The sequence below is a fragment of the Canis lupus genome, chromosome 24 (genome assembly GCF_003254725.2).
Source record: "Canis lupus dingo isolate Sandy chromosome 24, ASM325472v2, whole genome shotgun sequence".
Classification (NCBI taxonomy): Eukaryota; Metazoa; Chordata; class Mammalia; order Carnivora; family Canidae; genus Canis; species Canis lupus.
Window position 1 is genome coordinate 43792476 of NC_064266.1, and position 129188 is coordinate 43921663.

The 129188-nt window shown below is 47.4% G+C and overlaps 5 protein-coding genes across 9 annotated transcripts; 2 read left to right on the forward strand and 3 right to left on the reverse strand.

Moving 5' to 3' along the window:
• Window positions 1–17280: 17280 nt before the first annotated feature.
• On the forward strand, window positions 17281–29900 carry NELFCD (negative elongation factor complex member C/D). Of its 4 annotated transcripts, none has more exons than XR_007405445.1 (15): window positions 17281–17438; window positions 20916–21031; window positions 21275–21384; window positions 22443–22552; window positions 23631–23738; window positions 24695–24847; window positions 25072–25202; window positions 25886–26051; window positions 26350–26484; window positions 26899–27038; window positions 28151–28265; window positions 28592–28687; window positions 28763–28814; window positions 29236–29365; window positions 29464–29483. XR_007405445.1 is itself a non-coding variant. In XM_025470549.3 (15 exons), exons 1-15 carry the CDS (start codon window positions 17319–17321, stop codon window positions 29496–29498), a joined length of 1803 nt encoding a protein of 600 aa, XP_025326334.1. In that variant the 5' UTR covers window positions 17281–17318; the 3' UTR covers window positions 29499–29900. The 4 variants fall into 4 exon arrangements, 3 of the variants coding, with proteins under 3 accessions (XP_025326334.1, XP_025326332.1, XP_025326333.1); XM_025470549.3 differs by having other exon boundaries at window positions 25075–25202; window positions 28763–28903; window positions 29464–29900; XM_025470547.3 differs by having other exon boundaries at window positions 17282–17438; window positions 28763–28903; window positions 29464–29900.
• Window positions 29901–29963: 63 nt separating this feature from the next.
• Window positions 29964–37488, reverse strand: CTSZ (cathepsin Z). Its single transcript, XM_025470550.3, has 6 exons — window positions 37318–37488; window positions 36644–36807; window positions 33639–33818; window positions 31872–32022; window positions 31391–31553; window positions 29964–30569 (listed from the first exon to the last, which is right to left on the reverse strand). The coding sequence occupies exons 1-6, from the start codon at window positions 37452–37454 to the stop codon at window positions 30459–30461; spliced, it is 906 nt and encodes a 301-aa protein (XP_025326335.1). The 5' UTR covers window positions 37455–37488; the 3' UTR covers window positions 29964–30458.
• Window positions 37489–45779: 8291 nt separating this feature from the next.
• Window positions 45780–55163, forward strand: TUBB1 (tubulin beta 1 class VI). 2 transcript variants are annotated; one of them, XM_025470551.3, is made up of 5 exons: window positions 45780–46581; window positions 47896–48017; window positions 51523–51631; window positions 52131–52241; window positions 52337–55163. In XM_025470551.3, the coding sequence occupies exons 1-5, from the start codon at window positions 46218–46220 to the stop codon at window positions 53434–53436; spliced, it is 1806 nt and encodes a 601-aa protein (XP_025326336.3). In that variant the 5' UTR covers window positions 45780–46217; the 3' UTR covers window positions 53437–55163. The 2 variants fall into 2 exon arrangements, with proteins under 2 accessions (XP_025326336.3, XP_025326337.1); XM_025470552.3 differs by lacking the exon at window positions 45780–46581 and having other exon boundaries at window positions 47027–48017.
• A 1910-nt stretch (window positions 55164–57073) lies between these two features.
• On the reverse strand, window positions 57074–60761 carry ATP5F1E (ATP synthase F1 subunit epsilon). The gene is made up of 3 exons (XM_025470555.3): window positions 60405–60761; window positions 58713–58839; window positions 57074–57231 (listed from the first exon to the last, which is right to left on the reverse strand). Exons 1-2 carry the CDS (start codon window positions 60434–60436, stop codon window positions 58716–58718), a joined length of 156 nt encoding a protein of 51 aa, XP_025326340.1. The 5' UTR covers window positions 60437–60761; the 3' UTR covers window positions 57074–57231; window positions 58713–58715.
• A 447-nt stretch (window positions 60762–61208) lies between these two features.
• On the reverse strand, window positions 61209–70995 carry PRELID3B (PRELI domain containing 3B). The gene is made up of 6 exons (XM_025470554.3): window positions 70836–70995; window positions 66631–66799; window positions 65331–65420; window positions 64812–64882; window positions 64594–64696; window positions 61209–62984 (listed from the first exon to the last, which is right to left on the reverse strand). The coding sequence occupies exons 1-6, from the start codon at window positions 70865–70867 to the stop codon at window positions 62865–62867; spliced, it is 585 nt and encodes a 194-aa protein (XP_025326339.1). The 5' UTR covers window positions 70868–70995; the 3' UTR covers window positions 61209–62864.
• Between the last annotated feature and the right edge of the window lie 58193 nt (window positions 70996–129188).

The window sequence follows — 129188 nt, forward strand, 5'->3', positions numbered from 1 at the left end:
CAGGCATATGATATTCAAACTTAAGAAAATCAAAGATAAAGAAAAAATGTTGAAAGAAACCAGAGGAAAGAAATCACCTTACCCACAGAAGAGCAAAGTTCATATTTCTATCCAGCTTCTCCTAAGTAACCATGCAAGAACAGAGTGGGATGAAATAGTGTTTAAAGAAAATGCCCCACCAATCCAGAATTCTGTATTCTGAGCAATTATCCTTTAAAAGTGAAAAAGAAATGAAGGCTTTCTCAAAAAAAAGAAAAGGGAATTTGTTGCCAGTGGACCTGCCTTACAAGAAATGTTAAAAGAAGTTCTTTAGAGAGGGTGCACCTGGCTGGCTCAGTTGATGGAGCATGTGACCCTTAATCTCAGGGTTGTGATTTTGAGCCCCATGCTGGGTGTAGAGATTACTTAAAAATTTTAAAATCGTTCTTCAGAGAGAAGGAAAATAATACAGGTCAGAAACTCAAATCTGCATATAGAAAGGAAGAGCACTGGAGAATACATAAAGTGAAGGTAAAATCTCAAACTTATTTTCCTTATTCTTTTTTTTAATTTATTTTTTAATTTTTTTTATTTTCCTTATTCTTAACTGATCTAACAGATATGAGTTTGTTCAAAATAGAATCAACAATGGATTCAATTATGTATTGATACATGTATGTATCTTATGTGTGCTTATATATAGTAAAATGACAGCAATGACACAAGAGACAGGAGGGAGGGATGAGTTATAGCTTCTTATTGTAAAAACCAAAACTATACTCATAAACCAGTATAGTGTTATTTGAAAGTGGATTTGGATTAGTGGTAAATGTATGGCAAACTCTAGGGTAACTCCCAAAAAAAAGTACAAAAAAATATATATATATAACCTACATGCTAAGACAGGAGAGAAGATGGATTCATATAAAAAGTTCAATTCAATTGACAAAGGCCAGAAAGAATGGAAGATGAAAAATAGGAACAAAGAATAAAGGCATCAAATAGAAAACAAAAACAAATATGATAGATATTAATCCAGTAATATCAAAGATCACTTTAAATAGAACTGGTCTAAGTGCACCAATTAAAAGACAGAAATTGTCACTGTGGATAAAAAAAAAGACTCATCCATATGTTGTCTACAAGAAACCCATTTTAAACTTAAAGACACATATAGATTAAAAGTAAATGGATAGAGGAAGATAAACAATACTAACACTAGATTTTAAAAATGAGAGTAGCCCTATCGATTTCAGATAGAGCAGACTTGAGAGCAAAGAAAATTATCAGGGATAAAACTCACATAATGAGAGAGGGGTCAGTTCTCCACGAAGCCCTAACAATCCTTAATGGGTAAGCACCTAACAACAGGGTAAGTGCTTGAGACGAACACGGGTGGAACAGCGAGAAGAAACCGATGAACGCTGGGGGCCTCACAACCCCTTTCTCACTAATGGGTAGATTCAGCAGACAGAAAATCAGTAAGGACACAGTCAAATTAACAATACCAAAAACCAAAACAAAACAAAACAAAACAAAACCAATACCATCGATCAACTGGACATAACTGACACCCATAGAATACTTCATTCAACAAGCGCAGACTCTTCTCAAGCTCACATGGAACATTTTCCAAATTAGACCACATTCTGGGCCATAAAGCAGAATATAAAAGATAAAATCTTACAATGTCTTCTGTCAAACCACAATGGAATAAAAGCAGAAATCAGGGGCAGCCTGGGTGGCTCAGCGGTTTAGTGCCACCTTCGGCCCAGGGCGTGAGCCTGGAGACCTGGGATCGAGTCCCACGTCGGGCTCCCTGCGTGGAGCCTGCTTCTCCCTCTGCCTCCCTCTCTCTCTGTGTGTGTGTCTCTCATGAATAAATAAATAAAAATCTTAAAAAAAAAATAAAGCAGAAATCATTAACAGAAAGACAGCCGGAAAACTCGAGGTACGTGGAGATTAAATAACACACTTATAAATAACATGTGGGTCAAAGAAGAAATCACAAGAGAAATTTTAAAATAATTTGAACTGCATGAAAATACAACTTTTGGGGCACCTGGGTGGCTCAGCAATTAAGTTTCTAACTTCAGCTCAGGTCATGATCTCGGGGTCCAGCAGGGAGTCTGCTTCTCGCTCTCCCTCTGCTCCTCGCCCCTGCTTGTGCTCTCTCTCTCTCTCTCACAAATTAGTAAATAAAATATTTTTTTAAATAAAATACAACTTTTCAAAATTTGTGCGATGCAATGAAAGCAGAGCTTACAGGGAAATTTATAGCCCTGGATACATATATTTGAAGAGAAGAAAAACCTAAACTCAATCATCCAAGCTTCCACTTTAGGAACTAGGAAAAAAAAAAAGAGCAAGTTAAATTCAAAGTAAGAAGAAGAAATAGAATAAAAATTGGCACAAAAATCAATGGAATAAAAATCAGGGAATCAATGGAGAACATCAACAAAACCAAAAGTTGATTCTTTGCAAAGACAGTAAAATCAAGAAGCCTCTAGCTTATAGGCTAGCTAAGAAAAAAAGGGAAGACACAACTTACTACTAATATCAGAAAACAAAGAGAGGACATCACTACAAATCCCATGGATATTGAAATTATAATCAGGGGGCACCTGGCTGGCTCAGAGCATGAGACTCTTGATCTCGGGGTCATGGGTTCAAGCCCCACATTGGATGTAAGGATCACTTAAAAATAAAATCTTTAGGGGATCCCTGGATGGCTCAGTGGTTTAAGCATCTGCCTTTGGCCCAAGGGCGTGACCCTGGAAACCCAGGATCAAGTCCCTTGTTGGGCTCTCTGCATGGAGCCTGCTTCTCCCTCTGCCTCTCTTTCTCTCTTTCTCTCTCTCTCTCTCTCCCCCTGTGTGTTTTGCATGAATAAATAAATAAAAAATAAAAAATAAAAATAAAAAATCTAAAAAAAAGATAAAATAAAATCTTTACATAAATAAATAAAAAATAAAATATAATCAGGGAATCTTATCAACAGCCTGCCCACAAATTTGGGAACCTAGAAGAAATGGATGGATCACTTCCTTGAAAGACAAAATCAGGGACCCCTGTGTGGCTCAGCGGTTTAGTGCCACCTTCAGCCTAGGGCGTCATCCTGGAGTCCTGGGATCAAGTCCCATGTCGGGCTCCTTGCTTGGAGCCTGCTTCTCCCTCTGCTTGTGTCTCTGCCCCCACCCCCACCCCTGTGTCTCTTATGAATAAATAAATAAAATCTTTGGGGAAAAAAAAGACAAAATCAGTCAAAACTCACCATGAAGAAACAGACAACTAAATGGGCCTAAATCTATTAAAGAAATTGAATCGATAATTAATAAACTTCCAAAACAGAAAGCAACAGGCTCAGGTTGGTTAACTGATGAATTCTACTAAACTTTTAAGGAAGATGTTATACCAGTTCTTTATTATCTCTTTCAGAGAAGAGAAGCAGAGGGCATGCTTCTGCACTCATGCTTATGAGGCCAGGATTATTACCCTAATACCAAAACTAGGCAAAGACATTACAAGAAAAGAAGTGTACAGACCTACATCTCCCATGAACATAAATGCAAATACATATGCAACATATATTATTATATTAATATTATATATATTAGCACATTAAATTTAATAGTATGAAGAGAATTATACATCACGACTAAGTGAGATTTATCCCAGGTATGCAAAGCTGGTTCAACATTCAGAAATCAATTAAATGAATGAGGGGCACCTGGGTGGCTCAGTGGTTGAGCGTCTGCCTTTGGCTCAGGGCGTGATCCCAGGGTCCTGGGATCCAGTTGCCATCGGGCTCCCCTGCTTCTCCCTCTGCCTGTGTCTCTGCCTCTCTCTCTCTGGGTCTCTCATGAGTAAAAAGGGCTCGAAGGGAGCCCAACATGGGACTCGATCTGGGGTCTCCAGGATCACGCCCTGGGCTGAAGGCAGGTGCTAAACCACTGAGCCACCTGTGCTGCCCAAATAGTCTTTAAAAGAAAAATCAATTAATGTGATCCATTGTATCAATAGGCTAAGAAAGAAAGAAAGAAAGACCACATGCATTACTAAGTATAAGAAGCTATATATTGTGTGATTCCAAATATATGACATTGTGGGAAAAGCAAAACTATGGACACAGTAAAAAGAGCAGTGGTTGCCAAGAGTTAGGTTGATAAACGGAGAAGCAGAGCAGGGATGATCTTCTGGGCAGTAACACCATTCTGGATGATACTTGGATGATACTGTAAAGATGGATATGTAATTTTAAATTTGTTCAGAGGTATAAAATATATAACACCAAGAGTCAACCCTAAGGTAAACTATGGACTTTGGGTGATGTGTCAGTGTAGGATCATGAATTTTAATAAATGTACCACTTTACTGGGGGCTGTTGTATTCGGGGGCTCTGTGCATGAATAGAGGCAGGAGGTATATGAAGAATCTCTGTACCTCCCATTCAATTTTTCTGGGAACCAAAATAATTAATTTATTTAAAAACAAGAGAAAATGGTTAAAAGAAAGAAAGAGGGCACGTCGGGCCCCCTGCATGGAGCCTCCTTCTCCCTCTGCCTGTGTCTCTACTTCTCTGTCTGTTTCTCATGAATAAATAAATAAAATCTTAAAAAAAAAAAAAAAAGGAAAGAAAAAGCTAGTGACCGGGCCATGAAAAGCCTTGTAAACAGTTAAGGAGACTGGATCTTATCCCAAGAGCATTAGGGATGGGATGGCTGTTTTATTAGTTTCCTATGGCTTCGTAACAAATGATCACAAATTGGGGATTTAAAACAAGAGGAATTTATCCTCTTATGGTTCTGGAGGCCAAAAGTTCAAAATAATGGTGCTGGAGGTTGCATGCTTCTCTTGAAGGCTATTTTATTTAATTTTATTTTATTTAATTTTATTTTACACATGGAGAGAAAGAGCACAAGCAGAAGGAGCAGTAGGCAGAGGGAGAAAGAGAAGCAGGCTTCCCTCTGAGCACAGACCCCGATGCAGGGCTTAATCCCAGGACCCTGGGATCATGACCTGGGCTGAAGGCAGATGCTTCATTGAATCACCCAGGCACGCCTCTCTTGAAGACTTTAAAGGAATCCTCCTTTCTTCTTGTTTTTAGGGGTTTTTTTTGTTTTTTGCCTCTTCCGTGTTCACCTGGCTCCGATATTCCTTGGCTGTGTCCACCAAAGAATCAGCCTAATATCTGCCTCTATCCCCACAGGGCCTTCTCCTCTGTGTCTCTTATAAAGACACTTATCATTGGATTTAGGGCTCACCCAGATAATCCAGGATGATCTCATTTTGAGATCCTTAACTTAGTTATAATTGCAAAGACCCCTTCTCCAAATAAGGTCACATTCACAGATTCTGGGGATTAGGACATGGACATATCTCTTGGGGGACCACCCTTCAACCTGCTCTGATGTTAAGCTACTTACCACACATCTACTGGGTTGCTGCATTGGTTAAGCCTCTTTAGGTGACATTCGAAACCTACTCTGGCTAACCCAAGACAAAAAGGTGGGGGTGGGGGTAAATGGTGGTTACTGGTTATTACTGGAAAGGTGACGAAATTGAAGGAAAAGTGAACCAGCTGGCCTTACAAAGGTCCAGGGCAGCCTCAGCAGCGAGAAGTCATGAATTATTGCTTTAGATCAAGGTTTGGCAAATATTTTCTGTAAACGACCAGACTGTAAATATTTTCAGCTTTGCAGGACATACAGTCTCTGTTGCAACCACTCTGCTGTTGTACATCAAAGCGGCCACAGACAGATGTAAAGGAATGAGCATGGCTCACTTCCAATATTTATTCCCTGTTTCTTCATGAAATTTTCCATCTTTGCTCTCAAAAACAGGAGGGGGTCTAGTTAGTGTCCTGTGGTCATCTGCCCACCTCATGGGGGTTAGGGTAGAGGTGAGGCACCGCAATAGATGGGCCCACCAAAAACAAGTGAAATGCTGAAGAATTTGTTGCCCACAGGAAAATCAAGATGCTCTTACAAAAAAAAGGACAGGAATAGATACTGCCAGTAACCTCGGATCTAGACCGTGAATGAATGCAGGGAAGTGCCAGGCTTGGAGGACCCTGTATGAACAAGCACCATCACAACTGCGGCTCTCATGAAGCTCACAGCCAAGCTGAGACAGACACCAAAGAAGCACCCATGAATGTGCAGTAACAGACGGAGACACGCACTCCAGGGGAGAGGAACATAGGGCAACCACAGGGTGTTTCAGTCTCAGCACTCTGGGTACGAGGATGGATAATTTTCTCTCATTGCAGGGTCTGTCCTGTGCATTGGAGGATGTCCAGTAGCACACTCGGCCCTGATCCACTAGATGCCAGTATCAAACCCCACCCTACCCTTCTGTTGTGACAACTAAAATGGTCTCCAGACACTGCCCCAAATGTCCCCTGGGGGGCGAAAGTACCTGGCTCCCCCCCACCGGGTAGTGAACCAACTGGTCTATAGCAAAATATAGTGGGGGACCCTGCCCTCTTCTGGGGAGTCAGGAAGGCTGCCTTGGGGAAACGATGGATGAGTTGAGGTCTGAAGGATGAGGAAAAGTCACCTAGACCAAGGAAAAGATGGAATCTCAAGCCAAATTGAGAGAACACAGGTGAATGCAAAGCCTGTGAAGCCTGTGAAGCCACTGAGAAATCTTAGCAGACCAGGGACAGTAAGAGAACTAAGACAGAGAAAGTAGCCTCAAGAACAAAATTCCCAGGGGTACCTGGGTCAGTGGTTGAGCATCTGCCTTTGGCTCAGATCGGATCCCAGGGCATATGTAATATTAGGCCTATGTCTCTGCCTCTCTCTGTGTCTCTCATGAATAAATAAATAAAACCTTAGAAGAAAAAAAAAAAGAGAAGAGTAAAAGGATTCAAGGTCAGAGGTATTAGGTGATGTGTTGAAAATGGGGTAAAAGGGACAAGTTGCAGGCAGGACTTTTAGGTTTCGTACTTGGCCAGAAGTGGTGGGACCATTCACCAGGATAGATGAATTAATTCATCTTTAGACATTAAAGCAACCCTGCATCCCTGGAATAAATTCCACTCGCTCGTAGTCTACAGTCCTTTTCACATGCTGCTGGATTTGGTTTAGTTTGTTCTTTTTCTAATTTCTTGAAGAGGGAGAGACTAGGTTAGTGATTTGAGACCTTCCCTCTTTTCCAAGATGGGCATTCACAGCTATAAATTTCACCATCAATACTGCTTCAGTTCCAGCCCGTGCCCTTTCTTATGTTGTGTGTGTTTTGTTTTTTTTTTATGTTGTGTTTTTCTTTTCATTCTCCTCAGAGTTCATTTTCTTTTTTTACTTCTCCTGTGATTTCTTCTTTGATCCATAAGTTATTTAGAAATGTTGCTTAGGGACACCCGGGTGGCTCAGTGGTTGAGCATCTGCCTTTGGCTCAGGTCGTGATCCCAGGGTCCTGGGATGGAGTCTTACATCAAGGTCCCTGCAGGGAGCCTGTTTCTCCCTCTGCCTATGTCTCTGCCTCTCTGTGTGTCTCTCATGAATAAATAAATAAATAAAATCTTTTTAAAAAAAAGTTTAACTTTGAAAAATTTTATGTTTTCCTAGGTATCTTTCAGTTGTGGGTCTCCAGTGACCAGAGAAGTCACTTCATAAGATTTTAATTTTTAAAAATTTGAGTCTTGTTTTGTGGTCCAGCTGATGGTCTATCCTGGAGAACATTCCATGTGCTCTTGAAAAGAATATTTTTTTTAAAGATATATTTATTTACTTGAGAAAGAGAGAGAGAGACTGTGTGTGCTGGAGGAAGGGCAGAGGGAGAGAGAGAGAGAGAGAGAGAGAGACTCCTCATGAGTGCAGAGGCTCACTTGGGGCTTGATCCCGTGACCCATGAGACCACCAGCTGAGCTGTTAAAACCAAGAGCCAGACACTCAATCGACTGAGCCACCCAGGCACCCCAAGAATGCATTCTTAAGCCTTTGGATGTTTTCTATAAATGTCACGTCAAGTTGGTTGATAGTGTTTTTCAAGTCGTCCATATCTCTGTTGACTTCTTAAAATTGTGATAACAGCACATAACATAAAATTTGCCATCTTAACCATTTTTGAGTGTGCAGTTTAATAATGTTACATATATTCATTCGGTCTGTATTGTTGAGATACAGATCTCCAGAACTTTATCAACTTTGCGAAACTGAAACCATACTCACTAAAAACAACTCCTCTTAGCCTCTCGTAACCACCATTTTACTTCTTGTTTCTATGAATTTGGTTATTCCAGATACCTCATATAAGTGGACTCATACAGTATCTACCTGTTTGCGACTGGCTCATTTCATTTAACATAATGTCCACAGGTTCATGGTCGTAGCATGTGATGGCATTTCCTTCCCGTTAAAGACTGAATACTATTCCGGTGTATGTGTATACCACATTTTGTTTATTCGGTCATCCTCCAGTGGACATTTGGGTTACTTCCATCTCTTGGATTGTGAATAATGCTGCTGTGAGCATGAGCATGCAAATATCTCTTTGAGACCCTGCTTTCAGTTCTTTTGGAAATATACTCAGAAATAGAGTTTCTTGGACAGCCCGGCTGGCTCAGCGGTTTAGTGCCGCCTTCAGCCCAGGGCATGATCCTGGGGTGCCGGGATCGAGTCCCATGTCGGGCTCCCTGCCTGGAGCCTGCTTCTCCCTCTGCCTGTGTCTCTGCCTCTCTCTCTCTCTCTCTCTCATGAATAAATAAATGAAATCTTTTTAAAAATTTAAAAAGAGAAATAGAATTTCTGGGGGGTACCTGGGTGGCTCAGTGGGTTAAGCGTCTGCCTTTGGCTCAGATCATGATCCCAGAGTCCTCGGATCAAGTCCCATGTCAGGCTCCCTACTAGTGGGGAGTCTGCTTCTCCTGCTCCCCCTGCTTGTGTGCTCTCTTGCTCTCCCTCCCTCTCTCTCAAATAAATAAATAATATCTTTTAAAAAAAGAAATGAGGGATCCCTGGGTGGCGCAGCGGTTTGGCGCCTGCCTTTGGCCCAGGGCGCGATCCTGGAGACCCGGGATCGAATCCCACGTCGGGCTCCCGGTGCATGGAGCCTGCTTCTCCCTCTGCCTGTGTCTCTGCCTCTCTCTCTCTCTCTGTGACTATCATGAATAAATAAATTTTAAAAAAATAAAAATAAAAATAAAAATAAATAAAAAAAATAAAAAAGAAATGGAATTGTTGGGTCACGTGGTAATACTGTTTTTAATTTTTCAAGGGACTGCCATATTGTTTTCCATAGCTGTTGTACCATTTTACAATCTTACCCTAGCTGATTTTTTTGTTCCATTGTTTATTAATGATCAAGAGTGAGGTATTGAAGTCTTCAACTATTAGTATTGGATTGTCTATTTTTCCTTTCGGTTAAGTCAACCTTTCATTCTCTTCTTTGGGTTAATCAAGAGAGGTTGATAATGTCCACATACATTTATAATTGTGACATTTAACTCATATATTGACTATCATTATGATCGTCTTAAAGTCTATTTGTCTGATAATCTTTAAAGATTTTGTTTAGAGAGTGAGCGAGCACAAGCAGGGGAGAGGGGCAGGGAGGGAGGGAGGGAGAAGAAGAAGAGGGAGAGGGAGAAGCAGGATCCCCACTGAGCAGGGTGCCAGGGTGGGGCTGGATCCCAGGACCTGAATCAAAGACAGACACTTAAGCGACTGAGCTACCCAAGTGCCCCTATTTGTTCGATATTAATATAGAAACTCCAGCTTTCTTATGGTTACTGTTTGCTTGGTATATCTTTTTTTCTTCTATCTCTCTGCTTTCAATTCATTTGTGTCTTTGAATCTATGGTGTATAGATCGCTTACAGCTAGGTCTTGCTTTTTCACCCATTCTATTTTTTTTTAAGTTTTTTTTTTTTTAATTTATTCATTCATGAGAGACACACAGAGAGAGAGGCAGAGACAGAGGCAGAGGGAGAGGTAGGCTCCATGCAGGGAGCCCGATGTGGGACTCGATCCCAGGACTCCAGGATGACGCCCTGGGCGGAAGGCAGGAGCTAAACCGCTGAGCCACCCGGGCATCCCCACCATTCCGACAATCTCTGTCTTTTGAACTATTTAGTCTATTCACATTTAAGGACATTGCTGATATGATTAGATTTATGCCTGTCGTTTTACTCTTTGTTTTCTATTTGTCATATGTCTCTCTTTTGTTCTCCTTTGCTGTCTTATTTATGTTAAAGATATTTTCATGAATCACTTTGATATGTCGGTTAATTTTTTCTACTATTTTTTTGAGTTATTCTATTAGTGGTTCCTCTAAGGATTACAACATGCATTTTAATTTAGCACAATCTGCTTCAGAATACTAAATTTCAGTAACATACAGGAACTTTCTCCAAGCATGCCTCATTTTCCTTCTCATCCTTTGTGCCATTATAAACCCAACGACACAGTGTTAGAATGATTGCTTTGCCCAATCTTATATTTTTTAAAAGGCAAGAGAAGAGATGAAATCTATTTATAGAATATTTTATGTTTACTATTTCTGCTATTCTTCATATCTTCTCATGAGTTCAAGTTATTGTCTAGTGTTAATTTCGACTTGAAGAACTCCCTTTAGTATTTCTTGGAAGGCAGGTCCACTAGCAAAAAATTCTCTCAGTTTTTGTTTACCAGCAAATGTACTTATTTCACCTTTATTTATTTATTTATTTATTTATTTATATTTGCTACTATAGAATTATTGCTTGACTGTTTTATTTCAACATTTGGGGTATGTCATTCTACTGCTTTTGGTCTCCATTATTTCTGATGAGACGTCAGTCGTCAGTTGTATTTCTCTCATTGCTTTCTTCTGATGTCCATTCCATGGTAAATGCTTCTCCATCCCCTTGCTTTCCATCTGCAGGTGTCTTTAGGTTTAAAATGAGTCTCTTGGGCAGCCCGGGTGGCTCAGGGGTTTAGCGCCGCCTTCAGCTCAGGGTGTGATCCTGGAAACCCAGGATCAAATCCTGCATTGGGTTCCCTGCATGGAGCCTGATTCTCCCTCTGCCTCTCTCTGTCTCTCATGAATAAATAAGTAAAATCTTAAAAAATAATAAAATAAAATTAGTCTCTTGTAGGCAGCACATAGATTTGTCTTTTTTTAAAGATTTTATTTATTTATTCATGAGAGACACAGACGGGCAAAGACATAGGCAGAGGGAGAAGCAGGCTTTCTGTGGGGAGCCCGATGTGGGACTTGATCCCAGGACCCCAGGACCACACCCTGAGCCAAAGACAGATGCTCAAACAGTGAGCCACCCAGGCGTCCCTTGTCTTTTTTTTTTTTAATCCATTCTGACACCCTAAGTCTTTTGATGGGAACATTTAGTCCATTTACATTCAGAGTAATTATTGATAGATATGTATTTAGTATTCTTTTATCACTTCTTTTGTCATCGTTTCTGGAGATTTTCTCTGTTCCTTTCTTGTCGTTGTCACTTTTGGTCTTTCCCTTGTTGCTTTCCAGAGTAAGAGCATCCTGGGGCACCTGGCTGGCTCAGCCGGTGGAGCATGAGACTCTTGATCTCAGGCTTGTGAATTCGAGCCTCACATTGGATGTAGAGATTACTTAAAAATAAAAATCTTAAAAAAAAAAAAGAAGGGCATCCACAGGCAAAAATGTCACTGATTTCACACTGTTCTTAACTGAAGCTTAGTAATTTTCATTAATAAGCCTTCTCAGTTTGTTGTATGCCTAAACCAATTTCTAATTATGATGGCATTTTTGACAGTTTTGTTTAGCTTTTTAAGGGTAGAATTGGTTGACCTCACTCTGTCATCACACCAGGTATGAGAGAATGTTTTTGTTGTTATTGCTGTTGTTTTTTCAAGTGAAACAGGAAGCCACTGAGAGGTATCACACAGAGGAGGGATATAATGTAGTTTATATTTTAAAAAACACTCTGGGTACTTATATTAGTTAAGTATTGCTCATAAGAAACTACACCAAATTTATTGGCTTAACACTTATTTATTTATTTATTAAAGATTGTATTTATTTATTCATGAGGCACAGAGAGAGAGGCAGAGACTCAGGCAGAGGGAAAAGTAGGCTTCCTGTGGGGAGCCCGATGCAGGACTCGATCCCAGGACCCCGGGATCACGACCTGAACCAAAGGCAGATGCTCAACCACTGAGCCACCCAGGTGCCCCCAGCACATATTTATTATCTCATAGTTTCTGTAGGGCAGAAATTTAGAAGTGATATAGCTTCGTGCTTCTGATTCAAGTTCTCTTGTGAGGTTGCAGTCAAGTTGTCACCTGGGACTGCGGGTCAAGATCCACTTCCAAGTTCACATCCTTGACTGTTGTAGGAGGTCTACATTCCTCACCATCTGGATCTCTCTGGAGGATTGCCCATGAGCTGGCATCTGTCTTTCTCCAAAGCAAATAATGCAAGAGACAGTGTGACCAAGATGGAAGTCACAGTGTCTATGACCTGGCCCTCCAAGCCTCTCAGTGCCCCTGCTCCACTGAATTCATTAGAATGGAACAGCTAAGTTCAGCCCACACTCAGGGGGATGCAAAAGCGCCACTTCTTGAAGAGAGGAGTACTAGAAAACTTTGTGATGGCAAATGAGTCACTTGGGAGAAGCAGAAGGAAATTAAGGAGTGGAAACTGTACCGTCTAAGTCATTACAAGCACAGCTGCCAGATTAGTCTCATCATATGAAGGTTTGTCCATGGGATTTTCCTGCTCAAAAACCTTTATAGTTTTCCACTGCCTGTACCCTCTAGGTGGAGGGCTAGAATCTTCCAGGATCTCACGCTACTTTCCAGCTGTGCCTCCCAAATGCCCCTTTTGCTTTCCCGTGGATCAACCAGGAGCCATTCTTCTTCCCCATGCCTTTCCTTCTCATTCCTTCTCCCTAAAATGCTCTTGCCTCTGATCTCAGCATATCCAAATCCTTCAAGTATCATGGGACCATGAAACAGTCCCATCCCAGCCAGAGATAATAAGAGCTTCCTCTTCTGAATTCTGAGAGCTCATCAACACTTGTCTCCCAGCACGCCACCTTCACCCTCACATTAAAGCATCTTTATGGCATACTCCCCTGGGCCACCTTTGTCCTCCACCTTGGCACTTAACCTGGCATCCAGAAGTTTGGTGAGTATATGTCTGTTTTATTAGCATCATAAGGACACAAACTATAGCAAAAAAAATAGAGCGAGCTTTGCAATCTTTGGATTTTTTTTCTTTATCATAAAGTGATTTAGCAAAACTTAAAAAGAAAAAGCTTTATGGGTGTTTGGAGAATGAACTGTAATGGAGTAAGGACAGGTGCAGTCAGGTTTGTTCAAGGCTATTGCAGATGTCTGAGTGAGGGCTGGCGTAGACGGAAGTGGATAGATTTGATGTATGCTTTTAGGGTGGACCTGACAGAATTTGACTTAGCATTGTGGTGGGCGGGGAGGGGGCACCACAGAATTAAGGATGACTTCCAGGTGTTTGCTACTGCTAACTGTGGGGCTGATGGTCCCACTTCCAGCGAGAAGAAGACTATAGAAACAGCACATTTGGGGGGTCATGCAGATGTGGAGATGCCCATAGGGAAACCTAGTGGTAAGGTCAAGGAACAGTAAGGTCAGTTCGGTCACAGAAGACACAGGGGCTGGAGATGCAAATTTGAGAGTCCTCAGCATATAGATGGTTCAAAGATGCGTGATGAGTGAGATTCCCCCAGGACGAGGGTGGAAGCAGAGGAGGATGCAAGCCCAGGCCCTGAGGACCTGCAGGATCTAGCGAGCAAGCAGAGGAACAAGAGGGGGGAGAAGTCTGAGAAGGAAGAGCTGAGGAGGCAGGGGGACAACTGGGTGTGCTGCCTTGGATGCAGGGAAAGGCTAGTATTTCTAGAAGGTTGGAGCTATTTACCAGTTACTCTTGCACCAGCAACCACCAGCCGGCCGCCAGCTCTGGCACATGTGTCACTTCGTCCGCAAGCCTGCCTCCCGGGTCCTCAGCCACCGTCCCGTCCTGCCCCTGCCACCAGCATCCCAGCTCCAGTCCAGACCTCTCCTTTGCTCCTTCCCTTCCTTCCTCCCCGGCAGCCAGAATGACCCCCGGGAAACCCTCCATCGGATCCCATCACTCGTGTTTCAAAGCTCTCCCTGGTCACCCGTCACGTGGGGATACAGTCCACACCACTTGTGAGTTTCCAGGCCAGCTGGCCCCTGCCTCCCTGACCCCCACTTTGCATGTCTGACCTCCGGTCCTGTTTCCTGCTGTCCCCCACTGTCTCTGTCCTTGGGTTCCAGCCTGAAGTATTGGCCTAAACATAACCTCCCCAGAAAGGCCTTCCTTGACCTCTCCTTGAACCCCCTCCCCTCCACACAATCATCCCAAGAGGCTTTTCTTTCCTTTTCTTTTCTTTTCTTTTTTTTCTTTTCTTTTCTTTTCTTTTTTTTCTTTTTTCTTTTTCTTTTCCTGCCATTAGCACTGGAGAGGCTGTGTCTGTGGTTTATAACCACGTGGCAGCACAGAACACCAAGTAGGCCCTCACTAAATACTTCTTGAATGCATTAAGCAAAACCAACTTCTCCTTTCCAAGGAAGTTCTCCACCAGAATTTCTCTTAAATCAGAAAATATCTTTTTTTTTTTTTTTAAGATTTTACTTATTTATTCATGAGAGACACGGACTGAGAGGCAAAGTCATAGGCAAAGGGAGAAGCAGGCTCCTCGAAGGAACACGATGTGGGATTCGATCGCTGGACTCAGGGATCACACCCTGAGCCAAAGGCAGATGCTCAACCGCTGAGCCACCCAGGCGTCCCTGCACCGGAAAATATCTTCAATGACTTTATTTACTTTAAGTAATGCAAGCTAATTTGGACGTTTTAGATAAGGCTTTTCAAAAAACAACAGGCCAACAATATCTCGGGAGGCAAGACCTACAGACTCAATTATTCTAAATCATTGCGACTTATAGACTGAACGTGATGCTTTCATTAACGGTTGTTTGTTAATCCACTTAATAATGAGTAACCTATTGAGGTTGAACGAGAGGTGAGTTAAATAATCCCTGATTCTGTAGGAGTAATTAGTTATACATATATTAATTTGCCTGCTTTCAAGTCAGGCACTATTTAAAAAAAAAAAATCCAAGAGGGGAGGTAGCAGGAGTTTAACAGCCATCCATTCTTTGCAACATTTTCAGAAAGCAAATGAAAATGAACCTGAAACAAGCCAACAGCAGGGGCACTCATTAACTTAATACACTTTAATCTTGTGAATAGAAGCTACAGCTTGATTCATGGAATCCAGAGCTGCACACTTCCACCTCCAGCCACCTGACAGACACCTCCTCATGGGTGTTCTGGTGGCACCTCCAGTTCCGCACATCCCAATTTGAACTTATTGTGCAATGAGTATGGTCCTCGTCCTGGGCTCCCTGTCTCCATGGTGTGCCACCCCATATGCACAGGCTAGTAGCCTCAGCACCATCACCCCGGGCCCGCTCCTCGGCCCCCCAAAAGTGTCAAGCTGCCACATCCTGGGGACAGTTTCATAGCAGCCACCCTGATCCCTTCTCAGTCTCTGGGATAACTCCCACTGAGGTCTCTTAACTTGCTTTGCCACCTCCATGCTCCTCTCCATGAAGCCTCCAGTCCTAGGTATGGGACTCAGCTTCGAAAACCGAGATACAGTCATCCCGCCTCAAAGCAAGCAAACCAAAAGACCCCCAAACATTTCATCCTCATCATAGTAACTAATACTGAGGACTAATTGTGTGTGAGCTCCATGCTCCGTGCTCTGCACATGTTACTGCACAAAATCCTCCCACTCAGCCCTCAGTCCAAAACCAAACAGCCTACCAACATCTGGCCCTCCCTGCCTTGCCCACTTCATCCAGGCTTCTCCCTGGCTTTGCCAGGTGCCGTGTCAACGGTCTTTGTGTTCCCAGGACACATGGCAAGCACTGGCTGTTAAAATGCTTTCTCCTTGGCCCAAGTTTGCTTGACTCCTTTTGGTCATATGATTCTCAGCTCAAATATAAGTTTCACAAAGAAGCCTTGTGTGATGGTCCAATGCTGGCATCTCTCCTAGTATCACAGAACACTAGCACTTGTCACCCCTCTGTCATGACTTTTCTTTGTTTCCTGGTCAGCTCCCTCGGTAGAATGTAGGCTCCTCCAGGACAAAGATCATGTTCAATTTGCTCACCAGTGAGCTGCAGGAGTAGCACAGGGCCACATGATGGGGGGCACTCCATAAACAGGAGATGCATGGTTGAGAGAAGGAATGAATGAAATCACAGTTCCTGGTAAACACTCTGGAAATGGTCGCTATCACCAATATCCTAGAGCTCCTGTCTCTAATGTTTATCCTTCCCGGTGACCGGCTGTCTCCAAGCATCCAGGTCTGATGGTGTTAGCATCCCTGCTCAAATTTTCCCCCGAGGATCATCAATCCATCACTTTTCTGCCTCCTACTACGCACAGGGAGCCATGCAGCGGGCTTAAAAAGCATCATCTCGGGTACCCTTAACAGCTACCCCCACGAGGTAGGCCCTCTTCTCCAGGGCTGCATGATGACCCTGGAGAGCACGTTTGCCTTCGTGGGCCCTTCTTCCATAAAGAGATATTTAAAATCATATATTACACAGCATCAGTTGTTTATACCAATTAGATTTGTACAAATATACCCCAGGCTGGTGTCATTATTATAATACTCATTGATATTCTGATTGATAAAGAAATGAAAACTTTTTCGTGGGCCCTAGACACTTTTCCCCCTAAGTCAGCCCTGCTCTTGTGCCCAGTTGTCAGTTGAGAAAACTGATGCTCCAACGGGGAAGAAAGAGCGGGGCGGAGACCCGAACCCGGGTAAAGAGGGAGTCTGAGTTTAAACTCTTTTTTTTTTTTTTAAGATTTTTATTTATTTATTCATGATAGACATAGAGAGAGAGGCAGAGACACAGGAGGAGGGAGAAGCAGGCTCCATGCAGGGAGCCCGACGTGGGACTCGATCCCAGGACTCCAGGATCACGCTCTGGGCTAAAGGCTAAAGCGCTGAGCCACCCAGGGATCCCCCCAAGTTTAAACTTATCCCAAGCTGAGACCCCTGGGACCCCCCCAGGCGGGGGTGGGGTCCTCCCGGGGGCGGGGAGCCAGGAGCGCGCCGCTACCCTCTGAGCCCCGCCCCCCGCAGGGCCCCGCCCCCGCCCAGGCCCCGCCCCTCGCCCAGGCCCCGCCCCCGCCGGTTCCCGCCGGGCCCCGGGCGCCTGGAGCCACGACTGAGCTGTGCCCCGCCCCTTCCCCGGCTCCAGGCGCGCGGCCGCGGAGGGGGCGGGGCCGCGGGACCGCGCGTGCGCTCGCCCGCCCCCCGCCGTGCGCATGCGCCCTGCTCGCGCGCGCTCACGGGAAAGGATGGCGGGGGCCGCGCCGGGCGCCATCATGGACGAGGACTACTTCGGGAGCGCGGCCGAATGGGGCGACGAGGCGGACGGTGGCCAGGTGAGGGGGGGCGCCGGGCGCCCCCGACGAGGACTGTTGGTCTCCGTCGCCGGCGGGCCGGCCCCGCCCCCGCCCCCGCCCCCGCCGCGCCCGGCCCCGCGGTCGCCGTGTGTCCAAGCACAGCGTGCCCCGCCCCCTCCCGCCCCGGAGCGCGCCCCCCGCGCCCCCGGGGCCCCCCTGCACACCCCGGCCGGGCGGGGGCCGGGCGGGGGCCGGGCCGGGCGGCTCCTCCCTGGGGTCTGGGCCGCGCAGGTGCCGGCCGCCCTGGGGACCCGAGCGGCCCCGCCGACCCCTCCCCGGGGTCACCCCGCGCCCCGCCCCGGCCCTTCCGGGGCCCCGACGCGGGGCCGGTGCAGACGCGGAGGAGGACCGAGCTCAGAGCCCCAAGTGTGAACCACCCAAGTCCTTAAGAAGTCCCAAGCCAGCAGCATCATTGAGGCGGAAAGCGGAACTCGGGGCTTTCCTGCATGTTTGCACACCGTACTTTTCTTTTCAGCGCTTGGGGCCGACCCGGGCCAACCTGGGGCTCCCCTCGGTGGCCTTGAGGGGCCGGTGTGGAGGCTGGGCGGGGGCGTCCCTGGCGGGAAAAGCAGACCTGGGGACCCCCGCCCCGCCGCTGTGGCCTGGAAGCTCAACCTGAAGCGGGTGTTCAGGATGCGGCTTCCCAGGTCCCCCCCCCAGACCCCAGCGGCGGGCCTGGAGGGGGGCTTGCCCGTTAACGAGCACCCCTGTCCGGTGGGGGAAATGCAGAACCCACGTTCCGCTGGGGGCTGTGTTCCTGGAGCCCTAAGGAGCCCTGTGGCGGGCCGCTGGGTGGGCGCAGCGCCATGAGGCCTTGGAGGGAACAAGCTCCGAAGGCCCGTGATGGCTGCTGACAAGCCTGACTTGTTGAAGAGTTTGGGGCAGGTTGCAGTAGCACAAGGACTTGGGTGTTTGGAGGCTCCGAGAGCCTGTGCTGCCTTCGGTGCCTCCCCCCACCCCTCGTTACCTCCTTCCACTCGTGAGACTTTTGGGTGTTAATCTCATTTTGTAAATGAGGAAAGTGCAGCAAAAAGAGCCAGTGACCTGCTCAAGGTTGCAGAACTGGCCAAGGAAAGAATGAGGTGTTCCAGCCCAGGTCGTTTTGTCTCCACTCAAGCTGCTGGACGCCCGACGTGTTCCCCACGCGAGCTTTGTGACGGCTTCGAGCATCTTGTTCCCGACGCCCTAGTGCTGGTCACATTGAGCCTTCAAGTCACAGAGTGTTACAACTGAGGCACATGGCAGGGCCCTCGAGAGCAGTGCCCTCGTTTCATAACCTGATAGTCCGGCTTAAGGCCCTGTCTTACGCAGTGAGGAATGGCAGGGGGCTACGGAGTTGAGACTGGAGATGAAAGTCTCGACTTTAATCATGATCCAAATTCACCCCACTGACCTGATAGGCTCTCAGCGATGAGAAGGGTGGACCAGATGTTCACTTCTTAGAGGAGGAAGTCAAGATAGGTGACTGAAGGGGCGACGTGAGCTGGATTTTGAAAGACAGTGGCAGGGCAACTTGGGAGACGCATTCTGTTCACTTGATGCCATGTTACTGGATTTGAGAGGCAGGAAGTTGTGTAAAGAGGCTACAGTGATATTAAATCCAGATGGTAGAGGCTAAGAGCCACATTGAAAGGCAAGTAGTTTAGTCTGGCTTCAGCTTGTCAATGGGGACTGGCAAGAGGGGAGACTGGCCAGGTGAACGAGTGAAAGGTTGAGTCGTGCTGGAGCTGGGAGATCTCTGACGGAGACTGGAAACTTTAAGCAAGAGAGAGATATCAGGTTTGTGGTTTACGAAGACCATTGTGGCATCCGTTGTGGAAGACACTTGAAAGAAGGAATGAAACTGAGCCGTTAGGGACGTATTGCTACTGCAGGCAATTCACAAAATAAGGAATGGTGAAGATGGAAAGAAGGGCCAGATTGGATGTCTATGTGGGAGACAGAATTGGTGGGTCTTTGTGATGGAGTGTGGGGGTGGGGTGAGGGAGCAGAACCTGAGGATGACTCCTGGCTTTGTGGGTTTGGGGTAACAGGTAGATGATGGAATTCTTTACTAAAATATAGGTTGCAGGAAGATCTGTTTAGAGGTCAGTTTTGGACCTAATGAGTTTGGAGAACTAGTGGACATCCGGATGGAAATGAGAGTAGACTGCTGACACTCCGAGCCTGGAGCCCAAGAGAGCGATCCAGGCTAAATTCTAGATTTATGAACAGGGAGGTGGCATTACCCAAGAGAAGATGTAGAAGAGAACAGGGCCCAGGGCAGAAGCCCGAGAATACAGACACAAGGATGAGTCTCAGGGTAAAGGCCAGCCTTCCCTCACAGCCTTGCTTAAGGCTCGCCACACAAGTAAGGTCTGAGAGAAGGATGCCCCAGGCTCCAGAGAAGGAATCCGTGTCCAGAGCACTGCCTGCAGAATGTTAGTCTAGACCAGGAGTAGGCAGGCTTTTCTGGAAAGGGCCAGATAGTAAACATGTTAGGCCCTGCAGGTCCCTGTCACAACTGCTTCACTCTCCCATTACAGGGGGAAGGCAGCCAGAGACCATACGTACAATTGAAAAAAAAAAAAATTAATGGGTATGGCTGGGCTCCAATAAAACTTTATTTACAAAAACAGAAGGACTGGATTTGGCCCTGAGCCATGGTTTGCTGGTTCCTGGTTCAGGTCTTACCCCATCATGTTAGTTGCATGGAGGTTGGTCTCCTAGTTTGTGAAGTCCTTCGGCAGAAAAAGCCATTATCTTGTCATATGCCCTAGGTTTCCTGGTGACAAGTACAGGGCTCAGTTAGAGTAAGCACTTAAAGCATCTGCTTGTTAGCTGGGATGACAGCATTCACGCTGGACAGACGTTAATGTCATCACATCATCATCCTGCTGTGTTCTTGGATTCAGTGACTTGCCCAAGGTCGTTTCCACCCAGCACAGGGACTAGTATCTAGCCAGGCCTGCTGATTTAAGACAAGTCCGTGATCGTCACTTGTTAACAGCATATTGATAGCTTGTGCTTTCAGGAGTCACTGCATCAGTCTATGTTGGAGGAAAGCATTAAATGGCACATATGAAATAGTAGTTATGAAAACAATAATAACTAGTATCTATTGAACTCTTATTAACTGACAGGTACTCTGCTTGGTTCTTCCAGAAATTAGATTACAGAGTCCTTACAACAGACAGATGGAGCAGTCACTATTGTTATCTTTACTAGAGGAGGCAATGGCCACGCTGAGAGCCTAGTGTGCCACAGTGGAGGCACGATACAAGCCCACTTGCTAGGTGCTGGATTCCATTTTCTTAGCCACCCATTACTTGCCCAGCCCACTTCATGAGACTTATGAAAGTCAAGGAAACAATGTGTGGGGGACACTTTGGGAAAGGACAGGGTCATACAGATTTAAGGTAAGATTACAGGATACTTCTATTAATGAAAAAATAGCGTGGCTCTTTTTATCCCCAGCAGGAGGATGATTATGGAGAGGGAGAAGATGACGCAGAGGTCCAGCAAGAATGCCTACATAAGTTTTCTACCCGGGATTATATAATGGAGCCCTCCATCTTTAACACTCTGAAGAGGTGTGTGAGAAAAGTCATTTGTATTTGGAGGAGGCTGGGGGTAACTTAGAGGTAGTTTGTAATGGATCCAGAGGATGGTCTGCAAAAGTGAGAATAATGTGGTTTTGGAATGGGAGGCTTCTAGTGCCCCGCTTCCCTTTAAAAACCTTAATATCCTAGCTATCCTGTCATTGATGGATAGGCATTGATGGATGCCTGTCTATATTCATTTGTGTGCCATAGCTTTTCTGTTACTTTTTCTAGGTATTTTCAGGCAGGTGGTTCTCCGGAGAATGTTATCCAGCTCTTATCTGAAAACTACACTGCCGTGGCCCAGACTGTCAACCTGCTGGCTGAGTGGCTCATTCAGACAGGTGCTTTGTGGGTGGCTTGTCACTCCCCCTCCTCCCACCTTTTAAATAGACCTTTGGATCTTTATAATTCTGATAAATTGGAAAGGTCTTGTTTGTTTTTCCTGGTTTTTAAGACTTCTCTAAGTAGGAACTAAACTTCTTACCCATCTTCATCTGCTTGATTCTTATCTTTGATTCAATAATTGAGGTTTACAGATAGCCTGCAAATGTGATTCTTATTGAGCTGTTTGCCCTAACCTGTTGTAGAATTATAGGATTATATAGTATATGTTCAATGTGACATTTTTAAGAGATCTCTTATAGCAAGAAGTAATTGATGGATAATTTAGGACTGGGCATGATTATGGCTTTTAGCTAACATGATCAAAGTAGAGCCTGTAAGTCCACTGAGCTGGGTATGGATGACATGATGGAGCGGGCGCTGCCCAGAAGGCAGCAGGTTCATTGCTACCACAGCACTTAGAGACAGTGTGCCTCTCGTCACTGGCATCTGCTCTCTTCCACCCAGTCAGTATGTTTTTCCATCTTCCTGCCTGTTCATGGTGGCAGTTTCTCCTTGTCCTAACTGGGCCTTCCGAGATGCCACTGTCCTTTGCAAGTAGGCAGACATCCTTGTGCGTTCTGCCCTGAGCTCCATTTAGAGTCTTACCCCTGAATATAAATGGTAATAAATATCGGGATCCCTGGGTGGCGCAGCGGTTTGGCGCCTGCCTTTGGCCCAGGGCGCGATCCTGGAGACCCGGGATCGAATCCCACATTGGGCTCCTGGTGCCTGGAGCCTGCTTCTCCCTCTGCCTATGTCTCTGCCTCTCTCTGTGTGTGTGTGTGACTATCATAAATAAAAATTAAAAAAAAAATTCCTTTAAAAGATAAAATAAAATAAATGGTAATAAATAAATGGAAATAAATGGTAATTTTTATGAGAAGTCCCAAATTCCAAGCGGTCAGAAGCAATTCTGTGGTCTCTGGTTCACATGTGGACTCTGGTCCTGTCTGCATTTCCTACAACTTGTTGAGGGTTCGCTTGTTCCCATCTGCCTGTTTTCATTTTCTTTCAGGTGTTGAGCCAGTACAGGTTCAGGAAACTGTGGAAAATCATTTGAAGAGTTTACTGATCAAACATTTCGATCCTCGCAAAGCAGATTCTATTTTTACTGAAGAAGGAGAGGTGAGATGTCTGTCTTCTGTCTCTAATACCGGGTCCTAGGATCTTTTGTTCCCTCCACATGAATAGTGGGAATGTGGGGTGTTGTGCGAGTGATGTAAAGAGTTCGGTCCTAAAATCAGGATGTGGGACGAGTTGCATCAAGTCAGAACTGCCCTTTAAATGTTCCGTGTGGTGTAGTCAGCTCTTGCGTGCCGAGAGGTGCACAGCTGGGAAGAGGAATAGCAGGCTCACACCTCCCGTTTCCTGCTGACTCTGGAGCGCAGGCTCTGTGAGTGGAGTGCTCTAGTCGTCTGGGCGCCCTAGGAAGCAGATGCCAAGATGGGATTCTCTGTGCGGGAGAGGATGGCGGACATGCCTGTGAGAAGACCGGCAGGGCCCAGAGAGTCGTGATGCACATGTGGCCCCTAAGGCAGGACGGAGGCAAGGAAGGTTGGAGATGAAGAGCCCTAGGTGATAGTGCAGTTTTCAGAAAGTTTCTGCAGAGTCGAGGCATCTTCAAGCCACAGTTGCCTGTCACTGAGCCCCATGTCTCCTGGGGCAGGCCTGCCTGAGGAGCCCTGCCGCCCTCATTTGGTGGCTGGGGGTATCCAGTGGGAAGCCTGGCCTTGGCACAAATGGGAGGTAGACTCAGAGTCGGCCCTTGGGTCTATCAGTCAACAGGAGGGGAGCCACCCCCCATGGTGATGGACTAAACCACTGTGCTGTCCAATGGCCTTTTTCTCCTGCTGAGGGCACGCAGCTGATGGAATGGGCATTATTTGTGTGTGTGCCACAGCCCCACTCCACGTGCTTGCCTAGATTCTCGCGTGTCTCCCAGAAGCGCCTTCCAATATGCTCTTGTGTGTGGTTGAGTCTTCCAGAAGCTCTGAGTGGGCCTTCAGGGCTTCGGCACTGCCACTCAGCCACCCGTGTGGCACCACCAACTCCGGGTCAGCTTCCTCTGCTGGGACTCTGGGCTGGAGTTAGATGCTCTCCGGGACTCTTCCAGCTGGAATATCCAGTGATTGTTTATACAATATCATCTTCACTTAAGCTCGAGCTAGGCCTTTTATCTTGCCGTCTGTTTGTTTATTGGCAGACCCCAGCTTGGCTTGAACAAATGATTGCACACACCACGTGGAGAGATCTTTTTTATAAACTGGCTGAAGCCCATCCAGACTGTTTGATGCTTAACTTCACTGTTAAGGTAGGAAGAGTATTAGAGTCACAGAAAAGATAAAAGTGTTAATGAGCAAGAGTTATTTTGGGTTGGTTGAGAGGTGGTCTTTCTTCTGCAAGGTCATATTTGCTTTTTGGTAAAGGTCTCCATCGCTTCACTAAGTCTGAACAATAGGAAAGAAAAGCATAGAATATGTATCTGTGGGGCTTTTTTTTATGATTTTATTTTAGGGGTGCCTGGGTGGCCCATTCGGTGAAGCATCTGCCTTTGGCTCAGGTCATGATCCCAGGGTCCTGGGATCAAGCCCCATGTCAGGCACCCCGCTCAGTGGGGAGACTGCTTCTCTTTCTCCCTACTGTTCTCCTTGCTCATGCTCTTTCTCTCTCTGTCAAATAAACAAAATCGTCAAAACATTTTTTAAAATTTTAAAAGATTTTATTTTTAAGTAATCTCCACACCCAGTGTGGGGCTCAAACTTATAACCCCAAGATCAAGAGTCACATGCTCCACTGACTGAGCCAGTCAGGCGCCCCCATATCTGTGTTTTTGGATCAACATGAACTATGTTTTAGAATTTGGCAAGAACATATTTATAGAATTTGTTGTGTGCTGAGAGGAATCTTTAAGATTCCTGGTTTGGGGCGCCTGGCTGGCTCAGTTGGAGCATGCGACTCTTGATCTCGGGGTCATGAGTTCAAGCCCCACGTTGGGCACAGAGGTTACTTTAAAAAAAAAAAAAAAAAAAAAAAGAATGTCTGGTTTGTCTCTTTCATGTGACACATGAAGAAACCAAGATGGGATGGTTAGCCTGGGCCACAGACCTAGTTAGTGGCAAGGCAGGGATCAGAATAAAGGTTTGAGACCTGAGACCAGTGTTTGCTTGTCCCACCTTACTACAAACACTGATGACAAGCCAACTTTCTATGAAATGTGTGGTTACCACCTGTTGACACTTTGTCTGGTTTCTTGTGTTTGTATTGTAGCTTATTTCTGATGCAGGGTACCAAGGGGAGATTACCAGCGTGTCCACAGCCTGCCAGCAGTTGGAAGTGTTTTCTAGAGTACTCCGTACCTCTTTAGCTACGATTTTGGATGGAGGAGAGGAAAACCTGGAAAAAAATCTCCCTGAGTTTGCTGTAAGTTCTTTATTTTGAATGTCTCAGATTAGAAGGAAGCTGCTTTAGGTTGTGCATATTCAAACTTGAAATGCTTCTTCCATGTAGATAATATCCAGGTCAGAAGGCCTGTTCCAGCATAATAACTTGCATGCAGAAAAGAGTGAGGGTCTGGCTCTTTTTGTCAACACTTGTCATTGTTGCCATCTTGAAACCCCAAACTCTCTCCCCGTGCAATTTTTCAGAAGATGGTGTGCCACGGGGAGCACACGTACCTGTTTGCCCAGGCCATGATGTCTGTGCTGGCCCAAGAAGAGCAAGGCGGCTCTGCCGTGCGCAGGATTGCTCAGGAAGTGCAGCGCTTTGCCCAGGAGAAGTGAGAGGCGGTTTTTTTTTGTGTGTTTTTTTTTGTTTTTTTTTTTTTACTTGCCCTAGTCCTAATGAGGTTCTCTCTGCGAAATTCTCTCCCCACTTCCTTGGCCCTTTCTCCACAACCAGAGACTCTAGGTCCTCCCGTTTTGGCAGATAACTTCCTTTTACCTAGTAGAGCTGGGAAAAAAGTCAGGGTAATTTTAAATTAGAGAGCTTGCTTTCTGAAGTTTGGCTTTGATGAGTATTTTGTAAAGTAATTGATTATTGTTCAAGTATTTGTGAACCTATATTTTCATGTATTAGGACTCGTCAATAGCAAATAATAGTAGTTCTGAAACAGTACCCCATAGTCTAGTTGTTGTGTCATCGTCCATATCATACAGAACAAAATGAGCCCTTGTGAGCATTCTTCTCCACTAATGGAATCTTAATAATACATTAAAAGTGTGTGGCTCCTTTTGGAAAGTCTGCAAGCCGCATCCAGTCACTCTTTCCCAGTTAGCTATACATGCTGTTTTCATGGATCTGTCAGGGTCCCAGCAAATGACAGTAATATGAAAAACAAAGGGACCCAGATAGTCCCAAGTGTTAGGTTTGAAAAAGGAAGGAGAGAGACAGAGGAGGAAGGAGAGGACAGGGCAGAGTGCCACCTTCTTAACAATGGGAAATATGCTTTTTTTCATCAAGGGGTCATGATGCCAGTCAGATCACATTAGCCCTGGGCACCGCTGCCTCCTACCCCAGGGCTTGTCAGGCCCTTGGGGCTATGCTGTCCAAAGGAGCCCTGAATCCGGCCGACATCACAGTCCTGTTCAAGATGTTCACAAGCATGGACCCACCTCCTGTTGAACTCGTAAGTTGCTTTCATTTTGCTAATAAGGCAGGACACCCTCCATGCTGATGAGAAGGGTTATTTTCAAAAGACTGTGTTTCTCTGAAGTCACTGAGTACAGATCTGTGTTGCAATGTTTCTGGCCTTCTCCTCTTTCTCATCCTGTCCTCAGCCCTCACACACACTGGGACATCTGCCGGGCTGAGCGCTGGAGGGCGGATGTGAGTGGGCATGCCCTCGCTCCTGCCCTAAGAGTATGTGGGCCTTCCTGACATCCCTTCTGTGCATTCCTTTCCCATGATGCTCTGCGTCTCCTCAGATCCGGGTGCCGGCCTTCCTGGACCTGTTCATGCAGTCGCTCTTTAAACCGGGGGCCAGAATCAACCAGGACCACAAGCACAAATACATTCATATCTTGGCCTACGCAGCAAGCGTGGTTGAAACCTGGAAGAAGGTACTCCCCGTTCTGAGAATTCGTGGGCTTTTAGGCAGACAGGGAACCTCCTCTTTCTGGTAGTATTTGGGAATTTTAGCTGCAAGAAGTCATGAGCCCAACTAGTGTCAAAAATACCTTTTCTAGTGTTCATGCATGCTAAATCTCTCAAGGAAATGTGCATGGGGGTCTGTGTATACTTCTTCAAACTGGAATTGAAAGTGCAGCTAGAGAAACCAAACAGGTCTCTCTCAGCACCAGGCCCAGTCTCACTGGCTGGTTTCTGCAAGCTGTCTGACTGGGGGTGGTGCTAGCTGAGTCCCAGGGATGGGGAGGGTTTGCAGGGAGGGGTGGCCGGTAGCAGATCACCCCCACCCTGCAAGGCCGCACACGCTGTCGGGATTCACAGACGTGTGTGTATATGTATGTGCTCAGAACAAGCGTGTGGGCATCAACAAGGACGAACTGAAGTCAACGTCAAAAGCCGTGGAGACCGTGCACAACTTGTGCTGTAACGAGAACAAAGGGGCCTCTGAACTAGTGGCAGAGCTGAGCACACTTTATCAGTGTATCAGGTGAGCCAAAGAAAGCTACTTAATCTTTCTGAGTTATTTTATTAAAAGCCAAAAAACAAACAAAAAAAATAGGGTCACCTAGGTGGCTCAGTTGGTTAGATGTCTGCCTTCGGCTCAGCTCATGATCCCAGAGTCTGGGACCAGCCCCGCATCAGGCTCTCTACTCAGCGGGGAGCCTGCTTTTCCCTCTCCCTCTGCCCCTTGCCCATGCTTATGCTCTCGCTCACTCTCAAATAAATAGAATGTTTAAGGGAAAAAAAGGTAAAAAAATACATAACAAAAGCTTCAGAGATACTGAGTTTATGTTTTCTTTCTAAAATGTATATAGAGGGATGCCTGGGTGGTTGAGCGTCTGCCCTGGGCTCAGGGCATGATCCTGTGACCCCGGGATCGAGTCCCACATCAGGCTCCCCGCAGGGAGCCTACTTCTCCCTCTGCCCATGTCTCTGCCTCTCTCTGTCTGTGTCTCTCATGAGTAAACAAAACAAAACACCCACATCTAAAATGTATGTAGAGAACTTTAAACTTTCAGCAGCATGAGTAATTTGCAGGCGCTTACCTGCCAGAAATCTGTTCATAAATAAGCCCAAGAAAAAGGAAGAGCAACCAGAATTTCAAAAGCTGCTTTGAAGGAAAGGGTCTCTTTCCAGTACACGTCAGGCTGACAGGGTATTGCTTAGATGGAAATGACTTGTGACCATAGCTGTGGTATGAACACACACGTCCGTTAAGAAAGCTTACAGGCAGGCGATCTTGGGCGTTCCAGTCTCTCCCCTGTTAATTTGCACTCAGGACAAGGAAGGGGCTTGCTAAATAGGACGTCAGCCAGTCTAGGCTCCCTGAGTGTTCTGCATCGTGATCTTGTCCTTCTAAACCAACGAAGTAGTTTCAGGTAGGCCAGCCACGGAGTCTGGGTTCTTGTACAACACGTGGAACGGATGCTGGCCTCCTCAGACTGTCTCACAGGCAAGCATCTCCCTGGCAGAGCATGTTGGGAGTGACTTGCTGGGATAGGTGGAGCAGCGGTGGCTTTTTAAACCTTCCGAACCGTTTAGTGCAGTGTTTTGTTAGCTTCATGTAAAGGAAGCACTGCGCCTTACTCTTACGTGCAGGTTTCCGGTGGTGGCAATGGGTGTGCTGAAGTGGGTGGACTGGACTGTGTCGGAGCCGAGGTACTTCCAGCTGCAGACCGACCACACCCCCGTGCACCTGGCCTTGCTGGACGAGGTAGGAGGGCCTCGGGGCACGGATGGCGCTGCTCATCTGTCCTGCCAGGACAGCCGTCACCCGCGGCAGGAGCTTCTCTGTACAGGGCTGGTTACTTTCTATCCTCAGTGAGGATGTTCCTTTTAAGAACTAGTTTTGTTGGCTCCATAGACTTCCAACTTTTAGCAAGTGTTTTTCAAAGGCTGAGGAATGGCACAGAAGCTGAAGGGCTAAGTGCTGAGGACTGCCATCGTCGGCGACCTGTGACCGTGATGGCGGTCCTCTGCACCGCGGTGAGCCCAGAGATCCAGCTGTGCTCAGTGCGGCTCCCTCTGGCATGTTTGTAGATCAGCACCTGCCACCAGCTCCTGCACCCCCAGGTCCTGCAGCTGCTGGTTAAGCTTTTTGAGACTGAGCACTCCCAGCTGGACGTGATGGAGCAGGTGAGCAGGTGGCCCATGGGGTTGTGGAGGCTGGTGGGGAGGACCCGCTGTAACAGGTCTGCTCCCCCCCCACAGCTCGAGTTGAAGAAGACCCTGTTGGACAGGATGGTTCACCTGCTGAGTCGAGGTTATGTACTTCCTGTTGTCAGTTACATCCGAAAGTGTCTGGAGAAGCTGGACACTGACATTTCACTCATTCGCTATTTTGTAACCGAGGTCAGCAATACACCATTTGTTTCATGTTTCATACTCTTAACACTAGTGGTGCCTTTTGGCTTAAGTTTAGTTCAGTTTGTACCTAACCCTGAGAACTGTGCTTTCTGATAATCGCGGTGACGGCAATGATTAGTTTCCCAAGCACCTCCCTGCTGCAGGAGCCATATTCTGTGTTTTACCTACATAACCACCTGGGTGTCTTAGTGTTGGAGACGCGTGTGGTCACGGGGAGGGGGAGGGAGGGTTCTCCAAACTGATTGCCATCTCGTCACATGTTGGTGGGATGCCGCCCGCAGGCTGTGCGGGGAGTGACCTGGTCTTCTCTCCCCCAGGTACTAGATGTCATTGCTCCTCCGTACACGTCTGATTTTGTGCAGCTTTTCCTCCCCATCTTGGAAAATGACAGCATCGCTGGCACCATTAAAACAGAAGGAGAACATGACCCTGTGACGGAATTTATAGGTAGGATTGATGCACATGCCCCTCCCTCTGCTACAACCTTAAGCGTCATCAGTCACCTCCTGTTTCTAACCCGCGGCCGATTTTCCTTGTTGTAAAAGCTCACTGCAAGTCCAACTTCATCCTGGTGAACTGAGAGCATCCGTCAGAGCTGACACAGAACATTCCAGAGACCAGCTGTGGGAAAGCCCTCCCAGAAGCTCCTGCTTGAAGAGGCCCCGTCAGCGTCCTGGGACTTGGGCTCTGGTGGGAGGAGGGGCTGTGGGTAGCGCCGCTAGTGCAGCTACCATGTGTCCATCTCCTCGGAGTCCGGGCTGCCCTGCACCCTGTGGCCATGTCCTCCCCCCCTCCTCCATCCCCCAGCACAGGATCTGGGTTCTCCCCCACCCACACACACACACAGGCGGGGAGCTCAGAACCTGAGACTTGTAGGTGAACCACCTTCCAAGGTGACTTTTCTTACAAGAGCCCGGTTGGTGATATTTTATTGTCATTGTTTTAATTTTCCAAGAATAAATTTAAAAACCTTTCTGCTGGATTGGCAGGTGTTGATGCTGGTGGTGGTTTTCTCGTGTGTAAATGAGGCACACCCAGACTCTACTCCTGTGGGGAGTCACGTGTTTTATTCATCACTCGGGCAATCTCAAATGGCCATCCTCTCCCTCCGCCCCCACCACTGATTCCAAGGTGACAGAGGAACTGGTGATAAGTCTGCCCTTTTTTACCACATTAGACACCACACCTGCCAAATAGAAAACACCAAATCATGCACCGAAGAGACCGGAGGTCACATCATTAATGCCTTACAGATTGCACCTCTGCCAGGCAAACGGTTTGCCGCAGTCATGGTGGCAGGGGAGCTGCTGGCACCCGGGTCTCAGCCATCCCGTTTCAGACTCTCCCTCAGGAGCGCCCTTCCAGCCAGCGCCACAGCGGTCTGCGTGGTGACAGGTGTGCGGTGCCGTGACCAGCCGGATGCCAACCCCTCGTCCCTTCAGACCGTGGCGGGACCAAACCAGTGCCCGTAACGATGGGACCCCCTCTGACTGTGATTCACGATATCATTTCCTAAAATGTTCTTCTGGGGGCCTGGGCCTTAGACGATGGGGTCCCCAAACGTACAGTACTCCTCGACGGCAAGGTTGTAACTGGCACCCTTCCCGTCTTTATAGGTGCTGGTCACTATCCTCATCCAGCCGCGCTCACCCTGTGGGCAGGGGGACCACACGTTAGCCTCCATGGGTCCCATAGACCCACAGCTCCGCGAGCACGCCACCCTCTGCCCCCTCACCACAGTCCAGGCGCCACGCCTGCTCCACCGCCCCTGCCCTTGCACGGGACCCCTCCTCAGAAATACCTGCCGTGAAATATTTCTACTTGATTAATGTTTAACGAGTGGGGTGCGTGGCCCTGTGAGCCAAAAGCAAATGAATGCAACTAGAATGTTGACTCTTCGGGCTCGATGACTTAACTACTTATTAATATCCCCGGTTTCTAGTCCTTTCATCAAAAATATTGACATTTCATCACTTCAACATTAATCACTCTCCTGCACTTCAGAGTAATGAATTTCTGTGTCTTACACTGTTAATGGTTAATACTGAGTCTTAGAAATGGAAATTTTGGCAGTTAATTTATCTCCCTTGGATTTTTGACCCAACCCAAAAGTATTTTTGAAAAAACTGTAATATCACTTAGAAGAGTGGAAACTACGGCAGCAGAAAGGACAAGATGGTTGTAAAGCAACAATGGAGCTGTACTGAAAGTTCCAGAACAGTGCTTCACAACCTGGGCGGGGCCCCCAGGAGACACCTGGCAATGTCTGGAGACACCGGTAGGGCCGCACGGGGGGTCAGGGAGGGGCCAGCGATGCCACTAAACCCGCTACAATGTATGGGACAGTGACAGCCGCCATCCCCGCTGGGAGGGCCCGACCCCTGCCGGAAGCCCCCCCTGCTCGGGGCCGCAGTTGGCAGCCAGGAGCCAGGACAGACCTGGGGGTGAGGGGGCTACGTGCAAACATCTTACCCACGGTTCTCCCCACGAATTCCGGACGATCCAGTACTCGGTGCCGTCGCTGACACCCCAGCCCACCACAGAGATGACGTGGTTTATGTAGGCCTGCTCCTGGTACTCCGCGTGGATGCCTCCCGTGTAGTTGACCATCTTCTCCGTCGCCATGATTCCGCAGCTGCGCGCAAGCCGTGGAAGGATTAGCACCTCGGCGGGAAGGACTCACCACGGGCCCCACGGGCCCGAGGAGCCGACTCAGACCATGCGGGGAGGGCTCTGCGGGAGCCTCTGTCGTCCTTCACTGCGCGCGTGTGCGTGTGTGTGCGCGTGTGCGTGTGTGCACATGTGCGTGTGGTGTGCGTGCGCACGCCCTTCACCCTCACTAGCGTCCTGAGTGCCAGCTCTACGGAGGACAACGCTCGCGCAGCCCTGACGGTGAAGCCGGCCCGGGACGGGGCCACAGGGCCCGGGCTGGCAGCGGCCCCGGCCCGCTCACCTGATGGGGCCGTTGGCGTAGATCTCGGCCATCATCTTCTCCCTGCCGGAGAGGGAGCCATAGTCGCCGACTCTCCAGAGCGTGTAGTTCTGGATGGCGTGGCACTCCTTGAACTCGGTACACGTTCCGCACTGGTTGAACTTGTTGCACTCTGGGGGCGGCAGGCAAGGTCAGCGTGAGGCCGCCTCCCTAACCCGCGGACAGAGCAGCCCGTCCACACCCGCCGTCCGCTCCGCCAGCGCGGCCGATGCGCAGGCCCTCGGAGGTTAGCCTCCTCTCTTCCTCCGGAGGCCAAGGACAGGGTCTTTTCACAAAACTCCGTAGCGGAAGAGTGTAATTGAATTACTAGCTTTTAGTAAGATAATTGTATTGCTAGTGAGCAGGTCGGTAGGTTAGGAAAAAAATAAGCATTTTCTTCCTTTTTTTTTTTTTTGTCTTAGGGAGGTATCGAGAATTAGGCCACAAAAGAGGAGGCTCTTAGCTCTGTAAGACCACACGGGCCCCTGCATCCTTCCCAGGCCCTGGCCATCTCCCGCCCTGCCTCTTGACCACTCTCGTGTTACCCACTTGTTCTAATTTCCCATCTGTCCAGATTCCCCCCAGGACATCAGACTCCTTGAGGACTGAGTGGCTGGTTTCATTTGTCCCCAACACGCCAAATGCCCCGTGCCCAATACAGCTGGACAGGGACGGTCTGCGGCCACACTGGCTACCTCGGAGACAAGACTGTAGGGCAAACAGTCGGGTTGGCTCAGCTGTGCTGGGCCCTGCCGCCCTTGGGGGGTTCGGGGACCTGGCCGAGGCCAGGGCGACCAGTGCAGGGCGACGCGCGGCCCCAGGGACCACCGACCCCAATCTCCAGAGCCTTCTCAGCCTCGCCAGCCCTCTCCCTGGTTCTCTGCCCCCCGCTGTGTTTGCCCAACAGGACTCACCCAACCAGTCTGGGGGAATTTTCTGGCTGTGCAGCGTGGCTCGGGAGGCCAGGCGGGGGCACCCCGTGGGTGTGCGACGGCGCCCAGAGCATGCTCGGGCACCAAGGGCACAGGGGCTGCTGCAGCTCACCCTTTATGAGGGAGAGGGTGTGGGCGGAAGAGCAGCCACAGTGGCTCCCCACTCCTGCGGCCTGTCTCTGATGGCCCCGGGGGCACCCTGGCTCCCCGCTCTGGCCACGAGGGACTCAGACGCGAACAGGTGACCTAACACTGCCAATTACAGGTTTGGGGTTTGCACTTCCATGCCTTTGGTTCCCCAGGGGAGCAGCCCAGAGGGACGGTGCCACCCCCCGGGTCGGACAGCAGACGGGCTCTGCTGGTGGCTGCAGGCCCCTCCGCTCCGGCTGCGCCCACACGCACAGGTCCAGGCAGGGGGAGCAGGCCATGCTCCAGCCGGGCCCGTGCGCGTCCGTTGAGGACAGCGACCCACCTGCCGGCCTGCTCCCCTCACCACTCGGGAGCATCTAGGCCTGCCTCGGCAAGGCCCCACCTTCCAGAGGCCCCAGGAAACCACCCAAAGGCCAACAGGCCAGAACCCAAACCAGGCCAGTCCTGGCCCCGGGGCACGAGGCTGGAGATGGCCCCCATCTTTTGTGTAGGTCTTCCCCACAACCACCTGCCTGCTCCCCGAGCCTCACCAGCTTCAGGGGTGGGGGGCGCCCACCTCCGTGCCCCCTGTACACCCCGGCCTCAGAGCGGGAGAAGTGGGGGGTCACCCGGGCTCCGGGTAGCTCCGTCCCCGGGAGGAGGGCGCTGGGGGTGGGCAGGAGCCTACCCTGGTCCTTAGCCTGGTAGTTGTTGCAGGTCTCGTCCGGGATGCCGTGCTCGTGGGCGTAGCTCCACACCGGCAGGTCATTGCCGCCCTCACAGGAGCCCGCGTTGGCGCAGTCGAGGACGTGCTGCACGGACAGCAGGGTGGAGGGCCAGGCTCCCTTCCTCTTGATGTTGATCCTGTCTGCAAGGGCAGCACCCACACCTGGTCAGCACGCACCCCCCACTCCCCCCACTGCCCGGCCCCTCCAGGGACGGACCGTCTGTCCACACCGCCAGGCTGCGGGGGCTCTGGAAGCACCTGCTGGAGGGCTGGCAGGACAAGAACTGGGGCCGGCCCCGAGGACCAAGCCTGGAACGGGACAGTCGTGCCCCCCGGGGTGCCCCCCCCATGTCCCCGGTGTCATCACCCAGGCCCGTGTGCTCCTTGCTGCTCCACTTGCACTCCTCTGGCCAGCCTGGGCCTTCTGGAGCTCACCGCCAATCACAGGCAATGGCCCCCCCAGCCCGCCACCCCTTCCTCATTGTTCCCCGGGGCCTGGCCACTCCTGCCCCTTGGCTGGCTGCAGGTGGCTGCCCTGCCCTGTCCTCGGGCCCCTGGCCTGTCCACACACTCCAGGGCACCTGCTCACCACTCCCCGGGGCTCCCCGGGCCGTAGCCCCTGCGCCCAAACGCCGTGGGGGACACACAGGAGGTGCTCACGATCAGCCGCCTGAGCGCGTGGGCCGCCGTCCCTAACTGCAGCCTGGCCCTGGCCGCTGAGCCCCGGGAGGTCACTTCCCCGACGCAGGTTCTCCATCCTCACGCTTCCTACATCGCTTCGCCTCCATGGGTCCGGGTGTCCTTAGGCGCCGCGGCTGCGCAGGGATCCCCACTCCGGAGAGACGCCTGCTGTCGCGGGACCCGAGGCCCCACTGCCCGCTCGCTCCCGGCCCGCGGGGACCCCGTCACCAGGGCCCCAGCCCCGCCTGCCTCTCCCAAACTTCACTGGGAAACTCAAAGGCAGCTCCCTCATCTCTGTGCGCCCCAACCCACCTCCTGGGACAATAGGGGCGTGACCCCGCCCCCTCCCCAAGGCCGCGTGGACCTGCCTTTCTTGAAGCAGCAGCAAGGAGCGCCAGGGCCGCGCCCCCACGGAAAGGCGGCGGGGGCTGCGCAGTGCGGCTCCCCTCGCCCCCCGTTCCGCTCCCGCCCGTGGCCCCTTTCTGCCTTCGGCCCAGCGCAGCCTCGCTCGCGTGCCCTCCCGTCCCCTCTGGCGAAGCTGCCAACGCGGCCGCCTGCTTCCCCAGCCTCGGCCCCTCCGTGGAGGCAGCGGGCGGCCTGGCCGCTCCACGGTGGAGGCGCCTCCTGCCCTGGGCCCGGGGCGCCCGCCGCCCCCCCCGCAGCCACCGCCCGGTGCTGCCCCCCAGGCCCGAAGCCCGCGCACGGGCGTGAGCAGCCTCCAGGCAGAGGCCCGGGCCGGCGGGGGGCAGATGAAGGCGAAGCCGGGGACCCGATGCTCGGAGGCTCCGCTGGGGGGACGAGGGGCTGGAAAGCAGATGGCGGGGCCCGGGCCCAGGCAGCCCGGAGCGTGGGGGGCGGGGTGGGACAGCCCCCTGAGGGCAGATGGCCCCGCGGGCGCCGCTCCGGAGGTGGCACGGCTCGGGGCTCCTGCTCGGGGCTCCTGCCAGCGCGCACCTGCCCGGGGGCGGGGCCCAGGGACAGGAAGGGGGGCCAAGAGCGCGGGTTGGTGGCCGCGGGGCCACGGAAGTCCCCTCGGTGCTTCTACTTTCTCCGTGAAAGAGGAAGCCTGGCTCTGCCGCCGGGGAGAACGTTACTGGTTGGAGGAGAAGAGGAGCCGCAGTCGTCTGCCCAGGAGAGGGGCCACCCCGGAAGCGTGCAGGGGTGACCACCTGCCCATGGAACCCCGGCCGGGGCCCAAGGACGGACGCGTCCCTCCCCCACCCCACGAGGCCCTCTTTGGGCTCCGCAGGGGCCCTCGCCTCCACCCTGACCCTGGGCGTCGAGGCCCACTCGGCCGGGGCCTCCCCAAGGGCGCTCCTCTCACACCTCAACACGGGGCCTCAGCCTATCTGCCCCTTCCCCCTCTTCCCCTAAGGGTCCGGAGTTACGCTCCGGCCCCAGGGTCTCCTCGCTCATCCCCAGAAGCGAGCCAGGGCAGGGCCACCAGGGAGGCCCCAGCACACGCCCCAGCTACAGCTGCCAGCCCTGGCGTCCAGGCCCCACCCTCCACCCCTCATCCTAGAGACAGCCCAGCAGAGGTCCCGGCCCCAGGTCCAGCCCCCTGGGTGGCCCTCCCGCGGCTGAGTCTCCTGACCTCCTTGCCCTGGACCTCAGTTCCCACATCTGCAAAATGGGAACAGTCACGGGGCAGCTCGGAGGCCTCGATGGAGCCACCCTGCTCTTAATCCACTTACTATGAGGCCACAGACCATACCAGGCCTGCCCCGGGAGCTACCCACCAGGGAGGGGGCGGTGGTCCTCTGCCCTCCCGGGGCCAGACTCCCACCCGGAGAGTCCCGTCTGCCGTGGAATTCGGGTGCCCTGCAGGCGGCTGGACCCCTGGGCGGCCACTGGGGCTGGCCGAGCCCCTCCCACGCCCTGCCAGGAGGCCAAGGCAGGGCGACATCTCCCCACCCCCGCCCCTCAGCCCTCCAGAGGGGAAAACCAGCCGGTCTCAATATCCCAGGCCCGGGACCGGCCTGCAGCTCAAACATTAACTGCGGCTGAAAAGCAGTTTCACTTCCCTGTCCCCAGCCCTGGCAGGGGGTTGGGCGAGTTGGCCCTTCTGGTTTGACCCCAAGTGGCTGGGGCCACAGGCTTCGGGCCCCGGGCAGGCCCTCCCGGGTCGGTGAGGAGCGGCAGCGGGCACGCGTCCGCCGCCCCCCGCCGGCGAGGCCCAGACGCCTCCCACTGCGCGCCGGGCCGGGCACAGGGTCACGGGCCGCCCGGGGGCCGTCGGTCAGGCCTCGGTGGCCGCGTCAGGGGGGCCGTGGGCGGCGGCCTACCCGCCATGGCGCTGGTGCTGCCGTGGGCCCAGCAGGAGCCGCAGTACTGGGGGATGTGCTGGTTCCTGGTGGCGCTGGCGTAGTTGACTCCGTTCACGTTGCGCCAGTCCCAGCTCTTGGGCAGGTCCGACGGGGACAGGTACTCATGAGGCCGGGGGTACGTCCTGGAAGAGACCGGCCGACAGGGTCAGTGCCCGCTGCCCTCCCCCAAGTGAGAGCGGGTGGTGAGCCCCTCGGTCACCAGGGGACCCCTCCGTCAGCAGGGGAGCCCCTCCATCACCAGGGGACCCCTCCATCACCAGGGGACCCCTCTGTCATCAGGGGAGCCCCTCCATCACCAGGGGACCCCTCCATCACCAGGGGACCCCTCTGTCATCGGGGAGCCCCTCCATCACCAGGGGACCCCTCCATCACCAGGGGACCCCTCTGTCATCAGGGGAGCCCCTCCATCACCAGGGGACCCCTCTGCCAGCAGGGGAGCCCACCCCCAGGATGAGAGGGACGCAGGAAGCAGCAGGCCCCAGGCCGCCCCGCAACGCCCCCGAGGCCCCAGGCGAGGCCCGGCCGCGGCAGGTCGCAGGGAGCGGCCAAGCGCATTGCGGGCTTTGCCCCGGGAGGTCAGGGAGGCCGGCCCGGCCCTGGGCCCCACGGTCCGAGCCCCGAGAGCCGCCCACCTGCGCCCCAGCCCCGACAGCTGGTCCGCCCGCAGGGGCCGCCGGCAGCCCCGGGCCCGCAGGAGGGAGGCCGCGGCCGGCGCGCCCGCCAGCAGCCCGAGCAGCAGCAGCCGCAGCAGCGGCCCGGACGGCGCCATGGCTCCGGCCTCGCCCGCCCGCCCCGCCCCGCCGGGCCTTAAGGTGGCCGCGCCCTGACCCACCCCGGGGCGGGCCGCACCCCCGCCCCGCCCCGCCCCGCCGCCCGCCCGCCCGGCCCGGCCCGGCCCCGGGCGAGCACCTGCCGCCGCCCCCAGCGGGGCTGCCCCCGGAGCGGGAGGGGCCGGGCTAGCTTCGGCCCGGGGGGAACTTCTCTGGCTCGGGAGCCTAACTACAGCCCGACTCGCCCAGAAGCTGGGAAGGTGCCCCCGCGGCCCCGACGGCTTGGGCAGAGAGGGGAAGCCGAAGCAGAAGTGGGTCCCCCGGCCTGGGTTTAGGACTGACTTAAGTGTGTCCCCCTCCTGCCCCTCGTGAGTGGCAGCCACCTGCGAGGCCACCAGGCCGGGCTGTGCTCCAGGGGCCTCCGGAGCTCGCGGCGCTCTCCTGCCCAGGAATGGGCCTCCCCCGAGGCCCGCGCCCAGCTGGCAATCCCCAAGGAAGATGCCCGTGGGCTTCCTGCAATTCCCGCGAGCCCCCTGGGGGGCCCTGCGGTGGCCCTGCGGTCCCAGCCGCGCCGGGAGGCCTGCCCAGAGGTGCCGTCGGGGCCCGGGCCCTGTTCACCAGTCCAGAAGCTGAGCCCCGTGAAGCATGGCCGGGGCCACGAGCAGACCCGCGCTTTACCCACGATGTGTCTTTTATCTTCCCGAACAGCGGCTCCTGTAACCCTCAGTCCCAGACAGTTCATCGTGGGGGTGGGCTGGGCGCCGCCCGATCCTGCAGGGCAGCACTCACGCTGGAGCGGGGGTGGGGGCCCTCCAGCTTTGCCCCAGCGGGTGCCCGGGGCCTGGCCTCAGAGCCCTCTGCCCCGCTCTGGGTGTGAAGCCCCTGGGCCAGACTTCCCGTTCCACCTCAGGTCAGCTACATGACTCAGGTCACCCACGTGGGGACCGGGTGTGTGTGTGGGGGTGTCTTCCTAAAAGGTGGACTTCTGGTACCCACTAAGGAAAAAGCTAAGAGCTCATCATCGCTTGGGAACAGCCAGAGAGGTCACACAACATCAGTGAGTGACACATACTGTTGGGGGGCCTCGTGCACCCACAGACTGTCAGGGCCCAGAAGGTGCAAAGGCCAACCACAGGTTTCCCAACAAGGGACGAGGAGGGCTCACTCAGGCTTCCCCTCAATGGCTGGGCCGTGAGGTCCGGGCCTCATCCCTAATATTGGGTGAAAATGTGCTGACTTACAAGCTTTTCTACTGTAGGGGCCGAGGGCAGGTCACCCCGAGATGGCCACTTGGCATGAAGGTGATTCGGAGCTGCAGGCTCCAGAGAAACTCCGGCCCCTCCTGCACCTCCACACAAGCACCTAAACTGGGAGCCTTTCCCAGGACGGGGGTTACTCGCAGAGACAGACTTGATCCGAGCGGCCCCTCCGTGGGGGACAGACGTCTAGTTACGGAGCCCCGCTCTCCGTGGCGCCCTGTGAACTGCGTTCCTCCGCTCTCGGGCCCAGACCCCGTCCCCGACGCTGTCCCTGTCATTTGGGATGTCCCAGTCACCTCATTTTCACCGACCGTCTTGGGAATTTCTGTGTGGATTCCCCATCTGTAGGAAATTAAGTTTGATCCTCTCCTGTTACTCTGCGTCAGGTCATTCTATTCTCACTCCAGCCGGGACAGTCTTAGAGGGGGGACAGGAGTCCCTGCTCCTCGACACCACATACAGCCACTGGGAGAACGGGCTGCTCTGAAGACGCCCTGGGTATAGACCCTGTACTCAGATCCCCAAGCCAGTGTGGATGGGGACCTGCACGTGGCCTTCATTTTCATTTTACTCCAAGCCCTGCAAATTCTTTGCGGGGCTTGACTGATCAAGAGGCCTCTCTGGGCCAGGGTCAGACAGAGGGGTTATCTCTAAAGGTCCCTTGACCCACTCCCAGCATGAGATTTGGGTCCCATCCCCTCGCCCCAAGCACCCAGCGGGTGTCTGAGAATTGCACTCAGTCCTGACATCGCCTGGCAGCAGCTGGCACAAGGTAAGGGCTCGGCCCTACGAGGCTGCCCCCCCATCAGAGGCCAGTCGTGAGCTCCAGGCTGTAACTTGTGCTTCTGACCCATCGACTCCAGATGGGAGGTTCTGAAGGCCCCTTCCTTACCCTCAATTAGTTTGCAGAGCGTCGCACAGAACTCAGGAAACACATTTACCAGCCTATTACAGGATAAGAATCAACAGCCAGATGAAGAGATAGAGCAAGGAATGTGGAAGGGTGTGGAGTTTGAGGCTCTCTCTCCAGGTGCCTCCCTCCCCTCTCAGGGGAGGTCTGGAGAAGGGACTAGAAATTGCAACCAACTAGTCACAAGATGGACCTGGGGGCTACCAGCCCCTGCCTTGGGGTGGGGTCCACCGTGGCCTCTTTAACATAACAAGACACCTAGGGGCGCCTGGGGGGTCTCAGCCGGCTGAGTGTCTGATCTCAGCTCAGGTCTCCATCTCCAGGTCTCGAGTTCAAGCTTCGCCTTGGGCTCCATGCTGGGCATGGAGCCTTCTTTTAAAAAAAATAAAAACATTAAAAAATATAAATAAATAAATAAATACCCACCTTTATCGCCCTTTACCGCTTTCAAAATTCCAAAGGTTTAGGGACTTGTGAGCCAGAAACTGCAAAGACCAGATACTGCGTTCATCGGCCCCACCAAGTGCATCTCTCCCATAAATCCCAGCACTGCGCGCAGGAGGTCAGAAGCAGGTGCCGGGAGGGCCGGGGATGTTCAGGTCTGAACAGAGCTGACCCTGCGCTCACCGGGATCCTCCTGACTGGGAAGCAACTCGCACTCAGACGAGGATGGAAAGCGCAGCCAGGGGGAGGGGAGGGAGTTGGACATTTATTTTTTTTTAAGGTTTTTATTTATTTATCCATGAGAGACCCAGAGAGAGGGGCAGAGACAGAGGCAGAGGGAGAAGCAGGCTCCCTACGGGGAGCCTGACGCGGGACTCGATCCCGGGACCCCAGGGTCACACCCTGGGCCAAAGGCAGATGCCCAACTGCCGTGCCACCCAGGTGCCCATTTAACACCATACATTTCAAGGCGCCGAGGAGGAAGTGAGGTCTCCCCCGCCTGTGGGCCCGGGCTCTCTCTCCCTGCCGCCGGGGCCGGGGCCGTGGTCTCGGAGTGGAGCAGGCCGGCCTCGGGGCTCCGGGCTCCGCTGAGGGCCCAGCGCCAGCGGCCCTGGAAGTTTCCCCAGGGCCCAGTGGGAGGACATGCCTGGCGGGGCCACCCTCCCATCCCTCCTCCCCACCCCCCGCCCCCCGCCCGCCACGTTTGGAGGAAAAGCACTGGTTTCTGTGTGTGGCCTGGGCTCGGGCGGCTCCGATCGGGCCCCCAGACCACAGCCTGGGCCCGCCCCTGCCCCCCAGCTCCTTGGCCGCGGGCAGAGTCTGGAGCCGCATCTAACAGACGTTGGGGGGCTCAGGGCTCTCCAGAGTCCACCATGGGGTTCTGACCCCGGGACCGACCTTGCGCCTGAGGCCCCCCTTCTGGATGTAACTAACGGAGTCATACCTGCGCCCTGGTGCTTCAAGGCAGAGGCGATGGCGTTCTAGAAGGCTCTCCACTCCGGGAGGCGTCTGCTCTCTCATCTGGTTCTGGGCACAAGCCTGAGCGGCCGAGTCAGGTGCTCTCACCCCCTTTACAGGTGGGGAGACCGGCTGCAGGGAGGTGGAGAGACCTTGGGTCAACAGGCAGGAGGCCCGGGGGCGCAGGTGTCACCCTCCCTCACGGTTTAGCCCCTGAAGTGCCCGGGCACGCTCGCGGCCCACCCCCGCCCCGGCCCCAACCCAGAAGCCTACTCATTCCTGAAGGTAAGAGCGATTTCTCCCCTCGTGGGGACACGGACACGCGTGCTTCGCAGTGGGGCCGGCGGCCCGCTCGCTACCCGAAGAGTGCACGGGATGAGTTTTGGTTTACTGTGCGGTTGCCTCAAGACCCTTTCTCTCCTTCGTGCCATGCGTCTGGCTCCCACGCGAGCTGTGGACACTCTGCCTCTTGTTCTGCCTTCCTGAGTTTGGCCACATCCTGGATACGGCGTTTGTTTTGGGGGCCTCCGCCGGCGCTCCATGGGCAAGCCCGGCTTTGCGGGGTGCCGTGGCTGCCTTGCCGGCCACGCGCCTGTCACTTTGCAGACGCCTCTGCAGCGAACCCCCGGCGGACTACAGAGGGGGGCACACAGGCCATCCCGCCGCTGTCCCCAGTGCCATCCTCCCCTCTCTCGGCTGCACGTGAACGCCTGGGGGGAAACGTGGCTTCCTGGGGTCACATTTGTGGGGCTGACCTGCTAGCATCACCTTCAGGACACGTGGGTCACCGCTGGGCATGTGACATGGAGCCCGCTCAGGAGCTGGCCCGTGACCGGAGGGGTCTTGCTCGCTCACCTGATCGAATCTGCTCTGTCTCTATAGTCAGGTGGTCGGCAAGTATTTGTTGGGCACCTGGTTTGTGCCAGACCACTGTCCCCGCCCTGGGGACACAGCAGTGATGAGTCCCACGGGGCCTGCGAGAGACAGGGCGCCCTCCAGGGCCTAGAGCTCCAGGTCTAGGACGGTCCTCACAGCTCTCCAAGGGGTTGGGATTGAATGATGAGGACATAGCCATGGAAAGTGCTGAACTTTTAAAACAGAAGGAAGAATGGGTGCAAAGGCCTTGAAATACATACACAGGGACGCCTGGGTGGCTCACTGGTGGAGTGTCTGCCTTCGGCTCAGGGTGTGATCCCAGTTGAGGGATCGAGTCCCGCATTGGGCTCCCCTTAGGGAGCTCCTCCCTCTGCCTGCGTCTCTGCGTCTCTCCATGTGTCTCTCAGGAATAACTAAATAAAATCTTAAAAAAAAAAAAAAAAAAAAAAGGAATACATACACATTGGTAGGCCTGACCAGCCGGAAGAAGCGATGGGGAGCATGGCAGCAGGGATGGCTGGCCAGGAGGTAGGCAGGGGTGAAGTCACCCGGGAGCAAACAGGACCCTCAACGCCCCTTCCCGACCTCCCAGCTGCAGGGCCCACTGCCTGGAGCACTGCAGCCCAGCCCAGCCCACACCTCCCACACAGCCTGACCTTTCTGCCCACCTCCCCGTCCCTCCTTCCCCAGGGGAGGCCTACACCTCACCCCCTCTGTGCCCTGACAGGTGTCTTCCCATCAGAGATCTGAACCCAACACATCAGCAGTGGCAAGAGGGCTGAGGGGTTGACTGTACCCTGCTTGCAGCTAGTTTCCCAGAAGGTAGGGGACGACGTCTGACTGGGACGATGTCTGATTTTCACTTCATAAGATCTCTCTTGTGACCACTGGGAGGGTGAAATGGAAAGAGGCAAGAGCAGGGGGCAGGTAGGGGCTGCTGTGGTCCCGGAGGGGAGAGTTGCTGATGACCAGGCAGGGATGCTCCCAGAGAGGCGGTGACAGTGGACGCATGGGGTTATGGGCCCGGGAGGTGGGGGCCGCTAGGCCAACCCCCTTATAGGCCAGAGGTGACGAGGAAGGCGAGCTGAGCGGTCCGGATGCCCCGGGTGCCCAGCTGGAGGCCACTGGCCAGCCTGCTTCCTGACTCCTCATAGCGTACCCTGGATGTCAGTGTCCGAAGACCCGTGAGCCTTGTCCCTTCGCTGGAGGACAGGCCCGAGGACACCATGCATTTGAAGCCGCAGAGAACTTGGCCAAGGCCAGCGGGCAGGGCTTGGTGCTGTCCCGTCTCTGCAAACCTCCCACTCCTCCCAGGTCCCCGGAGCCCCTAAATCGGACTCAGCCAATATTGGTTGGGTAAACGAATGGATTTCTGAGACTTTACAACAGAGGGTTCTTGGACAAACATGGGGCTTGAAAAAGTCTACATTTTTGTTTGATTTCAGCTCCAGGTATTGAACCGTCCCCTGCTTATCTCTGTTCCTGCCCCGGCACGTTGCTTATCAGGAACTGCACACCTTGGGAGAGGCGAGAGATGCGCTTGAGAAGGTTGTGTCCAGACACCTCGGAATCACAGCAGTTGGGGGGCCAGCGTGCGCCTGTGTGCTTCCTCCTGGAAACCAGAGACGCCACAGTCCAGGATGCGGACTCCCCGCGTCCCTGGAGAGGTGGCACCGCGGTCACATTGTGTGGCCCCGAGGCTGGAAGGGAGCCCGGGTCGCCCAGCAGGTTGCAGCGCTGGAGGGGGCCGAGGTCTGGCCTCCCCAGGTGGCCGGTCAGCCCTGCTTGGTGAAAACCAGCAGCGTCAACCTGGTCCTTCTCTCCTCTGCTTACTTATTCATCCTCCCAGAACTTTCTTGTACAGTAAGAGAGCACACAGCGAGGCAGAGTACAAGAAAGTAGAACTCGGTTCATCTGATGATCTGCCCACACCCGCTGACTCACTCATAATGGCCCCTCAGATGTCAGTTTCTTGCTAAGACATTTGGAAAAATTTTCTCCTTCTGAATCACAAGCAAACACTATAATTCAACAATCTTCTTGGAGTTATTCAAGGAACTTCAACGCGCTCAGAAGTGGAAGGATCAGGGGCGGAGGAAATCAATGAAATCTCTGAGTCTTCTGTTTTTCTCCTAATTACATTTCATTTGCCCAGCGGATGGGGGGGGGCCTCCATCTGACCGCCGAGGGACACCTCCTGGGGGAAGTCTGGAAGCAGCCGATTGGGGGTTTCTGGGTGACACTTGGTTTTTCTTATCATCTTAGTTCTGTGCCCATAATAGAGCCAAGTGTCATGCAGGAAAAGGCTTGCCATCGCCGCATCTTCTGGTGGACTGATGGCTACGGCCACCAGGGGACAGAGGGTGCTTCAGCTAAGGGCCGGCCTGGGGGTATTTGATCGTCCCTGGGCCTCGTCATGGGCATGGTGCACGCTCAGGGGGGCCCCGCTCCAGCCTTCTGCCCTCTTGGGCCATGCTCACTAACGCTCGGCCCTGAGCCGTCACTGCCCTTCCTTGTGGGGAGAGGAGGGGCCCATCACTCATCACCAACGGCCACTTCCAATCCCTTGGGCCTGGCGGGAGGACGGAACATGGGGGACGCCCTCCAGGGACACTGCTCACCTGCATCCCAGGAAGGGCCGTTTCTATTGGTCGGAGAGAGGCTCGCACATCCACCAGTCCCCTGGCTTTTGCTAAGCTGGTGGTCAGAGGGGAGCTCCTTCCCCGGGGGGGCTGGCTTGGCAAACACGGGGGCAACGGCGTGGAGACGGAGCGGAGACGGGGCGGACTGCCCATCACAGCGACCGCCTTCCCCTGCTCCATCCACACAGCTCAGTCCCCGGTGCACAGCCCCTGGGGCCCCGACACCCAGTCGGCACCCAGCTCCCAGGTGCTGTGCACACATCTGCTTCCGTCCCACCGAGCCCATGTGAGAAACCGCACCCGCGAAGGGGTGCTGGGGGTCGGCCCCTGCGTCTCTGTCTTCCCGCAAGCCTGGGTCTCAGGACCATCGTCCCATTTTACAGCTGGGGAAGTTGAGGTTTCGGGAGGAGGGGCCTGGTGCCACCAAGCCTCCGGCCCGACGGCCCCGCCCCTCGCGGTGGCCAAAGCTCAGCAGAGCCGCCCAGACTGAGTCAACACCGCCCGGAGCCGGGAATCAAAGCAAACATGGTCCCCCCTTCTTTTTTGCCAACCGCCCCATTAACAGAAAAACCTTTTAAGCGCCCATCTGGAGAGCTGGTCTTTCCCCTCCCTGAGCAAACGGAGATGACCAAGAGGAATGTGCTCCCGGGCGAGGTTCGGGAGGGCCCCGACGAATGAACACAGGCGGGTCACAGCTGCGCCTCGGCCCGGCCAACGCGGCCCCTTTCAGCGCCGCCAGCCACGGCTTCCCGGAATAGCGCGTGCGGTCGCTCATCGACAGCCCCTTCCTGACATCCAGCCTTCTTGGAACAGTCTAGACTTTCAGCCTAGACCACCGCTCAGGGGCCCGGGACGTGAGGCCTCAGGCGCCGTGCTCCCACCTCACCATTGGGACAGCCTCGTGAATAAGTACATTATTGGCTTTAGGAAAAGTTGCCGCCCTCAGCAAGGCTGCTCGGAGAGCCCGGCCCGGGCGCCTCCACAAACGCTCACTGAGGCCCTCCCCGTGTCAGGCCCTCGGGACGGGGAGATGCAGCAGAGGATAAGCTGCAAACCCGCTGAAAACCAGGGGGCTGGGGCCCGCGGGGAGCTCCCACCGGGCTGCTGCGGGACCGGGGGTGGGGGTGGGGGGGTCTGCCTTGGAGTTCTGAGGTCCCGCCAGCAGGGGAGGGTGGGGAGGGCAGGTGAGGGGTCAGAGGGAAGAGCGCAGGAGGGAAGGTAGGCAACTTCTAGGGGAGCTGAAGGGTTGATTCTGTGTATGTATTTTTTTTAACGTGTGAAAAAATGCTAAGTACATGCAAATTTCCTCCTCTCGAAATTGCACTTTCTTCTCTTTACCTTCGGGGGTGGCAAGGTTTGGACCAGAAGCATCTGCAATCATGTGGTCATTCAGCTGGGAGTAGAAAAACATTCCAACCTTAGAGATGTTGCAAGAGTATTAATCTTGTACTTAGTTTGCAAAGATTCACCAATTGTTAACATTTTGCCACATTTGTTTAACCTGTCTCTCGACATTTATCACATTGTTACCGTGGTTGCCCAACTGTTTGCCAGTAAGCTGGGGGCAAGGTGACTCCTGACCCTGAACGTTTTGTAGTTTCTCGGGAAAACAAGAATTTCCATTTGTGTAACCGTTAGGCCAGGATCGAATTCAGGAAATACACGGTGGATACAATGTGGTTACTCGGTCTACATGGTCTGTATTCAGGTTTCTTAGCTGTCCTGCTAGTGTCCCTTACCGCAGCTTCTCGGCGGGGCCGGGATCTGACCGAGGGTCACCCGGAGCTCTCGGTCCGCACATGGCACATGGCCCGTGAGGTCACTAGACAGTGCAGGACAAGCAGGCCTGTGCTGGCACCCACGGGGCAAAGTCCTTCTCCACGTCTGATTTCTCCTGAGGGATTCCAGCTCCTCCTACGTTGTGGCTCAGCTCCTTTGGGAGAAGTAGGGGCTGTTTTGCAGCCCAAAGTCCCCTCCTACAAAGCAGTTAGTGACTTTCCTGTCCTTACCACTGACCTCCCACCTTGGGCCTTGCCAGGTTTGTGCACAGTACGCAGGGTTTAGGAGCTGCGGGTCTGGGTGGGGCTCGGGCCCAGGCAGGACCGACCCTTCCGCCAAGGTCACCTGCCGGTGGGAGGCAGGGGAGAGAGTGTCCAGGGAGGGTCTGATACCTTCCGTCCTGCCTTTGAATCCGGGTCCAGGGGCCAGTGTCCGCCACCGAGAGCTCCTCCATCGGCTCAGGGCCCCCGCACGGGTCTCCTTCATTTCCACATCCCCGGCTCCTGCTGCGAGCCCAGCACACAGCAGGTCCCTGTGTGTAGCTGTTCCGAGAGCGGGGACCTTGGGAGCTCGGCCAACACTGGAGAGGGGGTCTGAGGACGCAGGTGCCCCCCGGTGTGGTTGTCCGCTGCTGCCCCAGGGGCTTCGGCATGCAGGGCAGGGGAAGAGCCACGCCGGTGTGAACGTGCGTGGCAGGGGAGGGCAGGTGGCCACGAGCCTGGTGGCCCAGTGTGGCGGCATCGTGAGCCCTGACAGGGCCGCTTTCTGAGGACCAAAGCCCGGGAGAGGGGCTGGAGAGGAAGCGTGGGGTCACGCTGGGAAAGGCCTCGATGGTGAGCCTGGAATCTGGAATTGAGATTGTGCCTCTTGACAGCGCTTCCCCAAACTCTGAAGATCACTCGTTGCCTTTACAATTCTCGCCAAGTTCAAAGGAAACTTTCTCTCATTAGCCTTTTCCTATTATAAATACTAATTAATTTTTTTCTTCTGTTATCATTAGACAATGTAAAGTAAAAATGTCCACCCATGTCTCCCTGAAGGGCAGCTCAGTGGCTGTCTGACCACTCCTGAGGAAAGACAGCTGGAGACCCTGGGAGCCATGGCCGGTTCTGAAGGCCAGGGAGGGGCATGTCTCGCTGGCTGCGGGACTACGGTGAAGTCACTTCATGCTCTGGATACGGTGGCCTCCCCTGTCAAGTGATGGGTTGAGACAAAGGATTCCTCATGATACTGCTGGCTTGGTCAGGGAAAGCTCTCTGGAGGTGGTCTGGTCACCCCATGAGCTGGGAGCTGTGGCTCCCTTGTCATATCATGAGCCCCCCCAGCAGGGAGCCCACAGGTCAGTGTCCACCACGGCAAGGCCCACATCTCGTGCTAGGCCTCCAGGCACTGTGAACAAAGGCAGCCTTTGGTCTTGAACTCTAGGAAGTGACTGGGCGATATTCTGTGTTGGGAGAGGAAGAAACACCCCCTCCACCAGGATGACAGGCAGAGAGCAGAAGAGTAGCAGTCGGGCCTCTTGGTCAGCTGGTCCATCAGTGTGGTGACCAGAGCCGTGTTGGGTGCTCACCAGTGCAGGGCGGCTCTCCCAGAGACCCAGGATTCCGTGAAGACCCTACACTTGGACACAAAGCCAGGATGCGTGAAATCGTACATATTCAGATTGGCCAGTGTGGCAACCAGATTGGAGCCAAGGTAAGAGCTTGATTCCCGGGACTAGCTTTCCCTGCAGGCCCCGGGTGTGGCCCACAAACGAAGTATCCCAGGTCAGCAGGCAAGGCAGCAAGTCCAGCAGATGGCCTGCACTTGCTGAATACTTGGCTTAATTAAACAAAGCCCATGGTGAAGGGGACACAGCTGATGGCACAGGCTGCAAGGGTTAACTGAATTCATGTTATCTCGCCGCCACTTGCAGGTACACCATGTTTACTTTTATGACCTGTGACCTACGACTTTTGTATCTAAAGACAGTAATTTGTCTCAAAACAGTTGCCTAAAGTTTGTTGGGCAACTTTTTACACCATATCACGAAGATGCCTTTGCCTCTCTTCTCTTGTTTATGTTACAAAGTTTAAAAAGATCCACATCTGTTCCATTTAGTAAGCAAAAGAAGACTAATGAGGTAAACCTAAATGTTTTAGTAGCAGAAATAATTAAAATACACTCCCAGGAATATAAATGAGTGTGTCCTCACCTAAACTTTTGTACAAAGTGCCTGAGTCGGTGGCTAACTAAGAGATGACACAGCCCAACAGGCCTCCAACCTAAATTTTAACCCCAATTTTACACAGTTGTACTGTGTTAACAACCATCTCATTGTTTCCTTTGCCATTTTGAAATTAGTCTCACTAGTATGAACTGCGTTACAAATTAAATTGCATTGGGGCACCTGGGTGGCTCAGTCGGTTAAGGGTCCCACTCTTGGTTTTGGCTCAGGTTGTGATCTCAGGGGTCGTAGGATGGAGCCTGTGTGGGCTCCGTACCCAGCAGGGAATATGCTTGGAAACTTCTCTTCCTCTGCCAACCCATGCCTCTCTCTCTCTCTAAAATAAATAAATAAAAATAAACAAATCTTAAGAAAATTAATTGCATTAGAAGTTAAAACAATTGTGGTAAAACATACACAGTATAATATTTACCATTTTTTGAAGATTTTATTTATTTACTCATGAGAGACACTGAGAGGGAGGCAGAGACACAGGCAGAGGGAGAAGCAGGCTCCCTGCAGGGAGCCCGATGTGGGACTCGATCATGACCTGAACTGAAGGCAGATGCTCAACCCCTGAGCCACCCAGGCATCCCTAAAATTTACCATCTTAATCATTTAAAGAATATATTTTATTTATTAGAGAGACTGAGAGCACAAGCAGGAGGAGTGGCAGAGGGAGAGGGAGAAGCAGACTCCCCACTGAAAAAGGAGCCTGACAATGTGGAGCTCGATCCCAGGAACCCTGGATCATGACCAGACGCTTAACTGACTGAGCCACAGGCGACCCACCATCTTAATCATTTTTAAGTGTACAGTTCACTAGTGTTAAGCATATTCACGGTGTTGTGCTTCCAATCTCCAAATTGCTTTTCCTTTTGCAAAACTGAAACTCTGTTCCCATTATATACTAACTCCCCATTTCCTCTCCCCCAGCCCTAGGCACCCATCCTTCTACTAGCTAAGAATTTGAACTTTTTAAAAAAATTCATATTTATTTAGAGAATGTGTGTGAGCAGGGTGGGGGCACAGAGGGAGAGGGAGTCTCTGGCAGTCTCCACGCCCAGTATGGAGCCCAATGCAGGGCTCGATCCTGCCACCCTGAGATCATGACCAGAACCCAAATCAAGAGTCGAAGGTCCAGGGACGCCTGGGTGGCTCAGTGGTGAAGCATCTGCCTTTGGCTCAGGGCATGATCCCGGGGTCCTGGGACTGAGTCCCACATCAGGCTCCCTGTGAGGACCCTGCTTCTCCCTCTGCCTGTGTCTCTGCCTCTCTCTCTGTGTCTCATGAATAAATAAATAAAATCTTAAAAAAAAAAAAAAGTCGAACGTGCAAACAACTCTGCCATCCGGGTGCCCCAGAATTTGAACTTATTTAGGAACCTCATAAAAGTGACATCATACAGTATCTGCCATTCTGTGTCTGGCTTATCTCACGGAGTATTATGTCCTCAAGGCTCAACCACGTTGCAGCCTGTGTCCAAATCTTCCTTTTTTATGGCTAAATAATAGTTCCTTGTGTGGATACACCACATTTTATCTACTCATCTGTCCATGGACACATAGGCTGTTTCCACCTTTTAGTGATTGTGAATAATGCAGCTAGGAAGAACTAGTCTTCTAATGCAGCTGTTTATTTTTTATTTATTTATTTTTTAGATTTTATTTATTTATTCATGAGAGACACAGAGAGACAGAGGCAGAGGGAGAAGCAGGCTCCATGCAGGGAGCTGGATGTGGGACTCGATCCGTGGACTCCAGGATCACGACCTGGGCCAAAGGCAGACGCTCAACCGCTGAGCCACCCAGGCGTCCCTAATGCAGCTATTTAAAAGCTGGGGCAAAGAATATCACTGCCGGAGACGAAGTTGCCATCTTTCCACACCACGCTGATGAGACTTTCCTAAGTCAAACACAGAGAAGTGGGAGGCCCCAGCCCTGCCCTCTGAAGTGGGTAGATAATCTGGAGCCAGGCTCAGAGAGGAAGTGCAGGGTCGAGATAGGGCCTCCGCTCTTAACGCACCATCATGTCTTCTGGTGTAACGTTAGAGCCCTAGTGACTACTTATTATTTGGGGCCATACTTAGTTGGTGGTGTCATAGAACTTAAATTTATTTATTCCTTCAGCCCCTGAACAGTGCTGGTAAATTACTATAAAATAGAGTCTGGTTAATGAGACCCCGGCCAGGGCACAGCCATCACTTATAAGATAGGGCTAGGAAAACACCCTTGGGGATTTTAACATAAATGAATATATTTTCATTGCACTTGAATATGTCCTTCTCTAGGGCAATGAAAGGGGCTATCTCAGTAACTGTTTCCATATTAAGAGCTCTGCACACAGCTATATTAATAAATACTGTATGTGTGATTGAAAGTGTCATGTGTTTCAAATAGTTGCAGGAGTTGTGCATAATCTTGAATTGTGTGCACACCTGATCATGAAAAATGCACACTGCTAAAAGCCGTGCCTGGATGTCCTAGTTATGGGCTTTTTGGAAAACTGCATGAAAATAAATCCCCAAGTGAAGGAGGAATTATTGTAAAATCAGATAAGAATTCAGTCCATTTTCATTTAATGGGATCTATACTTTACTAGCTCGAAGCACTGTAAGGTGAAATTACAGATACCCTGTCTGATGTGAAATTGTAAAACGACAGGTTTAATGTATATGACGGCCTCCATTTAATAGGAGCAAAATCCAATTTAATATTTTATGTGTTGGCATTTTATTTAAGGCATTCAGGTGGGTATAAAACACAGTCTTCATATTCATGTTTAGTAGAGGCAAGAGCAAATTACACTGTGCAGTGGGCATTGACAAAATGGGCCTAAAAGAACGTCTGGGAAAGGAGAGGCCAGACAGACGGCTCCAGGCAGGCCCAGGAGCACCCTCTTCCTGTCTCTCTGGTCAACCTGCTGGCTCCCAGGTGCCTACCTGCCCTTTACTGGGGGTCCCTCTGTACTGACTTCCCCTCCTGCTGCTTTCAGTTCTGGGAGGTGATTGGCGATGAGCACGGGATCGACTCAGTGGGCGGCTACTGCGGGGACTGTGCTTTGCAGCTGGAGAGGATCAGCGTGTACTACAACGAGGCCCACGGTAGGACCCTGTGCTCTGGTAGCAATGGTCACCTGCCCCAGGGACGCGGTCAGACGAGGGCCTGGGGAACAGAGCGTCAGAGTGATGTCTAGGCAGAGCCGTGAAATCCCCGGTGCAGCGGATCCCCAAGTCCCATCCACGGCAAGGAAGGACCCCCGATGAAGTCACGGGGTGGGGTGGGGGTGCATGTGTCTTAACGCCTGCTGCCAAGCACCAACTTTCCTGTTTAGTTTTTAAATGAAAACCCGGAGACACTTCCAGCAGGGGCATAATCTCCATCATGGGCACGACGACAAAACAAAACAGAACATGACGGACAAAGTATTTTGAAGGTATTTTATAGACTTGAGCACTCGTTGTTGGGGTCAAGGATATCACTCTGAATGTCTGTCTTCTAGGATAGCTTTTTCCTGACTGGTATCACAAGGTTCTATTTTGATGAAACATTAACTATTAGAAAAACAACAGTTTGCTGACTTCTTCTTATTTTTCTACACAGGTAAGAAATATGTGCCTCGGGCGCTGCTGGTGGACCTGGAGCCTGGGACGATGGATAGCATCCGATCCAGCAAACTGGGAGCGCTCTTTCATCCAGACAGCTTCATCTACAGTAGGTTTTCCTGCAAGGGTCCCCCAGTATCTGCCCCCCACCCCCCCCCAACCCCGACACCCAGGCAGCCTGGTTACAGGCCTCTCCCTGCGCAGGTAACTCTGGGGCTGGCAACAATTGGGCCAAGGGCCACTACACGGAGGGCGCCGAGCTGGCCGAGAGCGTGCTGGACGCCGTGCGCAGCGCCAGCGAGGCCTGCGACTGCCTGCAGGGCTTCCAGCTGGTGCACTCACTGGGCGGCGGCACGGGCGCGGGCATGGGCACGCTGCTGCTGAGCAGGATTCGTGAGGACTTCCCCGACCGCATCCTGAACGCCTTCAGCGTCCTGCCGTCGCCCAAGGTGTCAGACACGGTGGTGGAGCCATACAACGCCGTGCTGTCCCTGCAGCAGCTGGCGCAGCACGCCGACGCCTGCTTCTGCATCGACAATGAGGCGCTCTACGACATCTGCGTCCGCACGCTCAAGCTGGCGGCACCCAGCTACAGCGACCTCAACCACCTGGTGTCCCTGACCATGAGCGGCATCACCACGTCCCTGCGCTTCCCGGGCCAGCTCAACGCCGACCTGCGCAAGCTGGCCGTGAACATGGTGCCCTTCCCACGCCTGCACTTCTTCATGCCCGGCTTCGCGCCGCTCACTAGCCGCGGCGGCCAGCAGTACCGCGCACTCACGGTGGCCGAGCTCACGCAGCAGGTGTTCGACGCGCGCAACGCCATGGCTGCCTGCGACCCGCGCCGCGGCCGCTACCTGACCGTGGCCTGCATCTTCCGGGGCCGCATGTCCACCAGGGAGGTGGACGAGCAGATGCTGACCGTGCAGACCCGGCACAGCAGCTGCTTCGTGGACTGGATCCCCAACAATGTCAAGGTGGCCGTCTGCGACATCCCGCCGCCGGGTCTGAGCATGGCCGCCACCTTCATGGGCAACAGCACGGCAGTGCAGGAGCTCTTCAGCCGCGTGGCTGAGCACTTCTCGGCCATGTTCCGCAGGAGGGCGTTTGTGCACTGGTACACCAGCGAGGGCATGGACGTGGGCGAGTTTGCCGAGGCCGAGAGCAACATCCATGACCTGGTGTCCGAGTATCAGCAGCTCCAGGACGCCAAAGCCGCTGAGGAGGAGGAGGACGCAGAGGCCGTGGGGGAGGCAGAAATGGAGCCGGAAGACGGGCCCCAGGTACCTGGTGAGGCCGCGTGAGGCCTAAGCAGGGTCCCTGCAGGGTTCCTGTCCGCCCCAATGATCACATGCGCATCCCGGAGACAGGGCCCAGGTGGGAGCTGGGGGCACTGGGGCCTCCCGCTGGCATTCGCTAACCTTTGAGACTTCCATACTCCTGTGCAAACTCTATTAACTGGTTTTTAATAGCAAAGTGAATTTGTTGCGAAGCACTGCCTTTGTTTAACAATGTTGATTGGGTAGTCACTGCACGCACAGCTCCCTACCAGACACCAAGACTCCGGGTGTGCGGCATGTGCTCTCCACCCTTTCATGGTGCTGACAAGCACCCTGCCACCCTTGCTTGGCACCCTTGCTAAGAGTCTTACCCTAGGTTCTGTCATGTGTGCTGCCCAGCATCCTACCTCCTGGTACTTGCTGGCCTCCAGAAGAGCCAGGTGACTAATTGGTACGTGGGGAGCTGTGCAGCCAAGGCAAGTGAGTCAGCATCCACTAGTGAATTGTGTAGACCTTGTGTGCACGTCAGCGTACTAACTGGAAAGGGAAAATGGGAGGAAAAAAAAGTGGCAATGCTTTTCATCAAAATACCTGGCCAACCTCCCTCCCCCAAACAACAGGCAAAACTCACCAACTCCAATCCTCTGATCTTTATTTCTGAATAGCTAGCTTTTAATGTGTGTGTTGAGATAGTTTCTTATGAGTGTTGGATTCTGGGAATTCATTAATCACCATCTTCAGTTTTCCTTGTAAAGGCTATTTCAAAATGCCCTTTTCACTTTCATTCAGTAAACACTTTCTGAAAGCGCTCTGTAGCCTCTGCTCTTTCAGAAAGGGCACCCGGTGTGCTGGGCAACCATTCAAATGCAGGAATTCAGCAGCCGCCCGCTGCAGTGTCCTTCCTCCTTGTGGAGGACGTGAGCTCATTAGGGAACTTTTACAGTTCAAATTAATTTGCAGAAGTTGCCATAAATGTTTGCATGATGACACAGCTTTAGCCATTACCAGAGTTTAATCTGCTCACATTACAACAGGACCAAATACACAGGAGTGTAATCAAATCATCCATAACTTTTTAATTACAGTTTACCTATTTCTGACATACAGCACAGCCATCCCTTCCAGGGCCATAAGGGTCTTAATGGCCTTCTAGAATTACCACTGAGCTATCCTATTTGATCCATGGGTAGTCAGCAATGGAAGAGGCTCTGACCCTCCCTGCAGGAAATATTTACTTGCAACCAACTAGGCTCTGGTTTCCCGATTCGTGTTGGTAATCTGCAATAAGGTTAGCAGGTGGCTGCACAACACTGGCTGCTCATGCTGAGAAACATCACTCCTCATGTATGCATTGTGATATAACTACACCAAATCTGTATGGGGAGAAAATGAGGTTCTGCTAATCAGCTTCACAAGCCTTTTACCTACAACACTTAAAAAAAAAAGTTTTAAACACTTTCTACTTGTGGTTCAAGCACTAAAACCAAAAGTATATTTATTAGGAAACTGTACCTATGCTGTTTGAAGTTCATAACTTCTTAGAAACTAAAAAGACTTATGACCTTTGAAGTTATAAGAATTTATATATGCTTCCTCTAGCACTTTCCTTCTCCAATCTAAAAAGGCAATCAAATAGATACAAGGAAGAATACAGATCTAAATTAAAAAAGAAAAAAAAAACCTGCTGATTTATATTACTGTCAAGATTTTTGTTTGCTCAATAGTAATCATTAAAGTACAAGGAAATTCAATTTTAAATGGCTAAATTGCTTTATTTCAGACTAAATAAATTCCTTTTCTTGGAGCCTAACCGCCCAGACTGATTAATTTGAGTAGTTAAAAATATTTCAAAATGTATCTCACCATCCTACTCTTTTGTATGGTAGAAATAGATTAAAACGCGCGCGCGCACACACACACACACACACACACACACACACAAACAAAAAAACCCACTAGAAACCAAAAGAAATCTGTCCCCTCAGATTTTGAGCCTATTTCTTTAGTGGTATGGTTGCCATGGCGACACTGGTCTCAGAGGCAGAGACACGGGATCAGGATTTCAGACCTTGTCCGGTTCCTTCACTTTACCCACAAGAACCCTGCATGAGCAGAGATTAAGGACTCCCTCGAAAATCACTCAACTAGTTAGTGAAATATCCACAGGTCTAATCAGGGTCCCCTGGTTGTCTGGACACAGTAGTCCTGCCAGCTGGCCTGGATACAGGAGTTTACTTTATCCCAGTATCAGTTCAGGATTTTTAATCACAGAGAAAGAGGCTTGAAGAATCTTCGTTGGGTAGTAAACTTGTCTTTTATTCGGTTACTTTACCCAGTTCCCTATCACCAGCCCCCATCCCTAAGTCTCACCTTAATTACCCCATCTGCCACTCTCCCGGAGATGACTTCTCTCTAGTTACTCAGCTGGAAAGAATTCAGCCCTTTGCCCATCAGCTTTGTTCGTCTATGAAAAAGGCCTGACAGCCTTGGGATCCATTTATTTCTATCCTGTAATGAAAGATGCTTCCTAGGACCTTGATCTTGGGAACCGAAGTGCTGGCAACTGAGGTGCCCTGACCTCAGGACAGCAGATCAGCCCAGGCAAAGAGTTCACGGGACCCTCAAGTGGCTACCGCCCAGTGGCCCAGCTCTCACACTCATCCAGAAGCTCCTCCTTGCATGTCCTGGGCCAAGAATTAAATAAAACCTACAGGTCAAGTGTCCCGGGGCAGGAAATCGCCTGCAGAAGGCAGAACAAAAGCATTTTCTTGGGCTCCTCCTCAGCACTGCTCAGTGGCCCCCACATCTTATTGTTAGCTTAAGTACCATGGTGAGAACTGGTCCTGGCATAGAAGCTGAACAGTGTTTCAAAATTTCCTGTTCAAATTTATTTCTCCATTCTCCAAAACAGTTAAAAATCAAGCAGTTAACTTTGCAGTGGGTGTTTTACTCAGCTGAGTGCTTCCAAGTTTCAAAGGAAGATAAAAACAAAACACTTGCAACAAGTCTTCACGCCTGAGTATTTAATGAAGAAGCTAGTCACTGTGCAAACACCACAGAGCAGTTGCCTTCCTCATGCCCGAGACCTGCAGGCAAGTTTTAAAGATTTAACTACAGCTCGGCCATCAACTTGATGAGCAATGTACTGAATGGCTCTGCTCCATCTCCCAAGAGGAGCACTCCCAGGACAGAGATTCATTTACAAAACAACGTGAAGCACATTTCTTGCTTAAATCCCGACAGGAGCAGTTCTCCACAGGTTTTAAGTGTATGATAAAAAGTGAAGACCACAATTTAGTACTTTTCCCCTCTAATCTATGCTTTTAGTAATTATTGTCATTTAGACTACTGGCTAAGGAAGCTGCACAGGAGAATGAGGCCAGTGGATAAAAACCCGTCCACCACTCTGCCGTGCCTTCTGCAATTCAAAGATAAGGGACAGTGAGAGCCTCAACAAGAGGCTAATTTTGTCAATTGATACCATGAAAAAGAGAACTTTCTATCCTGAGACATTTAAAACATCTTTTCTGTTTCCCTCTGCTCATGAGATACTAAATCTGCCTCCCCCCACCATAAGAAACTCTGGTTTGCAAGGTCCTAATCCTGCAGCAGTACATGGTTCCTATGAATAAAAAGTCCAAAGGAAAACAAAAACCAACAGTGAGAGTGAACCATACTTTAATTTATTGGCATTGTCAACCTAGGACAAGACAGGGATTTTTTTTTTTTCCATGAAGGGATATCGTTTTCAATCTGCCATAACATGTACCCACACATCTTCACCTCGGAAAATGTAGCATTTCAAGCTTTAGTCAGGGTCTAGGAGGAAAGAAGAAAATGCACCAGTTGCTAGTCTTTTGTGTTTTCTTAAAAATGCAACATGAACATGGGCAAGGACTTCCTTGTCACGAACTGTATAACTCTGGCGTCACTTTGCATGGCTGATGCTGACTCTTGGCTCTTGGCTGTTAGAAGTGCTGGTTCACCTGCATGGCCCTGACTGAACGGGGGACTCTTCCCTCCTAAGCAGGACCAAGTACACTCCTGGCAATAAAGAAACTACTCTGCCTTTAAAAAGACACTAAAAGCCCCCTGTGCTCCTGGGCTGGGAGCATTCCCTGCAGGGCATATGGAGAGCAGTTTTGCTGTTCTATTTTGTTTACTGTAGCTGGACACCATTTCCTGATCCCAAGGACATCACAAGGTCAAGGTAGCTTGATGCAGAGTTTGGCTCGGCTCTGCTGCAGGGTCTCAGTGATTTTCTCAGCTAGCTCGTTGTTAAAACAAAACAATGCAAGATAAAACCAGGTCTCATTACTTAGAATTATGAGATGAGACAGAGAGCCCCTAGAAAAAGGGCTACATTCAAAACACCGCATCTCCAGACTCATAATAAAATATTTACTAATTCAAAATGGAAATGAAAAGTGCTTAGGGGAGACAGCTCCAATAAGTAAAATTGCTCATAACCACAAGCTGCCAAAGGATTCATATTGATCACATTTCCTTGCTACTGCAGGTCTGATGCCTTTTTTAAAGCCAAACAAGAAAATTAAATCTGAAAAACATCTCTCTGGTTATTTGCCTTGCTTATCTTTGAAATAACAACGTCAAGAAGAAGTTTGGAGATCAAATCACTTCGGTAGTTGGGAACGAAGAGTCAGAATTTATCAACTGTACAAAACTGTTATTGCACAGAATTCACTCTACATGTCCCGTATCTCTGGAGAAGAAAGATGAACCAAGGCCTTCGAAAGAATCAGAAATTTAGCAAAAACAGTTGTCACTGCAGGGTCTTGCAGATGTTACTGCTTGATAAAATCACAGGACCCTTGCCTGTGCTTGTAGCCGTCATGTTCAGGAAGCAGTCATTTGTGAGAACATTAGCAGATGTGGGGGAATAAAGACGCAAAGAACCGCAATTTGTCATGCCCCTGAACTGTTATGTAACTCCGACAGCAATTACAAAAAGTGGGGAGTTTATCCTCCAAATTATTTGATGTTGTGCAGACAAATGAAACAGGTTTAATTAAAATAAGATGGCTCTCTACCTAAGCACTGCTAAATGAGCTGAAAATCAATGTGCCAATTACTTCTGCTTGTCAGGGCCCGAAACAAGATTCTTTTATGATGCCACAGGAATCCTATCACCTGTATGCTTTAAATTATTACCCTGCTAAATAACATCTGAATGTACTGATTGACCAAAAAAACGGTCAGAATTCAAAACTAAAATTACTTTGTTTTGAAGGTACTCTAAAAACAAGATGCAAGTCTTCTCTAACAAATCAGTAACTTACAGATTACTCCTTTTTCACTTTCACAATTTTTACGGTGCTGCCGGAAGTCTTCTCGGCATTTGCTTTGAATTCTGTCTTCAGTGCCTCTCTCACTGCTTTTGCACAGATCTGGGAGTATCGGATGTAGCTGGAAGTAAAAGATAACATAAAATTAATGTTCAATGATCCGACCAAATTGGTATTACTTTTTTTTTCTTCCTATACTTAATTTTGGTTAGATTGTACATTATTGTAGAACTGGATTGAAAAATGATCCGTGCCAGAAGCAATCTACACAGAGAAAAAGACCAGAAAGAAATGTACCTAAGTCTTAATTGACATTAGGATGGGTAATCTTTGGTTTTTCTTCCTTGTACCATCTTCCCTCTTTAGTACATGTTAAAGTAAAAGATACATAATGATTTTAAAAAAGAAAAATCCGGGATCCCTGGGTGGTGCAGTGGTTTGGCGCCTGCCTTTGGCCCAGGGCGCGATCCTGGAGACCCGGGATCGAATCCCACGTCGGGCTCCCGGTGCATGGAGCCTGCTTCTCCCTCTGCCTATGTCTCTGCATCTCTCTCTCTCTGTGTGACTATCGTAAATAAATAAAAAAAAAAAAAAAAAAAAAAGAAAAATCCCACAGTACAGGAAGTAGAGCAAAATGTTATGAGAGGCTATAAGTATTTCCCCCCACCTTTTTTTTTTTACTTAAGTTTTTTTTCTTTATGCTATTCTTACAAGATAAAGTATATGTAATTAAGAGGAAGAAAACTATTTTGAATTCAATAGTTCTTCCTCTGATTACTTCAAGGTTTTCTTGAGAGAATATTGGATTTTGTTCTACAAGTCTGCCACTGATGACACTTCCCAATTAAGGTTTCTAAATGAAACTGAAAAGTCCTTACAGAACATCCTCAATTCTAACAAAACATCTAACAGCCTGCTTCCTGTTTGGTAGATGGACTCCCATCAACATCTTATTTTCCAAAAAATGTCAGCTCACTTTTTACACTTTTTGAAAACAGGAAAGGGGGGAGGGGGGAAGGAGTGCTGCTGTCTATTTTCTTAGGTTTCAGATTTGTTTTTTTGGGCCAGAGGCAGGCATTTCAATGCCTCCTCAGGCTCTGACTAATTGGGCTGACCTTCAGGCTGCTCCATCCTTCCGGAGAGCTTATGCACCTGTAGACGCGAGAGAATCAACCAGGAGGATAACGATGCGAGCCCCGCTGGGGGGGGGGGAGGGGGGGGGGCGGGGGAAGGGGGGGCACCGCACCTGTCAGAGCAGGTGCTCAGTAACCCGCCCCGCGCCTGGGGCCTGGGTCTCCCTCGGCGCCCGCCGTCATCGTCCCCGGGGCCGGGCCTCCGGCTGCTCCGTGTCGCGCAAGTGCCCGCGGTGCCACCCGGTCAGCTCACATGGCAGCGGGTGCACGAAGCCACAGGTGTGAAGGCGGGGACCCCCCCCCCTCGGCCCCGCAGGTCGCGTGGTCGCGCGGGCCGCACGCAGGAGCTCCGGCGGCCTCCACTGCTCTCGCCGACGGGGGTCAGCGGGGTCCCCGCAGGGGCTCGAGGCTCCCCCGCCCCCCGCCGCCATCTTGGGCCCGCGCTCCCCTCCCCCCGCCGCCGCGGCCCCGACCCCCGCCCCCCGCCCCCCGCCGTGACCTCCGACCCCGGGCCGCGCCGCCGGCCCCCCGCACCCCCGAAGCGCGGGTCTACCTGAGTCCAGCCTGTCGCCAGTACGCCACCATGATGTCGCGAGCGCGGGCGCGTCGGGTCGAATCGCGAGGACGCCTCAATGTCGGCTCTGCGCGCGGCCCAGCGACAGGAAGGTCAGGCTTGGGAACCGGAAGAGGCGGGACTCCGGACCTGCCAATCTCACCGCCTCTTGCCCCGCCCGCCCTCCCAAGCAGCCCCTGCTGCCCCGCCGCGGAATCCCCCCGACGCCGGGAGCCAATGGGGGCGCGCGGCCGGGGCCTCGGGTGCCAATCCCCGGGCGGGCCGGCCGGCCGCGCCCCCCGATTGGCTCCGCGGGAGCCCCGGTGTACCCCGCGGGCTTCCGTAGTACCCCGGCGGGGCGGCGGGGGCGGGAGGGCAGCCGAGGGCGGCGCGGGCTGCCCCCCCCCCCCGCCCCGGGGCAGCGGCCCGAGCGAATCCCGGCCCTGACGGCGCGCGCGTGCGCTGCGGGGGCCGCCCCGACGTGCGCCCCCGGGGCCAGAGGGCGGGGTGGGGTGGGGTGGGCAGGGGGCGCCAGGGCCGCGGGGCACACGGGCACGCCACAGTTCCGAGGGCAGTTTTCAGGGACCAGGAAGGTTCTCGCGAAGGAACAGAACAGCTTCCGTCTTTAACGCTAGGCAGGGTGAGATGCCCCGGCCGCCCGGGCCTCCCGAATCCACGGCTCCCGCGAGCTAAACGTCAGGGAAGAGCCGCAAACTGCCGGCTACTCAACCACAGCGGAAAATGAGAACTTCTGGAGTTTTGTCATTAGATCAGAGTAAAAAAAAAAATCAAACAGGATAAAAATTTGCTTAGAAATCTTTTTATCATTAGGGCGTTACACCTTTTTTTAGAACAAGTATAATTTTACAGAAATTATACAAGTAAACTTTTTATCAAAGATCAATATTTTGCAATGTTTTGTTTAATTGAAACGTTATTTCATTTGTAAAAACCATCTCCGGTTACAAAAAATAATCAAAAACCTCATTGAAGTTGCTTTTACAAATGTCCTAAGAAGTTTTAAGCTAAACAACATTTTAAGTAGAAACACTAATTTTTAAATAGTTTGGTATATTATTTCTATGGTTTATGTACATATACTAACTGGTTTCTTTTACAGGAAACCCGGTGAGTTTATTACATGAAGCACTGTAAAATAAAGGCAAGAGCTAATCACCTTTTAACAAAAATACTCCGTATGCAACAACTGCAAATATCAAAGATATTATTTCCTGGTTGGTAACTGCCTGCTACAAAATATGAAATACATTTACTGGATTATTTTTCAGATTGCAGCTGCCCTTAGCATCCAAAATAACTGATTTCCCGTAAGGATAAGCTGCAAAGCACTTCACATAGTGGTTGGCTTAGGTCAATGCTGCTTCTCTCATTATTATTCTTTTTTTCTTCCCCACCGCCCCCAACCCCCCGCAGTTGCACCGTATTATTAAAAACACTAAGTACCTGGGATTTATGCTTCAGAAAGACATCATTTGAGTAATTTCAAATGACATACAGCTCTTCATGTAAAAAAGATGTTTTGTGGTCACAATTACTTCAAAAAGTAATTATATTCAAATAACCTGACATATCATGCTTTAGCAATTCCAGAGCCATGATTCTGACACATGGCAATTTATAAGTTAGGCAAATGTGAAATGCTAAAAGATGTGAACAGCTGTTCTTCTGTTTAAGTTTAGAGTGCTGCAAAATTCCGGTAATGACTTTATTTTTTCAGTGAACATCACCAGCCCACGGTATAAGCATACTAAGTCATAAAGTACAAATCTGAGGAAGGTAGTACCTTTCCTAAGTTCCAAAATTTTGGCAAATTAATACAGTACTTTTATACATTAAAATACTTTTTTGTGGTTGTTGGGAATTATAGATTATTTTAGGGATAATTTTCACTCCGAAAATATAAGTACCAAAACAAAACACTGGTTTTTAATGGTGGTTTATAGCAGAGCAAGTTATTTTATACAATATGTCTTTTCAAACTATATAATTTCTCCTTTTAGAGAGCATTCCCTTGTGCAAGCTCTTGCAGTTTATTGCAGCAGGGTAATTCTATGTATTTAGGTGGCTCTGCTTTGTTCTGAGGTTGGTCCAAAGCCAGGTAGAGTTCACAATGCATGAAAAGCTTTACCATTCTACCTTAAAGGAGATTTAATATGCCAATATGATTTTCCAAGTACTTTTCAAAAACTGTTCAATTTTCACAAAATACTGGAATCCTCAAAATCAGATGGTCATTTCAAACAATACTTCAGATGATCCCTTTTATTTAGAAATCCTATACCTCTGTGTTTTGATCAGAAGTCCTATAGCTTTTCTTCAGCTTATTAAAAAAAAAAAAACCCTCTACCTAAAATACAGTTTTATTTTTTAAATAACAAATAAATATACTGCCGGTTTGCAGAGACCTGGGGAGTGGATGTGGAGCACCAATTTTCAGCCTCATTTCTCTACAAACGCTGCCGCTGCCATCGGCGTCCTTATGCTCCCTCTCGCCGAAGCCGCCAATTCTTCGATCTCAGCATTTAATTTATGTATCACCCATTCCATTGCTTCTCGGCCCTTAAAAAAAAAAAAATCCAACACATTGATTGTTACCAAGTGAGAGCAGAGGCACATATCCAATGAATGGCACATCCGGAAATAACAAGGAGCATTTACAAGTATAACTAAACCTCATCAGGATGGATTGTTCTTGTCCTTGCTTTTTTTTTTTTACTTTAATATTACTTACCAAATATTGAATGCCTTGGGCAACTGGATTGATCTAAAAACTCATTTTTATTTTGCATTCAGAGGATGTTTTCAAAAGATTCCACGATTCAATGATGATCATCATTTTATTTCAGGTTAGAGTGGTCCCTTTGGGGTGGGGTCAAAAGGTCAAACCCATTTTTTTGGCCCATTATTTTATTTATTTACTTAAAGATTGTATTTATTTATTCATGAGACACACACACAGAAAGACAGAGACACAGGCAAAGGGAGAAGCAGGCTCCATGTAGGAAGCCCAGTGCAGGACTCAATCCTGGGACTCCAGAACCACACCTGGAGCCAAAAGCAGACGCTCAACTGCTGAGCCACCCACAGGTCTCTTTTAGTCCATTATTTTAAACCAAAATCCTGGATAAGGTGCTGAAAGATCTGGTCCCCGATTCCCTCTTCAACCAGTCTCTCCTGGTACTTTATGCAGGTTCTTGAAGAAAGGAGGAGTATTTCCTGCTTCCTCTCTCAGGGCCTTTGCACATGCAGCCCCTCCGCCACAGGCTTCCCAGCACATCCCTCACAGCCGATGTGTCCCTCATTCAGCACTCAACACTTATGAAATACTTGCATCTCTTTGTACTCTTCCTTTCCTAATGACGTGATTAACGTCGACTTCCTCTTAATTCCACGAGGGCAGGGACCATACTTGTTTTGTTACCTGCTAGTCCCTAGTCTAGCCTAGCACTAATAGAGAAGACATCTGTAAGTATCTTTGCAGTGCTGAATAATTCCATTAAACGTGTTAGACTAGAATGCATTAAGTATCTCTTTCTTGAAACTTAAATTGTTTTATATCCTGCATTCTCCAAGGGGGCAAATATCAGAGGTGGGGAGATGTAAAAAAAAAAAAAAAAAAAAAAAAAAAAATCCTCACTCTTTTAATGTACAAAGTACACCTTCACCCTTTCATTCATCTCTCCATGGTGTTAAATACTTTCATGTGCTGGTGGCCGTTAGAGAAAAAGAATGTCTAAAATGGACCTGCGGGTTGGGTTGCAGGGCAGAGAGGATAATGACAAAGGCTGAGAACTGGCATCTTAAACAACAGTACACAGTGACATCACCAAGTACTTCTCTCATGCTTTTCAGGTCTTCTCATTTGCGATTCATGCCCAACCTAGCAAGATGGCTGACTGATCTTCACTTCACAGACGGGGAAACACAGAAAAGTTCTGAGACACAGAAAAAGTTAACTTAATTGTCCAAGGTTGAAAGGCCGGAAGAGTTACGGCTTGCACATAAATCCAGGGGTTCCAGCTCCCAGAGCCTATGCAAGAAACTGCCTGTATGAATTCTCACTGCATCGTGGTTGAGAGTCTGTTTGCCAGGACAAACACACGCTTGGTACTAAGCTCTTCCAAGACAGGAAACCCTTGAATAAGGATCAGGGAGCAGCCTCACTTACTTTATTAGCATTTGAAGATATCGTGCTCGCCATCAGTCCTTCAAGGTAACTGCTAAGACTGACTCCTTTCACACTGATTATGGCTTCTTGAGTCAAAACAGTTCTGGAATACGATACATTCACATCGTTTCAGAATGACCTTTCATTTTTTAAGAAACATATGATAAAAAAATTAAAACATCTGGTAAAAGAAGTTTGTCAAAACATTTTTTACTCACTTTTCTGGGTCCTGAGGATGTGGTTTGTATATAAGTCTTTCATCTACTGAAACCATATTTGTAAATGAAATCTACAGAATGAAAAAAAAAGAAAAAAAAAACTCCAATCACTTTGGAACGAAGATGAAAAACACTTATGAAATTAATTCACAAACCAAAATCATGCTAGGTAATTATACAAATAAACCGCTTTGATATTATTGCAAAAACAGAACTTAAATTTCACTATTCACTGCTTCCTTTTTATTATAAAAATAATGAATATGACAAAAGCATTACAGTAAGAATGTGCACATGATCCCAAATTCATTTTATTGTGTGCTGTCCCCTGGAAACAATAAGGAGCCTCACTGGAGCAGTGAGGCTAAGCTGCAAACAGGAAAAGACAATACAACATATAATCATTGATTTCTTAAGCTACAGTGAAGAGTAAATATTCACCTGTACATCAACCATAAAAGAGACAAAAAAAAAAAAGCTATTAGTTTAAAATCAAAACAAATGGGAGCCAAAACTTACATTAGTAGATTTAAGTTCCATTGTCTTCTCTACAGGATCAACTACAGAATGTTCCTGCACGTATGTTTTAGTTCTTGCCGCGCCAATAAGCTAAATAAAACGTTCACAATTAGTAATCAGAGGAGGAGGGATTTCTTAGCAAGCGTATCAATATTTTATTTGAAGGTAAAAATGTGTTAATATCTTGAACTAAAAAATCTGTTTCATAAAAGACAGAAGGAATCAGACAAAGGTCAGAAATGAGGACCGTCTGAGGGTAACAGGAATTCACACACCATGAATGAGATGAGACTGCCAGATACAAAAACCCTTCCCAGAGGCAATTAGCGACCAGCCCGGGGAGAACGCGTGCCGTATAAAACAGACACTGAAACCGCCAAGGTGTGACAACGGAGCACTGAGCCTGAAATATGGAAATCAGAATATTTGGGTAAACATGGCATCTGGAGAAAGGAGAGCTCGGGAATATCTGTCAATATTTTCCTAGAGCAGTCTGAGGGAGAGGGTGCTGCGGCTTCGTTGTCCAGACAGAAAAACGACGATCTCATGAGGGAGGATAATGCATCCCGTCCAGGGTCACTGCTGTGCTTGGACTTCAAGCCAGCCCCCCTGACCTTGCTTATTTCTGTGTCCCTGCTATCCAACGCAGGCATTTGTGCATACAAAGCAATTAGGACACTTCTGTTGAAAAATGTGTCCTTTAGTTTTCTGAGTGGACCTCCCTTCCCCAAGGAGAAAGAAACGGGAGTCTGCTTATTATACCAGAGTTCTCTCACATTGTAATCATCTGGCACTCCAGTGTCTTGCTGGTTAAATTGGCTCATTAAAGCCTGCTCACATGTAACTGAATAGAATTCTGTTTTTAAATGTATGGGGAGGAGACTCAAACCTCGGAACGACTGTGGCCTAGCTGAGTCTGAGAGTACACTCTCACTTAGTGTCACGACCCACCATGGACCACAGCCACTGTCAGCTAACCATCACCACCAGCCCCCAGCCTCCAGATCTCACTACTGGCCTGGAGTGGTTGGCAAAAGCAGGAAAAGCAGAACAGAACTCCTTTTAGATTACAGAGCATTAGCTGGCTTCCTTCAGAAGGTTTTATCAGGCGCCTTCATGAAGACTGTAATAATATTTCCAATTCATTATACACTCATAACTCAAGTTTATTATAATACAATTTGAACTGATGCAAAAATGACATTCAGAATCGGCTCCCACAACCTATTTGAAATTATAATGTGGTTTAGAAAACTTCTCTACAGCAGTCACATTTCCACAGGAATAAAGACACACTTACAGATTTCACAATGGAAGGCAGTCCCCACTCTGTGCTGAGAAGTCTATGGCTGTGCAACTTTCCAGAGGGATCTATATGTCTGTCCAACACATCAACTCCAACCACACTTGGGTTCATAGGGTTTGGGTATTTCTGCATTGCAGCTGTCGTAACAGTTTCCCATGGGTGGCTGCCGACATGAACCAAAAACCAAATATTTGAAAAATATGCATATAAATTATACCGTTTTTATAACCCTTCAAATCATTCTTTATAGTTGAAGCTTAATTAATTTAACTAGGGAAAATTATTTTTCTAAAACCCTGACTAAAAAATGATTTGGGGAGCTCAATCTACATTTTGAACATATATAGAATTCTGTGTTTTCTCAGCATGCAGGCTTTATGGTACAACTGAGGTTTATAGAGATATAAATAGCCTATAATGCGTTAGAGTACAGTTTTTTTTTTTTTAGAGTACAGTTTCTTAAATAATCTTTCCTATTTACTCATGTTCACTTTCACATGTAAATTGTTTCTAAGAACCATGGATTCATAAAAATGTATTTTAAAAAAATATGTTCTACAAAAACAAACAGGAAAAATTGTTATTATTATACCATTTGTTGTTTTGTCTGGTCCAAGTTCCAAAAAGCTATAAAGATGTAACAAAAGTAGAACTTACAGACACCATAAATTCTTTTATTAGGGATTACAAAAAGACCCAAAGTATTATTGATTTAAATACTATAAATTAAAATATTTTTTCTCTATGTTAAGGTAATAAATAACAGTGGCCCCTCCAATCTTTATCCATGGCTTTTCCCAAAGGAGTGATTCTGATTTGTTTTGAAAAGGTCACTCAATATCATAAAGTATTTTTAAGGCGCTCTTAATATACTCTTTTCTAACATTCTCTCTTAATATTATCTTCTTGAAAAAGCCCGTGTGCTTGGATGATTCAAAATGTGATGTACATTTGTTCACAACTTGTGTGAATAAGATGCTGGTACAAAAGCCATCCTTTTCAAAAGAGCTCCTTATTAAGGACAATGCGTATTAGACGTGATTGAGCCCACCTGCAGTCTGATGCTACCCTATCTGCGCTCTTGTCTTCGTTGAAAGGAAAAAAAGATCTGGAGATAATGTTTCAAACCACATTTACCGATAAACCACACAGCATTACTTTTTATTTTTCTAAAAGCAAAATAGGTAGGCCATTAATCCAGTTCAACTTTTCAGAGAACTAAGCCTGACAACTACTTCTTGCCAATAGAAGGAAAATCTCAACACCATTCATTTCCCAGAACCTTGGACAACCAGTCCATTAAAAATAGACATTATTTTTAATGTTTTCATTTTTGCTATTATATAAATGAACCTCATTCTGTTTTTAATCTCAAGCCTTATTCAGCAATCAATGCAGCTATATAAGGGGAGCTACTTCATAAATCTAAACAGTCCCCACAAATAGAAGTGATACAGGCCGAGCACTCAGATTGTTACCAAGGCAACTATCTAAAATGAAAATCAGATGAACCCTGTCCCTGTCTCCATCTAGTCATATACCACGGTTAGCTGGCTTCCTTGCACTTATCTCTTTTCCCCATCCCCTCTAAAAAATTAATAATTGCACATGGCTTCGGAGTGGTTATGTATTATTTGTAATATAGTCCTTCTCTGAGCCAACTCAAAAACACTGGTGTTGACTTAACTTGAACTAAGACTGCTTCATGAAACACAATCAGCTCAAACATTACACAGGATGCACATTAACAGTCTTCCAGCAATTAATCTGAACCCCACTAATGAAGTCATGTGAAAAGACCTGACGCTGGAAGACACTCAGAATGGCACCAAAGGGCAGAAGGAAATCTTACCCAACTGCCCAATATCTTCACCTATAAAGTGAGGTGGGTAGACATTTAGATACACTTAACTCCAGCCAGGCAGCAACAACATCTTGATTAATCTACCAATATGTAACCATTTCAAAGAGCCCTGGCACATAGGGCTCTATTCCTATTTGTTAAGGGAATCCATGAATGGCTCCACTTGGATGCCAACTATATGTGAAGCCTCAGAAGGAAGTGCTGGACAAATACGGGGAAGCCACTGAATGAGGACTTTGATGTTGCACACAGCAGCATCCTTAAGATAGGTAACACTTAAAAAAAAAAAAAAAGATAGGAAACACTTGACAATGGTTAAGATTTGGGAATGGAGATGGTAACTTCCATTTCAGGACCGAGTTTGAAGAGCCCATAGGACATGTAAGCAGAGATGTCTGGTAAGACCTGAAAATAAGGATCTGAAGTTCAAGAGAGGCTGGAGCCCATGATACAGATTTGGGTGTCATAAGTATGTATTAGCTGGGACCCTGATTGAACAGCCCAGATTACTTGGGAGAATCGGGATTGGAGCTGCTTCTCCCAGGACACGTCTAGCATTTGTTTAAAGTCTGTCTTCTGGGAGGAGGATCCCAGAGCTTTCACCAAATCTCAGAGAGACGTATAGCAAGAAGATTAAGAATCACTGATGAGATCCAAGACAAGAAGCCCATTAACAGAATCTTCTTAAACATTTACAATGAAGGGGAAGAGAGGAAAACACTTAAAAGCAGAAGGAATGGAGACAGCGGTGGCAGGGAGAAGTGTGTCAGGAAGACAGAATCAAGTTGTTTTTGTTTTTAAAGATTTTATTTATTGGGGAATCCCTGGGTGGCTCAGCGGTTTAGCGCCTGCCTTCAGCCCAGGGTGTGATCCGGGGTCCCGGGATGGAGCCTGCTTCTCCTTCTACCTGCGTCTCTGCCTCTCTGTGTCTCTCATGAATAAACAAATAAAATCTTAAAAAAAAAAAAAAGATTTATTTATTCATGAGAGAGAGAAAGAGGCAGTCATAGGCAGAGGGAGAAGCAGGCTCCCTGTGGGGACCCTGATGCCAAACTCAAACCCAGGACCTCCCTGATGCGGATCGATCACCACCTGAACCCAAGGCAGCCCTCAACCACTGAGCCACCCAAGTGCCGCAGAATCAAGTTCTAAGAGGTGGTAATCAAGTTTAAAGAACTTCTGAAGCACCGAAATCCACAAGAGGACTGCCAGCAAGACACCATCCATGATCCCGAGGGCCGAAACATAGTAGTAAAGACTGCAACCGGGTAAAGAGAAAGATTGCAAATTTAGAGTCTTTTTTTTTTTTTTACCCCCAAAGACTGTAAGCATTAGTGAAAGCATTAGGGAAAAAAAGGAATCTTCCCCGAGGCTAACATCATACTTCCCAGGACCCTCCTGGATGGGGCCTGATTCACTGAATACGGAAAAAGCTTCCAACTTCTTTTGAAACTGCCCTTGGAAACATGGTTTTGTTTTGTTTTCTTTTTTTTTTTTTAAATCAAATGGTCAGACTAAAACATACTGCAAAGCTATAAAAACTAAACCAGTGTGGCAAGAGCAGCGAGATGGGCGGGACGGAGCAGACGGCTCAAAAACGGACTCAAATGTCAAGGGCAACAGAGCGGAGGCCGAGGGCGGCTTTCAAGTGGAGGCTGCTTCCCCGGAGTAACTTAAACGGATTAACCGCTTCTTAGCGCCCCAAACGCCGCAGCTGCTGGTCCGCGCGGCTGCACGGCTGTTCCCCGCGGGCGGAGCGCCGAGCCAGCAGGAGGGGTCCCGTCCCCGCAACATGGGGAGGCCCAAGGTCGCGGGGCTCGGGGAACCGGACCCGCACCCCGGCTCACCCCGCAGGCACCGCACGCGACGCCGCCCGTGGCTCGGCGGGGACCGCGCGGCCGGAGGTGACACGCACGGGCCTCCCTCCCCGGGCACGGCCGACGACCGCGTGCCGACCCCCCCCCCAGCCCGGGCGGCGGGGCGGAGGTCCCAGGCCGTCTCGGGGGGCGGGGGGGAGCCTGGGCCGCAGACTTCGGGTCCCCGCCCCTCCCCCACCTAGACTTCCGGTCCCCGCCCCTCCCCCACCTGGGCTCCGGGTCCCCCTTCCCCACCTGGACTCGGGCCCCCGCCCCTCCCCCACTTGGACTTCAGGTCCCCGTCCCTCCACCTGGGCTCCGGGTCCCCCCTCCCCACCTGGGCTCCGGGTCCCGCCCCGCCCCCACCAGGCCCGGCGCCTGGAAGCTTCCTGAGGGGCGCCCCGGCCTCGCCAAAACGGCCCGCCCACCCCGCGCCTGCCCCGTGCGCCCCGCCGCCCCGCCCCCCGCCCCAAACTTACTCAAAGACGTGCTCTGAAGTCCAGATCTTCATGGTGCCGGCGGCCCGCGCGGCGTCCGGGCGGCGCTAGGGGACAATGAGGCAAAAAAGCCACACTTGCCCCCGCCCCGCCCCCGCAGCCGCCCCGCCGGCCGCGCACCGCGCACCGCGCACGCGCCGTGGGGCCCGACGCCAGGGACGTCCCGACGCGCGGCCTCACGCCCTATCCCGTCCGGGTGTCGCCCCAGCCCGGCGCGCGGCGCAACGAGGCCCCGCCCCTTAGCGCCGGGCGCAACGCGCCGGCGCAGTTCGGGGGCAGCGCCCGGGGCCGCCGGTGTAGGCGCTGCGCTGTGCTGCGCAGGCGCGGCACGCGGCCGGCTGCCCGCCCCCTCGCGGGCGGCGCGGGGAGCGCGGGGAGCGCGGGGAGCGCTGACCTCTGCGCAGAGTTGGGCCGGGCCCAGCCGCCGGCTCGCGCGCTCCTGCCCTGCTAGGCCCCGCGGGCGGCCGAGGGCGGCAGCAGACCCGCCTGCACCCGGGCCCTGCCGTGCGGCTGCTTGTCTTAACATGGACTGTCGGGCCCCAGAGTGCAATCGGGCGGCCAGCCCGCCCCCTCCCTCTCGGCCTGGGCCGTAGGGCCTCAACGTCGGCCGGACCACCAGCCGGCCCCCTCCTGCCTCTGTTGGGGCTGTGGGGGCCCTGAAGTCATCCAGACGACCAACCAGCCGCCTGCTATCTCAGCATGGACTGTAGGGCCCTCAGAGGCATCCAACCAACCAACCAGCCCCCTCCTGTCTCATCCTGGACTGTGAGGCCCCAGGGTCAGCCAATCACCCAACCAGCCACCTCTTCTCTCTGGTGGGACTGGGGGGCCCCTGAAGTCATCCAACCAACTAACCAGCCGCCTCTTCTCTCTATTGAGATGGTCGGGGCCCCAAAGTCATCCAACCAACCAGCCAGCCCCCTCCTGTCTCAACCTGGACTGTGAGGTCCCCAGAGTCATCCAATCAACCAACCAATAAACCACCCAGCCACCTCCTGTCTCAGCCTGGACTATAGGGGCCCCAGAGTCATCCAGTCAACCAACCAACCAACCAACCAACCAGCCAGCCCCCTCCTGTCTCAACCTGGACTGTGAGGGCCCCAGAGTCATGCAATCACCCAACCAACCAGCCAGCCAGCCACCTTCTGTCTCAGCCTGGACTGTAGGGGCCTCAAAGTCATCCAACCAGCCAGCCAGCCAGCCAGCCACCTCCTGTCTCTGTTGGGACTGTGGGGGCCCCAAAGTCAGCCAGACAACCAGCCGGCCCCCTCCTGTCTCGGCCTGGACTGTGAGGCCCCAGAGTCAGCCAATCACCCAACCAGCCACCTCTTCTCTCTACTGGGACTGGGGGGCCCCTGAAGTCATCCAACCAACTAACCAGCCACCTCTTCTCTCTATTGAGATTGTCAGGGCCCCAAAGTCATCCAACCAACCAGCCAGCCACCTCCTGTCTCAACCTGGACTGTGAGGGCCCCAGAGTCATCCAATCAACCAACCAATAAACCAACCAGCCACCTCCCGTCTCAGCCTGGACTATAGGGGCCCCAGAGTCATCCAGTCAACCAACCAACCAACCAACCAACCAGCCAGCCACCTTCTGTCTCAACCTGGACTGTAGGGGCCTCAAAGTCATCCAATCAACCAACCAACCAACCAACCAACCAGCCAGCCACCTCCTGTCTCAACCTGGACTGGACTATGGGGGCCCCAAAGTCATCCAACCAACCAGCCAGCCCCCTCCTGTCTCAACCTGGACTGTGAGGGCCCCAGAGTCATGCAATCACCCAACCAACCAGCCAGCCAGCCACCTTCTGTCTCAGCCTGGACTGTAGGGGCCTCAAAGTCATCCAACCAGCCAGCCAGCCAGCCAGCCACCTCCTGTCTCTGTTGGGGCTGTGGGGGCCCCAAAGTCAGCCAGACAACCAGCCGGCCCCCTCCTGTCTCGGCCTGGACTGTGAGGCCCCAGAGTCAGCCAATCACCCAACCAGCCACCTCTTCTCTCTACTGGGACTGGGGGGCCCCTGAAGTCATCCAACCAACTAACCAGCCACCTCTTCTCTCTATTGAGATTGTCAGGGCCCCAAAGTCATCCAACCAACCAGCCAGCCACCTCCTGTCTCAACCTGGACTGTGAGGGCCCCAGAGTCATCCAATCAACCAACCAATAAACCAACCAGCCACCTCCCGTCTCAGCCTGGACTATAGGGGCCCCAGAGTCATCCAGTCAACCAACCAACCAACCAACCAACCAACCAGCCAGCCACCTTCTGTCTCAACCTGGACTGTAGGGGCCTCAAAGTCATCCAATCAACCAACCAACCAACCAACCAACCAGCCAGCCACCTCCTGTCTCAACCTGGACTGGACTATGGGGACCCCAAAGTCATCCAGTCAACCAACTAGCTAATCAGCTCTGTACTCCTTCCTCTTGTCCTCCCAGCAATTATGACCTTGGGTGGGCAGAAGACATACAGACACAGAGAAACTAACATCAGACTGTGTGATGGGTGCCCAAATGAAGGGTGTACTTAGGAAGCATGGGTGCTAGTTGGAACAGAAGTGAAAACTTCATGGTGCTGAGTTTGTAGATGGGTCTTATCTCAGATGTCACCCCAAGAGAAAGATTCCTTCATCACCCTACTATAGAGATCCTCCAAGTCCTAGTTCCTCCATCACAACATTCCATTGCATTTTTCTCAGCATGCATCACCCTCTGAGATAGTCTTGTTTATTTAACTTCCACTTGAATGTAAGTCCTTGAAGGTGATGATCTTGGCCGTTTTGCTCAATAAATGATTCTTAATACCTGGTATATAGTAAAGGTTCAATGATTACTTATTGAAAAATAAAAATTGTTTGTGGAATGAGCGAATTACTGAAGTCATCTAGTTTATCTGTTTAACTCCACTAGACTGCAAGCCCTCAAGGGTGAGGCTCTTGCCAGACTTCTTCAATGACCTCCCCATACCTACACAATAATTATTGGTTGCATAAGTGAGTGAATGACTAAGAAGTGAGGGCAGGCAGGAATGCCATGTGACGTCATATGCAGGTGAGCCTTGTCCAGTGGACAAAGTGCAGGGCCTAGTTTTCAGGTTCCGCCCTCCCTCCTCTTCCACCCCTCCTGTCCTTGTCCCTAACAGAACAATTTGCCATTTTAAATGATGGCTATGGAGCAAAATCTTTACATCTGGTTACTTAGAAGCCAGTTAGAGGCACTGCCTCATTCTTGCTCTTAGCTCATTTGATTGTTAAAAACAAATAAAAGCCAGGTTAATTTAAGAGGGAGGATATATTTTTTTTAAATAGCTGAAGTCCTTTATATAGAAAAACAGAAAAATTACATTAGGCAGGAAGGAAATAATATGGTTGGGTAGTTGCTAAGTGCAATTTGTGGTACCTAGGACTTAAAAAAAAAAAGCCCTGTGGTACTTGGAGTGAATTCTTGGGGAGGTAATGCTTTAAAGAGTGGCTCAGCCTTGATTAAGATGTGAAGTTAATGTTGCCGGGTGTTTAAAACACTGGTTCAGGACCCGACAGCACAGTACAGCCTGTCCCTGCTATTCCTGGAGCTCCAGGATTCCTATTCTGTTTATTTTAGAGATTGCTATTCTTCCCTCTAATTCAAGATACCTGTTTTTCAAAATCATGAAAATGATTTTGTATCAGACTGTATCAGTCTATTGATTTTACTTGCTGCATCTGGAGTAAGTGATGGGGGCAGGGGCATGGAAGGATGGAGATTCAGAACCCAGGTATCTTTTCTATGTGTTTCCCCAAGGTAGAAGTAATACCACCTGGTACTTGGATTTGGAGAGCAAGACCTTTACGTAGATTATCTGTCAGAGACTCACTTAAAAACACACAGAGGAAACAAATGACTGGTTTTTAAATACCTAAGAAATGTATCACTGACTGTGCCTGTCCCAGAAACAGGGAAATTATTAGCAGGTCATTACTTTGACTCGATACAAAGTAGATGACTGGCCCTGGTGGCACTTGCTGCGGGGATGACACCCAATCCCTGGGTCTCTCCACACCCTTCCCTGTGCCTCGGGATGGAGGGTGGGGTGAGGGAGGGAAGAATGTAGGTGTGATTCCAACCATCAAGGAACTTCCAGTTGAGGATGCAAAGCACAAGTCAAGAAATAACTAGAAGACACTTAAAGTGAAGGTTGGACATTTGGAGCAAAGAGACCAAGGCTGTGAACTGCAGTCCCTGGAGCAGGCTCCATGGCAGAGCATGAGGCTGCTGGGAACTGCTGATAGTGGGGTCCAGAGACAGGCCTGGCAGAACAGGTGGATGAGGTCACGTGCTTCAACGGCAGCTCAGCCCCGGCTCCTTTCATGTCCTTCCAAACTTTAGTCATTCACGTGCCATCTTCACAATTTGCCCTATCTAACCTGTCCCATTATTACTTAGTTTTTTTTTTTCCCATCAGCTTCCTTGCAAAGACACTTACAGAGTTACTGTCAATAGAAAATTAGTATTTTTTTAAAAAAAAAATATATGCTAATTCCTAACTATTAAAACAGTAGGCCTGTGGGCTCCTGCTGTCTTTCATGTCCTCTAGGAGAGGGGATGCCTCACTTTGGGGTTCATCTCCAAGCTTTCTCTATATTTTTCGGACTCTTATCCATCCTCTGCAAATTGCAAACCCACCTTTTCCTCTGAACCTCTTGGCAATGACCTTTATCTCTGAATTCACTGTCAACTTCCCCCACTTGCCTCCATTTCTCTTTAAAAGAAATGGAATTCTTTAAAAGAATGCCATTCATTCCCATGAATCCTCTGTATTTCATCTGCACTCAGAGAGTGTGTTCTTTCTCTAATCTGTTTGCCTTTGCTCCTTTATTCACTCAACAAATGGCCTCAGATCATCTGTTTGAGGCCATCCCTATCCACACGGAGCTTATACTACTCCAGTGGTTCGCAACCGGGGCGATTTCCTCCAGGGGATGTGTGATCGTGTCTGGAGACCTCTTTGGCTGTCATGCACAGGGAGGGGCTGCTCCTGGCACCTAGCAGGCGGGAGCCAGGAACACTGCTAACACCCTGTGGTGCCCAGGATGGAGACAGTCCCTTGTGACAAAGAGGTACCTCACCCCAAATGTCAGTAGTGTGGCAGTGTGGAAACCCTGGGCTGTGACTACCAGGCCCTTAGAATCTGGCCCAGTCTTCCTGTCTGGACTCCATCGTTTGTCCTTCCATCCCCCAACTCAACTAAACCCTTTGGCTGCATCAGTTACTCACTGTCCCCAGTAGGCCCCACATTTCCACACCCTTGAACTTTGTACATGGTGTTCTCTGCCCAGAATGCACTTCCCCTTGCTTGCCTTGAAGAGTCTTACTCACATCTTGAGACTGAGCAAATACTCCACTCCTCTGAGTACCTCACTGACATGCCTCTTCCCGAGCTTGGCACAGCGCTTTGCTTCTGCTTTGGTGCTCCTGTTGGCATTTAATAGACACCATATATTGTACTGTGTGTGTGTGTGTGTGTGTGTGTGTGTGTGTGAGTGTCTATACAACTTAGTCTGCTTGGGCTACTGTAACAAAATATCACAGGCTGGGTGGCTTATACACAATGGCTTATTCTCACTGTTCTGGAGGCTGGAAGTCTGAGACCAGGACATCAGCATGTTCAGATCGTGACTTCTTGCTGCATCCTGTGGCAGAAGGGCAGGGCCAAGGGAGTTCTCTTGGGTCTCTTTTATTAGAGCAGTAATCCCATTTGGGAGGACTCCACTTTTATGACTTAAGCATCTCCCCAAGGCCCACCTGCTCATACCATCATGCTGGGCATTAAGATTTCAGCATATCAATTGTGTTGGCGGGGGGTTGGGGGGGTCGAGGTGGGGGGATACAGACATTTAAACTATAGTGGCCTCTGCATTAGAGGGACTGGGAACCTCTTATCTAACTTTTCATTTTTTTGAGTCCTTGCTCTAATGTGGTTGCACAGGGGAGCAGGAATTATCAAAACATGAAGATACTCATTACGGAACCAAATACTTGTTACAAACTTGATGCTGAGAACACTGGCCTAGATCCTCACCTGTGGGGCCCTAGTGTTTGCTGGTTCATCTCTCACTGGTTGTTCGTGGCTGAAAATGCACCACAAAAGTGAAATGGAAACTTTAGGAGAAGATGCACGCTCTGGTCAGTGTACGAGAGGGTGATGCTAGAGACCTCCTCCATCATAGACCGAATCACCAGGGGGTGACTCTGTGGGAATTGAGGCAGTTTACAACTGAGAAGAGAAAACCAACAAGGGATAGATCTCGAAGACAAAACCAATTCTAAGGCAATCATTTCAATAGCTAGGGACTGGGAGCCACTCATGGGAAAACAAATCAACTCACTGAATATTTCTGTAAGGGTCTCCAATCCTGTGATCAAGCTGTGAAATCCAAATGGATTGTGTGGTGCTGTTCTTGGTCTGGTGGAAAAAGACTGTGGTAAAAACTAGCACTTGTGGGGCACCTGGGTGGCTCAATGGTTGAGCGTCTGCCTTTGGCTCAGGGCATGATCCCAGGGTCCTGGGATTGAGTTCTGCCTCCCCCGCAGGGAGCCTGCTTCTCCCTCTGCCTGTGTCTCTGCCTCTCCCTGTGTGTCTCTAATGAATAAATAAATAAAATCTTTTTTTAAAAAAATCCAGCACTTGATTCATTCTGTATGATAAGAATACGCACAGAGTTAACAGTTTTAGCCTAAGCTGCACATGTATCTCGTAATATATGTAAATATATATTCGTGCGTATATGTACCACTGCATATATGCATATGTATATAGGTGCATGTGCGTGTATAAAAACTGACTATGGTCATTTTGTATTTCATTTTTCAGGACGAAGCCTCAGCCACACTTTTTGTTTTTCACTATTTACTATGAAATTTTGGTGTTGGTTTTAGGTGGATTCAGTGGGCTAATTGGGCACCAATTATACACTGAGGATGAGGGCTTTCTGACCCCTCCGGGATCAGAAGGACACAGAGGCACAGTTAGGAGACATGGGAGGCCCCTGCAGTGAGAAGCAGGAAAGGCAGAGGCAGAGGGAGGGGAGGGGAGTTCAAGGCATCTCTGGCAAGGCGTGCACACACTTTCAGCTTTTCTGCTTGGTGACCCGAGCAGCCCTCACCCAACAGAGAGCCAGAGTCTGTCTGGCCACAGGATGGGTCAGAGAGGAGCGGCCTGCAAGGCTCCAACGTCCTGCAGCCTCCATGGTGTGGGGGGCTCCACTGGCACTTGGGGTGGGGGACAGGGGAGAGAATAGGAGGCATCCACGGTCTCGGGGACCCCAGGGGCCTTGCCAGTTCAGGGATCTCACGTTACTTCTAATTGGGAAGTGTCTTGAGTCAAATTCGATTTTGTTCCCATTAACGAGCAAGGATTTTGGGTAATTGCACAGAACTTCCCTTTTTTTTTTTTTTTAAAGATTTTATTTATTTATTCATGAGACACAGAGAGAGAGAGAGAGAGGCAGAGACACAGGCAGAGACACAGGCAGAGGGAGAAGCAAGCTCCATGCACGGAGCCCAATGTGGGACTCGATCCCGGGTCTCCAGGATCACACCCTGGGCCAAAGGCGGTGCTAAGCCACTGAGCCACCAGGGCTGCCCTGCACAGAACTTCCTATCCGTATGATTTCCCCCACCTCTTGTTGGCCTAGGTGTCTAACCAAGTTTTTACCAGGGTTTAAAAAAAAAAGAAAAAAAGAAAAAGGAAAAGGCTCCTAAGTATGCCCAAACTCCTATCTTAAGAAACGAATCTCTTCTCCTGGGAGGACTTTTTCCAGTAACTGCTTATCCTGAGACATGAAGGATCTTCAAGCCGGATCTATTTGTCCTGTTAGTGGCCGCCCTGCGACCAGGCCGTCGAGGTGGAAAAGAACACCACCCTCGGCTGGACACAACTTGGCCTTGCTCGGGCGGTCCGCACAAAGGTCCGCAGCCCGGCCAGAGGGCCTTCCCGGGAGGACAGGAACGTCCCCATTGCACTCGTGCCCTGCGATGGGCAGCCTCTGCAGCCCGGTCACGTTGGCCTAATGCACTTTGCTTGGTCCCCGTTAGCACGTCCAGGACACGGGAAGGTGGAGGAGGGGCGCTGGCCTCACGCCCGAGGCCTGGAGACCACGGAGGCCTCACAGCAACGTTCGCGTGGACATATTTAGGAGCCTTTTCCCTTTTTCTTTCTTTCTTTTTTTTAAACCCTGGTAAATGACATTTCTTATTTGAAGTCACCCAGACAGTGGCCTGTTGTTCGGTGACCGTGGCCCAAATAGCAAATTAACTCCTTGCCCCTTGTATCAAAAAAGGGAGAAGGGGGTACAATCTGCGCGGAGATTCACCCTCTTTCTGTGAGGCATAATTAGGTTTGTGAAAGGAGACAGAGCCTGGCTTTTTGCTGTCTGTGGAGCTTGGCAATCTCCTGCATTTTGCTGGAGGCAAATTAGTTCTCTCTCTTTGCTGGAGGCAAATGGACCAATTCAGAAACAGATGAGGCCTTGTAGGGGGCTCCCCTTCCAAGTACCCCCATCCACGGGGGACCTTGGAAACAGGGAATTACAAATGCAGCTGCGGATTGGCCTGGGTCGGAATCAGACAGCTCCTTTTTGTGTGGCCTGTTCTTGCTTGACTTTATCTTGATGACCTTTCGGGTATAACATTTCAGTGGCCAACAGCGTGAACGCGGAGGGAAAGAGCAATTACAGCCACAACCCGCTTCCTGAAAGCTGTTCGGCTGGCGAGGCTTTCAACCGATCAAACCCCCGGGCTCCATCCCATTCGGTAATGAGTGGCGGGCAGTAGTGCGAGGTCCAGAAAGATCTGGTCTTTCTCCAAGGCGGCCCGGGCCCATCACGCAGATTCTCGCACTGGCAGGTGTGAGTCTCTGCCCAGGAAGGAACCCGGGGCTACTGTTCCCACCGGTCACACAGCGTGACCTGCCAAGCCACCCTTCCTCCTGTGCGAGGTGGGGCGGGCGGGGGTGCCGCACTGTCTTCAACTGCTGGGCATTCAGAGAATTTGGGGGAGTCAACTTTTCCTTTATTATGGTCTCCTCTCTCTCTCTCTCTCTCTCTCTTTTTAAAAACTGTACTTAAATGCAATTTGCCAACATATAGGATAACACCCAGTATTATGGTCTTCTCGAGAGGCCCATTCCGCAAAAGTGTGACATTTTGTGTATATGGTACAAATTGTATTAGAATCCAGCACAAAAGGGTGGGAAGGCAGGAGAAAAGTCAGTTGTTTGCCATGAACCAGCTTGTAAGAGCTGGTCTGGTCCTTTCAAAAAAATTACATTCGTTTCTCATCAAGACTCACTCAGCTCCCACGGTGCAGAGTACATGAAGGAGCTTACAGGCACGTGGGTAGAAGGTTCTTGAACACAGGTCCAACAGGAATATTCGGATGGTATTTTTCCAAAGACCCGAGGGTCAACAATACAGGCAGCAAGCGCCTGGGCCCCAGCAGGTAGCTCTCCTCCACCCACCTAAGAGTCTATTGCCTTTTGTGTCGCTATGACATATCCAGACTGGTTGATTCAGGTAGTTAATGAACAGGAGACTAAATGGGATTGTTGGCATCCAAGATGGAAACCAGAACATTGGGTGGCCAGCCTTGCTGGCAACGTGTAAGCACGGCCTTTATGCACCTGAGCATCACGTTGGGAAATCTTTAGGAAGAGATGCTGTAAGAGATATCGACTCCCCTCTCCTCCCTTGTCTTAAACAAAATGAGATAAAACAGAACAAAAGAGCGTGGACTTTCTATCTTTCTGGTTGCTTCTTGACCGACTGAGAGGACAGGAGGTCTATTCACATCCAAGATCATGTTGGAAATTTGCCGAGTGATGTTTCCATGAAGTATAAACTGAACTCATGCCATTCTAGACTATAGAGCAAACTAAACCCCAGCATTTAGGATCAGAAGGATGCAGAGGCTTGCAAGAATCCAGGGGTTTGGTCTTAGTCCTGGTGAGAGTGCTGGACAGAGGGAACACTCCGGAAGGAAGGTTTATCTCCCTCACAGCTGTATGTCCTCTGCCTGGCAGAGGCTGAGCACAGTGCCAGGCATCAAGTAGCTGCTCCAAAAGCAAGTGTTGAGTGAATAAAGGCATGATAGAAAGTCAAACCCCAGCATTAGGTGATGCCACATCTTATTTATGAATGGGGCCAACAAGAACATAGACAAGCTTATGAAACTGGACAATTCTCGGAATTGGGAACTTGGAAGGCACAACACGGAGGTCCGTAAGCTGGAGAGAACACACACGTCCTGGGGGAGAACCAGCAGGTGCCCGAGCCTGTGCCTTGCCCCCAGCAGCTCTGCGGGTAAGTCTCAGAGATTGAAGCAGGGGCAGGAGCCCAGCTGGTGGCTCAGCGCAGGCCTGGAGGGAGGGTTGTGCCCACCGCCCAAACTGCCTTCATTTGAAAGAACAGCTGTTTGCCTGGGCCTAAGGCCGGGAAGAAAATGCTGAGCCATATGTCCTTAGTAAATCAGTGCGCGGCCCTATTAGAAGATGTGCCTGAGTGATTGATGGGAAGATAGCCAGGCGGCCCTGCATCCTGCTCTAGTCTCGTGCTGCAAGTTTGTTTAATGCTGAGACCTACCGACATCCACCCTGCTCCTGCCACTCCCATTTTTCATCAGAGAAATATTTGACAACCCCATGTACTCTAATGACTGTGGGAGGGAGGAAAGGAGATTTTCTTGGAGGCTGAGACTGCACAGTGCAGCATTGGCTCCAACAGAAAACGTCCCATTTTATGGCCTGTATGTTACTTTGAACAACAATGAAAATGTTTATGAGTACTTGCAGGCTGAGCTGTCATCATGAAATTATAGTCACTTGGGCCTTTCTTCCAAACACTTCAGACACCTAGCAGATGGGGAAACAGAGGCACCAGAACCTGCGTGTTGACAATTTGGGGAATGCAGTGAAGTAAAACTGTATCTGTATATCCAGGCTTTTTTCTTTTCTGAGTTGTCTTGTCACTGAGAGTAATAGTGTTGAAAAAGCCTTCTGTAAGAAGTAATTCCAGAGGTTTCTGATTTCTTCCAATGGCATTGACAATAACTCTGAATAAGATGAAATCCTCAGATAATTTCAGTTATTTACATCGACCAACTGGTATCTCAGCACAGATACATTTGGATATTTTTAACAGGATTTATCATCACATAGAACTGGTTGTATAGCTACTAAAATTTTACTTGGGGTGATTGTGATTTATTTGAAAAGCTAATATAGAACCTTTAAAGTTTTATTTAAAATTAATTGAAAAATACAAAAATCAATAGCTTTCTTTCATACCAGCAAAGATCATTTATAAGCAATGATGGAAAATTTTCATTCAAAATAACCCAAAATATGAGATACCTAGTAAGAAATCTTAACAAGAGGTACATAGGGCCTATATGAGGAGAATCATAAAAATTTCAGAGAAATGTAACAGGAAATTTGGATAAAGGAAGATGTACCATGCTCTTGGGCAGGAAGATTGAATGTTTTGATATGTCAATTTCCTCCAAATTAGTTTAATGAAATTCCAATCAAAATCCCAATAGGATACTTTTTTGTCACAGTTATACCTGGTAAAGCAATTTCAATGTTCATTTGAAACAAGAAATGAGTGAGAATAGCCAAGAAAGTTTTGAAAAGGCAAACAGGGGGGCTCCTGGGTGGCTAAGTAGGTTCAGCTCTGACTTTTGATTTTGGCTCTGGTCATGATCTCAGGGTTGTGAGATCCAGCCCTAAACTGGATCCACACTGGGTGTGGAGCTCACTGGAAAAAAAAAAAAGGCAAAGAAGGAAATTTGATCTATCAAATATTACAACATATTATCCAGTTATAGTAGCTAAAGTAGTGTACAGGGCAAATAGAATATTAAAAAATAAAATGTTTAAAAAATAGACACTGGACAAAAATGTGTAGAAAGAAATGGGTGGTTTTAAAATTAATCTTAGGATATATAATACTTTATCATTTAACTTAAACTGGCATTTCAAAGCCAAGGGGAAAGGATAGATCAGCAAACAAATGGTTCTGGGATGGTGTATTAAGTATTTGGGGAAAACGCCAGAAAGTCATATTATCTCAGGCTATATACCTAAACCAATTCTAGATTAACTAAAGAGATAAATATTAAAAATCTGATTATTCACACAGACTCAACTGAATAAATAAGACTGATTCACAAACATGGAAAACACAAGAAACAAAATTAAAAGGAAAGTGTGTGAAAGTATCTACCACAAATATGATGAAGAGATAATTTTCTTAATATGTTAAGAAACTCATACAAACTATTAAAAAGTCACTAAAACCCATTAGAAAATAAAAATACCTGGTAGCCCGGGTGGCTTAATGGTTTAGCGCCTGCCTTTGTTCGGCCCAGGGCGTAATCCTGGAGACCCAGGATGGAGTCCCACACTGGGCTCCCTGCATGGAGCCTGCTTCTCCCTCTGTCTGTGTCTCTGCCTCTCTCTCTCTCTCTCTCTCTCTCTCTCTGTCTCTCAAGAATAAGTAAATAAAATATTTTTTAAAAAGAAAAAGAAAATAAAAATATGATGAACAGACACTTGGTAGAAAAAGTGCAAATTGTTAATGGATGTGAAAAATGTTCAACTATACCGGTGGTCCAACAAATGTAAATGAAAATAGTATACCATGTTTGGTCTATTAAATTAACAATAAGTAAAATAGAGCTCTTATTCAGAGTTGGTGAGTGTGAAATGAAACAGGCACTTTCATACACTTCTGTTGAAAGTATAAATTGGGGGATGCCTGGGTGGCTCAGTGGTTGGGTGGTTGCCTTTGGCTCTGGTTGTGATCCCCGGATCTGGGATCGAGTCCGGCATCGGGCTCCTGAAAGAGCCTGCTTCTCCCTCTGCCTACGTCTCTGCCCCTCTCTGTGTGTGTGTCTCTCATGAATAAATCAATCAATCTTTTTTTTTAAGATTTTATTTATTTATTCATGACAGAATCTTTTTTAAAGATTTTATTTATTTATTCATGAGAGACCCAGAGAGAGAGAGAGGCAGAGACAGAGGCAGAGGGAAAAGCAGGCTCCATGCAGAGAGCCCGACATGGGACTTGATTCCGGGTCTCCAGGATCACTCCCTGAGCTGAAGGTGGCGCTAAACTGTTGAGCCATCGGGGCTGCCCAATAAATCAATAAATCTTAAAAAAAAAAAAAAAGTATGAATTGGTACAATCTACAATAGTATTGTAATTTAGCAATACTATTCAGAACCTTAAACATTCCTCTTTGTCATTGTGATTCTCAACTAAAGAATCTACTGTAACAAAATATCCAGGAATTTGGGCAAAGATCTAGATCTTGGAATTACTTGTAACAATATAGAATTGGAAAAACTCAACTGTTCAAAGAATGATTTGTTGGTTGGATCATAAAGGAAAAAAAATGTAGTCTTTCAAGAAGAGGGAAGAGGTAGGAGGAAATTCTAGGGAGAAAGTAGAGGGTGGGTATTTTTAAGGGTGTGTGAAAGTTCACTGCATGGCCAATTTGGAGACTGTAAGTGTGTTTTGTCATAGCTGATGTGGGGCATGTGGAGGAGTAGGAGATGAGGCTCAGATGCTCTTATGTAGTTGTCTATCTCCTCTGAGATTCCTGAGATGCAGGAATCCTGTGTTGGTCATTTATATATATTCCCAAGTTTCTCTTTTCTTTTCTTTTTTTTAAAACGATTTTATTTTTTTATTTGAAAGGTTAAGGTGGAGGGGAAGAGGAGCAGAGGAAGAGAAGCAGACTTTCTGCTGAGCAGGAAGCCAGAGGCAGAGCTGGATCTCAGGACCCTGAGATCATGACCTGAGTGGAAGGCAGATACTTAACTGACTGAGCCACCCAGGTGCCCCGCTTCCCAAGTTTCTATTAGGTGCTTAATGAGTGTCTGTTAGTTAATAAATAAATTGATTTCTTTCAGATGTTGAGTGGCTTTGAGTTACATGTTATTGAGTTGTTACTCTATAGCCAATGAAGATACAGTAAAGTTTCTTGGGAAGACAGTAAAAACTCTTCCTGAGTAAGTTGATTGACTTACGATGTACATTAAATGATATTTTAAAACAGACTCATTTGGACTTCAGTCAGTAGGGGGTGCACCAATGCTGGAAATTCCGGTATTAATAAAGAATAGTTTGTTTATTAATCTTACAGTTCTTCATCCTGATTACTATTTATCTCCTCTCTTCCTTGCTATCCATCTCCCACATTTTTTCATTTCTCACTACTACACATACTACTAGTGGATAAGTAATACCTCAAAACTACCAGTTACAAAACTGGTTTTAAAAAGAGTTCATCTAATATTGGTATTTATTATACTTGTTAAAAGTAAGTGTGACATTTTTAAGAAATTGGTGCTAAATGGAGAAGGGCTTGAATTATGCTTATCATTTACTTAGGACAAATTTTCCATCAGAATAGTTGAGAAAGTACTAGAAAAAAAACGGAGGTAATAGTTTGATGATTTATGTGAACACTACTACTATAATTGGAGCAAGAATAATAGTGACCTTTAGAGACAGGATATTTTATAAAGGGTTCATTAACAAGAAAGATTTGGCTTTTGGAACGTTTTTTTTCCCCCTCAAAGTTCTTCATGAAATAGAATTAATAAAATGCTATAGTTTATTGAAATTTCAAAAAAAGGACAGAAAGTTGTGGAGTTGTATAGAAGAATTGAAGGGAAAGTAAGATGATTTTGTATACAGCATTTTTGGGGGACAAAAAAGAACTTGAATGGAAAACTTAAAATATTAAGATTATAGCTAAAAGTATTGTGTCAGCATTTGATGGAAGATAAATTAACAGCCATAGAACTCAAGGAAACATAATGCAAATAGAAAAAGAGAGCTATTTGTGGTGGTGATAGGGGGATTTGGAAACTTGAAATGGTTAAATTCCGTTAGATAATGCTGTGCTCTTTTGGAATGATGATATAGAGAGGACCAGGGATCCTCTTCCTTTTAACTCTTTTAAAATGCTTATAAAGTGGCTTCAAAGAAAGGAAAATATCAGCTATGAAAATGATCATTCACATAAATCAAATTCAACCAAAAGTTTAAAAACTTTTCGAGAAGGAAAAATAATGAAACTAAAACAAGAAGAAAAACAACATGTGGAGATTCCTCTAAAAGGTAAAGATGCTCAAAAGGGATTCTAAAAGATATTTCAACAGCTGTGCTCATGAGTAACATAAAAAGTCACAAAGGGGCAGCCCTGGTGGCCCAGCGGTTTAGCACCGTCTTCGGCCTGGGGCATGATCCTGGAGACCTGGTATTGAGTCCCACGTTGAGCCGGAGCCTGCATCTCCCTCTGCCTGTGTCTCTGCCTCTCTCCCCCTCTCTCATGAATAAATAAATAAAATATTTTTTAAAAGGCTTAAAAAAAGTCACAAAGACAACTTAAAATTAAAAGTTTCCATAAAGATATGGCAATGGCAATAAATATAGGAAAGCAAGGGGTACAATAGTGATATCAAATAATTCAAGAAAAAACATATTAAGTGAAATACATGGGCAGTTATACAAAGATAAACACTGTACACACTTAAGATATAATAACTGTCAATGTATAGGCACCTAATAACATAGCAACAAAACACACAAAGCAAAGAATGTAAGAACTTCCTGCAGAAACTAGCAAAAATTCATATATAGGGGAGCATTAAGTTCCTTATAATCAAAACTATGGCAAGTAAAGTAAACAAAATTCTGTAGTCTATACATGAGGTATAATGTCTTTGGAATTACTTGAAGAACATGTACCAATCTTATCACTTCCTAGTTTACATAAAATTCAATGAATAAACTTCATCAGAGGTTTTATTGGCTACATTGTAACCAAAATACAAAAACTGAAATTAAAAGCCTTAAGAACAGACAAAAAAAATTGTAAGTCATTCAGATATATATGTATTTTTAAAATATTTTATTTATTTATTCATGAGAGACAGAGACAGAGAGAGAGAGGCAGAGACACAGGCAGAGGGAGAAGCAGGTTCCATGCAGGGAGCCCAACGTGGGACTTGATCCCAGGTCTCCAGGATCATGCCCTGGGCTGAAGGTGGTGCTAAACCACTGAGCCACCAGAGCCGCCCTATTCTGATATTCTGAAATAATTTCCTAAAGAGCAGCTGATACAATGGGAAAATCAAGAACTCAATAACAGACAATTAGAAATTGTATGTTATCATTAATATAGTATATGTCAAAATCAATGGTTAGAGAAAATGTTAATAAAAGCTTTAAATGTTTTATTGTTAAAATTAAAAAGAGAAAATCAATAAATAATTCCATATAATATCTCAAGGAGTAACAAACACAAAGAAATAAAAAGATAGGGAACCCTGGGTGGCGCAGCTGTTTAGCACCTGCCTTTGGCCCAGGACGCAATCCTGGAGACCCGGGATCGAATCCTACATCGGGCTCCCGGTGCATGGAGCCTGCTTCTCCCTCTGCCTATGTCTCTGCCTCTCTCTCTCTCTCTCTCTCTCTCTGTGTGACTATCATAAATAAAAAAAAATTAAAAAGGTAAAGTCATAAATTGGAATGTAATAAAGTCAATAAAAGTAAGAGCTGATTCTTTAAACTTTATTAATATAGACAAACTTCTTTTTTTTTTAATTTTTTTTTAAATTTATTTATGATAGTGAGAGAGAGAGAGAGGCAGAGACACAGGCAGAGGGAGAAGCAGGCTCCATGCACCGGGAGCCCGATGTAGGATTCGATCCCGGGTCTCCAGGATCACGCCCTGGGCCAAAGGCAGGCGCCAAACTGCTGCGCCACCCAGGGATCCCAATATAGACAAAATTCTGAGAAATCTAATAGATAAAAACTAAATAACACATAAAAATAGATATTAGAATGAAAATAGAAATGTATCGAAATCACTATAAGAAATAACTATAAGTATGCTATGTACTTATAATTTTAAAAGAAATGGATAATTTCATTCAAAATAAAAATTCCTAAAGTTAATGCAAAGCAAAGTAAATCTTTATAGATTGATAACAGCAGAGAAAAATCAGAAATTCATAAAAACCTACTACAATTTCAAGACAAAAATCTCTGAATCTCAGTGAATTTTTAAAAATACTTTAAGAAATAGACATTACTAGGGACGCCTGGGTGACTCAGTGGTTAAGCATCTGCCTTTGGCCCAGAGCATGATCCTAGAGTCCTGGAATCAAGTCCCGCATCGGGCTCCCTGCATGGAGCCTGCTTCTCTCTCTGCCTATGTCTCTTCCTCTCTTTCTCTGTGTTTCTCATGAGTAAATTTTTTAAAAAAATAAAAAAATAAAGAAACAGATAATACTATGTTACAAAAAGTATTCCTGGCAGAGAAACACTTAATACATTTCTGATAAGGATAAGCACTCCATACAAGCAGTAAATGTCATGAAAACAGATGGGAAAATCTTAAATAAAACTTTATCAAATAGGCATTGCATTATGGAGTTAAATGTATCCCTGAATGAGCAGCCCTGGTGGCGCAGCAGTTTAGCACCGCCTGCAGCCCGGGGTGTGATCCTGGAGACCCAGGATCGAGTCCTACATTGGGCTTCCTGTGCGGAGCCTGCTTCTCCCTCTGCCTGTGTCTCTGTCTCTCTCTCGCTCTCTCTGAATAAGTAAATAAATAAATCTTAAAAAAAAAAAAAATGTATCCCTGAAATGCAAGGATGGTTCAATTACAAAGTGTTATAAGACAACAAATAGTGAATTAAATAAAAGCCATACATATATAGTCATTCCCATAAATGCCAAAAAGTAATTTTAGAAAAATTGACATATATTCCAAGTACATATTTTTTAAAGAAAGGTTTTAAAGTATATTTTCTCAAAATATTATGGAATTATTTTTTTAAATCAAGAGACAATGTTTTAGTCAATGGACAACTCTAGAGACATAAAAGCAGAATAAAATTAGGGTGTTGCCTTAGTGTAATATTGTTTTGGAATATCTGTTCAATAAATTAAGAATCAAAATTAAGATATAAGAATACAAGTTGGGCCCACAGAAATAAAAACATCCCATTTCAGGTGATAAAAAGTATAAATAAACCTGCAAAATGTCAAATATAAGACATGTCTACAATTAATAGCATTTATTAATAGCATTCAAATGTACCAGCATTGCTGCTTAATTAATTATAACAAGGAAGAAATCACAACAAGAAAATTAATTATACATTTATTACTTAAGAATAAACTTAACAAGAAATAGTCTATGAATAACAATGAAAAATTTACTGGGAAGTACAGAAGAAGACAATCGAATGTAGAGCAATGCTATGTTCTAAAAGAGAATAAATTTTCCAAGGATGATAGTTCTTCCCAAGTTGAATTAAAATCCCTAGGCAATGTTAAATAGAACAAACAAATGAAACAACCGAAGAAAATAATTATAAAATTCATTAGGATAAAAAGACCATAAAAATATAAACAAAAACCAAAAATATATATAAACAATTTGGGATGCCTGGGTGGCTCAGCGGTTGAGTGCCTGCCTTTCACCCAGGGTATGATCCTGGAGTCCAGGGATCGTGTCCCACATCGGGCTCCCTGCATGGAATCTGCTTCTCTCTCTGCCTGTGTTTCTGCCTCTCTCTCATTGTGTCTCTCATGAATAAATAAATAAATAAAATCTTTAATAAAAAAAATCTTTAAAAAATATATAAACAATGTAAATAAGTGGAAACTAACCCAGATGGCAGAGATTTACCACGAAGCTAATGAAATAACTTAAGTTCTCATAGTTTTTGTAAGCTTTACAAAAGTAAATATATTTCCCCTATATTTCTCTATCACCCAAATTGTACAAGCTTCCCCAAATTGTATAAGATGCCACAATATTTTATTCTATCGTGTCAGATATAAAATTATGTTATAAATCTATAATAATGAAAAGATTACCCAAGTGGTGTAGAAAAATAAATCAAAAGAGTAGGGAAAAAAAGCTAGAAATAAATTCATGAAATGAATTTTATCTCTGTGTTAAAGTGTCACAAAAATGTGATGAACGAATGAATAATTTAATATATGGTATGGGTAACATTCTAAGTAAGGTCCCAGATATTAGCAACAGTATGATATGGGCAACAGATGCTGGCCATTCTCACCAGGTGCCACTGTACAGGGGGGTGTAAACTTAATCTAACCCTGGCTTAAATTAGGAAATTGGGAAATACACTTTAGATCCATATTCTACACTATATTGAACTCTGGATGGATTAGTATATTACACAAAAGGTATCTGATTCTAACCAGATATTTAGAAGAGGGATACAACTTTAAGGCTGAAGCAATACAGGAACCTGAACATTAGACTATTAGGCTGTGTATACCACTTTCATAAATTGAAAATTAACAAAATCAAAAAGGAGACAATTATCTAGGAAAAAAACTGTGGGAGTCAAATGTGACAAAAGGTTAATATTTAGAGAAGCCACCTCAATATACCAATAAAATGAAGAATCCAATAAACAAAGGGACAAAGTTCACAAGTGGACAATATATACAAGTGTGGAGAGTAAACAAACATCAGAAGAAGTGTTAGGTTTCCATATGAATTAAAGAAATGCTAAGTAAGATAGTTTTAGGTGCTGTTAAAACAGTTCACATTAGCAAAAATGTTTTAAAAGATTGGGGTGCCTGGCTAGCTCAGTTGGTCAAGCGTGCAGCTCTTGATCTTGGGGTCCTGAGTTCAAGCCCCAGGTTAGGTGTCAAGATTAAAAAATAAAATCCTAAGAAATAAAAATAAAATAAAATCTTTTTAAAAACGATTTTATTTATTCATGGAAGACACACAGAGAGAGGCAGAGACACAGGCAGAGGGAGAACCAGGCTCCCTCTGGGGACCCTGATGTGGGACTCAATCCCAGGGCCCCAGGATTACACCCCAAGCCGAAGGCAGATGCTGAACCACTGGGCCACTCGTGCGTCCCAAAATAAAATAAAATCTTAAAAAAGATAATGCCTATTGCTAGTACGGCTTTAGTTACACTGATAACCGTGTTGCTACATGTAATAATTTTCTTTCAATCAGAAATAAAAAGAATATATGGGCAATATGAAAAATCGAATAATAAAAATGTTTCTGCCTCTTTATAATCTTACATCTGAGAAAAACTGTAGTTCATGAAGAGGATATGGAATGTTGAGCCAGAAATTCTAGGTTTGGATCCAGATTCTATTATTTTCAAGCTGAGTGATCCTGGGAATATTGTTTACTCTCTGTCCCTCAGTTTCCTCATTTGCAAAGATGTACCTCACAGGGTGGCAGTGAAGGTTAAAAGCAATGGTGCGCATGCGAACTGAGAAGCCCTGCATTTCCAATGGCACTTGGTACCTTTGTGCATGAGCCTCAGTTTCCTTATCTGGAACATGAGAAAAATAATACCTATCTCACAAGTTCCTTGGAATAAAGAAATCAGATAACACATGTATTCTTTCACTCAACTATTGAGGTCCAGTCCAGCAGTCACAGGGTGCTGCTGATCTAGATGCGGGCCACACTGGGTGAATAAGGCAAGCCCAGTTAGCCATTCCGTGTCCAACTGGACCTGCATCCGGGGACGATCCTGTGGTGATCGTGCTGCCAGTGTCAACAAACACAAACAAGCTCTCATTAGCAGTTCTGATGGTGTGGTGCAGTGTGCTCCCAGCGCTCCTCAAGGGAGGTTTCACATTTGTATTCCTTTTCTGTGCCCTCTGCACAGAACAGGGGCTCAAATTAATATTCCACCCATTGGATGGATGGACGAATGCATGCATAAATGTTTACAGGAGGAGGGCAATTGTTTTAATGAATAATCAGAAGTCCCCTAAATGCCCAATACAAGAGGAGTGGCTGAGCAAACAGTGTTGTAATCACTCAGGGGGAAGAGTCTGCAGCCATTAAAATGGAAAATTATGAGGATCAGGAAAGACAGAAAAATATTTGATATAATATTACCTGGGGAACAAAAACAGAATGCAAATTTGCATATACTTCCCAGTTACAACTACATGTTCAAAGTGAAAGCAGATATTGAAAACAAACATTTTTATTACAGAGGTGGCGGGGGGGGGGGGGGGGACGGGGGGAATTCTGGATGAAGTAGAAAAAAAATTCCTTTAATGATTTGAAATATTAGGTATGCAATAAAATCACAACGAGGAAAAAAATGGTGGTTGTACAGAGAGAAAAAAAATAGGTAATCTTATTCAATGTCTTTTTTTTTTTTTCTGAAGTGTAACTTACAAAGAGTAAAGTGCACTTGAGCGCACTCTCAATGAATCCTTACACACCTATCCATCTGCTTAACCTTCACCCAGATCAACTCCTAGAACATTAAAGCTGGGTAATTTTAAACAGGAAGAAGAGTTTTGGGCTATGGGGCGAATGGTGGAGGGAAAACCAGCAGACAGCGTTATTTGGCAGAAAGCTATCACTGTGTTCCTAATGGGGAAGGTACTGTGTTACCATGTGTAAAATCTGCAGAGAACCTAGCTCCCATTTTTAGATGGAATTGGGAAGTTGACAGATTTCCCAAGGCAAACAATGTGAGCAGACTTTTATCCCCCCCTTCCACCCCTTTACACTAAAAGGCCCAAATGGAACAAAATCACTTTAGAATGATTACATATAATATGCATAACTGCAAATCTGACACCACCAAGGTAATAGGCATAACCTCCCTTTTCGGTGCAGCAGGATAAACAAAGCGACACAGAAAAACCCGACTGAAGACAGGACTCTGAGATGCACCCTCCCCATCACCTCCCCATCCCCCGCCCCCCGCCCCCAACCTCCAGTTTGGGTGGGAAAAGACGGGACCTGCAGGCAATCGGCGGGGTGGGGGTGCGAGGAGCTCTGCAGGCCCTTGCCTCGGTTTCCCCCCGGGCTCAGAGGCCCCGCAGCGCCCCCAGCATCCTCCCTCCCGTACCCCTCCCTTGGGTGGGTGCCTGGCGGGGCCGGGGCTCGAGTCCTCCGCAGGCGGGGGCGGGGCTGCGGCTGAGTCACCGCGGGGGGCGGGTGGGGGCGCGCGGGTCAGGGACCCTGACGTCAGGCCCCGAGCCAGTCTTTAAAAATAGTGAAATGCTCTGTGAATCAAAATGATCCGACGGGGAGAAAACAGGGGAGAAAACAAGCGGGCGATGGAAGGTCATCCTGCTTCCTACCAGTAATTTATCCTCGACCTCAAGCCGGATCGAAATAGACCCAAGCGCCTTAGGTATCCAGGAGCTCAGCAGCAGCCGTCAGGGGGGACGCAGGAACAGCCCAGGGATGTGGGGTTGTCGTGGGGGGGTGGGGTAGCGAAGAGCCCGGCCCCTTCCCCATCGCGGTAACCTGAGCAGGTGGGATGGCAGGTTCCTGCTTTGGGACAGGTGACACAGGTCTGGCGCATCCTTACTAGCAATCCCGTGGGGTCAGGGTGTCAGTGGGTAGGAAGCTCAAGCTTCCAAGTGAACCCCAAAGAAAAACGGATCCAAGTATGTTTTGTGATTACATAACGTGCCCAGACTTGAACGCCCAGGTGGTTTATTCACATATGCCAGAGAGTCAACCTGTCTTGAGCAGTACCAGCTTTAATTAATTTAATTGGTTTCCATCTTTTGATGGAAAATAGAAATGTATGAGTTAACTGCTCCAAACCCCCCACTCCCTCCCCCCCACCCCACCCCCAAGGAAGGCCTTTGTCAGATCTGCGTGATGAGGTAGCTAAGTTCTTGAGTGGATGCTCCCATATGAGCATATAATCACAAACATCATATTTAAACAGCACCAAAGCTGGACACGCAGCTGGCGTTTAATAAATTCCAAATAACTAGTCAGGCCACATCAGTAGCTCTAAACTCAAAAATCAATTCTGTAACACTAATAATAAAAACAATCACCTGTGGGAATTAGGGTTTTTGCTTCTTTTAGTAATTCCCAAGCTTGTGGTAATGAGTGCAAAAAATAGGATTTACCTACTGAATAAAAAATGCTCTATTTATAAAAACCAAGCCAGGCCAATAATTAAACACCGTATTGCTTTAAAGGATAGTTTTAAATTTTAGTCTCCTGATAAAATTAGCTAGCTCTAATTTTTAAAATGATAAACAGTACAGGAGAGGCTAGAGGGCCTATTAAAAAAAAGATAACCTGAAGCAACTCGAAAGCAAAAACAAGTTAATTTCAGTTTCTGTTGTTAGTCTTTACATATTATCAAGATGTTGTCATAAATTGTAAGATGAAGGTGGAAACACGGTTTTAATGAGGCCCACTGGATTTTTCTGGGTTCATTTCAGGTACATTTTATCCATATGACAAAACATCAATGTAGTATTAAATAGTGTGCTGGCAAAGGGATACAGAAAATAAGCACATTTTATTTTACCTTTTCTTTTCTCCCCACTGCTCCTAGTAGTATCCATAAGCTGCAAATGAGGGGCAGCGACAAGTATTAATTTGTGCTGTTGGGTGTAGTTGGAATAATTTATATCAGTAAAGGCTGGTAACAAATGGTTGCAGGGAAAATCCAGCCCCATCCTTACAGATAGAGGCACAAATTTATCAAGGAAACCTCGGTTGAGATTACAAAATGATGAGTATGAAACATAAAAAAAAAACTTTAGGCTGCATTACATTTTTAAGAGACAATTACCTGGATATCAAAGAAGGTAAAGAATCTGACTGTATTGACTGGACATTACGCCTCTGATTCTCTAATTACCAGCAAGCTGATTTATAATGGTCTAGGGGGACGAAAAAGATAATTGTTTCCTCAAATGAAATCTCATGACTTCTCAGAGGGAAGCCACATTCTGTGTCCCACTGTAGAGGAGAGTCTTTGCCCTTTTCTTTCAAAGGGATTTCAGAAACATAAAACATATTTATGATAAATAGACAGCTATTATAATGAAACAAGTTGGAGTCTGCAATGAGTTAGAATGATTTAAAAAGAGTTTTTTTTTTTTTTTAAACCAAACCCATAACAGGCTTGCATCCTTTCCAAGCTATTTTGAACAATTGGTTCTATTTATTAGATGAAAATTTTCAACCTTTAATATTGCTAAAGGATAAACAACAAAGATGCCGGCTCAGAATAAGTAACCAGTCAGATATCCTACTGGAGTGATGGAGTCATGCTTTTACCTCCACGAGTATAAAATATTAATTAGAAATATCTTGAGAGCCATGTTTTAGAAGAAAGTCACATAATCCAGAGACTCTGCCAAGGATTGCCCACAATATCTGTCATATGCTAAGAAATAACCCGGTGATGGGGATCCCTGGGTGGCTCAGCGGTTTAGCGCCGCCTTTGGCCCAGGGCGTGATCCGGGGGACCTGGGATCGAGTCCCGCATCGGGCTCCCTGTATGGAGCCTGCTTCTCCCTCTGCCTGTGTTTCTGCCTCTCTCTGTGTCTCTCATGAATAAATAAATAAAATCTTAAAAAAAAAAAAAAAAAGAAATAGCCCGGTGAAAGACAAAACAAGAAACTCCACCTGCGATGAGCAAGGAGATCAAAGAAACAATGCAAGTGGACAGAGGGGACAGAGGGGACAGAGGGGACCCAGGCACTGCAGTGAGCAGAAGGTGCTTCGAAACAACTGTGCTTAATAAGCTAACGAAAAGAGCCAAACGGGGAGCAAATGGATGAGAAGCTGAGATATTTGAAAGTGAATTTGAATGTATCAAAAAGCTGCTCGGCCTGGCCACGGTCCCAACAGTGTTGAGCGGCAGTGGCCTGAGGGGTCCCTAGGCCCTTGTTCCCAGCCTGAGCAGTGATGTGAGTGAGCTAAAGGGGCTCCCCAGCCCTTCCCTTGGGCCCTGTACTGTCTGTAAGTTCTCTCTCAATAAGAAAGATAGCTATGTTAGGAGAGATTTTTTATTTGGATATTAAATCATTCTGAAAGGATCTCACCTCTTTCTTTCCTTAAAAAATGCTCAGATGCTCAGTCTAATCTCTTTTTTTCAGTTGCTGAGAACCGCAGCTTTAGGATCCGGATGGTCTCCCTAAATTATTACTGACATCGGCTGTAAATAAAATGGGACATAATTGCTTGGAAACCTCAAGACTGATGGAAAATTATTCTGATCAAGATCTTCTTATTAAAATGTTATCGTTTCAAAATTTGGCAGTTGATATCTGGTCTCCCCATGACGCCAAATATGATAAAAGTCAAGTATTCAATGAGCTCTCCAGGTGGATCAAGGAACACAGACTTGTTAAAATCTCTCCTGCATGTCCAGGCTGTTACATACGTCAGCAAGCAGTTTAGTAATCTTGGTGAATGGAAACGGGGGCAGGGGCCAGCTGGGGGCGGGGAGGGGGGGGTGTCAGGCGGTGACAATCTGACTCAGTCTCCGTGTTCTCTCAGCCCAGATTGGACCCCAGAGGAGGCAACATGCCTTTAAACCCAGACGGGGTGGTGGGGGTGGGGCGTCTTCCTCTCTCACCCCTAGAACCCAAGAAGCAAGGAAGCTCTTCATTTATTGCTCTCATTAGAGGCTCAAACACAGGGTATCAAACTTGCAAAAATTCTTTTCACATAAGAGATTTCTGATGGCCATTTAATGACTTGTTTCGATTTTCTGTTCATTCCAGACACTGCTGTCTGGGAATGGCATTTCAATGGAAGATATCATGCGTTTCTCCCCAAACATTTTCAGCTACCTGACGGGAAACATGATGAACCATTCTTTTAACCCGAGTGGGGTGTTTATTTCCTGGGTTTTCAATGCTGTCTCCAGCGTCTCAATTTTCTGAGCATTCAGAGGCTTCTCCTGATTCTCCCTTCTTAAAAGGTTGTCAAGGCTGCTGCCAGCCCAGGACTGTCTCTGAGAATTGTTTTGCTGGCACACAACAGACAGGGATTAGATTGTCGCTTCCTCATTTGCCACAGGCATGTTTTGGAATCTGTAGACCTCCGTGAGACAAATCCTGCGGGAGGAAGGCATGCCCCTGCTCCGAAGCACAGATGGACAGAATGTGGCCCCGGGACCAAATCCAGCCAGCTGCCTTTCGGGGCGGCCCGTGGGCTAAGGAGGCTGCCTGTGTTTTCAGATGGTTGGGAAACATCAAAAGAGGGTTGGTACTTTGTGACATGTGAAAATTAGATGGGATTCAATTCTCATCGTCCATGAATAAACGAGTGTTGGCATGGAGCCCCTCCCCTTTGCCTGCATGTGGTGCATGGCCACCTGCCTGCTGTAACTGTGTGTGTGGGGTAGTTGTAGCAGAGACCCCTTGGCCACTAAGACCTCACGTACTTACTGTTTGACCCTTTATAGAAAAAAGTTGGCCCACTGCAACGGGTTAAATTATGCACCCCCCCCCCCCCCCCCCGTGAATGTGGCCTGATTTGGAAATGTTTTTTTTTTTTTTTTTTTTGAGATGGTCAAGTTTAGATGAGGTCATTAGGGTCAGCCCTAAACCAACATGCCCCACAAGGGGGAAGTTTGGACACGGACACGGGTGCACACAGAGGGAGAAGGTTACGTGACGATGAAGGCAGAGGGGCCCGATGGCTGTACCAGCCAAGGAGAGCTAAAGGTTGCCAGCAAAACTCTGCAGGCTGGAGGAGAGGCCTAGGCCCGATCTTTCCCTCCTGCCTGCAGAGGGAGGGTGGCCCTGCCGGCATCTTCATCTGGGCCTTCCAGCATCGGGGACTGCAGGGCGATGCATTTATGTCATTGGAGGCACCCGGTGTGTGTGTACCTTCTGACAGCAGCCCTGGGAGACGGAATCACTGCTCCCTGTGTCAGGTGGAATAGCATAAACACTAGCCCCTGAAAGGTGCTTGTGCCCCTTGCAGGTCCCTGGTTCTTAAGAGCATCTGACTTCGACAAATGCCACAGGTACTTTTCCATCTCCCCTCGTTGCCCCTGCGGAACGGGCTGCAGGAGAGCCCGAGCTCTTGCTCGGTGATGGGCCCCCTCACTGCCGGCTTTCTACCCTTTGTACACTCCCCAGCTCCCCCCTGTGACACATAGCTTATTTTTCCCAAATAACAAATGAATCAGAAACTGTCAAACTCCCACCTGAACCAACTTCTCATAGCCTCCTATTCAAAAATTATAATTTTCCCAAGGCTTCTAAAAGATTAAACAAGAATGGTTGCATGTGATTTTATTTTTTCCCTTCTGATACATCCTCAAGAGCATGTGCCAGTGGAAGTGTCCGGCAGATTCCCAGGATACAGGGAAACTTTTGGCTCTTCGTTCTAATACCCCAGATGATAAAACGAGGAAGTAAATGTTTTAGGCTCCTTTGAAGAACATGTTGGGAGACCAAACCTGCTTTCAGAAAAGTTCTCAGTTAAAATATTTGATGGAAGCAAGCTACCGTGGAGAATAAACAATAAATCCTCTCGACTCACGTTCTACAATTAGTTTTGGAAAATGTCTAAAACATTCGTGGAAGTCACTCCAATACAGGTATAGGCTGCTCACGGAGCACCAGGCGAACACTTAGATGTGCATCAAATAGAAGCCGGGGGGTTATTATTCACTTGAACAACAGGGCTTTGGGATTCTTGTGCAAGTGATTTGGTTTATAAACGTTGGGTCGTATGTTGTTTTAGAGCACATATCTTGCAAAAAAAAAAAAAAAAAAAACCCAAAGCTCCAGTTCCTAACCAAACAAAAAGATTTACTGAGAAGCTTCTAGACGTCCAGTTCTCATTCTGGTGCTATGGGGAAAAAATATACTGGGACGTAAACTTTGACCTCGGTGAATTTATGGAATTCATTTTTAGTCTGCTTGCAAAGATTAGAAAATTATGCAGTTAAGGACTAAATGGATGGAAAGATTTATATGTGCAGCCGATGTTCTGAGCAAACAAAAAGTCCTTGCAGCTGTCATGAAACCACTTGGGGGGGTGGGGGGGGGCTGTTAATCCTGCGGTCCCTCCAAGGAGCAGGAGACGCAAAGAGGGTGGAGAAAGGATTCTTGCAATAGCAGGAAGCCTGACACAGTAAAAATAAATGACGCGGTTGGAAGATAGGAGAAGTCCCCCCCGCCCCATGTAGAAATGGGCTATATCCCCAGAGGTGATTTTTAAGGGTTTTTCATTTCTTACAGAAAATATGATACATGGTGGTCAGCTTCCTGCGATAGCCAGTCCACACAGTTTCTGAGTCTTGTTCTGGAAAGGGGGGATCTGCATCTGTCATTACAAAGGAAGCAGTAGAAGGAGGCAGGGCTGGATTCAGGAGCTCCAACATGGCAGGGACATGATTTCTCTTTACCTCTGGGCTCTTCCTTGGCTCCCTAGTCTCCTCCTCCACCTGTGCTCTCCACGTTGTGGCAAAAATGGCCCCTGGCAATTCCAGGCCTTCATCTGACCAGCTCAAGGGCCTCAGCCGGTTGGGAACAGTACAGAAGCACCCTGGACCCTCTGGCTCCAGGGAAAATCAACAAAACCGATCCTGTCTTTCAAGTGGTAGTGTTTTTGTTCATCCTGAATTTTTTTTTGCATTATTTTTTATTTTAAAATATCTTGCCTTAAACTATTCTTGACCTCATTTACTGAGGTTTTGATGCCTCTTTATATGTTGTGTCCAGGTGAGTGCCTGGCTCACTTCAACCTGGTTCCAATCCTGGCTTCACCTGTGAGATTACTCTCACCTCTCAGGTGTCCAGACCCTAAATCCCATGCTTTTCCCCAAAGTACTTGTTGTGGGTTGAATTGTGTCTTCTCAAAACGTAGGTCGAAGTCCTAGCCCCCTGTACCTAGGAATGTGAGCTTATTTGGAAATAAGGTCTTTGTAGATGCCATTGAGTCAGGATGAAGTCATTTAGGTAGAGAGGAAGACTCCACGTGAACTAGATGTGCAGGGAGAAGAAGACATTGGAAAGATACTTCTAGAAGCCAAGGAAGGCCAAGTGCTTGGGGTCTCCAGAACTGTGAGCTCATAAATAAATAAATTTCTGGGGTTTTCAGCCACCCCCTTTGCTGTACTCTGTGCCTTGCAGCCCCAGGGAATGAACAGTCCCCAGGCCCCCGGCCCCTCTTTTGGGCTTAACTCCTGAGACCCAGACCCTAGAAGCACACGCTGGCTTCTCTGCCTCTTTACAACTTTGTCTCCCTTTGTCTGCTGCTTAAATGTTGGCTCTGGTGCCCACTGCTGCAAAGTCTCCTGTGTGGAGCTTCCAGAAACCCCCTTTCTATAGTGTAGGAAAAAGCCACTCTCGTGGATTGGCAGCCAGGGGTGCCCACGACCAACGACGTGAAGGGGGCGGTTGGGGGGGTTACTCAGAGTAAACTGGAAGGTAGTTGACAGTCTGTGGCACAGATCACAGCCTCCAGAGGATGGGGATCTGGCGATGCCAGTGTGTGTGGGGGGGTGGGCAGGAGGGAGCATTAATTAATGAGATGTAACTTCAAAGTTACTTTTTACTCTGCCATAGGGTTTTTTTGTTTTGTTTTGTTTTGTTTTGTTTTCTGTCCTAGGTTTTTAGCCAGGAAATAAATCCTACTCTTCCTGCTTCAAGCCATTTTGCCCACCTCCCCCACAACCTGGTTACCCAGACTGGTCAAATAATGTCCTTTTTTCTCTGATTTCACTTAGGCGCTTCTTCCAAACAGGGTGATTTCAGGCTTAGAGGAATTTCTTATTACTTGGCCACAGAGGGCCTGCTCTTCTGCATTGCTTGATATTGCTACTTTCAGAAAAACAAGGCATAAATGGAATTTCATAGCAATCTGTTGTGTATGTGGAATTGCTATTAGGAGTTCATAAATCTCTTTCTTGAGGAGGCGAAATGGGAGGCGTAAGGGCAGGGAAAGATGAGCTTACAAAATGCAGCTCTCTGGTCAGGGAGCAAGCACAGGTTTGCAAAGAGCAAAAAAACGAGGGTCCAGGAATGAACATCTACGTTTTGAAGCGCAAGAGGCAGGGGAGGCTCTGCGGAGCTGATAGGAACAGTGATGCGATGCACAGACACAAATGCAAACTTGGTAACGTGGAGCAAATGAAGGTGACGTGTGCATCTTTCTACCCCCCGGAAACAAGCAAAGGGCCACTCAGGTGAGCTCAGACGTACTCTCCTGAAAAAGTGGACTTCTTTTTCTCGTGCCTGGAAGGCATCGTGATTTGATCCCATGAATTCTTAAAGAATGAGAACACAAATCAAGGCAGTTGCAGCAAAGCGGTGCATCAGTGCGCCGGTGGGAAGCCTGAGATGCATTAAAATGAAGGGCCACGGAGCATGCCCGTGGAGCTTGCTTGGCACGGTACGCGGGACGGCTCCACCCGGTGCATCTTAGCAAATGTGAGTCCTCCAAAGACATGCTTTTGTGCCTAAAATGCAGTACACGTTTATGAAACGTACTCGATTCTGATCAACTCTGCAGCGCTCCTGAGATAGAAAAACTTGCGGGATCTCTTCCCAGCTTTCGCACCCTGAAGGGAAAGGAAAAAAAAAAAAAAAGACAACTTTTAGAACTACCACGCTGAACTTTGATGCTAGCCTCAGAAAGTTAGTGCTTAGTCTCACATCTCTTATGTAAACTGGGAGGCGCACGATTTCATTTCAACTTATTAAGTCAATTACCTGAAAAATAGACACCAAATTACAATGTATACTGTTTTTTTCCCACTCTATAGAGAATCAAAATGTCACAGGTAGGTGGGATACAACAGAATTTAAAAAGTTTTCTGCTTATGAATGATACATAATTTCAAATGACTCATAGCACTTGTTGAAACAAAGTATCCAACCTGGCTGACTCATAATAACGCTGACACTGGAGTTTCAAATAGAGTTTCCATAATAACAAAAATTGACCCAACCTATGCTTTGCAGAGAGTTATCTTGACCATAAAAAATTGGTGATGATCAAGCTATCAGTCATCCGAACAAGCGATAGATACTGTCCCAGGGTAATGCACTCGATGACCTAGCTCCATCTGGAAGCTCCACGGGCACGGCTTTCGTAACTTGAACAGAATGCTATGGGATGCATTTAAAAATCTTTTAAAATGCAGGCTCTATTGTCAAGCTCTGATGAAAAAGGAACGCTCTTTATTCACCTATAATTTTGAAAATGGCCTCATTTATTCTCCAAGTACATTCGAGACATTTTGGATAATTGAAGAATACTGTATTTCTTAAAAAACAAGGTGTGAGAAATGTCGATATTATTTGTTTCATCTCTTCCTGCTCCCACAGAGCCCGAGGAGATTGTACAATGGATTTTTCACTTTGGTGTCTTTTCAAGGAGAGGGTCTCAGAACAGAAAAATAGAGCCCTAAATAATTGAGACTGATTCACACTTACCAGCTCGCAACCGTGTTCTACTTACTAATTTGCAACACCTTTACGGAAAGCCAGACCCCCTCCGTCGCAGCTTCCTCTGCCAGTATGGAAGATGGAGATATTACTTGCACAACAGAACTTCAAAGGGGAGCACTTCAGAAACAGACTGAGGACTCTTTGCATTTTGTCTTCATTTCTAAAAGAGGAGAGAGACTCATGGAGGGAGGTTAGCAGGTTAGCTTTTATTTCAAGTCCTGTATTCATATCCTTGAGCTTCACTGTCATTATAAACACTTTGGCCTTGTGAGGAGAGCACCCATTAATTTTTACCCCAAAGGAAACTTCTGGGGAGGAATTGCAAAGTCCTGAGGAGTGGTAAGCATCTCCTAAGATCTGATTCTTCTAGTTTTCTAGAGTTCTAATACCATCATCTGTACATTGGGCCAGTAATTGCCTAGAACCCACTATGTGCCAATGAGAGCATAGAACAAAAACGAAATGGCACCTGGCATTACAGAGTGGACTCGGGTAGCAGGAGAGAAAGTTTCAGAATAAGCAAGTCCTTCGTTAATTGCAGAGCGTGATGGGTCAGGGGGAAGCGAGGGGGTGGAGGGCGAGGGGGATGCTCATTGGCACAGATCGGGTTGGGCACCTGAGGAGGTGACACTTACCCTGAGATCTGAAGGATGGAGCAGATCTGGCCTCCTCCTGCCAGCAGGAGGAGGCATTTTCAGGGAAGGGAGTGGAGGTTGGAGGCCCGAGGCTGTGTGAGGACCTAGGGGGTCTGAGTCAGCAGGAACCCTGTTCTCTCTTCTTCTCCCCCTCATCCCCCCATCTCCCTCTGCTCCTCAGGAGGATGCCAAGTCAGACTCAAGTCAGGTGGGGGTGTGGGGTGCCGAGTGTAGTAGGGATGAGAGCAGCCCTGAGAGCGTATGTGTGTACACATGCCCCTTAGCGTGTGCAGATGTGTGCTTTCCCAGGAGGGGTCTATCCTTTGCTGTGCCACAACTTGCCTGGTAGACCTGGAATCTCTGTGCCACCTGCTTGTTCTTATGTAAGTTACTCCACAATGTGAGTGGCACCTTTTTAGATGTGGTGCAGTGCACGACTTGAACACCTGTACACAGCTGCCCTGGGGGTGAGGGAGGCATCACGGATGGTGCAGGGTTCTGACTTGTGCTACTGGCAGTGCCATTACTGAGCTAGGGAGAACTGGAAGCCACAGTTGAAGAAAAGAGGAGGACTATCCCCCCCACCCCAATGTGGCTATTTTTTTCCAGTTATACTGTGTAAAATGTCACAGGGGCAGTGGGCAGTCTCAATTTGTCCCTTTATCCTTTAAACCCAATAGGAGTACACAAGTCAGAAGCAAGCTCCAGCACCGTTGTGACTATCACATGGGAGGACCACAGGATCTGGGTCAGACTGCTTTGGTTTCTGCTGGGCCTCTCCATCTGTCAGCCGGTAGGTCCCTGACCCTTCTGAGCCTCAGCTTTGCCATCTGTAAAGTAGGAAGTTCACATGGCTGGTAAGTGGAGACACTTGGGTTAGAGCCCGGGTCTTTGTGACTCCCAGGTCCTGCTTTCTATCATTTTACCTTGTGTCTGGATTCGCATGCCCATTCTCAGTTGGGGGGGGGGGGTACTTCTTTAAAGCAAACATTTAAATGTTACTTTTTTATTTACACAAAAGAAATCTAAATTTTCCAAGCAAGTAAATTTTAAATACAGAATTTCAAAATTTTGATTAGAGAATATCAAGTATCTCCTCTTGGTCTATGTAACATATGGTAACGATTTGCAAGTTATTCCAAACTATTTCTGTCCTTTGTTATAGGAAGTTAAGTAAAGAAATGCCTTCATTTTTACCTTGTTGAAATGTGGTCAGCTGGAATGAGATGTATATGGCCCAAAAGTACAGGACAGTTGTAACCAAACTCATGTTTTATATATTCTGATTCTTTTATTTATGTGTTTTAAAATGTTATTATTTTATGTTTTGGAGCTGGTAAAGCTTGGCAAAGAGTGTTTAGATTTTGGGAGATTCCGAGAACTTTCAAAATAATGTCAATGCTACCTGGAAAAAAGAGTTAATGGCACAAGAATGGTCCATTCAACCTTCATCCCATGGTGAGAAAGATCTACCTGTAAACCAGTTAAGTATATATGTATTGATGGAATTATTGATATTAAATGTTTTTTAATGGAATCATTGATATATATTTTTTAATGGATATCATTAAATATATGTTTTAATGGAATTAAATATATATATATATTTAATAGAATCTTTGATATTTTCATGGCTTCACCACATTTTCTTATCTAGGATGGTGATGTGCTGAGAGCTCATGGGGTATCCCAGACAAGAAAATATGGTGATAGTTTCTGATACACCTGCAGAGGTGCGGTCTGACTTAGGCTTCATCTCTTCCCTGGAGTCTGGGTCAGTCAAGGGAGAGTGACGTTCTCTTTCCTGCAGGCCCATAGGTTTGGTTTCTACCTCAACTGTAGGACTGTGTGGTCTGCCCTGTAGTGTGAACAGAGGTACGTATCCTCACTAGATTTTGGGTTCGAAGAAAAAAAAATTGACAATATCTTTAGCCTTTCTTCATTCCTCAGAATAATACCTTAAACAGAATGATTCCTCAACAAATACTTATTGAATTTGAATTTCAAATTTATTCTCTATTAATAGATTCAATCAGTGATAAGCCCAAGATTTGTATCTCAAGTTTAAGCAGAGACATACACCACATCAATCAAGAGTTCTGATTACCAACTACAGAAATCGATTCTGATTAACTTCAAAGAAGAGGAATTTATGGGAAGGACATCAACAGTGCACAGAACCACGGAGAAGGCTGGCAAAAACAGTCTTGGAAAGTGAGCAAGAAGTGCAGGAGCGGGAAGCCCAGAACACCGAGATCACACTACAAGGAACCTCCCCCACTGACACCTGTCTGTGCACCTGCCATTGCCACCCCTTGGCTCCTAACTGCTGCCATTGTGCCTAACAACCTGTTACTTAGGGTCACTCCGTAAAAATGGAAATCCATGGACAGGAATGGTCAGTCAGCTGGGACTAGGTGTGTGCTGTATTTTGGCTGCTGGGAAATAGGGAGGGGGCACGTCTGCATCCTCCCTCAGTTCCTTTCTGGGAGGCAAGGACCTCACAATGGAGAATTTCACCAAGATATGAAGGGTGTTATCAGAGTGGAGAAGTGGAGGGAGGAAGAGAGGAAGAGAGGAAGGAGGAAGGACAGGAGGAGCAGGAGGAGGAGGAGCTGCAGTAGGAAAATCAGGAGGAAGAGGGGAGAAGGAGAAGAAGAGAGGAAGAGAAGAAAAGGGGAGAAAGGAGGAAGAGCACGAGGAGGAGGAGGAGGAGGAGGAGGGGGATGAGAGGGCAGTGGATACAGCAGTGTCCATTAGGTTAGGGAGGAAATTTTGATTTTATCAACCATGTTTTTTTAAAGCGAGTCGAACCAACTCTTCAAAAACATGTGAGCTTTTTCTGAATACATTTATCTAAAAAAAAATCTAAATGGTTTGTGTGAGTAGAAACAGCTTAAGTAACAATTTAATATAAGTGACAGATTCTGCATTAACAATACAAAATCCTAGAAACTTGAAACATTTAATGAAACTGAAATATAAAGAGTCAAAGTTGTTCTTTATTTCAATACTAATAAGGAGGGAACTGTTTTAGAATAGAAATCAGAAAATTAGTTATTAACTAGAGAGTTATTAATTAGGTCCCAGTAGTTGAAACTGATGAGCTGTGTAATAAATGCTCTCGTATGTGATGCCTCTACCTGGTTCACACTGGGAGATAAAGACCATCTGTGACACTCTTAAGTGGATACATCCCAAAGCGTGTTCATATATTGGGAGCATGAGTTATAAATCATTTTGTTTTCTCACACAAAATAAAAAATTCTCTCCCTAGGGCAGAAATGATTTGCTCATTAGGATCATAATGATTGTCTGTGACTTGCATCTAGGTTAAAAAATCCCCCTTAATACCTTTCACTTTCTCGCAGTCTTTGTGAATTCGTTATTTTAATGTTTCTAAATAGTTCGCTTGACTCTGTGCCTCTGCGCACTCCTGGAACCCCAGTGACCCTTTCCTTTCAAAATAGGGCCTTATCTTATTTATGCCATATCGGTTTTAAGTCATGTCCCAGAAAGATTGAATACTATTCAGATAAAATAACATGCTGTAAAAAATACCACCAATTCAGGGTTAAGTTTTTTTTGGAAGTGGGTACATCCAAATTCCCACGGTGTGATTTATTCATCATATCCTAGAAATAACAAAAGCAAATACTTAAAAAATTAAAATTGCCATTCATCTTGCTCATAGGATATGTTTTTCTTCAAATTCTAATTATATGTAGGACTTCCAAGGTGCACGAGATGGTATTTCTTTGGTAAATAGTGACGCAAGTCATCAATACCATGAGTAATCGTACTTTACATTCCATAAAGGGAAATTAGGCCATCACCAAAAAGGCACTCTATGGCCCTAATGGTGATACACACATAAACTGTCATCATCTTAACAAAAGATTAAAGCAGCCTGACATTTGATGGTCACACGGCAGAGGGAAGAACAGATGTCTCAAAGGAATAGGAACAATAAATTTTCAGGGAGTGGCAATTGGGCTGTACAAACGAAATGCCTAGTCTTAGGATTTAATCAAAACAATGAGTCAAATCATTAAACTGAATAACCCGATGGTTACCTTTGACTGTTTATAAATTGAGCTGTCTCGAAAAAGGGCTTTTCATGTACATTTGAGAAGTTGTAATATTGCTCAAATACGTTTTAAAGTTTAAGCTGGTTGTCCTTTTTAGCCAAATGGTAGAGAAAAATCCACATGTGCAAATAAATGACAAAGATTTATGTAGGCTCAGTTCTGGCAGGTTTTAATGCAGGTAGTGAGGTTTTTTTTTAAAGCCTATTACATATTTTGGCAGGAATGAGTGACTTAGAAAAGGTCAGATATGACAGGAAGTGTAAATTTGAGTCAAAATTTCTTGAAGGCAATTTGTCGATACATGTCTAAATCCTTAGCTTTATTTTTGCTCCAAGGAGTCCACTTTGAGGGATATATATTCAAGATATAATAATGAATTTGTGTGAAGATTGTGCCAGGGGGTTATTCACTCCAGCATTGTTTATAAAAGTGGAAAATTATTAATTAAGTGTCCACCATCAGAGCACTAGGAAAGTCAATCATATACCAGGACATGAGAGGCAGGCATAAACTGTGAGGCTGGGAGACTTGTAGAGATCCGAGTCACAATGAGATACCACTTCAAGCCCATGAGGTTGGCCATCACCAAAAAGTCAGAAAATAACAGATTTTGGTAAGGGCTGGAGAAACTGGAATCTTCAGATATTGCCGGTGGGAATGTACAATGGGTTAGCCACCGTAGAAAACAGTTGGGTGGTTTTTTTAAAAAGTTAAACCTAGAATTACTGTACAACCCAACAATTCTATGTTATTCTATGCTTGGTCATAGCAGTATTGCTCACAATTGCCCAAAGGGGAAAACAACCCAAATGTTTATCAGCAGAAGAATGGACACACAAAACGTGGTCTAGCCATACAACGGGATACTGTTCAGCTGTCAAAAGGAACGACACACGCTACAACAGGGATGAACCTGAAAAACATGACACTCTGTGCAAGCAGCCGGACACAAAAGGTCGCACATTGAGTGATTCTGTTTTCATGAAATATCTGGAACAGGTAAGTCCATAGACATAGAAAACAGACCAGTTGGTTACCAGGGGCTGGCAGGAAGAGGGAACGGGGCGGGGTGTGTGTGTGTGTGACGGATCAAAGGTCCAGTGTTTCCTTTAGGGTAATGAGAATGGTTTGGAACCAGAGGGGATGACTGCACCTCGCATTGTCTTGTATTAAATGCCCCTGAACTGCTCACTTTCAAGAGGTTAACTGTTAACTTTATGTTATGTGAATTTTTCCTCAGTATAAAAAGAATGGTGATGGAGAAAAATATCTCATGCTAAGGGAAAATGTTCACGATATATTTAGTGGGGAAAAAAGTGTAAAAGTAGGTAAGAAAATAGTAGATATAGGAATTAATTGCACTTGTGCATATATATGTATATATGATTATACACAAAACCACTAACAGTGATGGTTCTTGGTGGATTTAGGGGATTATGTGGTAGGATTCTGGTTGATTTAACTCTTTTCTTATCTGTATTTCCAAATATCTCATAAATAGCGTGTAATACTTTGTATTAAGGAAAAAATGTCCAGGGGCGCCTGGCTGGCTCAGTCGCTGGAGCATGTGATTCTTGATCTTGGGGTCATGAGTTCAAGCCCTACGCTGGGCGCAGAGCTTACTTAATTAAAGAAAAGAAAGACTGTTTAAGCTGTTTAGAAGAAAAAAAATGTACAGGTAATATAATAAGAACAGGAGTCAAACATTAGGATTAAGTCCAGGAGTCACAGAGCGCCGCCATACAACCCAGGAATGCCCAGAATAATTTTTCCATAAGCTCATTTGTATTACTGAGCAAATTATGTCCTGTGAAACATCACAGCACAGTGAAAAGCCGGTTATATTGTGCTGAACAAACAAGTTAGGATCTCCAGAGTGCTCCACTGTGCTTCTGCTCAAAGACTTAAACCTTTTAGTTGAGATGATATTGAGGCGATTACAGTAACACAATTGCGTTACATGACTTTTGAATGCACTCAAAAGAAATATGCTTACCAGAAATATCATATTAAGAAAATAAACCCACATACTGCATTTAAATATTCCTTTAATAAAGATATAATTTACTTAACATCATTAAGGCAGCTTGTTCTCTTATTCACGAAGTATATAAAAATGTGATCAATTTAACCAGGATGAAATAAAATATGACATTTTATTTACCATTGTTCTACTGTTTTCACATAGCCATTTAAAGAAAGCCACCCGAATGAAAATATCTACATTTTCATGCTTTAAGAAAACTCGATAAAAATGCAAACATAACACAGAGAAACCACATGACCAGCAATAACATTACTAAACCAAAGACTACATTATTCTATGACAGAATGAACTCTTTCGATGCATTTTGAAAATTTCAGTTTTTCTGCCTGTACAGGGTCACTCCAGAGTAACTTTAAGCTTCTGTCTGTATCTGCAATTATTTGTCTAGATGTTACTAATCGTTATCATGAAGGTTCTCCTTTGATCACATCTGGTTTTCATTTTTATGAGCGGAGCCTGATATCTGCCCCCTTAACAAGGCTTTGAGGAGGAGCCACCATAGTCCAGGCCAGGAGCCCAGTGCCTGGTGCACTGATAGCCCTTGGTCTCGCCCTTGGGTCACCCGTGGGACGCCTGGTGCCAGGAACAGCAATGGCATACAGCAGGCGCTTGAGTATCAGCTCGAGGAGGAGCCTGAGTGAATCTGGAAATGCACACTAGAGACTCCCCCAGGGTCAAGCGCTGGCTGTGCAGGCTTGCACGTTACCAAATGGCAGATGGCTGTGAGCTGACACTGAACACCTACCACATTCTGAGCACTGTTCCGAGCACTGTGCACGCACCGAGTGGTTCCCCCCTTGGAATGGTCCATCGATCTATCCACCATTGTCCTCACTTTCTAGATGAGAAAATTGAAGTCCAAGGGGTTTCAATAACTTGCTTGAGGGCACACGTAGTGACTCCTGGAGGTCACACCTGCTTGCCAAGGGTGAGAGGGGAGAGGAGAATGGTGAGGAGGAAGGTAGGTCCTCGGGGACTTCCTCCCCGAGTTCCTTCCTAAACATTCAGCCAACTGAGAGCGCTTTGGGAGGGCACCGCTCCCAGGGTCAAGTGATCAAAAGAGGTTAGGCCAGGGCACTTGGTATTTAGGAAGGGGGGGTCTTCCTGGGAACGCCTTGGTCAGGTGGGGAGGGCTGGGCTGAGACTGCGACCAGGCTTTGGAGGCCCCGTGTCTGACTTCTCTCTACAAGAGGCTTGGGGTGCAGGGCATGCGTGAGCTTGTTTCCAAGTGGAGAGGAGAATTGGGGGGGAGAGTATTTTAGACCATGACAAGGTCAGGACAGAGGTGCTGGGGCGAGCAGAGTCACAGAGAGGCTGCAGGCCTACGGGGGGCTAGGGCCCCAGGATGGCGCTCAGCCGAGGTGGAGGGAGGACGTGGCCCCTCAATAGGGCAAATGGAGCAGGCTTTCCAGAACGCTGGCTGGGACTTTGGGGGCCCTGCGACCAAAGGCAGCCCAGAGCCGCGAAGAGGGCCCTGGTGTCACCATCAGACCCACCCCAGAGAATCACTCAAATGGTGGCTTCTAATCAGAATGATGGGGTATTTTCATCTTTTTTTTTTTTTTTTTAAAGATTTATTTACTTATTTATGATAGAGAGAGAGAGAGAGAGAGAGAGAAAGAGGCAGAGACACAGGAGGAGGGAGAAGCAGGCTCCATGCCGGGAGCCTGATGTGGGACTCGATCCCGGGACTGCAGGATCATGCCCTAGGCCAAAGGCAGGTGCCAAACCATTGAGCCACCCAGGGATCCCCCAGTGTTTTCATCTTGTCGAACCCCAAGCAGTGTGATCTGGGGCAAGGCGGGAGGGGAGAAGAATAGGAAAAGTTCACAGTGGATTCTGTGGGCATGGACGCCCCACAGTTACTTAGGCATCTCACTCAGCAGCTCTCTGCTCCAGGTGAGTGGAACTGTTTTTTTTCCATTCAGGGAGTTTCCTTTTTTTTTTTTAATTTTATTTATTTATTTATTTATGATAGTCACAGAGAGAGAGAGAGAGAGAGGCAGAGACACAGGCAGAGGGAGAAGCAGGCCCCATGCACCGGGAGCCTGACGTGGGATTCGATCCCGGGTCTCCAGGATCGCACCCTGGGCCAAAGGCAGGCGCCAAACCGCTGCACCACCCAGGGATCCCAGGGAGTTTCCTTTTAAAATGAATTTATTTAGGAAAAATCAATAAGTCTGCTGTGGGGAAAATATAAAGTGACTAGTGGGAGAGATGATATAGGGACATGGCAAACGTCGTGAAGGCAGGGTCGAAATGGGAGTCTGGACAATACTGAGGCTCAGGGGGTATATTTCTTCATTAAAATCATTTAAAATTCCATGTTTTAAAGAAATGTACATTAATTGCTTCACCTGCGATGCTGGAAACTGGCTAGATGGTGCCAAATCTCAGCCAAAACCAATACCCACCCTGAGAGAAGAGGGGCTGAGGCCCTGGCTGGATTTCCAGACAAGTGTTGGCAGAGATTGTGGCCTGAAGAAGCATCCAGCCCCACTGGAACATGTGGATTTGCAGCTGTGCACCCAACAGGTTTCATACTATTAAAAAAAAATCCCAAAACCCAAATGAAACAGCTACAATTTTTAATGTTCCTTTCTGGGTAATATATCATTTCATCTGACTCTACATTTGTAAGGCATTGCAAAAGGAAGTGGAAAAATCTTTGTTCTAATGGCCGAAAAGCAGAAAAAACCAAATGGTAGAGTTTTATCTGCGTCTTCTATGGCAGACATTATTGGGTCTCTTGGTGGCACCCATGCCTTTTGCTGGTTATGAAATTAATTATAGATACTGAGACTTAATGGGCCTATGACAAATGCCAGCTGCTTCTTCTTCTTTTTAAGATTTTACTTATTTATTCATGAGAGATACACAGAGGCAGTGACACAGGCAGAGGGGGAAGCAGTTTCCCTGTGGGGAGCCCGATGTGGGACTCAATCCCAGGACCCCGGGATCACGACCTGAGCCAAAGGCAGTTTTTCCACCACTGAGCTACTCAGGTGGCCCTAAATGCCAGCTTCTCATTAGATTTTAACCTTCCTTTTTGGCTTCCCTTGAAATACTGAGTTGACTAACCAATCACCCTCATTTAACTCTAGGAAACCAAAGAATAGTTGCCGTGTAGAGATGCAAAGATGGTAAGTTCCAGAACTCTTTTCCTTCTATAGGACATTCATGGGCTGCATAATCAGCTTTAGAAGTTATGGACATAGGATGAAAATATAATTCTAACCTATCGTGGGAGTAGAGGCCTGTGTTGTAACATTAGGTTTACTCATAGATGGAGCAAACTACCTTTTTTCTCTTCACTTTCAAGTTTCTCCCGGTGAAGTATCATTGATGTTGAAAACCAGAACCCTTGGAACAAGATATTCTATGCTGGTGTCTTCTGGATCCCTAGTGGGATCATTGTACCACAGTTGACAGTTCTCAGGTCCAAGAGTAGTGAGATGGAACGTTCCTGGGCACAGAGTGAGGCATAGTTGCATCAAAAATGAATCTACTTGAGACACAAATTACTTTCCTACTCCACCTGCAAGATTTATAAAGATATTGAGTCACTTTGCAGTGCCTAAGTCCAAAGTAGAGACATTTTGATGTATTATGAGGGAAAAGCATCGTTCAAAATGAAAATTTCCTGTATAAATGAAGATTCTGATAAAAATCCACCAACCTAACATTAAAAAGGTAAATCAAAAGACACAAATCTTGATTTTGGGGGGGTCTTATCCTCTAGACAATTTTTTAAAATATCAAAATTGGCTATATACACTGCTTTCAAAAATAAGTTCCTTGATTCCTTGTGTTATGAAATAGATAGGAAACAAATTTCAAATGGCATAAAAACACTAAATCTGATTTTACAGCACTTCCTTCAAACTGCTAATTAAATTAAACGTGAATAAAGTAAGCATTTATCAACCAGAAAGCTTATAAGCCTTCTAATAAAATTTGTACGATTCTTTAGGAGGTTTTATATAGAACAAGACAGACATTAGAATGAAAATATAAAAAACATGTATTTGTCTTAAGCTTTGAAATGATGACCAGACTATGGCTGGGAGAGTAACGAGTATGGAGAGTCCCCATAAGTAAAAGAGAATGATAGTTTCATGATTTTAATGTTTGTTCAGAGGCTAGCCAATTAATAACAAAAAAATGGGTAAATTTTTGCTAATAAATTATAGAGGTGACAGGTACCATAGGACAAGGTATGTGACTGATGTGACTTATTTAAGAGGCAATTATAATTTTAAGGTTTAATTAATTTCTTTATAAATATTGTAAATAAATAATCAAGAAAGCTCCAAATAAATACTCGTGTGGTAGGAATAGAATCGTGAACTCCATATTATCATGAGACATTCTAAGTTTGTATATTCTACAGGTGTTTCCTGAAATGGAAGGCACCAATGGGGGGAAAAAAAACCTGGTCACTGTAGTCAGGATTAGCAGATTATGGCCTGCAAGCCAAATCTGGCCCACCACTTGGTTTTGTAAATAAAGTTTTATTGGAATACAGCCATATGCATTTGTTTACATATTGTCTTCAAGCTTTTATGCTGCAACAGCGGAGTTTAGTAGCAGTGGCAGAGATGATCAGGCCTTGCAAAATCTCTACTATTTCCTTCCTGGCCCTTTATGCAAAGGTTTGCCGACCCCTGGCTTATAGAGTCACTCAGAATTGTGATGATTTATATGTACTTTAAGATTCACCAATGGTAGTGAATTGGCAAATTAATTAATTTTGCTTCTCTTTACTTTTCTACACTCAAAATAAATTACATGTTTGTTTTAGAACTTGTGGCTGATCAATGCTCAAAAGCAAATAAGCAGAATCATTCATCAGAACTAAATACTCTGCAAGTTATTTTCATAAAAATAAATGAGGCAGAGAATAAATAGGACGTACAATGGGTAATATAAATAATAAGATACTACTTGGGCTGCGAAGATGACACTGGATACTTAGAGGAAGTGATTAACCTCCCTTGGAAGTGTCCTTCTCTGAAGTAAACGTTCCTGTCAAAGGCATCACGACAATGTTAATTGAAATAAAGCAGGCAAAGTCCTATGCTGTGTGGGAGATGGGGTTGCGTTCCCTTTGCTTTTTAAAAATTTTTCTTCTGAGAAACTCATGGTGAAGAGCCAAAATTTTAATTCCACAGGTCGCGCTACTGGTTTTTGAACTTGGGATGCAATTGCAAGAAGTATATAATAAAATACTCTGAAATATAAGACGTTGGTTATCAGGGTTAAGAGGAAAATAACCTCAGTGATTAAACCATGAGTTAAAAAAAGATGAAATGAATTGCGTGGGGCACTTCAGTCGTTGAGTAGAATGCTCTGGAATGGGCCATTGTCCCTGGTCAAGAGGGCCACCAGGGGGCGCCTCGTTTCTAAGATTTCCCCAGGGGCGGTTCCAGTCGGATAAGATTCCTGGATTTAGGATTCAACTCAGAAACTTTAGAGACACCCAGAAAGTGATGAATCCGCTCTGAGGCTCTCGGTTCCCCCTCAGGCCTGGCCCTCACATGCACCAGTGGACGCTTGATGTCCTTTGGGATGATTATGGCCCCTCAACGTGGGGCCCTGTGTTTTAATTGATGTAGCCTTCAGTCTACACCGGCTTTAAAAGCCTCGAGTCAAGTGGATCCCCAACCCTTTCAGACACGAATTGTGCTCTGGTTCAGGCTCACACCATGGGGACGTGTTGGTGGAAAACAGCAGAGTGTATTTTGGAGTTCTGGGGACCAAGGTCAGCTTTGCCTCTACCAGCACCCCGTGACCTTGAGCAGACTCCCTGATCTCGGGCTTCGGTCTTCCTGTGGCTCCTTTGCAGGACTAGCACAGAGGAGCCATGCCTGGCCCGTGGGGGTGCACTTTGCACCACTTCCCGAGCTCCTGTTACCCTTTCTTTCATTGGATTAAAAAAATGATAGCAATAAGGAAATCCAGCTCTTTACGTTCACTCCTGTTACACTTCTCCCTCATGTTGGTCCATTTTGACCCCGGGATAAGCCTTCTGAATCTTGATTTGTCTTCCCGTCTCTGGGCTGAGCAGCAGGGATGGACATTTCTCCAGAGTCTTCATCCCAGTTGAACGTAGAGGGGCAAGCGCAGCCCAGAGGTTGAACGAGGCGCTCTCTTTCCAGGCTGCTGACAATCGATGAACTGACACTTTTGGGGGGAAATTTGTCTTGAGGGATTCTAACTTCGCTGGACCCCCAGAGCCTTGGGTAAGACAAGGTTGTGGGCAAAAGTGGATCTTCCCACTTGGCCCTGCTTGCCTTGGGCTTCCCGCTTGCCTGCTGGATGTCATTCTGACCATGTGGTTTTGTGGCCCCTGGTGTCTCCTCACTTTATTAGGCTTTTGGTGGCTTGGTTCTGGGGTGTTCTTGTGGTGTCTCCTCTGCTTCAGAGTGCGGAGTGGGGACCAGTGACAGCTTCTGTCTCACTGCCCCATGGCCAGCCTCGGGGATTGGCTTTGCCTCTAGCAGTACATGCGTTTCTCTCCACCTGCCTTGGGTGATCTGGCTTTGGAGCTCTCCTGGACCTTTGCTCACCACCCGACAGGAGACACAGCTTTTAAAGTTCTTTCATTCCTTTCACCATGTTACTTGCAACAAATTCCCAAGGGTCAGCTCAGAGGGCAGTTGAGGGGTGCTGTCTAGGACCATAACCACTGCAGTTTTTAATTAATTAACTAATTTTTTAAAAAGATTTATTTATTTATTTATTCATGATAGAGAGAGAAAGAGAGAGAGAAGGGCAGAGACACAGGCAGAGGGAGAAGCAGGCCCCACGCAGGGAGCCCAATGTGGGACTCGATCCCGGGACTCCAGGACTGCGCACTGGGCCAAAGGCAGGCGCTAAACCGCTGAGCCACTCAGGGATCCCCTAATTAACTAATTTTTAAAAAATATTTTATAAAAAAATAAAAAAGATTTTATTTATTTATTCATGAAAGACAGAGAGAGAGAAAGAGAGAGAGAGACCCACACACACAGGCTCCATGCAGGGAGCCGGATGTGGGACTCGATCCTGGGACCCCGGGATCACACCCTGAGCCAAAGGCAGACACTCAACTGCTGAGCCAGCCAGCCAGCCCAATTAACTAACTAATTAATTAAGGTTTACAAACACTGCAGTTTAAAACACAATCTGGATGTCGGGTCAGTGCTCAGGAGTGTAGAGACTTTCAAACTTAGGGAGGATGTTCTGCCTCGTGAATGTCACAGACGTGGTAAGAAGCTTTAGGGGATCTGGTCCCCTTTCTTTTTTATTTTTTAAGTTTTGAATTTTAATTCCAGGATAGTTAACAGTGTTATATTAGTTTCAGGTGTGTAATATAGAGATTTAGCACTTCCACACATCACTGGGTGCTCATCATGGCAGGTGCCCTCCTTCATCCCATTACCTATTTCTCCCACCCTCACTCACCCACCTTCCCTGGGAACCAGCAGTGTGTTCTCTAGAGTTAAGAGTCTATTCTTTGGGTCTCTCTCTCTCTCTTTAAAATATTTTATTTACTTATTCATTAGAGACAGAGAGAGAGAGAGAGGCAGAGGGAGAAGCAGGCTCCCTGCAGGAGCCCGATGCAGGACTCGATCCTGGCACCCTGGGATCACTACCTGAGCCAAAGGCAGATGCTCCACCACTGAGCCACCCAGATGTCCCTCTTTGGGTCTCTTTGTGTCTTTGTTCATTTGTTTTGTTTCTTAAATTCCACATTTGAGTGAAATCACGTGGTATTTGCCTTTCTCTGATACATTTCACTTAGCATTATACCCTCCTCCATCCACGTCATTGCAAATGGCAAGATTTCATTCTTTTTTTTTTTTTTTTTTTTGCCTGAGTAATATGCCATCGTATATACACCAATTATTCTTTATCCATTCATCTACTGATGGACACTTGGGCTGCTTCCATGATTTGGCTATTATAAATAATGCTGTGATGATAAACTTAACGGTGTATATATCCCTTTGAATTAGTATTTTTGTATTTTTGGGGGGCAAATACCCAGTAGTGCAATTCTGGGATCATAGGATCATTCTATTTTTAACTTTTTGAGGAACCTCCATACTCTTCCTCAGTGGCTGCACCAGTTTGCGCTCCTACCACCAGGCATGAGGGTTCCCCTTTCTCCACATCCTTGCCAACACCTCATTTCCTGTATTTTTGACTTTATCCATTCAACAGGTGTGAGGTGGTATCTCATTGTAGTTTTGATTTGCATTTCCCTGATCATCAGGGATGTTGAGCATCTTTTCATGTGTCTGTTGGGGATCTGGTCCCCTTTCTTGAAAGTCCCTCCATGACCCAGGGGGCACTGAGGGCTCAAGATTCCTTTAACTATTTCTCCCAACAGGCCTCATGAGTCCTTAGGCAAACATGTTATTGATGACCTGCTCTGGTAGCTCAGAATTCTGGAATGGGCTCCGATAGACACCCCCATGGTGTCTCCCAGTACATTTTTTGACTTTAAGCTACAAGAAAAAAAGCTGGGAGCAGCATAATACATTTTGGAAAGACTTTTATCAATAATGCTAATCATTTTCCTTAAAAGTTTTTTTTTTTTTTGCTTTTGAGGTGGAAATTCACATAACAAAATTAACCATGTTAAAGTGAGTAATTCAGTGATAGTACATTCACAGTGCTGTGCAACCACCATGCCACCTAGTTCCAAAACATTGTCATCATCACCAGAAGAAACTCCATGCCCGTCAAATAGTCACTCTTCATTTTTCATTCCCTCCAGGCTTGGCAACCACAATTGTATTCTGTCTTTATGGTTATTTAAAAGTCTGGAGGGGCCCCTGGGTGGCAGAGCTGGTTAAGCGTTGACTCTGGGCTTCGGCTCAAGTCTTGATCTCAGGGTCGTGAGATCGAGTCCTGCATTGGCCCCCATGCTCAGCGTGGAGTCTGCTTGACATTCTCTCTTCCTCTGCCTCTGCCCCTCCTGCTCATGCTCCATCTCTCTCTCTCTCAAATAAATAATCTTAAAAAATTAATAAAATTCTGAACATTTCATACAAATGGAATCAAATAATATGTGACCTTTTGTGCCTGGATTTTTTACTCAGCATCATTTTGAGGTTCATTCATGTTGGAGCATGTCAGGACATCATGCCTTTTTATGGCTGATATTACTCCATTGTTTGGATACAACACACTTTGTGTATCTATTCCCCTATCATTGGGCATTTGGGCTGTTTCCACCTGTGGGCTGCTGTGAATAGTGCTGATATAAAAATTCATGTGTGAATTATTTACTTTATTTAAAAACATATTTTATTTATTTGTTTGAGTCTAGTTGACAGTGTCACATGTGTTGAGCACACACCATAGTGAGTCGACAATGCTATATGCTCTTTCCATATGCTCACCATAGTGCCACCTTGCAAAGCTGTGACAATACCATTGACCATATTCCCTATGCTGCACCTTTTATTCCCGTGACTTATTCATTCCATAACTAGAAGCTGGTATTTGTCACTCCTCTTCACGTACAAAGTTTTGTTTAAGCACCTGTTTTCAATTCTTTCACGTGCATACCTAGGAGTGGAATTGCTGGGTCATGTGGTCATTCTGTGTTTAATTTTTTTAGGGACTACCAGTTTCCCCCCTATTTTTTATTTATTTATTTATTTATTTATTTATTTATTTATTTATTTATTTTCCTTTTTCCCCCCCATTTTTAAACTTAGTTGTCTTTTTGTAGTTGTAAAAATTCTTTATATATTCTGGATGCTTGACTCTTATCAGATACAAGATTTCAAAATATTTCCCCTCATTGTGTAGGTTGTCTTCTCACCTTCTTCGCAATTTCATACTGTCCTATTCCCCATCCCCCACCTTTTTAAGAGTCAGGTTTCTTGAGGTTTAACTTGTGTATCGTAAAATTCACTCTGTAAAAGTATTTAGTGCTATGACTTTTGACAAATATATATAGTCATGTAGCCAGGACCACAGTCAAGATGTAACATTTTCTTTCCCACGACAAGTTTTTCTCATGCCCTTTCAAGGTTGATCCTCCCCGAATGCTAGTTATTTGTTAAGTTTTGCTTTTATACTACAAACTTTAGTTTTCTGAAAAATTACTGTAAAACATCTAACAAATAATGCTAGGGTAAATGATACCCTATTATATTATTCATATGGACGCTATTTAACATGCAGAGTGTTGATGTTTTATATTTTTAATTTATTTTTCCCTAGCACCTTGCTGCAAGGTAACACTGGTTTCAGGTGAGTGGACCTGGAGTGCCAGCAGGTGCATCAGGAGTCAGCTTCTTTTGTCCTGATGATTCACCAAGAGAGCACACCCTTCAAAGAAGGCAGAGGTAAATTCCACCATGAGATACATTCTGACATACTCAGTTACTTGTGTGCAATCTAAAATATATAGGACATGAGCTGATCTATTTCTTTAATAATGTTCTTCTCTAGGGGATCCCTGGGTGGTGCAGTGGTTTGGCGCCTGCCTTTGGCCCAGGGCGCGATCCTGGAGACCCGGGATCGAATCCCACGTCGGGCTCCTGGTGCATGGGGCCTGCTTCTCCCTCTGCCTGTGTCTCTGCCTCCCTCTCTCTCTCTCTCTCTCTCTGTGTGTGTGTGACTATCATAAATAAATAAAAAAAATAAAAAAATAATGTTCTTCTCTAAAAGCAAAGCATTACTAATGATTTTCTGGTTTCTCAAGAGATAAAGGAAAATTATTTAAACAATGAAACTACAGTTTGCAACCTAGTATGACCCTGCTCTGGCCACCAGTCTGTGCTTTTGGACACCTGCCCTCGACTCCTACAGTTCATATTGCTCTTTGGAGCCATCCAGTTCCGTGATGCAGCTGTCCTAGGATGTTCTCTGGCATTCCACTGCTGTTGAGGGGGCTGCACCGCTATTTGCCCTCTCTATTTGAGCTAGGTGGAATAGGTCTAGATTTTTGAAACTCAAAGAGCCTGATCCAAATGGAATTGATACAAAGAGGGAGATTTCACCAAAAAAGGCCTAAAGAAGAAGAGAAATTTGGGCTCTTATAGGGTTATTAGGACACACAGCTGGGTAGGTGACGGAGAGAATCTTCTTGCAACTCTACAAGGAGAAGTGAGTGTTCTGTGGGGTAAAACAGTTAATAGAACTGACACCTTGAGACTCATGCAAAGAGCTTTCAGGTTTCTGAGTATCTAGAATAAAATAAACCAGCAGCACACAACAATTCTGCAGGCGTGCATAGAGGTCATCCATGTCACTTACCACTTTGTGTTGAAATGATCGATTTGTAGTTTGTCCTCTCCCTTAGACTATCATCTCGGCTCTGTTTCCCTAATCTCTCTGTGGCACCTGAACAGAGGTCACTCGATGACATCAGGGAATACCATCTACCTGAAGAGTGGAGTTATCTAAGGCACCTTCCGAAGGATGGACATGCACCATTAGGATGGACATGCACTGTCTTCTGTGCTTGCAACAGTTTACAAGCACTAGAGGCTCACTTATACCTTTGGTACCTCTTTCCACCTTCTCAGCCCTTCCTTTTTTTTTTTTTTTAAGATTTTTATTTATTTATTCATGAGAGACACACACACACACAAAGGCAGAGACACAGGCAGAGGGAGAAGCAGGCCCCATGCAGGGAGCCCGATGCGGGACTTGATCCCCGGACCCCAGGATCACGCCCTGAGCCGAAGGCAGACGCTCAGCTGCTGAGCCACGCAGGCGTCCCTTTTCAGCCCTTCCTTAACATGCTGCTATTCCTTCTTCTTCTTCTTCTTCTTCTTCTTCTTCTTCTTCTTCTTCTTCTTCTTCTTCTTCTTCTTCTTCTTCATCTTTTATTCCAGACTCTTTCTTTTTCTTCTAAATTGAATTATAATGAACATACAGTTATTTAAGTTCAGGCATACAACATAACCATTCAAGAATTCTATACATGACTCAGTGCTCACCTTGGTACGTGCAGCACCGTCTGCCACCGAACATGTTTACAGTCGTACTGACTATATTCCCTATGCTGTGTTTTTCATCTCTGTTACTTGTTTTGTAACCGAAAATTTGTACTTCTTAATCTTCTTTCCCTATTTCACACCCCCCTCCCCTATGCAATCACTCATTTGCATTCTCTATTTAAGAGTCTGGTTTTTGTTGTTGTTGTTTGTTATTTTTCTTCGTTTGTTTCTTAAGTTTGATATATGAATGAAATCATATGGTAGCAGTCTTTGTCTGACTTATTTCACTCAGCATTATGCCCTCTAGATTCATCTACATCATTGCAAATGGCAAGATTTCATTCTTTTTTATGGCTGAGTAATGTTCACATATATATTATATATACCATGTCTTCTTTGTTCATTCATCTACCAATGGACATTTGGGCTGCTTCCATACCTTGGCTATTGGAAATAATGTTGTGATTAAACACAGGGGTGCATATATCTTTCCAAATTAGTGTTTTTGTTTTCTTTAGGTAAACACCCATTACTGGAAATACTGGATCATATGGTATTTCTAGCTTTAATTTTTTTTTGAGGACCCTCCGTACTGTTTACCACAGTGACTGCACCAGTTTGCATTCCCACCAACAGTGCATGAGGGTTCCTTTTTCTCCACATCCTCGCCCACACTTACTGTTTCTTTTTCTTTTTCTTTTTTAACTAAATTTCTTTCTTTTCAAAATTTATTTACGTATTCATGAGAGACACACAAGGAGAGAGAGAGGCAGAGACACAGGCAGAGAGAGAAGCAGGCTCTATGCTGGGAGCCTGATGTGGGACTCAATCCTGGGTCCCCAGGATTATGCCCTGGGCTGAAGGTGGCGCTAAACCATTGAGCTACCCGGGCTGCCCTCTTTTTTTTTTTTTTTTTTAAATATTTCATTTATTTAATCGTGAGAGACATATATAGAGAGAAGCGGAGACATAGGCAGAGGGAGAAGCAGGCTCCCTGTGGGGAGCCTGATATAGGACTTGATCCTAGAACCCCAGGATCATGACTTGAGCCAAAGGCAGATGTTCAACCACTGAGCCACCCAGTCTTCCCACTTGTTGTTTCTTACGGTTTTGAGTCCAGCCATTCTCGCAGGTGTAAGATGGCAGCTCATGGTCATCCCTGCTACTTCCTAAGATACCTTAATTTAAATTACATTCCCAGCATCTTTGAACCTGGCCAGTGCATATTTAGTGCTGAAGTCCATGTTCTGGTTCATAAGGAGAAAGTTTGTTATTTCTGAATAACCCGGTATCCAGTCCAATATCATCATTAGATGCAAGGCATGGTATTGGATTGGATACGGGGCCAGGAAAAAGTTGCTTGTAAAAACATTGCTGAGACAGTTGGTGAAACCGGAATATGGAGCGACAGCGCATTCCTCATCCTGATTTCCACCCCGTCTTTCACTTCTCCTTCTAACTGAAGATTAGATAAGAGTATGTTATTAATGTGGAATTCCCTGAATGTAATAACTGTATTGTCATTATACTGGAGAATGTCCCTTCTCTTAGAAAATGTGCATGGGGGTGTTCAGGGATAGAGGGATACGGTGTATACGCTTTACCCTCAGATGGCTCTGATGGACAGAGACTGATAAAGTGGCTGCTGCAAAAGGTTAGTAACTTGCCCGGTGGGGGGAAGGATATTGGGAATTCTGTACTATTCTTGCGGTTTTATGTAAAAGTAAAATTATTTACAAATAAAAAGGTATTCATTTCTCAGCGTGTTAAGTCTTTCCTGAGATGCACCGTGCATAAGAGGCCGAGCCCACCGAGAGAGCCAGAGAGCTGGGACTCAGCTTTGGAGCCACACTTCTCCTTCCTCCTTCTCTTTCATTTTCCTCGCCTCTAACTTCCTCATCTTCTTATCTGCAGGTGGACACGCCTGAAGTCCCTGTTGTTTGTCCTCTACGCTCTCCTGGCCCTCTCCTGGCTCATGGCTTCTCTGGTGGCATTTGCCAGGTGTTGTGGAATGTTATTGCTCTGGGTGCTTGGGTGAGTTGCAGATGCTCAATTCGTGTGCCACGAAGTGTACAGATAAGGCAGGTGCCCAAAGAGTGCTTCTGATCTGAGGTTTAAAGGAACCACAGGCATCAAATGAAATTGGAGATCCTCACTTCCTCCCTGTACCCACACTCTCACTGAGCAGGCGGGTTTTGGTTTTTACCACCATTCAAATCAGTTGCCCTTGGTAGGTCACCAGGCACTTCCCATTGGAAATCCAGTGGACAGGGGCACCTCGGTGACTCTGGGGTTGAGCGTCTGTGTTCGGCTCAGGGCGTGATGCCGGGGTCCTGGGATTGAATCTCACATCGGGGTCCCCACAGTGAGCCTGCTTCTCCCTCTGCCTGTGTCTCTGCCTCCCTCTCTGTGTCTCTCATGAATAAATTAAATCTTAAAAAAAAAAAAGGGAAATCCAACAGACAGTTTTCTGACTTTTGCACATCAACCTCCTTGGAAGCTGTGTGATTTGGGATAGGAGTACTGGCAACATCACAGACCGCATACCATGGCCGACTCTGTTCAGCCACTTTACCTCTTTACCTGTAATTCCCAATTCATTTCTCTCAACAGCCCCTAGTGGCGGATGCCAGTCTCTGTCTCAGTCCGCTTGGGCTGCTGTGATGAAATACCATCAACTGGATGCTTGTGAACAGCAGAAGATTGCTTCCCAGTTCCAGAGGCGGGGAAGTTCAAGATCAAGGCACCAGCTGGGCTGTGTTCTGGAGAAAACCCTCTTCTTACATTGCAAACAGGCTTCTCACTGTGTCCTCACAGGCTGAAAAGGAACAGGGGAGCTCTCTGGAACCTCTTTTGTGAGGCTACGCATCCCCCTCCTGAGTACTCCACCTTCAAGACCCAGTCACTCTCCAAGGCCTCACCTCCTAATATTGTTCCCTTGGGGGTTAGGTTTCAACATAAGAATTTCGGGGGGACACAAGTATTTGGAGCTTAGCATTATGATTTCCATTTCACAACAAGAAACTGAGGCAAGGGGGATCCCTGGGTGGTTCAGTGGTTTAGCGCCTGCCTTTGACCCAGGGTGTGATCCTGGGGTTCCGGGATTGAGTCCTGCGTTGGGCTCCCTGCATGGGGCCTGCTTCTCACTCTGCCTGTGTCTCTGCCTCTCTCTCTCTCTCTCTCTCTCTCTCTCTGTGTCTCTCATGAATAAATAAGTAAAATCTTAAAAAAAAAAAAAAGAAGCTGAGGCAAGAGTTGTTAAGGAACTGGCCTCGTATTATGTTGAGTGAAATAAGTCAATTGAGAAGGACAAACATTATATGGTCTCATTCATTTGGGGAATATAAAAAATAGTGAAAGGGAATAAAGGGGAAATGAGAGAAAATGAGTGGGAAGTATCAGAAAGGGAGACAGAACATGAAAGACTCCTAACTCTGGGACACGAACTAGGGGTGGTGGAAGGGGAGGAGGGCGGGGGGTGGGGGTGACTGGGTGACGGGCACTGAGGGGGCACTTGACGGGATGAGCACTGGGTGTTATTCTATATGTTGGCAAATTGAACACCAATAAAAAATAAATTTATAAAAAAAATAACACTTCAAAAAAAAAAAAAAAAAAAAGGAACTGGCCTCATGTAGCAGGTGCTGGTGCCAGGACTGAAGCCTAGGAATCGTGCGCTTACCTGCCGTGCGACCCGGCGCAGGAAGTACTCAGCCCCGTCCCTTACGTGGTGGCTGTCATCGCTGTAACTAGCTCTCCGACGTGAAAGTCCGGGTGGTCCGGCGCCGGGCTGTCCTTCATGGATGTGGTTAGTGCAAACTGAGATGTTTCAGGTGTCACACACTCGTCAGATGTTGAAGATTTAATATGCACACAAAAGAAATAGAACATAAAAAAAAAGAACATAAATAAATACTCCGGGGTAAGAGTCATAGTAAAAATTGTACACAGAGAGTACGAAGGCAGATAATCACCTGCGCCTCCAACTACACACACATCTTGATAGTTAAAAAAAAGTTTTGGATCCAATGGCATAAAAAAAAAAAATCAGTAACACTAACTCCACATTTAAAATTTCACTTTAGGGGCACCTGGGGGGCTCAGTGGTGGAGTGTCTGCGTTCAGCTCAGGGTTTGATCCTGGGGACCCGGAATCGAGTCCCACATCGGGCTCCCTGCGTGGAGCCTGCTTCTCCCTCTGCCTCTGTCTGTGTCTCTCATGAATAAATACATGAAATCTTAAAAAATTTAAAAAAGAACTGAGCTGTTTATCTGATGGTTTAGGCTCCTCTCCCAGGGCTGGGGGGGGGGCAGGGGCCTCTTGCAGTTGCAGTAGGCTCCTCCTTACCTGGCTCTGCCCTGTGAACACCTGCAAACCCCATTTCTCAAAACCAGCCTCAGGATCTGTCCGTAACACCCGCCTCTCCTGTGTGCCCACCTCAGTAAATCCCTCTCCCCCTCGTCGGGGCAAAACCCGGGCTTCGTCTTCACTCACCATCTCCTTCCATCTCTTTGTCCTGTCAGAGTCAGCAGTTCTGTGGACTGTGCCTTTTAGATGTCTCTGGAGCCTCTCCATTCATCTCCCATCCTGGTCTAGGTTACCCAGATGATTGGAAGGGACTGGAAGGGTCTTCACGTGTGCACCAAACTCTGCATTCCAGAGGGTGCTCGTTCTCACGTGCACAGCAGATAGTCACCTGCCATTGTTCCCGTGAAGCCCAAGCTCCCTCTCAGGGCTGGCTGACTGGGCTTTTATCAACTGGCTCCTCCTTGCCTCCTCAGTCTCATTGATCATGCTGCTCCCTCTGCCAGTTTGTACTGCAGCCATCTATATCTTGCTACTTTTCGCCTAAATTCGCCTCTAGTCATACTACTTCTGTACCCCCCCCACCACCTCTACCCCAAGAATTTTGTCTGACAAGCTTACCCTCTTTCGGGTCTCAGTTTAGCTTCAAACTGATGCATCCTCTCCACCTTTCCCCCCATAAGAGCGATGTGCACCCTCCTTTATGGGCTGATTTTGAGCATAGACTGAGTCCATCTCCATTTTTACCTCCAGCACCAGGAAAGTGCCATGGGAATAGTAGTTACCCAACGAGTATGTTTAACATACCCGAGTGGATTCAACACAGCTGACTGTAGCCAGAGGGCAACTGATGACCACGTCAAGAGGACACTAAGGCCTTTGTAGATGTTGACACTCAGGTCTGTCTGATTTCCAACCTCTTACAAAAACTGTCAAGGTCAAGGGAACTAAATCCCTAAAATCCAAACCCCTTTTTTCTTGGCCAGCTGATGAAATGTTCCTCTCTCCAGTCCCCAGAATCATTCCTTACTCCCCTTTTGCTTATTTTCCTAAGAGTGGTCAGGCTGCAAATGTGTCAGTGAAGGGGAGAAATTGGGTAGCAATGTTTTCTGCTTAGCTGTGGAGAGAGAAGTAACTTTTTAAAATTGCACCTAATACTTTTCATCAGCTTACTCTTTTCAAGTATGGTTCCCAAATTAAATCTGAGTCATTTTGGGGGACCCAAGATACCCTTCGGAATTATTGGATGTGGCTGTGAAATGTGTTCTCAAGGAAGCCCTTGTAAATTTCCATGAGCCACTGTTATTCTAAGTCATATGAAGGCAGTAATCCATCAGAGCTACCCCATGTGCACAAGAAAGGATTATCTAGAATCTAATTTTATCTCTGACTCTATAAACAGCCAAGTGGCACCATTTATTATTTTACATAAATCAGTCCTGAGACCAAATTCTCTTTTAAATGTGTCCTTCAATCTTTTCTAATGCTGCTTGAAAAACCTCAATAGCTTGAAATAGTTCTGCGGCCTCTGCCTTTTGGGAAGGAGAGAGGGGCTGGAGGAACGAGAGAAGGGAAAGATCTTGAGATGGAAGAGGGAACCCCTGTCAGGCACAACTGCCCAACAAGACATCGGCCCCAGGAACCAGAACATCTGGATGAAAAGTGAAATCCGTGGTTGGCCTCTACTCAACTTGGCCAGATGCCTTTTTCTATTCTCATGTAAAATGTCTTTTGGATAATAGGAAATTGTAGGCCTGCATTAGTCACCATTAGAAAAACTTGCACAGGAATTTACTCTCCTGTGACTTGACTTGGAGAGTGGCTGGTATCCATGGGTCCTTAATTAATGTTCGTGAGAGACCAGGGCACTGATGAAGATGGATGCTGCATGTCCCTTAGGCTTCCTGTGGCTCCATGGAAAGGACATGACATCGGGCATCATGGCAACGTGAAAATCCACTTCCTTCTCCTAGACATATTTTTACCAATGTAATATTATAATATGATTCTCTCTTGTTTATCCCCTTATTTTTTATAGTTAAAATTTTAATTTGGTGTTTAAATGTAATTTGAGAGCTGCCTAGGGCTCTCTAGAGGCAAGGTGATATGAATTCTGCAGAGCGGAATAACTGCAATTTTCACATGGTGTTTCATGGCGACCGGGGACGTGCAGTGCCTCGTGACTGGGTATCTACAAGCTCCTACCACCAGCTTCAAAAGCACCATCATGAGCAAATGAGAAACCGATAAAAATAAATGTTTCTCTCTTTCCAAATTCAGTTACCAGAGTGGAAAATCAACTTGTTATCTTTTCTTGCCATATTTTATAGGATGAAAATCTGGTCTTTAAAAAATATTTAGGAGTAAATAGCCTGGTTTCTTCTTTCTATTCAGCTAGGGGCTGCATTTCTGGGCAGGTAAGTCAACTGTAAAACCTAATCCTTTCCTGTCTGATTTTGGATGCTGTGCTTGGGGACAGATTATACTGTTGTTGTTGTTTTTGCTTGTTTGTCATCCTCAGTCCAGTGAATTCTCCTCTCTGACTTCAATCCAGACGTCATTTACATTCTCAGTGTTTGACGTCCTTGGATGAAATCAGGAATGGCAAATAACTTTGAGAACTTTGTGCTCATATGGTTATAAATGTGCTTGCTGAACGTTTTTGGTTTTGGTTCAGTTGTAAGCTGATATTGGTTTTGGAAATGAAAAAAGAAGTCTCAAGGAGATGTCATCAAATAAAAATTAATTACTCCACAAACATCAATCGTCTGTCTCATGTGTACCAAGCCTTGTCCTAGCAATAAGGTTACAGAGAGAAGTAACACAAGGCTTCTGCCTTTGGGGGAGCTTCCTGTTGCACAGGGAGCCGAGAGAAGTAAACCAGTGACTACCCCGTGGTAATATACTGGCCATGGTGGTTGGTGGTATGGAAAACCAGTTACCTTTGTGGGTATCCGAGAGTACTAGAGCCTGACTTGTAGGTTCAAATCCTGATTGTGTCATTAATATCTTTGTGGTCCTTGGGCATGTGATTTAACCTCTCTGAATCTCAGAGTTCTTATCTATAAAATGGAGATATTCCTAGCTACTCCCTGTGAAGCACTTAACCCCGGGCTTAGTGTACTTTCTCTGCTCCGAAAAATCTTGGCTATTGTTTTTATGACTATCAGGTATATTCACGGTGCCATGGAAGCTGGAAGGGGGTACACCTGACTGTGAGGTTGCACAGGGGAGGTAATGTCTGAAAAAGATCTTGAAGAATGAGCAGGAGTTTGCCAAAAAGGGTAAAGGGGGGGCACTCTAAGCAGAGGAAATGGCACTTTCGGCTGTCATACCAATGGGAAGCAGCTTGGCATGTTTGGGAACTACAAGTTCATGAAGATTCAACATTTAATGAGTACCTCCTTTGTGCCAGGCATGCTTCCAGGTACTGGGGATTCAGTGCTGAAAACAGACCCGGTGTCTGCTGTCATAGCACTTATATTCTAGTGGGGAAGACAGTAAATGAATAAATTCAGACATGTCTGAGACAGTTTTTGGTGGTGATACATACTATCTGCATCCGTTCTTTTCAGAAGTCCATTATAATAAAGCAGGGAGGCAGTGAGTGTATTGAGTAGAAGACCACCCCAAGCATTCCCTTATGTGAAGTGAGAAGTGTGTGTGAGGGACACCTGGGTGGCTCAGCGGGCGGCTCAGGTTGTGATCCCAGGATCCGGGGTCGAGTCCCACATCGGGTTCTCTGCGGGGAGCCTGCTTCTCCCTCTGCCTGTGTCTCTGCCTCTCTTTGTCAGTCTGTGTATCTCATGAATAAATAAATAAATGTTAGAAAAAAAAAGGTGTGTGTGAAGCAGGGAGTGGCAATGAGCTGGGAGTGTCAGGCGGTGAGGTCAGGGAAGAAGGAAAGCTCTAGATCATAAAGGGCTTTCCAAGAGTTTCTGCCCTGGATTGTAGGCCAATGATCACTGAACTTCAGTCTTTCACACATTTTGTCA

Excerpts from the sequence above, each read along its gene's own strand:
- CTSZ (XM_025470550.3), bottom strand. The coding sequence starts at position 37,454 with ATGGCGCCGTCCGGGCCGCTGCTGCGGCTGCTGCTGCTCGGGCTGCTG. Across the intron at positions 33,819-36,643 it reads CAGCACCAGCGCCATGGCGG|ACAGGATCAACATCAAGAGG; the intron begins GTAGGCCGCCGC and ends CTGCCCTTGCAG. Across the intron at positions 30,570-31,390 it reads ATTCGTGGGGAGAACCGTGG|GGTGAGCGCGGCTGGATGAG; the intron begins GTAAGATGTTTG and ends CCCTGCCCACAG.
- ATP5F1E (XM_025470555.3), bottom strand. The coding sequence starts at position 60,436 with ATGGTGGCGTACTGGCGACAGGCTGGACTCAG. Across the intron at positions 58,840-60,404 it reads TGGCGACAGGCTGGACTCAG|CTACATCCGATACTCCCAGA; the intron begins GTAGACCCGCGC and ends TTTTACTTCCAG.
- NELFCD (XM_025470547.3), top strand. The coding sequence starts at position 17,319 with ATGCGCCCTGCTCGCGCGCGCTCACGGGAAAGGATGGCGGGGGCCGCG. Across the intron at positions 21,385-22,442 it reads TGAGTGGCTCATTCAGACAG|GTGTTGAGCCAGTACAGGTT; the intron begins GTGCTTTGTGGG and ends ATTTTCTTTCAG. Across the intron at positions 27,039-28,150 it reads ACACTTTATCAGTGTATCAG|GTTTCCGGTGGTGGCAATGG; the intron begins GTGAGCCAAAGA and ends TCTTACGTGCAG.
- TUBB1 (XM_025470551.3), top strand. The coding sequence starts at position 46,218 with ATGTGGTTACTCGGTCTACATGGTCTGTATTCAGGTTTCTTAGCTGTC. Across the intron at positions 48,018-51,522 it reads GCAACCAGATTGGAGCCAAG|TTCTGGGAGGTGATTGGCGA; the intron begins GTAAGAGCTTGA and ends TGCTGCTTTCAG. Across the intron at positions 52,242-52,336 it reads TCCAGACAGCTTCATCTACA|GTAACTCTGGGGCTGGCAAC; the intron begins GTAGGTTTTCCT and ends CTCCCTGCGCAG.
- PRELID3B (XM_025470554.3), bottom strand. The coding sequence starts at position 70,867 with ATGAAGATCTGGACTTCAGAGCACGTCTTTGA. Across the intron at positions 66,800-70,835 it reads ACTTCAGAGCACGTCTTTGA|CCACCCATGGGAAACTGTTA; the intron begins GTAAGTTTGGGG and ends TCATGTCGGCAG. Across the intron at positions 62,985-64,593 it reads TATCTTCAAATGCTAATAAA|GGCCGAGAAGCAATGGAATG; the intron begins GTAAGTGAGGCT and ends TTTTTTTTTAAG.